Genomic DNA, 144179 nt, shown 5'->3' on the forward strand with positions numbered 1-144179 from the left:
TGTTGAGAATGTGGAACTTGCTGCCACAGGTTGAGGCAAATAACATAGAAGCATTTAAGGATAATCTATACAGGTACTAGAGGAGGAAATAGAAGGTGATGTTGGTAAGGTGAGATGAAGTAAGTTGTGAGGAGGTTCACATGGAGCATAAACACCAGCCTGGACCTATTGAGCTGAATGGGCTGCTTCTGTGTTATAAAACTCAATATAACTCCGATGCTTCAGTGAGTAAAAGCATTACCTGGTGTGTTACTGAAACACATAGACCAGATGCTCCTGAGTTTGACCCGGGCCTGTGCTGAGCTAGCTGGCCCTACCTTCAACATTAGTAGGCATGCTCCAAGGAGAGTGAAAAAAGCAACCAAGACTCCTGCTCTTGATCGCTTACTCAGGCTCAGCACCCACCTTTAGCTGATTGAGTACTTATAGCGACAGTGATTGTGATGGCTTTTGCACCCCAAACATTTTGTCCCTTCAGATAGAAGAAGAACAATGATGATAGGAAACAAAAGTGGTACTGCAGAGGGGATGGGGGAGGGGGTAGAAATAATAGCATTTGAAGTAAAAATAGCCTTACTGTAAATATAACCAATGGGTGTTAGTAAGAGCATAGCAAGGTTACGCTGTCAAAATCAGATAATGTTAACATTGCTTTGGCTGTGGTTAATTTGCAAGAGAGAATATAAAGAATTTGCTATCACAACCCAGCTCCTTGCAACAAAGGTTTATCGGTGACCATTATGTATTCTCTGCTTCTGATGAGATGTGATGCCAAAAGCCCAGTTGAAGTAGGGATAAATCCTACTGTTTTCATGCTGTTAACATATACTAATTGCAATCTAATTCTTTGCAATACATTTCTGCTCTATGTGACAGCAGACATTCTCCCAGCTCCTTCTTTGGAAAGCAGCCCACCTCCAGTACAATCAAACCATATGTAAATTGTATCCATTAGTTTAAGCGCTGCTGGAATAAGTATTGTGATTGCAGCTGTCATGTGCTGGCTTTCTATTTGTAGGGCTGGGGGCGGGTTGTTGGTGGGGGGGGGAGGTGGTGAACATAAAGGAAACACATGCTTGCAATAGAGTGAGCTCTGTCCTTTCTATGGCACTCTGTGGAGAAGGTACAGTCACACCAGCTATTGTCAAAGGTCATTTCTCCGCCTGCTTTAGCATGCCCTTTCATGCAGAAGACCCAGCTGCAGGACCAGATGTTGCTCAGGGCATTTTCTTTGAAGGTCAGTACAAGGGTCATTGGGTAGTCATTGGGCATTCTGGGCAGAAGTGAGAGACATTGGAGCTGGTAAATACGTGGAGTTAAAAGGGAATGCTGTCTTTCATTAGGATGGAAATTTGGTTTATGGCAAGGGGATATTACACTATTAGATTAAAATGCCAAGAAACTACCCTATCACATCTACAAGTTGCTCCTTACACAACATACACCCAAAGCTAAAATGACTTGATACTTGCAGTCAATCAATTTGTGCAACAATAATGATTATTTTAATAACCTTTTAAATACTTCATGCACATCTAATGGTTCATACACAATATTCCATTGGTAAAGAACATTCTCAGTTAATTCAGAGAAAATATTAAATCAGTTCACTGGCTGCTAAGGCTCCTGTCCCTATAGCCTTTCCTTGAAGGCAAAGTGGGATGTTCTGAGGTTGTGAGAGGAGCTAGATAAATGGACATCTTTCTTTTTGATTCCTTTCATAGCTTACACAGTTGCACCTTTAACTCTTATGCAGCAGGTCATTGGTACAAGTCAGTCCTAAAATTACCAATCAGTTCAACCTTGTCCAATGCACTGAAAGAAGCACCAAGTGGGAGTATTTCATCTTCATGTAGGAAATAAATAACTGGCACCCCAATCAACACATGTCTCTTACTTACAAGTTAGGAAACTTGACATTAACAGCAGAATCTGCAAGTTACAAAGTAAACAATGCAGGAAGAGGCCATTCAGGCCAGCAAGTCAGTTCCAGTTCTTTTGCCAGAAAAATCTAAAACTAATCTTGCTGCCCTCCCCTCTGCTCATAGTGCTGTATACTCCCTTGTTTCAGATTTTTATTACAGTTTTCTGCCATTACAGCAGTGACTGCACTTCAAAAAGTGCTTCATTGGGTGTAAAGCACTTTGAAATATCCAGTAGTTGTAAAAGTGCGATAAAAATGCAAGCCTTTATTTTCTTTTTTTTCCCTTAAAGATGCAATGGTTTCTGCTTCAACTGTTCCCTGTCCTGAATCATTCCATGCTCCAACAACTCAGAGGTTCCCTCTGATAACTTTCTTCCTTATCATGGTGACAATCTTGACTCCCCAGATTTTCCTCTTCATCCTGTCAGGTGTGATGAACAATGTATAATTTTTTTAAGTTGAATTTTTACAGATGTGTATTTTTGTGTTAAGGAAGGTAGGGTGGCTTCAGTTCCATGTAGGTGGTTTATGGGCCTTGGTGCCTTCAAGTCTGGGTGGGGACCTGTGGCTGAAAGGTCAGTGTTTTGGGGATTATTTATTTATATTTTTAATGAGGTTTTTAACCCCTGAAGTTAAAGAGTTGGGTTAAAAAAGGCGTTAGAAGTTTAGTGATTTGGGGGAAAGAAGCACAAATTAGAAAAACTGGGCTGTTGCCTAGTGGCTGTAGCCAAGTGGCACAGAGACATAGAGAAAGACAGGGAAGAGTTCAGTATGTGTCAAAGTGTGAAGAAAGGGATTTTCAGCTCTCTGAAATAATAAATACTACAAGGCTACTGGGAGACTGAGTTTAGGGAGCTCATGTTTGCTCTGCAGTTGAAGCAATAGTGAGTTAAGAGTGTAATTTGGGGTGTCTCATGGAGAGATACGAGTTGGGTGAGAAGCATCAAATGCATGCTCAAGAATTCACCAGAAGAAAATCATTTGCACGTGTGCCAGTCCCAAGCAAGGAGCCTTTCTGTCAAGCTAGTGGTAATTCTTCACTGGTTTATGTGTCTTTAAAGATATCGCTAGGTAAAGGAAAATTGGGAAATTGAATCACCTTCTTGTGTTTGTATTGAGATCGCTCCAACCTTTTTGTCTGGAGGAATATAGTTTGTTTTTCCTGTTTTAATAAATACTTTATTCTTTGTGTTAAAAGTTCATCAGCAGACTCCTGTGAATTTGTTCAATAACTTTCCTCCATGATTTCTAAAAAAAAAGTTAGGATCTACCAGGCCATGTTTCACTCTGGGATCTGACTTCTTCAATATTCACATCAGCTGGGATCGTAGCACAGGGAAGTTAGCATTCAGGTTATAGTGAAAAGGAAGATTGGACAGATACAAAGTTACCAAATCTGCTTGGATGTATTGTTGCAGATTTCAGCCTGCTGCAACATGACATTCTGCTTCTAATGACCCCAACCCCACAATCTGATCATCCATCACATCTATCCTCACATTGCACCCCCTTCCTTTACATTTGGAAAGCTAACAGAATTTTCAGTGCCTAACGATGATTGCTGATGGTCTGTTAAATAGCCTTTCCCCCCCCCCCCATCTACAATATTTCTATAAATAATAAATGAAAGTGATCTAAAACAAATGAAAATAAACTCCAAGCTGGATGTAGGAGATTAATCTTTATTCCCCGGGGACTCCAGGATAATTCTGCAGGGTTGACAACCCTTGATGGGAGCCCATTAAATCTGGTCTTCTCCCCTCCCACCAACTGCCCTAAGCTTACTCCGGTCATACAAATGATTCTGGGCCTTTAATAGGCTTAGTTTCAGTGTTCAGATGTATATAGATGAGGTAGGGGGCTGATGGATGAGGAGTGGAATTCCTGGCCTACAGCCTAAGGTTCCTGGGGCTAATTTCAACATTTGATGATAGTGTGAAATGCCCAATATTAGATAGGCCACCCATCATACACCACCTTGAAGTCAATGAAAAGGAATATCAGGGAAATGTATAACCGACAGCTGATCCAATGTTGCCAAAAAAGTAAAAATTAACGCCATTGTGTGTTGCAACAAGGGCTCAACTTGGGATCTCAGCAAGGGCAGGCTGAAGATGTTCATGGCAAAGTAACCATTCCTTTTCAACTCCCTTGTCCCAGGTAATCTGAAGTACTCGTGCAAGGACCCTCTGTCAGCAGCCAGAAAGGCTCATACAATAGAGAGGAGTTCAACTACAGCTCTTCCCGATATTTAACCATATGCCTGTCAGGTAATCTTGGGGGAAAATCTGACTCTACTATTGATCTACATTACAGCCCTATCTTATCTAAGGTCTTATTTATAATCTCACAACTCAAAATCCAAAGTACAATATTACCTTTCTGAAAATCTATTTTATAGTCTTACCTTACTGAAAATTTACATGCTGTGCAGTCATTCCTTACGCAGGCTATTGAAAGCCATCACCATTTTAAAAAACGCTTGTTAAATTTCCTATTAATATTCTCTGCTCCAGTGGAAATTGTCCCAGTATCTGAAATTGCTCTTCATATCTGTAATTTCTCTTCCCTGGTAGAACCTATTCTTTGCACTCTCTGAAAGAATGCAACGTTTTCTTCTCTTTCTGCTTGGCTAAACAAGGACATTAAATGTCAAGCAGGCTGCAAAAGTAGAAAAATTGAAGAATAAATCAATAAAGGAAAAGAAAAAAAAATTTCAACGATTTGGCCAAGACTATCTAGCGTTTAGTTTTTTTTTCTCTTTATTGATTTTATAGTTCAGTTCATAAGAAAGAAAAAAGACTTGTTTATATGGTGCCTTTCATGACCTCAGAATGTTCCAAAGCACTTAATAGTTGACTAAGTATTTTTGGAGTTACTGTTGTAATACGGCCGCCAATTTTCACACTGCAAAGTCTCAAACAACAATGTGATAATGACCAGACTCATGGTCAGGTAGATGTGCTGGGGTTTTAAAACATGGTGGGCATTCCGGTGCTAGTTGTTTTCCCTTTTGTTCCTTCTTTCATCTTTTTTTATTCTTTTGTGGAATATGGGCATCACTGGCTAGGCTAGCATTTGTTGCCCATCCCTAATTGCGCTTGAGAAAGTATTGGCAAGCCACCTTGTTGAACCACTGCAATCCGTCTGGTACGGGTACACCCACAGTGTTAGGAAGGGAGTTCCAGGATGTTGATCCAATGACAATGAAGGAACAACTATGTAGTTCCAAGTCAGGATGGTGTGCAGCTTGGAGGAGAACTTGTGGGTGGTGGTGTTCTCATGCCTCTGCTGCCCTTGTCCATTTCAGTGGCAGAGGTCATGGGTTTGGAAGGTGCTGAGAAGGAACCTTGGTGAGTTGCTGCAGCACATCTTTATATATAATACACACTGCAGCTGGTCAAGCAAATTGCTTTGTCCTGGATAGTGTCAACCTTCTCAAATGTTGTTGGAGCCTCACTTATCCAGGCAAACTGAGAGTATTCCATCACACTCTTAACTTGCGCCTTGTTAGATGGTGGACAGGCTTTGGAGAGTTAGGAGGTGAGTTACTCTCTGCAGAATTTCTGGTCTCTGACTGGATCTTGTACTCCAGTCAAGGTGTAATAGTGGAGCCCTCAGGTTCCTCAGGTAGAATTCAAGGCCAGCTCAAGTTTTTGCCTTCTTGTGGCTTAAGAGCAGGTGTTAGGCAGGGTATTTCCACTTCATTGCGATAGATACTTCTGTGTGCCTGACCAGAATATGCTTTATTAAAACCCTTTTTAGAAACTTTGTCTCTGTCATGTGACCAGAGCATCTCTTCCCATCACCCTTATAAATAGTTTCTGATGGTTAAACCATTGTCAGACAATGGAGTCCTAATGTCACTCATCCACATACCATCTTGATAAAATAGAGCTTTTTACACCCATTGTTTCTGGATTTCAAGTTTGGAGCCACAGAGGCTACAATAGTATTGTGAACCCAGTCTTTTAACTAGTTGGAGATAAAGCCATTATCACAGGAAGGGTCGTTTGTATTTTAATGACTGCACCATGACTTGTCCAGATATGAAACTTAGTTCAATGTTCTTATAACTCCATGTGTTGGCAAGAAAAGAGATCACCTGACCTCTCAACTCTATCTTGTGTTACAGTTAAGTGCCCATTTCAGGTTTATACTTCATAAGTTCCTATCACATGAGCATGACATTATATCTATATTATAAAATACCTGAAAGGCATAATAATAACCAGTACTAAAATAAAACTGTAACACTGTAAATTTAAAAAAATAGACAACATAGTCTCTTTAAGAGTTCTACCAGACATGAGACATCTCTGAGGCCCACTCTATATGGACACACAGACTGGAACTATTTCAATAAAGTTCTCATATATGGATTTGTGTCTATATGTTAGATGCAAGGAAAGTGTTACTATGTAAATGAGGTAAAGTGTTTTAACCTGCCCATCTCCAGGAATCACAAGCAAGGTGTCCATTTTGAAGGACGCCCAGCAGAAATTGTCCTACCCCAGCCCTTTTGATTAAAGGCTTGGTGATGGGCAGGTAGAAGGCAAAGTTTGAGAACCAGTGGTATCCTCGATTGTTAAATCCTGATCTCCATGATGGTGGGGACAAAACAGAAACCTGACTGGAAGAATTAAACTCACACTGGTCTCACCCAATGACAAGGAAGCAGCTATAGGTCTTCCTTAGCCTAACACAACTGTGATACTAATTGCAAAAGCATTGCCGGACCACTGAGTGTCTACACCAGAAGACAGTTCCCAAACCAAATTGACAAGTTATAAGCATGCTTTTAAAATGGTAAAAGGAGCCTTGTACATATTTGCTGTTTTAGTCATTCATGATCATACCTGGATACTGATGGTCCAGATGGATGTCACTGCTGCAGGTATCAGGTGAGCAACTGAGGGGAGGAACACCCCTTTAATCCACTGAGCTGCATGCTGTTGTCATGGAAACTGAGAAAAGATCAGTGTCGAGTAGGGGTTACAAAAACTCTAAGCAGTGTTATTGGGACCTCTTATGCAAACTATAATCCTTCGGCATGGCTAACTTCAGCCCATGATGTTTTTCTGCCCTGAGTTACATTTGGTCCTTTGCTATCAATTCTGTTGATTTCTGAACAATATTTCTGAATGCCCTTTGAATAGACAGGGTTTACCTTAAATGGAAAAGAGACAATCCCGAAAGTGATATGAAAAGACAAAAGAACTAATGCTTTGCCAGTAAAGAAGATTCTGTTTTTTGAAATAGAATATTGCTTCAGGCATCATCCTTTCTAAGAGTCATTGGACTATCAGTATTTGTCAGTTTTTTTACAGGCTCTCTCTGTTAATATGAATGTGTTAAAATGGCATAAAACTACATTTAATTTAGGGCACAGATTACAAGGGTAATAGTTAATTCCATGAGTTAAAACTGCAGGGATAATTACTGAACAGGTCCAGATTCTGAGTTATTAAGAACAGGGCCTATTTACAGGGGCAGCTTTGAAACAGTCAAGAGAGAAAATTTTAAATCACAACACTTCACAGCTATTTGTCAAATTACATCTGACAGCACAAATAACATGCTAGCAGCTAAGGAAATCCTGAAAATAATTCCTGGATTAAGTACCCCCCTATTTCTCTCTTGAATGGGATTTAAAAGAAATATTTCAGGAATGACACATGGGAAGACTGATGATCCTTGTCATACTTTTCGGTTGATAGCCCATTTATTCACAGAAAAGACATGGACATGTAAACAGTTTTTTATACGCGTCTGAAAGTAAAGGACCTAACATCTGTTTGAAGTCCCATTTGCTATATTGGCTTGCCTTCAGACAGCCAGTGCAAGCACCACTGCATTCAGGAAAATCAGGTCCACATGAGACCCAACAGACAATCCTTAGGATCGCTGTTAGCTATCACCTTAAAGGTAAGGATTTGCATTAAAACTTCAGGCCACTGCTAGTCACTGCCCTTCCAATCATCGATCCCCCACCCCCACATACCCCCAATCCCTGTGATTGCTATCTAGGCTCTCCATCGGAACCTCACGCGATCGGCAACACCATCCCCCTCCTTCCAACTACACTCCCGATTGAGAAAATTAAAACAAAATAGAACCAAAATAGGAAAAACAGCTCACTGGGACAGGAACAGGCTGAAATGATGGATCTTCCAGGGCATGCCTACTTGCTGACCCTGGAAGGGAGGTAGAAGTGGGCTGTGCAGGGTTGTGGCTGTATGAGGATGGAGGTCATGGAGAGAAAACCTCCAGAAAAGATGAGGACAGTGACAGTCTGGAAAATGATGGCTTGATGTTCAGCAGTGGGATCATGGTCCAATGTGAGGCCTGAGGGCAGGTTAAACATGATTCTTTTCGTATCTCAATGCTATTTTTTCTCCCCTTGTCCAGTGTTTTCCCACCTACAAGCACAACTCTCCCAACACCATCCAACGGTTTCCATGTTCCTGATCCTAACAGCCTTCTTTTCACCATGGATGTCTGATCCCTCTACATCTGTACACCTTCATTCCCCACCAAGATGACCTGAGGGCTTGCCACCTCTTCCTTAATCAGAGGCTCAACCAGTCCCTATTCGCCACCACCCTCCTCCAACTTGTTCTAATTTTGAACAACTTCTCATTTGACTCCACTCACTTTCTCCAGATTAAAGGTAACGGAGCCTGTATTGGTCCTAGCTATGCCTGCCTTCTTGTTGGCTGTAGAACATTACATTTTTTGCTGCAGTCCTACTCAGGTCCTCTGGTAGATTGATAATTGATTCAGTGCCATTTCCTTCGCTCACCCTGAACTTGAAGATTTCAATTTTGCTTCCAATTTCCACCCTTCACTTCACTTTACATGGTGAAACTCCTGCTCTTCACTTTCCCCCCTCAGCTTGTCTATAGCCATTTCTTGGGAAAGGTTGTTGATCACTCTCTACCATAAGTACACTGACTCCCACAACTACCTTGATTGCATTTCCTCCCAACCTGCTTCCTGTAAAGATTTTATTCCATCCTCCCAGTTTCTCCATCTCCATCATATTTGTTCTGTTAATGCTATCTCCCATACCAGTGCTTACAACATATCTTCTTTTGTCTTAACTGACCATTGGTTAACAGGGCCCTTGGCTGTGTCTGTCCAATTCCTGTACGTTTACTTTCACCTCTGTTCCACTCCAAGAACCATGATAGAGCTCCCCTCATCCTCAGCTCCCACTTCAGCAGATCAACATCCACCATGTCCAGCATAATGTCATCAACAAAAAATGTTCCCCTCCCATCCCCTTTTAACCTTCTGAAGGAACCATTTGCTCTGTAACATCCTTGTCCATTCTTCAACCATCCCAAATACCCTCAGGAGGGCATGGCCAATGAGTGGCATGACATTTTCAGGTGCCAATCCCCACACCCTGACTTGCCCAGCATTCTCCTGCACAGCACTTCTCAGGTCAATGCGCCTTGAGTTCCACTCATTCCTTTCTCTCCAGGCACCTCACATCCCAATCTGAGCAGTCAGCACACACACTCAGTCTATTGCTGGTAAAGGTTGGCAGCAGGGAAGTACAGCTAAAGGTAAGTGTAGTGCTAGACAGGCAGCAAGAGGTTGGCAATTGCTAGTCGAGCACTGAGAGCACTCTCTGAGAAGGAAAACTGTGAACAGCAGCCTCTCACCTGGCCATGACAGGAGATCTTCAGTTTCACTGATCAGAGGCTCCCCAGCTGGTCAGTTTCACTGAAGAGGTTATTCCTGTCATGCATTCTCCTCAGTGACACTGGCGAGTTGCTGACAGATCAGGAAATAGCCTCCATTGCTGAGTAATCCAAGATTCAGTGCTAAATAACTTCTTAAGTGGCTTCTAAACAACCTTAATAACTTCTAAATTACTTTCCACTGAGCCCATAGTGGTTCCCCGCTCTCCTACATCCCCACCCCAGAAAAGCTGGCAAAGGGCTGGATTACATCAGGATCTAACTCAATGTCATTTTAGTGAAATTACACACTCCACCTTTCCAGAACCTACCTCCAAAGGCCTGGGAAAATTCCACCCAAGGATTTTAAAATGAAACCATTGGGGATCCAGCTTACTGCAGGGATGGGTGGCATAGGGCATTTTGAAGCACTAGGCTGCACCTATACATGGAGTTCTTTTCCCTCTTCCTCTTGGGCGCCTATAGGAGCAGGGACATAATCCCAAATGAAAAGACCAAGGCCCACACTGCAAGGAGGAAAACATATTTGAAAGGAAGATTTTTTGGCAAGACGTTATAATGTGCCATGCTGCAGTACTATGCTGTATGTTTGTGTGTGCAGAAATGAATAAATAAAGAGATAAAAAATGAAAACTAAATGACGTGAACTTGAGAAGGGTTTAGGTTGCACTCTCCTTCATTCTCTCTATTGTATCCTGGTCAAGATTTTCCTTTTCAGCACCCAGTGTGTGAGCATGCAGAGCACCCACAGCCAGGCCCTGATTTCCCTTCATTTTAATGGATGCAAATCTGGACAGCACATACCTGAATTCGTGAGATAGGCTTCTAGCGAATAGAGCTCTTACACTGAGACACTGAAGAGGAAAATTCTGGCTCTACATATTTGCTTTTAAATAACTGATATCATGTAAACATTGGAAAGTTATTGAGATTGGCTAGGGCAAACAATGCCATCTTCAGAATATTGGTTTCATTGTTCTGTGTAATAATTTGATTTCAGCAACTGAATAGAATAAATTGACCCATAATGTACCACAGTAGGACCTAGATCTCAACAGTGCAGCAACACGCAAGATATGATCTTCCTTCCCCCCTCTGCGGAGTGTGCACAGGGCCCTTTGAATTAACATCCTCTTCTATGAATCACAGTTGCTGCCTTGCTGCATCTAATGATATGTGAACTGAATGTGTGCCTGCAGCCATGTACTTCGATCCAGTTAGTTCCTCAGACAGATGCTTTTGAGATGCCTGCCTACATGCTGCAGAGATAACTTGCACATTTGAAAGAATCTTGCTTAATCCTATAAGCTTTTTCTATGCTTTTCACGTTTCATAGTCCAGCCAGTGAGAGCTCACAATGAGCTGTTCCTTTCAGTCATTTTAAAGTGGGCATCTGCCAACTAGAGACCTGGCAGTTCCCCAGAGGAAGGGGGGAAACAAAAATTATTGGATCTAGAATTCTACAAAGCAATTCAATTTTGATAGAGCGCTTCCACTTGCCGCATGAAAGCTAAAATAATTTTGGATTCCTGATGGCGTTCCCTTCTTGCCTTTTGCTAGAGAGGACAATATGCAGGAGGAGATAGTGGCATAGTGGTACTGTCACTGGGCTAGCAATCCAGAGGCCCGGACTAATGCTCTGGGTTCATCCCACCACGGCAGCTGATGAAAGTTAAATTCAAATGGTGACCATAATACCCTTTTAAGGAAGCAAATCTGTCATCTTGACCTGGTCTGGTCTACAAGTGACATCAGACCCTCAGAAATGTGGTTGACTCTTAACTGCCCTCTGAAATGGCCTAGCAAGCTACTCAGTTCAAGAGCACTTAGAGATGATCAACAAAGCTTACACCCCATGAAGGAATATTAAAAACATCCCAGCTCTGCTGAGTAGGCTGTGAAAGGTGACTATGAAGGAGCAAGTCTACAAGTGCCACAGATGAAGGAGAGGTGGGTTGCAGGGCACTTTATGACTATCACTGCTGCACTGCGACCAGATCAATATTATAACATGGCAACACCCCAGTAGGAATGAACAGTCACAAACCACAGGCTGTAATTGCAAAGCTACTGCCTCTGGAAAATGTTTTGACAGGATACTCTGATCCTGGAAGCTCAGTGCCTGTGTTGTAATGACTTTATATTGCTAAGGTAACAAGAAATCTCTTGGCAACTTTAAAAAAGGAATAAAACAGTACGGTATGAAAAAGAAATTGTCAAAGCTAACCTTACAGTTCTACAGTCACACATGCAATTTTTCCTTTGAAAGGTTAGAATAAAAGATAGGTTTGCAACATCCATTTCCAGTTTCCGTTTCTTACTTTCTCTTCACTAGCAAGCCTGCCACATTCGTTGTATCAGTCAATAGGAACAATAGGACTGTTTCACTGAATAGAATCTCACTGCAGATCAACAATGTTTCTGGCTCTCCCTTCTTGGTTGTGAGGTGACCAGAGGCTGGTGGTGGGAGTGGGTGAAGGGTGAAAGGGGGGAGGTGACCTGCTTTGACAGGGGTTGGAGGAAAGACCAAGGGATGTACAAAGAAGACGAGCTCTTGGTTGTGGACCCCACTAGGAAGTTGTGCATTTCTCCCTCTTTTAGTAATAAAGAGTGTGGACTTGGGGGAGCAAAGAAACTTTCCAGATTATTGAATAAAAAAAGGATTTGTCATCTGTTCAGAGGCTTGTCGTTGCCTTGCTAAGCCTCTTGAACCTGGAATTAACATCATGCTAAGCAGGAGAGCATATATGTCCCTGGCAACAAGTACTCCCAGGCCATCCTTTGAATGAGATATTAACATCGGTCTCACCTGCCCTCTCAGGCTGACATAAAGGATCTCATTGCAATACTTGAAGAAGAGTAAAGGGAGATCTCCCATTTCCTGGGGAATATTGATCCTTCAGTCAACATCATTCAAATAGATTATGTCATTGCTGCTATGTGGCTCGGTATCCAATTTTGCTCCATAGTGCTCCTGTGAAGTACCTTGAGACATTTTATAATGTTAAAGATGCCATATAAAAACAAGTTGTTGTTGTTTGTACAACCTTCCTGTCTGGAATTTGGCTGTGATATTTCCTGACAATATAACAGTGAGTACACTTCAAAAGCAATATATTGAGTGTATATAAATGCAAGTTCTTTGTTTCTTTCCCACTCCTGAATCATGTTGGAGTACAGTTTAACATTGACAGGTTCTCTCCTGTACAGGAGCCAAGTTGTCATTCTTTATGTGTGAGTCTGATAGTAAACTACCCAATTCCCATCCTGTTCTCACCCAATGCATGTTTATGCACATTTTCCAGCATTGATCACTGGCTTCGTAGCATCATTGGGTAACATTTTACACCTCGCGGGCGGCCACGCGCCTGAACCAATCAGGTGTAAAATAGTGCAAGAAGATGTCGGGCAAGCATCCTGACATCATCCCAAATGCGCGCAATCTTCAGGTCGGCGGGTGTGTATGGATGTCGGGACAGCTCCCGCCATCAATCAAAAGGCCATTTAAGGCCATTAGAAAGGCCGATTTTACGTTGCCCGTATGATTTTGCACTCGTCAGATGGGCAAAATGGGCAGGCGGGCACCCCACATTTTGCAAAACCTCATCCAAGGGCGGGATAAAAAGGGTCAGCAGCATTGGCAGTGTGAGTAGTGAGGAGTTTAGGAGATGGGCTGCTGTTGGTTGCTATTTGAACTTGACAACTTCACCCAGTTCTGAGCATCATTCTTAGCATTTCTAAGCTTCATTTCAGGACTCATTGGTGTCTCCAAGGCCCTCAGAGGATTTTGACCATGTGGACCCTTCCAGATATCAGACAGCCTTTCCTTACCCTGGTCTCTGCTGGCGGCACCTCCTCTGAGGAAGAAGAGAGGGTCAGAAGGGAGAGGAGGCCAGGTGTCCCCATGCAGCTTCCAGGGGAGCGACCTATGGGAGGAGAGGCGCAGGCACAAGAGGCGCAGGGCCAGCAGGGAGTCCAAGGAAAAGGGGCCACAGAAGACACCACTATCTTGCTGCCAGTGTTCAAGAAGGCAGCTACCTCAGCATGTCTGAGATGCAATGCCAAAGGAGGCTGCACCTCTCCAGAGAGACTGGTGTCCATATGATAGGGCCTGAGATCACCTCCAACTGTGTGAGTGGAAACCCCATGCCAGTGGCTCTGAAGTTCACAATGACCCTCAACCTCTTTCCAGGGGTCAGTGGGGGATCTTTGTGGAGTCTCCCAATCAGTTGTCCATAGTTACGTCAAGCTGGTGACAGAAGCTCTGTTCAGTTGGGTAATGACATTTATTCATTTCCATACGGACAAAGCCAGCCAGTCTGGATGAGTCAGAGGGTTTGCAATGATTACTGGGTTCCGCCACATTCAGGGTGCAATCGGCTGCACACATGTGGCCATCAAGGCGCCAACAGTGCCTTTGTCAACAGGAAGGGATTCCACTCCATGAACATGCAGATAGTGTGTGATCACAGGATGCTGATTCTACAAGTCTGTGCAAGGTAGCCAGGCAGCTCCCATGACATTTACATACTCAGACACTCCCAGACACCGAGGCTATTCAGTGTTCCAGCCTGACTGGATGGATGGCTGCTGGGTGACAAGGGCTATCTGTTGAAAAGGTGGCTTATGATACCTCTCTGTCACCCAAGAACAGAGACAGGGCAGTGTTATAATAGGAATCATGCCTCCACAAGGGCAGTGATACAGAGGTCTTCTGAAGATGGGCTTCCAATGCCTGGATCATTCAGGGGGAGCACTACAATATCCCCCAGAGCGGGTGTCGCTGATCGTGGTTGCATGCTGTGCTCTCCACAGTGGCACTGGCAAGGAGGACCCACTGGAGGAAGAGGATGTTGACGCAGCTACACAGGCCACAGATAATGAATCCAGTAGTGAGTCAGAAGAGGAGCACGGTGAGGAGATTGCTGAGGACGTGCAGGCAGACCTCTGTAACCTTCAGAGAGGCAGGGGCACCAGGGACGCCTTGACCCAATGCTCCTACAGCAAGACTGCCAAAGATCTGCTTCCACCTCATGCCAGGGCTGCTGCCTCCATCCTGGATGTTTGAGATGACTCTTTCATTTGAACCCAAAGTCCACTCAGTGCCTATGCAATAAATTTAGAACCACCCACATCCAGCATTACATTCTGGCATACCCTGCACCAAAAAAAAATTGAAACATACTCAGGCCATTACGACAAAAACAAAATGTATGTCATTTTCACAACCCAAACAAATTAACATAACCTTCTCTGGTCTTCATTCCCAGACCAGTAAACATAAACAAACATTACGGAACAGAAGATCACCCATGACCGTCCCTCTTGTGCTCATGGTCCTTAAACTTACGTTTGTGAGTGCTATGTCTTGGTGCCCCCCCACCTGCCTCGCTGGCAGTGGCATTAGGGGCAGCCTGCTGACTCTGCTGTCTTGTTGCCCTTGTTGACATTGGTGGTAGTCCTCTGGCCAGTGGAGCCTGTGCTGGCCCTGCCTGCGTGGGAGCGGACGGTGCCACAGCTGGCATTTCCCCAGTCATCGCAGTCTCATCAGATGCCACGGTCACTGGCAGAGGGACGGAGGAGCTGCTGCCATCATCCAGATCACCCTGAGAGGAGCCTGCAGAGATAACAGCAGCTCAATCACCAAGGTGAGGCCAGTCTCGACATCTGTGCTTGCCACTGATGGATGGGCACCTAGCTGGGATACTGGGTGCCTCATTCATCTCCCACGTGGACACTAACCACCTGAGGTCATTGCTTGCATTGGGGGCTTGCCGGTCCGAACGCAATCCCAGGAACCCCTGATTCTGTCCCAGGAGCTGCCTCTCCATGCGAGTTGCCACTCCCTCCATGGAGGAGGCAGTGCACTTGGCAATGAAGGTCACCGCAGTGCTTATGTTCCGCATGGACTCCTCCACAACAGAGATTGTGGCACGCATACCCTCATGGATCTCCGCCAGATCATCCCATGCATCCTGCTGGACATCCATAGTCTGCCGTCTAAAAGACAAAGCCAGAGGCTCATCAACTGCCTTCGATGCAGCATCATCCTGGTCTCAGGCAGTCTTCTGACTGCTGGCTCCCTGGGCACTCTCTATCTTCACCTACTCCTCAAGCAAGTGTGAGTGCCCTCACAGCTGTGCTCCAACACTCTAGCTGAAGATCTAATACCTACCGAGATGCTGGCATCAGCACTGGTGCCTGGTTCAGAGAGCAGGTGTGATGCAGGTGCAGCTGAAGCCTGGTGGTCCTCTGGCATCAGGAGTGGCTCTTCAGGGTCCTGTGAACCAGTGCCTGCTGGCGAGTCTAAGGGAGAACAATGACATGTCATTAGTTTAAGCCATCACACTGTCACTGTGCATGCCAGGCACCCTGGTGAGACAATGGAGTTTTGCATCATGGTGCCATCATCTTTCAATGATCATTGGGCGCTCCAGTTTTGAGGCTCCCGTCAATGAAGAGACTACACAAGAATGTTTGCACCATCTGAAACTCTCACCTCTGTGCACTGCACTCTTACCTTCATCTGACACCCCAGCCTCTCCACGACCAGCTGACCGAGGTGCGTGCCGGCTCTCCAACTCCAAGGCATCCTGCTCAAATCTTGGAAGGATTAGGAGGATTGGAGGGGCCTCTGCCTGTCCCCGAACTCTCAGTGTTGTTATGGATTGTCTTCTACTGAAAGGACATAGGAGCATGGATTAGTCCGCTCTCTACCTGCAGCGTCTTTGCAGCCTGGCCAACCCCACCTGAGGAGCACCTTGCAGGGCACATCTGAATCGCGGACCTTGAGCCGCAAGGCTCTCAGTCCAAGCAGCCAGGGCTCACCCCCTTGGCCAGCTCCGGCATCATTGACAGTTGGCACTCAGACTCTAACAGCCCTGATCTCCACAGGGGGATGGCTAGACCTTAACATTTCACCACACTGATCCATGCCAACACGGTACCTTCCCAAGGGTGTCTTTATCAGGTGCAGTGCCCTCCTCCTTCCATCTCTGGGGATGAGGGCATCCCTGCTGGCAGCCACTTCCTCCAGGGGGACCACGAGGCACTTGTCTGAAAACCAGGAGACCACATGCCCACCTGATCTGCCCTCCTGCCTGGCATCTCCAGCCGCAGTAGAGGCCAGAGCTTCGGTCTTCAGCATGCAGAAGAAATGTTCTTTCCCAGCAGCCTTCAAAAAGCTGCCTGTGCCGTTTTTAAACTGCCCACCGAGTCACCATTGGGCACGGTGCCCGACATGACCCTGCCCCTGCCCGGCCCTTCCCGACCATTGGGAAGAAGGGTTTCATGCTGGGGTGGCCGTAATTGGCCAGTCAGCGTGAAATCGAGGTTGAGTGCCGATCACGGGCAAGAGACTGTTTCCTGACCAGTCCTGGGCCCACCAATCGCATGGGTGCGCCAAGGGTAAAATTCAAGCGTTGTGCCTAATGGCACAGAAGGTGGTCATTCAGCCCATTGTGCCTGTGCTCGCTCTTTGAATGAGTTATCCAACTAGCCTTACTCCTCTGCCTTTCACCATTGCCCTACAAACCTTTCTGTTTCACATATTGATCCAATACCCTTTTGAATATTATTATTGAATTTTTTTCCACCATCCTTTGAAAAAGTGTGTTCTAGATCATAACAATCCCTGCATGAAAACTAATTATCTTAATCCCCCTTCTGGTTATTTTGGCAATTGTCTTAAATCTGTGTCCTCTGGTGATACCACTGCACTCACTAGATTTTCTTTATTTAATCAAACAAAGCCAGCTATCATTTTTAGCACCTCAATTAAATCTCCCTTATCCTCCTCTGATCTAAGGAAAACAATCTCAGCTTTTCCGGTCTCCCCACATCACTTAAGTTCCTCATCCTTGGTATCATCCTAATAAATTGCTACTGCATACTTTCCAAGGCTTTGATGTAATTTCTAATGCCTGGTACCCAGAATTGGACACAGCACCATGAGACCTAAAAACCGATTTATAAAAATTTAGATTAACTGCCTCGTTTTTTAAAAACTCCATTCATGGGATGTGGGCTTCGCTGGCTGGGCAGCATTTATTGCCCAACCCTAGTTGCCCTTGAGAAGGTGGTGGTGAGCTGCCTTCTTGAACAGCTGCAGTGCATGCGCTGTACTTGCACCCACAGTGCTGTTAGGGAGGGAGTTCCAGGATTTTGACCCAACGACAGTGCAGGAAGGGTGATTATAGTTCCAAGTAAGGATGGTGAATGGGAAGCATTCCATCACACTCCTGACTTGTGCCTTGTAGATGGTGGACAGGCTTTGGGGAGTCAGGAGGTGATATCTGAGGAGTCGCGAATGATGCTGAACATTGTGCAATCATCAGCAACCATTCCCATTTCTGACCTCATGGTGGAAAGAAGGGCATTGATGAAGCAGCTGAATTGGCTGTGCAGAGGACACTACCCTGAGGAACTCCTGCAGGATGTCCTGGAGCTGAGATGTCTGACCTCCAACAACCACAATCATCTTCCTTTCTGCTAGTTATGACTCCAACCAACCGAGAGTTTTCCTCCTGATTCCCATCAACTTCGGCTTTGCTAGGGCTCCTTGATGCCACACTCGGTCAAATGTGGCTTTGATGTCAAGGGCAGCCACTCTTATCTCTCCTTAGGAGTTCAGCTTTTTTGTCCATGTTTGAACCAAGGCTGTAATGAGACCAGAGGCTGAGAGGCCCTGGCAAAACCTAAACAGGCCATCAGTGAGCAAGTATTGCTAAGCAAATGCCGCTTGATAGCACTGTTGATGACCCCTTCCATTACTTTACTGATGATCAAGAGTAAACTGATGGGGTGGTAATTGGCCAGGTTGGATTTGTCCTGCTTTTTGTGTGCAAGATGTACCTGGGCAATTTTCCACATAGCCGGGTAGATACTAGTGTTTTAGCTGTACTGGAACAGCTTGGCTAGGGGCACGGCAAGTTCTAGACCACAAGTCTTCAATACTATTGCCCGAATATTGTCAGGGCCTATAGCCTTCAGTATCCAGTGCCTTCAGCTATTTCTGGATATCACGTGGAGTGAATTGAATTGACTGAAGACTGGCATCTGTGATGCTGGGGACCTCCGGAAGAGGCCAAGATGGATCATCCACTCGGCAATTCTGGCTGAAGATTGTAACAAATGCTTCAGCCTTATTTTTTGCACTGATGTGCTGGGCTCCCCTATTATTGAGGATGGGGATATTTGTGGAGCCTCCTCCTCCAGTGAGTTGTGTAATTGTCATTCACGACTGGATGTGACAGGGTTGCAACTTAGATCTTATCCGTTGGTTGTGGGATCACTTAGCTCTGTCTATCATTTGCTGCTTATGCTGTTTGGAATGCAAATAGTGCTGTGTTATAGCTTCACCAGGTTGGTATCTCATTTTTAGGTATGCCTGGTGCTGCTCCTAGCATGCCCTTCTGCCTCTTCATTGAATCAGGGTGATGATAATGGCAGAGCGGGAGATATGCTGGACCATGAGGTTACAGATTGTGTTTGAGTACAATTCTGCTGCTGCTGATGGTCCACAGAACCTCATGGATGTCTTGAGTTGCTAGCCTGTTCGAAATCTATCACATTTAGCACAGTGGTAGTACCACCAACAGAATGGAGGGTATCGTCATTGTAAAGACAGGACTTCATCTCCACAAGGCCTGTGCGGTGGTCACCCCTACTGATACTTTCATGGACAGATGAACCTGCAGCAGGCAGGTTGGTGAGGATGAGGTCAAGTATGCTTTTCCCTCTTGTTGATTCCCATACCACCTGCCACAGTTATGTCATTTAGGACCCAGCCAGTTTGGTCAGTAGTGGTGCTACTGAGCCACTCTTGATGATGGACATTGAAGTCCCCCACCCAGAGTACATTCTGTGCCTTTGTCACCCTCAGTGCTTCCTCCAAGTGGTGCTCAACATGGAGATGTGCTGATTCATCAGCTGAGGGAGGGCGGTACAAGATAATCAGCAGGAGGTTATCTTGTCCATGTTTGACCTGATGCCATAAGCCTTCATGGGGTCTGGAGTGGATGTTGAGGCATCCCAGGGCAACTCCCTCTTGACTATGTACCACTGCACTGGCACCTCTGCTGGGTCTGTCCTGCCAGTGGGACAGAACATAGCCAGGGATGGTGATGGTGATGTGCTTGGACATTATCTGTTAGATATGATTCCATGAGGGTAATTATGTCAGGCTGTTGCTTGACTGGTCTGTGAAACAGCTCTCCCAATTTTGGCACTAGCCCTCAGATGTTAGTAAGGAGGACTTTGCAGGGTTGACAGGGCTGAGTTTGCTGTTGTCGTTTCTGGTGCCTAGGTCGATGCCAGATGACCCGTCCAGTTTCATTCCTTCTTTTTAAGGCTTTGTTGCGGTTTGATACAACTGAATGGCTTCCTAGGCCATTTCAGAGGGCATTTAAGAGTCAACCATATTGATGTGGGCCTGGAGGCCAGGCCAGGTAAGGACAACAGATTTCCTTCCCCTAAAGGGCATTAGTGAACCAGATGGGGTTTTTTTTAGAGCAATTGGCAATTAGACATTCAATTCCAGATTTGTGTTGAATTCAAATTCCACCATCGATTCGAACCCGGGCCCCCACTGCATTGCCCTGGGTATCTGGATTTCCAGTCTAGTCACAATACCGCTAAGCCTTCACCTCCCCTTTTTTTACTGTATGCCTTTACTTATGAAGTCAAAGATCCTATAAGTTTTTTTATAGTTTTATCAATATGCCCTCCCTTCAAACAATTGATCCCCCCAAGTTTGGTCCCTCTGTTCTTTAATCCCCATTAAAAGTGTAGATTATTTTGCCTCTCATTATTCCTCTATAACATGAATCACTTCACAATTTTCTGCATTACATTTCATCTGTCACGTGTCTCCCCGTTTCACCAGCCTGTTTATGCCCTCCTGAAACCTTTCGAAAGCCAAAATACATTAATGACAATGCCATCATCAACTCTCTTCATTATTCTATTGGAAAACTCAAGAAAATTTTTCAAACACAACTTGCCATTTAACAAATTCACAACGGTTGTCATTAATTAATCCGTTTCTCCAAGAGAAACTTCGGGTTGTCCAAAATTATGGTGTCTAGATGTTTCCCCACCTGACATGTAGATTCCAGTTTTATCACAGGCCCCTTTTTTGAACAGGGGTGTGACATTTACAACCCTTCAGTCCTCTGGCACCACTCCAATATCTAAAGAGGATTGCAATATTGTGGTCAAACTCTCCATTATTTCCACTCTTACTTCCCTCAGCCAGCTAGGATGCATCATATCCAGACTGGGAAACACTTCCACTTTGACAGCTGCCAATGATTTAAGTATGTCCTCCTTGTCTATTTTTGTCCAATCCAGTTTCTCTACCCTTCCTCCTTTTTACTGTGAAGGCATTTGTAAAGTATGCATTCAAACCCTCAGCCATGAACTCTGTCTCCACAAGAAGATATTGGAGAAAAAAATTAATTTGCATAGCACCACTTCAAACGGCACAATGCAGACCATGTCAATTCCCTGGGGCAGACAGTGTGGTGGACCACTACCTGCAAGAGCCACGTGGTTTTCCTCACTGATATCATTGTTGCATGCTGCATGGGTCTCACAGTGACCCAACTCTCTATCTGCACCTGGGAACTGACCTAATCTATGTATCGCTGTCTGAAATGGCATTATGCAAACAAATATCTATTTCCCCCTTTGTCTTTGGTCCTTTCCTTTAACCACCCTTCCACTCTTTGCATGCTTCTGTAACATCTTGAGAATATAACCTTGTCTGATTTTTCCTTCCCTTGACGTGGGGGCACTGAGTTTCCTAAACCTGCCTGAGAAAAGATCATTGTTATGTGAAGCTGGGTCTTTCTTAGTCTGTAAGGAGCGAGCATTTATCCTTTTAAAAACCATCAGGCAAGTTGGTGTATCTTGATTCCTGTACCCAGAAAAAATATCCTTGAACTGGAGTTCTTAGTGCAAGTACACTTTTAAAAAAAAAAAGGTCATTTTAAATGTATTTTCTGTTTATTTGGATTTTTAAAATAGAATTTCTACAGCAGATGCTAATGGCATTACTGGGAGCACTGCAGGGCAGGAGATTGCTGATCTCAACAGGAAGGCTCGGAATCAATATCAGAAGATACAACGAACTCAGAGTTGCATCAGTAATTATATCAGTCCTGTTGTTAATTGAGTTCCCTCAGTACCCTGGCAGCTCACTCCAAAGACATCAGCAGGATGCAGTAAGGAACTTACAGAGGGGGAGAAGGTAAAGAAAGAAATGCAAAGGGTTGAAGCAGGACAAAAGGATTAGAGAATGTAACCCCACTTCCTTCAAGATGACTAAGATTGAGAGCAATGCTGTGAGTTGCTAAGAACTAAAGTAGAGTTATATGGCTGGCGTATGCAAGTTTGCAGACTGCATAACCAAAAATAAATAACCCATTAAAAGTGGAAATGACTGGAGCAGAGTCTGGTTTAAGTGGTACAGCACTGCAAAACAGGATGCAAGAGCTTTCTATGGCCACCACAAACTGATCCAAGCTTTGTTAATGATTTGAAATGAGAATAACAGTTTGAAATAACCGCCTGCCATAAGGCAACCATAAAACTAGTCTTTCTAGGAAAAGATTCATATTCATATCTTGCCAGGAAAAGGATGCCGGACTAGAAACTGGATGGGGATGATGAAAGTAGAACTTCACCTACATAGAAATGTAGAAAAAAGGAGCAGGGGTAGGCCATTCGGCCTTTCAAGCCTGTTCCATCATCCATTATGATCACAGCTGATCATCCAATTCAATAGCCTGTTCCCGGTTTCTCCCCATACCCTTTGATCCCTTTCGTCCCAAGAGCTATATCTAACTCCTTCTTGAAAACGTACAACGTTTTGGCCTCAACTGCTTTCTGTGGTAGTGAATTCCACAGGCTCACCACTCTCTGGGTTAATGAAATTTCTCCTCATCTCAGATCTAAATGGTCCACCCCATAATCCTCACACTGTGGCCTCTGGTTCTGGACCCCCCCACCATCGGGAACATCCTTCCTGCATCTATCCTGTCTAGACCTGTAAGAATTTTATAGGTTTCTACGAGATCCCCCCCTCATTCTTCTGAACTCCAGCGAATATAATCCTAACCAACTCAATCTCTCCTCGTACGTCAGTCCCGCCATCCCAGGAATCAGCCTGGTAAACCTTCGCTGCACTCCCTCTATAGCAAGAGCATCCTTCCTCAGATAAGGAGACCAAAACGGCACACAATATTCCAGGTATGGTCTCACCAAGGCCCTGTATAATTGCAGCAAGACATCCCTGCTCCTGTGCTTGAATCCTCTGGCTATGAAGGCCAACATACCATTTGCCTTCTTTACCGTCTGCTGCACCTGCATGCTTACCTTCAGCAACTGGTGTACAAGGACACCCAGGCCTCGTTGCACATTCGCCTCACTCAATTTATAGCCATTCAGGTAGTAATCTGCCTCCCTATTTTTGCTACCAAAGTTGATAATCTCGCTTAAATCCTTTCAGAGTCTAAATGGGACTACACAGACACATCAGCATCTGACATTGATGGAATGATACAACAGCATTAGAAGAGAGATATATTGCAGCAAAATAAATGTATCTGATACTCAAATGGTCCAGCGACACCGTACTGAACTGAGTTAAAAAGCCACAGTGAGTCAAACTCGGACAATTTGAGGTTTCCTTGAAAGGCCAGCTTTGTGATTTTGAGGATGGAGGCGAGTCAGAGGAACTGCAGGTCATGTTCTTTTTGATGTTTGGAGACATCACATGCACATGCCAAGATCATGCCTTCCCTAAAATTTTTGTGCTTAGCGAAATGGAAGAAATACTGGGGAATGGAGCACTTCCATTTCAGCCACTGGGCCCTATTCCTGGTTGTTAGGCAGTAACGACTGCAGGAAAATGTCCAAGTGCAGATGTCAGGCTTAGCTGTGACGTATTCCATATTTAGACTTCTGATAGCTATGGTTTAGGTACATGCTGGATGAAAGGTCAATATGGAGAGCTGTTTCCTACCAGCAAGAGTCAGTTCCTTCAGGAGAGGAGGGGACAGGAAGGGGAAAAAATGAGTTTGAGTTACCAAGGCAATGATGAAATGAGGCAGCTGGTAGCAGAGTTTGTGTGTGCATGTGTGTGTGTCTGCGCGCCTTTGTTGGGATATAGAAGAAAAGAAGCACACCAGCATATATAGTTTTATCTGGTGGGGGTTCATAATGGGGATTGCTGGCTGTATCCGATTTACAGTTTTTTGCTCATGTTTAATGTGGAAGAGTGAGTGGGTTTGGCTGCAGTTGAGGGGGTTGAAGATAGTAAAATTAACAGCATGTCGGGAATCGTCCAACTGGTTGACTTACGCATTTGACTCCAGTACATGAGAACTGCCTGCATGTAACCCCTTCGGGTAAGACAGGTTGTCAATTTCTAGATGCTAATCGCTCAATTCAAGCAATGCTGACACACTGTTTTCACTTTAACTTCACAGGCTTCCGGAAACATACCAGTAAAAGCAAGGCAAGTACACAGCAGCAACTGAGGGGGCTGAATCAATCTCAGGGAAATATACAATAAGTACTCAGTACTCATAGCTGCTTTCTGAGTTGCTAGTGGGAAAGTGTTTGCTCCGTGTACTTTTGCTGAGAAGTTACTTTGCACAGTTTAGAGGTTGAAGTTTTATTCTATCACATCAGGATGGGCGCCATTAATGTTGCCTTCGATTGGACTCGATGAACAGCAACAGCACCAGAAGCAACACAACACAGCCTATAGCTGGTCACAGGTCTGTGGCTCCACAGGAGAGAGGACCAGCAGAGAAGTGGCCAGTTAAGGAGGTACAGCTTGCGTGATGAATGTTAATACACAACCAGATATGTGATTGGACAGGCCATCAGTATGCTGAAGATACACTTCAGGTGCATCGGCAAATCTGGAGGCTACTTCAGTGCACAACAGCCTGGCTATCCAGAACAAATGTGGTTTACAATGCTTGGCACAAGAACCGTACAACAGCAAGACTTCGACCAGCAGAAGGAACAAGATGAAGAGCTCAAATCTTCCTGAGGCAACTTGAAGGGGGAGGAGGAAGAAGACCAAGAGGAGGAGAAAGATGATGAAGCCAATGTGTCACCAGCTGCTCACATTGCTGCCAGGGATGCTACGCACACCATTATTAGAGCAAGATTCACCTAGACTGCACCAGTGGACCAATGTAATCAAAGTAATTAAGTGAGAAAGAAATAGAAGATTATGTTGATAAGGTTAGATGAAGGATGCTCATGTGAAGCATAAAGATCAGCATAGACCTATTGGGCTGAATGGCCTGTTTCAGTGCTGTAAAATTCTATGTAGCAACTTCCTTCTGCGCATCTGCAGTGCTGCTAAAGAGCTGGCCACAAAGAGGTAGAAGGACTAGCAAGGGTTATATTGCTGATAGTATACCCTAAAGAAGTATTCTCAAGACAGAGCAATTTACAATCTTGCAGCACCATCTGCCATGGAATGGTGGGGATTTGCTTTGAGCCTGTGATTCGCCCACATGTTAAATGTATAATCTCCCCTGTATCCCCAGTGGAGACCGGAGGGGGATGTTGAAATTAGCCTACAGAAGCAGCGCGGAACTGGATCATAGTGAATCGACAGCTTGTCATACACAGCACCAGTTTTATTTTCCATTGACTTGGAAAATATTGCCAAGATTTTTAACTTAAAACCAAGTCAAAGTGACAGTGAGACTACAGGAAATAAGCCTGCAAAAAAAGTTTGAACTATCATTTTGTGAACTTCAGTGTGTGAAAAATAGGCTACTGGCATTAACCAATGTCATGTCCTCGGCATTTACCAACATAGGCTAGAGTTACCCTGACACTTGCTACGAGGGAGTGAGTGAGTGGCCAGGTTCTGACTCTCCATTTCGTTTGCCCTCCTTGCTTTCATGAGATGCTGTGATCCTCCTCCCAGGAAATAGTCTTTAGGACATCTAGGACATCATGTGCTGTTGCAATCCTCCTGGAACTAAACTAAAGAGTCAGCATTATTTTAAGTAGCGGCAGCAGCTGTTCTTCAGAAAGTTTCTTAAAGTGTCCAACAGTACTTGGCAGTGCAAAACTTAAATAAGCTTAGAATGATAATCTCAACTTTACTGTGAGCCGATACATGATGAACCAATTTTGACTTCATGTGATGCTTTGAACCAGTCTGGAGAAAACAGTGCTGTAATTTACACTGTAGACTGTGTATGTCTCAGACTGCCATAGTAGACAAACAGCTCTAGAAACACCTGCAACTGCGTTGGTGTTTACACTCCAATTGATGCTGTTAGCCACAGTGCTTTGATGAAGGCCACTTCCTTTCACCTCACTACACACAATAATGCTTATTTAAAGCACAATACACCAAAAACAGCTGCGATCGATCCAGAGCCAGAGTTTTTAAAATCATGTGTTTTAAATGTATTAACCCTTCTTGAGCCTACACAAGTTGCACAGTTGAAAAAATTAATACCGCAGCTAATAAATTGCAATCCGATTATGTGTGTGTGTGTGTGTGCGTGTGCATGTGCGTGTGCATGTGTGTGTGCGTGTGTGTGTGTGTGTGTGTGTGTGCAGTGAAGAAAGCATTTTGCTGGTGCCTGAGGCAGTGACAGGTTGTGTGATTCAGTGACATTGCTGTACAGTACAGTTGACATGATGAGAACTACTGTAGCTAAAAATATCATAGACTAGGTTCTGCAGCTGTGTAAATAACACAGCCACGACTTGAGCTCTGTAAGGATAAAGGCTTTATTTCAAATTCAATTTAGAGTAGTTGATATATTTGCATAAACATACACATAGATACAACAAAAGCAAAAACTTGCAATTACATAGTGCCTTGACCTAGTAAAGCATCCAAGGTGCTTCACAGAATCCTTATCAAACAAAATTTGACACCATGCTGCATAAGAAGGTTTAGGGCAGATGACCAAAAGCTTCATCAAAAAATAGGTTTTAAGGAGTGTCTTAAAGGAGGAAATGGATGTAGAGAGATGGAGAGGTTTAGGGATGGAATTCCAGAGTTTAGGGCCTTGGCAGCTAAAGGTACAGCCACCAAGGGTGGAGTGAATAAAATTAGGGATGCGCAAGAGGCTAGAATTGGAGAAGTGTGGTATTTTGGAGGCTTGTAGCGCTGTAGGACGTTACAGGAATAGGGAGGGGTGAGGCTAGGGAGGGATTTCAAAACAAGGATGAAAATTTTAAAAATCAAGGTGTTTTTTAACCAGGAGTCAATGTAGGTCAGCGAACACAGGGGTGATGTAATGAAACTTACAGCGAGTTGGGGCAAACGTGGTAGAATTTTGAATGATCTAAATTTTGCATAGGATAGAGTATCGGGCCAGCCAGGATTGTGTTGGAATAGTCAAGTCTAGAGGTCACAAAGGTGCTAAAGGTTTTAGCAGCAGATAAATTGAGGCAGGGGCAGGGTCCAGTGATGATACAGAGGTGGAAATAGACTGAGTTAGCAAAAGGAATACTTCAGTTCAGATGAAGTGAATGGTCCAAAGTGTTGATCGCTTTTTCAGTTTCAGATGCTAACTGACCTGCGGTGATTTCTAGCATTCATAGATTTTTGTTTAAGGCAACAATTCTAGTTATAGTGAGTTATGTGGCTCCATCATCCATTCATCTCCATTAAGCAGATGCCAGAACATAAAAGGAATGACTTGATACTTCCAAAAAATCTTTCCTTTAAGTGATTGTTTCTGTTCATACCCTGCCTGTTAATTGACACATCCTGCAGACCTGTAGATTTGTAGTCTGTTGTAGGGAACAAAAACATATTAATTAGCCATATTTTATGTAGGTGTAACTGCTGGTTCATATCCTCTGGAGACCTAAAGCCATACTGGAACACGAGCTGAAAAAGAGCACAGGTAATTAAAAAATGGGAAGCAGGGTGAGTAATGCATACCAGAATTCGTTTAGTCATGATGCAAAGTCATCTGCTTAAAATAATCTAGAAGCGAATTGTACAGAACTGATATGCACCTTTCTGTGATTTATCACTATGTGTAAGATCAATGAATACATCAAAATTTAAACATCTTTTACATGTCTGGTATGCAGATGTACTAAAAATAAATGTCTCCTGTCAATTTTGTTTGAACTAAATTGATAGGGAGGTGTTACTGAGCAAACTGATGGAGCTGCGGGCTGACAAGTCTCCGGGTCCTGATGGGCTTCATCCTAGGGTCTTAAAAGAGGTGGCTAATGAGGTGGTACATGCATTGGTATTAATTTTCCAAAATTCCCTAGATTCTTGAAAGGTTCCATCAGACTGGAAAGTAGCAAATGTAACCTCTTTGTTCAATAAGGGAAGGAGGCATAAAACAAGAAACTATAGGCCATTTGGCTTGACATCTGTCATGGGGAAAGTGTTAGAATCAGTCATTAAGAAGGTTATGGGCCGAATTTTCTGTGCCTGCTGGTGGTGGGCATGACAGGTGGTATGAGCAAACAACATGGCACGATCGGTTTTATGGACGGCGGGAAGGCAGCAGGCGATTGTCCGCTCAGCCTGCCAATGGTGGGCCGCATTTCCCACCATAGGTTTCGGGAACCTCATTGTACTACATCAGCATATCATTATCAGGCCATCTCACAAGGATCTTCAACTCCTGCTGGATCATCCGTCCGCATCAGCAGGAAAGCACACCGGCATTTTTCACAGCAGCAACATAAGCGACGTGGTAGTGGTTAAGGGAAGGGCAGGCCTGCCTCTCAGGCATCTGGCGGCTTTGGGGGGGGGGTGCAAGGGCAGCCCTCCCGTCGAATATAGCACATCTGGGGTGGGGGGGCGTGGAAGCAGCCACGCTTTCAGGAAACCAGTAGAAAGTGACCATTCCTCTGCAACTGAGACAGCGCACTAATCTCTGGCCATCCAGGTGGTGGCCAGCACTCTCCAGGAAGCATTAAGGGGCTGTCACACTTAACCAGCACAGGTTCTTAGTACACCCACGCTAACCACATGTCTCTCTTTTTCATCCTGCAGGAGGAATACATCAAAATCATGGAGCCTGGTGAACTAGCGGTATGCCAGATGGCCTGCAGAGCGCAAAGAAGACAGAAGAGAAAGCAACAGAGGATCCTGGCTGTGTTGGGAAGAGCAGCAACTTCAAGAAGAAGGAGCAGCTGGAGGCCCCGCACTCGGCGCCCAAGAACCACAGCGAGCCATCGCATGCCAGCACCGAGCGGAACTCAGAGTACATAGACGCTGCCTTTCATTCCTGCAGATGACCAAGAACCAGTGTCGCCGTCTAAGGAACTGGTCACTCATATCTGCCACCTGCTGCAGGATTTGATGCCACAAGGGCATGGAGGGCATCCACTGCCAGTGTCTGTGAAAGTGACAGCGGCTCTTTTCAGGGCTCCACAGGTGATCTCTGTGGAATAAGACCATAAGACATAGGAGCAGAATTTAGGCCAATCGGCCCATCAAGTCTGCTCCACCATTCAATCATGGCTGATAAGTTTCTCAACCCCATTCTCCCGCCTTCTCCCCATAACCTTTGATCCCCTTACCAATCAAGAACCTATCTATCTCGGTCTTAAATACACTCAATGACCTGGCCTCCACAGCCTTCTGTGGCAATGAATTCCATAGATTCACCACTCTCTGGCTAAAGAAGTTTCTCCTCATCTCTGTTCTAAAAGGTCTTTCCATTACTCTGAGGCTGTGCCCTCGGGTCTTAGTCTCTCTTACTAATGGAAACATCTTCCCCACGTCCACTCTATCCAGGCCTTTCAGTATTCTGTAAGTTTCAATCAGATCCCCCCTCAGCCTTCTAAACTCCATCGAGTATAGACCCAGAGTCCTCAAACGTTCCTCATATGTTAAGCCTTTCATTCCTGGGATCATTCTCGTGAACCTCCTCTGGACCCTATCCAGGGCCAGCACATCTTTCCTGAGATATGGGGCCCAAAATTGCTCACAATATTCTAAATGTGGTCTAACCAGAGACTTATAAAGCCTCAGCAGCACATCCCTGCTTTTATATTCTAGTCCTCTCGAAATAAATGCCAACATTGCATTTGCCTTCCTAACTACCAACTCAACCTGCAAGTTAACCTTAAGAGAATCCTGGACTAGGACTCTCAAGTCCCTTTGCACTCCAGATTTCTGAATTCTCTCCCTATTTAGAAAATAGTCCATGCCTTTATTCTTCCTACCAAAGTGCATGACCTCACACTTCACCACATTGTATTCCATCTGCCACTTCTTTGCCCATTCTCCTAACCTGTCCAAATCCTTCTGCAGCCTCCCCGCCTCCTCAATACTACCTGTCCCTCCGCCTATCTTTGTACCATCTGCAAACTTAGCCAGGATGCCCTCAGTTCCTTCATCTAGATCATTAATGTATAAAGTGAAAAGTTGTGGTCCCAACACTGACCCCTGTGGAACTCCACTAGTCACCGGCCGCCATCCTGAGAAGGACCCCCTTATCCCCACTCTCTGCCTCCTGCCAGACAGCCAATCTTCTATCCATGCTAGTACCTTGCCTCTAACACCATGGGCTCTTATCTTACTGAGCAGCCTCCTGTGTGGCACCTTGTCAAAGGTCTTCTGGAAGTCCAAGTAGATAACATCCATTGGCTCCCCTTTGTCTAACCTACTTGTTACCTCCTCAAAAAATTTTAACAGATTTGTCAGGTATGACCTCCCCTTGATGAAACCATGCTGACTTTGCCCAATTTTACCATGCACTTCCAAGTATTCTGAAATCTCATCCTTAATAATGGACTCAAAATTCTTACCAATGACCGAGGTCAGGCTAATCGGCCTGTAATTTCCCGTTTTTTGCCTCACTCCCTTCTTAAACAGGGGGGTTACATTAGCGATTTTCCAGTCCTCTGGGATTCTCCCTGACTCCAGTGATTCCTGAAAGATCACCACTAACGCCTCCACTATCTCTTCAGCTATCTCCTTCAGAACTCTGGGGTGTATTCCATCTGGCCCAGGTGATTTATCCACCTTCAGACCTTTCAGTTTTCCTAGCACCTTCTCCTTGGTAATGGCCACCATACTCACCTCTGCCCCCCAACTCTCTTGAACTTTGGGGATGTCACTCGTGTCTTCCAATGTGAAGACTGACGCAAAGTACCTCTTCAGTTCCTCCGCCATTTCTTTGTTCCCCACTACTACTTCTCCAGCGTCATTTTCTAGCAGCCCAATGTCCACTTTTGCCTCTCTCTTACCCTTTATATATCTAAAAAAAACTCTTGCAATCTTCTTTTATATTACTGGCTAGTTTACCCTCATATTTAATCTTCTCCCTCCTTATTTCTTTTTTAGTTGTCCTCAGTTGGTCTTTCTAGGCTTCCCAATCCCCTGGTTTCCCACTGCTCTTCACCGCATTGTATGCTTTCTCTTTAGCTATTATGCTGTTCCTGGCTTCCCTTGTCAGCCATGGTTGCCTCGTCCTCCCTTTAGTACGCTTCTTCTTCCTAGGGATGAATTTTTGCTGTGTCTCCCAAATTACTCCCAGAAATTCCTGCCATTGCTGTTCCACTGTCTTTCCTGCTAGGCTTATCTCCCAGTCGATTCTAGCCAGCTCCTCCCTCATGCCTCTGTAGTTGCCTTCATTCAACTGTAATACCGTTACACCTTAAGCCTCCACCCACTAATGCATCCATGAGGTCACAGATGCCATCTATGTGAGGGCACACAACTTTGTGCATTTTGCCCAGGACTAGGACAGCCAGGATGCAAGACGAGTTGGATTCGCCCAGGTATCGGGTTTTCCACAGTGCAGGGTGCGATCGACTGCACTCATGTGGTGCTCAGATCTCTGTCGCAACGCGCGGACTGCATCAACTGCAAGGGCTTCCATTCGCTGAATGTGCAGCTGGTGTGTGACCACCAGAAACATATCTTGCAGGTATGTGCACAGTTTCCAGGGATTGTGCGCAACACCTACACCCTGAGTCAATCACAGGTCCCTGGAGTCTTCCAGGGTCCACAGAAGCTGCAGGGATGATTCCTTGGGGACAAGGGCTACCTGCAGAGGCCATAGCTGATGACACCCGTGGGGCGGCCTCAGACTGCAGCAGAGTGACGGTATAATGAGGCTCATGCTGCAGCTCGCAACTTTTTGGAGCAGACTATCGTGATGCTGAAGATGAGATTCCGGTGCCTGGGCCGGTCTGATGGAGCCCTGCAATACAGTCCACAGACGGTGTCACGTATCACCGTCGTCTGCTGCGCCTTTTACAACCTGGCGCTGCAAAGTGGAGAGGAGCTGGCTGAGGAGGAGATGGATGAGCTGCATGTCTCCTTCAATGAGAAGGATGCCAATGGGGATGAGGCTGAGGAGATCCTTGGAGGCAGCAATAACGGGGATGAGGCCCTTGCACTGGCTAGACAAGGTAGGCACTCAGGAGGCCCTCATAGCTGCTAGATTTGTGGAGGATGATGATGACATGCAGTGAGGTGATCCCATAGATCCTCACATCACATTTGTGAACATTTGACTCCAATCTGGCTTAAGGCAGCGTGAATATCCTCTGTGAGAATGCTCCTGTCATGGAGATGCAGTGGAGGCCCTAATAGTCTCTCAATTGCAGAAGGATGATGATGACATGCAGTGAGGACACTCCATAAATCTTCACATAGCCTCTGAGAATGTCTGACCCAGTCTGGCCGAGGGCAGCTCGCTTGAGCTCTGTGATCAGGGTCATATCATAGAGATGCAGCCATGATGCTTTGCCTTCAGCACCTGAGCCCTTCAGGAGTTGGAGCACAGCACCAGTTGTCACTGATGCTGAACAGTTGGAGGCGAGCCCCTCAGTAAAAGTGCTGAGAACACACAGAGAGTGTGAAAGAACTCTGTGATGCCTGCCCTCTATATTCTGGCAGCAATGACCAGCACCACCGAGGTGCAGACATCAGTAATGTTCCCAGGGAGTGTGAGGCGGGACTATGACTTTGATCTGAAGGCTGCACAGAGCATAGAGAAGAGGCCCTGGACTGAGACACCTGCCTTTATCTTGTGCAGAAAGGTTTCACATCTGAGTGACAAGAACACTGCTCAAGCATCAGGCAAGAAGACATTCTCAGGAGTTTATTGACAATAGTTAACATTATGTACAAGTGATTAACATCCATGCCCAGGCTGTGCAACTAAACCTCCTTAACTGTCCTAACCCTGTCGTTACGCCTTGGTGCTCCCCGGTAATCCACAGCGGAGTGCAGGCGGCCTACTGACTGCTATGCCCTGTCTGTGATAACTTTGCTGGGCCCCAACCTGCTTTCAGGGTCCTGCTGTGTTGGAGGCCAACTATGGCATCAATGATCGAGTTGAGCCCGTGCAGCAGTGCAGGAGCAAAATCCTGGAACAAGGTCTTCATGGCAACCACAATCCTACTAGTGTTGACCTTGGTGCATTGCAATGCCAGCACTATCTCCTCAGCCTGAAGGTGGACCGACTCCTGCATCATGCCTTGCAATCTGAGGAGTGCAGCAGACATCCTTCCCTGATGTCCCCGAGCTTGCCTTTGCAATTCCAGCAACTGTGACATGACCGAGTCCAGAGGCTCATCATCTGACTCGGACTCAGTAATGTTCTGGCCTCCAGCAATCCTCCAACGTCAGGGACCTGGGAAGTCCCTGCCTCCGCCTGCTGTGGATCAGACAGTGCGATGTTCTCACCAGATTGTGGTCCCAAGGCTACTCTAAAGCTAGGTCGCACTGAGATGTGTGTCTCTGCGCTGGTGGAGGGTGTAGGTGAGCGCTGTGATGGGACTTCAAGGAGGGTGCCTTTAGATTCCTCTTCAGAGATTTCTTTGGGGCTTGATTGAAGGCCCTGGGTCATGGACTCTGTCGGTTGTTTGGCAGACCTGCCTGCGAAAGCAAGGAGAGATAATTAGAGCATGGCAGTGGCCGGTGAACAGGACACATCACTCACAGCATGGCTGTCTGATGGGTGTTGCACTGCTGGATCCTCACTTGGTAGAGCAGCGCCGACCTCACCGTCAGCACAGGACCGGTCTGGATCTTCACTGGCCAGCTGGATGGCTCTGTTTTCAAAGTCCATGAGGACCTTGACCTCAGGCATTCTGCCACCGGCCTGCAACCTCTCCCTCTTGTTGAGTGCCAGCCAACCCCACATGGATACAGATGGAGAAAGTGTAAGCAGGGTGCTTACCAAGCCAGATGACAAGTATGCCTGGATTGTGTGGGTGTTGAGTGGTCCCACAAATGGGCTGAGGGCAATGATGGTGAGTGTGAGTGAGTGAATGGTGATGTCCCTTGAACCGGCAGTGAGTGCGGGCCCCGTGAATGTGTGATGGGTTTGTGAGTGTGTGAGTTGAGTAATAAGATGAGTGACTTACCCTGGCGGAACAGAGGAGATCATTCAACATCTTGCGGCACTGGGTGGCTGTCCTCTTTTGCAGGGCATTGCTGACCATCAGCAATGACCACCACCTCCCAAGCCAGGTTAGTGCTGTTTCTGCCCATCCTGCAGCCAGAGTGGGGGTTAGAAGACATCCCGGCGGGCCTCTATGTCATCCAAAAGTCACTCGAGAGACGCGTCACTGAACCTGGGGGCTGCAGTCTCCTTCAATTTCAGGGCCATGTCTTCAGTGCAGCAGTGGTGGTCTGGAAGCACTGAGATGTATGCTTGTGGCTGGACTTTAAACATGGCGCTCGGCATGATGCAGCAGCGGGGTGATGGCGGGCGGATGAATGGGTTCCTGCCCGCTATGGAAATGGCATGTTTCCCAGGAGTGCATAAATAATGAGGCGGGTTCAGGACGATACAGCGTGAAAACCTGCCATCAAGGCCAACGGGTAAAACATCATTTCATCCACCCACTACCGCACTTAGTGCAAATTTGGGAAAATTCCACCCTATAGCTGGGCACTTAGAGGAACACAAGGTAATCAGCAAGAGTCAGCATGGTTTTGTGAAAGGGAACTTTATTAGAATTCTTTGAAGGAGTAACTTGCGCAGTGGATAAAGGGGAGCTGTAGACATGCTGTATTTGGATTTCCAGAAGGCATTTGATAAGGTGCCACATCAAAGGTTATTGTGGACATTAAAAGCTCAAGGCATAGGGGGTATTGTATTAGCATGGAATAAGATTGGCTGGCTGGCTGAAAACAGAGAGCATGCAAAAATGGGTCTTTTTCCAATTGGTAGGAAATGACAAGTGGAGTCCTGTGCTGGAGTCTGTGCTGGGGCCTCAACTTTTCGCAATTTATATCAGTGACTTAGATGAGGGGAGTGAAGGCATGGTAGCTAAATTTGCAGATGACACAAAAATAGGTAGGAAAGTATGTTGGAAGAGGACATAAGGAGGTTGCAGATAGATAGGTTGAGTGAGTGGGTAAAAATCTGGCAGATGGGATACAATGTAGGAAAATGTGAAGTTGTTCACTTTGGCTGGAAGAATAAAAAAGCAGAACATTAATTAAACAAAGAATGACTGCAGAATTCTGAGGTGCAGACGGATCTAAATTTTCTCATACATGAGTCACAAAAAGTTAGTGTGCAGGTACAGCAACTAATCAAGAAGGCTAATGGAATGTGAGAGGAATTGAACATAAAAGTAAGGATGTCATGCTTCAGTTATACAGGACACTGGTGAGACAGCACCTCAAATGATGCATGTAGTTTTGGTCTCCTTATTTAAGGGAGGATGTAAATGTGTTGGAGGTGGTTCAGAGGAGGTTTACTAGATTGATACCTGGAATGAGTGGGTTGTCTTATGAGGAGAGGTTAGGCAGACTGGGCTTGTTTCCACTGGAGTTTAGAAGATTGAGGGTGACTTGATTGAAATATATAAGATCCTGAACGATATTGACAAGATGGATGAGGAAAGGATGTTTCCTCTTGTGGCTGAGTCCAGAACTAGGGGGCACTATTTTAAAATTAGGGGGTTGCCCTTTTAGGACAGAGATGAGGAGAATTTTTTTCTCTCTCTGAGGGTTGGAACTCTCTGCCTCCAAAAGCAGTGGAGACAGAGTCATTGAATATTTTTAAGGCAGAGGTAGATAGATTCTTGTTAGGCAAGGGAATTAAAGATTATTGGAGGTAGATGGGAATGTGGAATTTGAAACACAAACAGATCAGCCATGATCCAATTGAATGGCGGAGCAAGCTCGAGGGGCAGAATTGCCTACTTATGCTGCAATTTTTTTCTGAAGCATACCATTTCCCTATTACCCTCCTCAAGGCAGTGATTCAAGCTGAAGCATGGCCCTGTAGCAAGGAATCTTCCGTACCTCACGTAGTGCCAGTTTGCAATATGTGAATATGGATAGATGGCGTGTCAGCAAGCTCTTCAATGGATGTTTCTGATAGGCTGCCGACACAGTTTAACCTTATCCTGAGCCTTTCTGGCATCCACACATACACAGTGGACATTAGCGGTCATTGAATGGTTAACAGCAGTGAGGGAAGTCTCAGTGATTTTCATCTCTAGCCAGGGGTTATGGGCCTGATTTTAACTGTACAAGTAGATATGTTTTGAATGAGTTAAGATCTCCACCCACAAGTCGAAGATAGTGTGCAGCTTCTGTTGCTACAAAAGAGATCAGCTAACAGAGGTCAGGGATCAGACCTGGAAGCTAACTCATGTGCGTGGTTTCATAGAAACAATGTGGCACATTTACTTGCTGAAATATATCTTTCCTTTTTAAGGGAATGCAAACAAGAGAAAAGAGTGCAGGAGGTATCTACAATTTTAGCAGTCTGCTTGAGATTTTTCAGTTTCAGACTGGATCCTGCTAAGACCCCTTTCCATTGATAAGCAAGATCTCTAAAGACAAAGAGATTAAAGGTTAAAACAGTGCTGCCATCAAGATAGTGAAGGACAATCACAATCAATAGGAGAATGTGGCCCTGAAAATAAAAATTCACTGATCTGAATGCCAGATGGACATTTATAGTTTCCACCTTTAACTTTACAATAAGTGTGTATAAGCATGGCCAAAGGTGCTTGAAGATATGAAAAGGTGGTGCTGACCTGTGAAATTGAATGTCCTTTATAAGGCAGGAATGAGATCAGCATTTTCTTTCCCAGGTGCGGTTGCCATTGCAACATAATTGACTCGATTGCCACCATCTCCATCTAACACACCAGCTCACTGAGCAACTGACATTTCAACTGTCCCATAAGTGTCAGTGCCAGTGACATTGCCGGCTCAATCCCATGCGAAGCCTATTGTTCTGAAGTGAAAGCTGCATGTGTGCGGCTGATGATAAGAAGCTTGTGGAGCTCAGCTGACACCGAGAGTTCAGGTCTAAAGCGGAAGGTGACATTTCCCTGGCTGTTCTTGCATTTGTGCCCTTGTTAAGCTGTAGGGTGCTTTATATTTATACTGTAATTTTCAGCTGCTTATTTGTTCACCAAATGAACTGAACTTCTTACAGTTTTCTAAATTTACACAGGTTATTATTAGTTGCGAGTGATGGAGACACATGCATGAATAATAGACTATTGCACCATTCAGAGTTTGACAGAAGGCCCAGTGTAATTGAAATGCTCCATCCTTCTTCATTGTTACTTAAATGAGAAACTCGCAAATACATTTTTATTAAGAAATGCTTTTATATCTTGGTATAAATTGTAATTTAGTTCTGTTCTACTATTGTTAAGTGTTAATGACGCTCTTTGAAGTTATTGACCAGCTTGCTATCCTATTGTTATGAAAGGGAAAATAATAATGCTCACTTTAGTAACAATGTATAGAACTTGTGCAGTTCATTCCAAAAAGAATTTAATAAACTGGTGGCTTTACAAACTATTGCTAAAATAAGATTCAGATGCTGCTGCAGAGTGCGAGAGATGAGTAAACAGCTTGAATTTTTCTCCAGTTGGTGGGGGAGTAATGCGATGGGACTTCCATACACTAATGCAACTCTGCCGCTAACCTGCTGTTTTTTCCAGCAACAACTTGCATTTGTATAGTACCTTTAACATGCTAAAATGTCACAAGGTGCTTCACAGGGGCTTAATCTTTTTAAATGGTGAGAGGCATTTAAATATTTGTATTCAGAAGGATCTGGGTGCTCTTGTACATAAATCACTGAAAGCTAACATGCTGGTAAGCAATTAGGAAGGTAAATGGTATGTTGGCCTTTATTGAAAGTGATTTGAAGTATAAGAGTAAGGAAGTCTTGTTGCAATTGTATAGGACTTAAGGATTCTTGTGCACCCTCCTTTCCTTCACCCACCAGTGAAGGTCACTCCTTCAGCCATCTAGTCCTAAACCTCCCTGCCTCTCCAACTCCCTCTTCCCCCGTGAGGCAATACTTAAAACCTATCTCTTTGACCAAGTTTTTGATCACCTGTGCTAATGTTTTCTTTGGCTCAGTGTCAGATTCAGTCTGATTATATAAGAACATAAGAAATAGGAGCAAGAGTATCCAAACAGCCCATCAAGGCTACTCTGCCATTCAATAAGAACATGAAACTACGCCTGGAGTACTGTGTACAGCTTTGGTCTCCTTACCTAAGGAAGGATGCACCAGCCTTAGAGGGGATAGGATGAAGGTTCACTAGATTGATTCCTGGGATGAGAGGATTGTCCTATGAGGAGAGATTGAATGGGATGTTCCTATATGATCTGGAGTTTAGGAGAGTGAGAGCTGATCTCATTAAAACGTATAGAATTATTGGATGGCTTGGCAGGGTAGATGCTGAGAGTTTGTTTCCCTTGGCCGAAGAATCTAGAACTAAAGCATGGTCTCACAATAAGAGGCCAGGCGATTAAGACTGAGATGAGAAAAAAATCTTCAACTGGAGAGTGAATCTTTGGAAATCTCTACCACAGCAGACTGTGGATGCTGAGTCATTGAGTATATTCAAGGCTGAGATTGATAGATTTTTGGGCATTAAGGAAATAGGGATATGGGGCTAGGGCAATAAAGTGAAGTTGATGGAGGAGAGCAGTCATGCTCTTATTGAATGGCAGAGTAGCCTTGATGGACTGTTTGGACGCTCTTGCGCCTATTTCTTATGTTCTTATACAATCAGACAGAAACTGACACTGAGCCAAAGAAAACATTAGCATAGGTGATCAAAAACTTGGTCAAAGAGATAGGTTTTAAGTATTGCCTCACAGGGGAAGAGGGAGTTGGAGAGGCAGGGAAGTTTAGGACTAGATAGCTGAAGGAGCGACCTTCACTGGTGGGTGAAGGAAGGGAGGATGCACAAGAATGCCAACGTTGGAGGGGTGCAGATTTCTCTGTGGGCTATAGGTTTGAAGGTGGCTACAGAAATAGAAAGGATGAGACCTGCATGGAGGGATTTGAACATGCAGTACCTCCCATTTATTAATGCAAGGCAGGTTTATAGTGCAGAAGGCGCTGGTCATTACCTTAATGCCACTGGGAGGGAGATAAATCAAACTGATTAAATGGCTAGCTGCTTTTTGTGACTCCTACAGCTATACCACAGACGATTGAAATAAGGGCAGGTGCATTTTCACAGTATTTCCAACATTAACTGGGACTATTCAGGCTGTTCTCATGCCAATCAGTAACATCTGAAATGGTGCCTAGCTGAAAGGACTAGTAACGGATGTCATTGCCTTTCTTGAGAGCAGCAGTTAGTTAAAGGATCCTTCAATGCCAGCACATGACAGAGTTTCAGGCCTGACATTAAAAAAGATGATTGTAAATGAGAACACTCAGGAAGAGCGTCTTCATTGGGATAAGAGTCGCCCTGGTCCTCAAAGGTTTCAGGGAATAATTCCCAGTCAACCTATCACTCAGGAAGCACCTAGTGGACATGTAAGGAAAGGAAATAGAGTAAATAAGTTAGTTGGCACAATGTATAGGCATTGAGATAAGCAATAGCTGTAGCTAATTTTTAAAAGGCATGGAATCACTTATAAAATATTAGACTGAAAATTTAAAACATTTTTGAAATGCACACTTCAAAGTTCATTTCCCTGGATGCATGCAACCTAGCTGTGGTGGTGGGATGTGAATGTTCTTTTATTAAGGCTGCTTTTGGGAAAGCAGGTTTTAATGAGGCAGTTGGGGAAGGGGTAATGATATACAAGGGAAATATATTTACCTAGCCTCACAGCTTTTATTTAACACAATCGATAATAAGTTTCTGTCTGGCTGCAGGCTGATGGATCTCTTAATCCCTTTCCCTCCTGAGCAATCTCTCCTGACGTGCATTTATAAACACCACCCATATAAGCTTACCTCCTAAGGCCCAGAACAGCACCTTAAAGTGCTGCAAAACCATGGAAAAGTGAGTAGCTTTGCAAAGGAAATCTCAGGTCAGACATTCTGATTTTGCCTTCCCTTTTATGAGGAATATTAAAGACAAATTGGCTCAAATGTTTCACAAAACACTAACTCTGGATTTTTTTAATTATTCTGGCTTGTTAGTAAGGTATTGCAAAAATGATCAAATGATCAAATATTACAGAACGTAAGGGAGACTGTGTTTACCGAAGATTCAGGAGGAAATAAATCCTCAAAAACTCCAGATAATCCATCTGAAGTCAATCTCTTAGAGTTCCCAGATATTGGGAAGGAACATGCATTTATAGACACTATCCTTATATGCACACCTTCAGAGACCCAGGACAGCACCTTGCAACATGATTTCCTGATATTTACTGGGGTGATATTTCCATGTGGGGCTGGAGGCATTCTCCCACAGTGCTCATGCATATTTTCTAGTAGTTTTTTGCCCAGAAGCCAGTCCGATTGACAGGCATGAATCCCTGTCAGGTAGGGAATGCTGCAGAAGAGGCCACTACAGCTCAGGTTATAACTCATGGAGCGTTGGGTGGATACAACATGGACTGGAGGGTAATGGATGATTGCGGGCAGTTGGCGAGAGCTCAGAGGCAGGGACAAGGTTATGGGAAGAGGGGGGATCGATGGTCACTAAGTTGTTGGTGACCGTGAGGCCAGTATTCACAGGGAGGGAGATGCCAGTCATCACAGTTGGGGTCCAACTGCTGGTGGGGGATTCCAATTGTGGAGAGGGAAGCCGGTTAGCTTGAAGGCCAGGAGAAGCACTGCTGCTGGCCTTGGCCCACATGCAGCTTGGAAAGGCATTTGTCCTTTCCAAGCACCTTCCTTTAGGTCAGCCAGCATTAAAGCTTGAGGAAAGATAAATTCTGAAACATGCAGCCTTATTAAAATATTTAAATCGTGTTTGACTAATCTAATTGAATTTTTTTTAATAAAGTTACAGAAGATTGATTAAGGGAATGCAGTAGATCTTGTCTATATGGACTTCAAGAAACATTTAACGAAGCACCACATAACAGGCTGTTTAACAAAATTGAGGCTGATGTAATAGGAGGGTCAGTGTCGGCTTGGAGGAAAAAAATGGCTTCAGGACAGAGAACAGCAAGTTATGGTAAATGAGTTCTGAAGAAGAGTCATATTTGACTCGAAATATCAGCTCTCTTTCTCTCTCCAAAGATGCTGCCAGACCGGCTGCAGAATGGTAGATAGTGGTGTTCTGCAAGAGTCAGTGCTAGGACTGCTGCTTATTTGACGTATATAAATTACTTGCATATTGGAATACAGAGTAAAATTTGAAAATTTGCTGATGATATCAAACTCAGAGGCATGGCAAACAGTGAGAATGATAAAAATAGACAGCAACAGGACATAAATAAGTCAGCTAAATGGGCAGACATGTGGTGGATGGAATTTAATGCAGAGAAGTGTGATGTATTTTGGCAAAAGGGATAGATTCAATATAAACTAAATGACACAGTTCTAAGGAGTATGCAGACACTAAAGGACCTAGGGGGCTCGTGTACTTTGGTCTTTGAAGGGGAAAGGACATATTGAGAGAGTGATTAGCAAAGCGTATGAGACCTTGAGCTTTATTGTATTCTGGGTGGGGAACTTCAAGTCCATTAGCAAGAGTGGCTCAGCAGCACCACACTACTGACCGAGCTGGCTGAGTCCTAAAGGACATAGCTGCTAGACTGGGTCTGCGGCAGCTGGTAAGGGAACCAACAAGAGGGAAAAATATACTTGGCCTCATCTTTACCAACCTACCTGCCGCAGATGCATCTGACCATGACAGAGCTGGTAGGAGTGACCACCGTACAATACTTGTGGATTTGAAGTCTCATCTCTACATTGAGGTAGTGCTGTGTGGCACTACCACCATGCTAAATGGGATAGATTTCGAACAGATTTAGAAACTCAAGGCTGGGCATCCATGAGACAATGTGGGCCATCAGCAGCAGCAGAATTGTACTCAACCACAATCTGTAACCTCATGGCCTGGCATAACCCCCACTCTACCATTACCACCAAGCCAGGGGATCAACCCTGGTTCAATGAAGAGTGCAGGAGGGCACGCCAGGAGCAGCACCAGGCATATCTAAAAATGAGGTGTCAATCTGGTGAAACTATAACACAGGACTATTTGCGTGCCAAACAGCATAAGCAGCAAGTTATAGAGAGAGCTAAGCAATCCCACAACCAACGGATCAGATCTAATCTCTGCAGTCTGACACATCCAGCCATGAATGGTGGTGGACAATTAAGCAAATCGCTGAGGGAGGAAGCCCCACAAATGTCCCCATTCTCAATGATGGAGGAGTCCAGCACATCAGTGCAAAAGACAAGGCTGAAGCATTCGCAACAATCTTGGTGAGACTGCAGCTCAAATACTGTGTGCAGTTTTTGATCTCCTTATTTAAGGAAGGATGTAAATGCATTAGAAGCAGTTCAAAGAAGGTTTACTAGATTGATACCTGGAATGAGTGGGTTGTCTTATGAGGAAAGGTTGGACAGACTGGGCTTGTTTCCACTAGAGTTTAGAAGAGTGAGGGTTGATTTGATTGAAGTATACAAGATCCTGAACGGCCTTGACAAGGTGGACGTGGAAAGGATGTTTTCTCTTATGGGTAAGCCCAGAACCAGGGGGCACGGTTTTAAAATTAGGGATCGCCTTTTAGGACAGAGACGAGGAGAAATTTTTTCTCTCAGAGAGTTTGCACGACTTTGGAATTCTCTGCCTCAGTGGAGGCGGGGTCATTGAATTTTTTAAGGCAGAGGCAGATAGATTCTTGTTAGGCAAGGGAATCAAAGGTTATGGGGGTTAGATTGCAATGTGGAAATCGAAACACAAGAAGATCAGCCATGATCTTATTGAATGATGGAGCAGGCTCGAGGAGCCAAATGGTCTACTCCTGTTCCTATTTCTTATGCTCTTATGTTCAGCCAGAAGTGCTGAGTAGATGATCCATCTCGGACTCCTCCAGAGGTCACCAGCATCACAGATGCCAGTCTTTAGCCAATTCAGTTCACTCCACCTGATATCAAGAAGTGGCTGAAGGTGCTCGATACTGCAAAGGCTATGGTCCCTGACAATATTCCAGCAATAGAACTGAAGACTTGTGCTCCAGAACTTGCTGCGTCCCTAATCCTGGATAATATCCAGGCTCGGGCTGACAAGTGGCAAGAAACATTTGCACCACACAAGTGCCAGGCAATGAACCTCCCCAACAAGAGAGAATCTAACCATTGCCCCTTGACATTCAATGGCATTACCTTTACTGAATCCCGCACTATCAACATCCTGGGGATTACCATTGACCAGAAACTGAACTGGACTAGCCATATAAAAACTACAAGTGGCTACAAGACCAGGTCAGAGGCCAGGGATCCTGCGGTGAGTAACTCACCTCCTGACTCCCCAAAGCCTATCCATCACTACAAGGCACAAGTCAGGAGTGTGGTGGAATACTCCCCACTTGCCTGGAAGAATACGAGCTGCATCCAACAACCCTCAAGAAGCTTGACAATATCCAGGACAAAGCAGCCCGCTTGATTGGCACCACATCCACAAACATTCACTCTCTCCACCACTGACAAACAGTGGCAGCAGTGTGTACCATCTATAAGATGCACTGCAGAAACTCCCCAAGGGTCCTTAGGCAGCACCTTCCAAACCCACGACCGCTACCTTCTAGAAGGACAAGGGCAGCAGGTAGATGGGAAAACCATCTTCTGGAAGCCACTCACCATCCTGACTTGGAAATATATCGCCGTTCCTTCACTGTCGCTGGGTTAAAATCCTGGAACTCCCTTCCTAACAGCACTGTGGGTATAAATACACCACAGGGCCTGCTGCAATTCAAGAAGTCAGCTCCCTATCACCTTCTCAAGGGTAATTAGGGATGGGCAATAAATGCTGGCCTAGTCAGCGATGGCCACATCCTGTAAATGAATTTTTAAAAATCAATAGAGGTATTGAGTACAAAAGTGAGAAAGTTACACTGAACATTTATAAAGCTTGGGTGTGGTCACCACTAGAGTATTGCATCCAGTTCTGGTCACCACACTTAAGGAAGGATGTGAGGATGCTTGAGACGGTGCAGAGCTTCCAAGGATAAGCGATCTTAACTCAAGGAGAAGCTGGATTCTCCTTGCGGCAAAACCAGTTGAGGAGGACATTTTATAAAGATGTATGCGAATGTGACAGTTTTAGATAAGGTGGACAAAGAAAAATTATTTCCATTAGCTGAGCGTAAAAGGACTAGAAGTCACAGATTTAAGTTTTTGGGCAAGAGATAAAGGAGAGATGTGAGTAAGAACTTCTTTATGCAGCAAGTGGTAATGAATAAGTGGTGGAAGCAGAGACAGTCAATGATTTCAAAAGGAAATTGAATGGGCACTTGAAGGCAATAATCTTGCAGGGCTACAAGGATAGAGCAGGAGAATGGGACTGACAGCATTGCTCTACAGAGAGCTGGGATGGACTTGATGAGCAGAATAGCTCCTTCTGAGCCATAATGACTCTAGTCACCTGCCTCCTGGGAGTGGTTTGGTCACTAGCCCCATCTCGGTTCCCTGATAGCCAGAAGTAAATGGCTTAGAGGAGGGTTGAGTTTGGGTTTGAGATTTTTAAAATTTAAACATTCCACTGGACACAAGTCTGCACTCCACCCCCCATCCCCACCCCACCCCACCCCCAAAAATAATGTGTCTCTGGAAGCAAAGCAGGCCAATACAGCTATATAACCAAATTGATCCAGCTGCATGTGGGCTGAAAACTCAAACTATCTGCACAGGCCAGCACCAATTCTGCTTTCCCACGACACATTTGTTCTAGTTTATTATATAATATATGGTTCTCGGCTTCTTCCTTGAACAGAGGCCCAAGCAGTCCCCATCCACCACCTCCCTCCTCTGCCAAGCTGAACTTGTCCTCACTTTGAACAGCTTCTCCTTCAGCTCCACTCACTTCCTCCAAATAAAAGGTGTTGCTATGGGTACTTGCATGGACCCAAGTTATGACTGTCTTTTTGTCAGTTATGTAGAACGTTCCTTGTTCCAGTCCTATTCAGAACCCTCTCCTATAACTCTTTTTTCTAGTCCCTACACTTCCTCACACCCAGCTTCCTGTAAGTCTCCATTCCATTCTCCCGGTTTCTCCATCTCCATGGCAGCTGTTCTGATGATGCGACCTTCCACAACGGTGCTTCCATCCTCTCTTCCTATTCCCTGAACTGAGCATTCCTCCCAACTCTGATTGGCAGGACCCTCAACTATGTCAAACCCATTTCCCACACTTCTGTCCTCACCCTTTCCCCTCCCACCCATAACCATAACTGGGTCCCTCTTGTCCTCACTTTCTACCCCACCAGTCTCCGTACTCATAGGATCATCCTCTGCCATTTCAGACACCTCTGGCATGATGCAGCCACCAAATGCAACTTCCCCTCCCCTACCCTGTCAGCATTCTGAAGGGCCCTTTTGTTCTGCAACACCCTGGTTCACTCCTCCATCACATCCAACACCTCATCCCCTTCCCATGCAATCGCAGGAGATGTAACACCTGTATCTTTTACCTCCTCTCTCCTCGCTGTCCAAGGCCCCAAACACTCCTACCAGGTGAGGCAACAATTTACTTGTATGTCTTCCAATTTAGTCTAATGCATTTGCTGCTCACAATGCAGTCTCCTCTCCATTGGGATGATCAAGCACAGACTGGGGGCCACTTTGCAGAACACCTCTGCTCAGCACACAAGCATGTCCCTGACCTCCCTGTCACTTGCCATTTCAATTCACCATCTTGCTCTCATGCTCATATTTCTGTCCTTGGTCTGTTGCTGACTAAGTGAGTGAAGACTTGGCCAGAATTTTACATTTGGTATGTGGGTCGGCGGAAGCGGCCGGAGGAGGTTGGGGAGCCGACTGCCACCCGCGATTGGCTCCGCACCATGATTTCACACGGGTGGGCCAATTAAGGCCCGCCCTGCGTGAATCGTGAGCGGTAGCGCTGAGCGCTGCCTATGCGGGCGGGAGAGGGGAGGGAAAGTCGAGTCTAGCATGCATGCACACGAAAGACGCTTCAATCTCCGAGGCACGGAGCTGCCTCAGGGAGATTGTAACGCTTTTTTAAAAAATTAATAATGACATTAAAAATTTAATGAAACATGTCCCCTCATGCGACTGTGTCACATGAGATGGGACATGTTTTCAATGGCAAAAGAAAGTTTTTATTTAATTTGTATGAGCTTTAGGAAACCTGATCCCACTCGTGGATGAGGTTTCCTAAAAAATGTAAAGGCCGCTTGGCCTTTTCACCTGCCCCACCAGTCATAAGGTTGGACAGGCCGCAGAAAATTCAGGTCGATTAGGCCCGTAATGGCCTTAATAGGCTTTTAATTATCAGCAGACACACAGCCAACTCCGGCACGCGCCTGCTGAACGAAATATCACAATGGCGCACAGTGATGTTGGGACGCATGCCCAACATCATCACGCATCATTTTATGTTCCAGTGTGTCAGGCACGTGCCCACCTGCCAAATGTAAGATTCTGGATTTGGTGAGAGGGGAGTTTTAAGTGTTAATTTTGTTCTTAAATTTTGCTCTTAAAATCTAATCTAGTCTGTAATTAGCAGTAACTGGAATGTACTGTATAAGCAAGCTAAGTTCCTCTTTTCTTGCAGTTTAGACAGGGTAAACTCACTCTCAGCTGTAGGAGTTGAGTAGTTAATTAACTAACTAGTTGAATCTGGTTAGTGTAGCCCCAGTTCAGTTTACTATAAATTTAGGTCCTTTAGTGCAGCCTTGGCAAACTGGAGTGCAGCTGACTAGCTGAGTGAAAACTTGGAGTTTGGTGAGAGGGGAGATGGGAGAAGGAGTTGTTTGTTTCCTTTTTCCATCTTTCTCACCCCAGAGAAAATGGTTCTTGCTCTACTACAGGGAAAGAAGCTAGCTGTTTGGTGAGTATCTGGTAAGTGGGTAAGTTCTATTCTATCCTTAAGGTTTAATATAGTACATAATTTGGTGATAAAGTTAATAAAATGTGTAATAAAACAATATAAATAGGTGATTAATATAATTAAGTAATTATTTAAAACACATTAAGGATGGCAGGGCAGGTGATTTGTCCAGGCTGCAGCATGGGAGAGCTCCTGGATAACATTATGATCGAGGGCAAATTAAATAGTAGTAAGTTTTAGTCGCTTGAGGAACTTCAGCTCAGAGTCATTGAGCTGGAGGCTGAGCTGCAGACTCTGTGACACATCAGGGAGGGGAAAAGTTACCTGGATGCTTTGTACCAGGAGGTAGTCACACCAATTAGGATAGGGTCTTCTGATTGGTCAGTGGCCAAGGACAGGAGGGTGTGACTGTGAGCAGGTAAGGTGACTCAGAGGGCAAGAGTGTGAGCCTCTGCAATTGTCCAACAGCTTTGAAGTTCTCTCAGCTTGTTTGGATGAGACTAGGGGCTGCGGGGTGGATGAGCAAACTGACCAGGGCACCCTGGTACAGGAAGCCATCCAAGTGAGAGGAGCAAAAAGGAATGTAATGGTTGTAGGGGACAGTATACTAAAGGGGATTGGCACTGTTCTCTGTAGCAAAGAGCAAGAATCCAGATGGCTTTGTTGCCTACCCAATGCCAGGGTTCAGGACATCTTTTCAGGGTTGGAGAGGAACTTGCAGTGGGATGGGGAGGATCCAGTGGTCATGGTTCATGTAGGTACCAATGACATAGGCAGGATGAGGAAGGAGGCTCTGCATAGTCAGTATGACAAGCTAGGCACCAAATTAAGAAGCAGAGCCCCAAAGGAAACAATTGCTGGATTTATTTATCTGAGTCATGAGCAAATTGGCATAGGACAAATAAAATTAGAGAAATGAATGCACGACTCAAAGACTGGTGTGGGAGAAGTGGGTTCTAGTTTGTAGGGCACTGGCACCAGTATTGAGGAAAATGGGATCTGTACTATTGGGATGGTCCATACTTGAACCGTGCTTGGGCTGGTATCCCAGTGAGCCACAGAACTTGGGAAGTTGAGAGGGTTTTAAACCAAACAGTGGGGGCAAGGGATCAAATTTGGGAAGATGTGATAGACTGTGACAGGAAGGGCAGAAAGCCTAGACACTACAAAAATAATGAAAGGACAAAACTAAAGACCCTGTATCTAAACACATGTAGGATTCGAAACTAAACAGATGAAGTGATAGTGCAAATAGAAATAAATAAGTATGGTATGATAACCATTACAATGACGTAGCTACAGGATGACATAGATTGGGACCTGAATGTTGAAGGGTTTGTCACATTTAAGAAGGACAAGAAATTAGGAAAAGGTGGAGTGGTGGCTCTGTTAATTAATGATGGTATCACACATGAGGGATGACCTAAGTTCAGGAGACCAGCATGTAGAAGCATTTTTGGGTGAGATTAGGAATGATAAAGGCAAGAGGTCATTTGTGGGAGTGGTGTACTGGCCCTTTAATTGTAACTACACAGGACAGAGTATAAAAGGAGCTAATAGGAGCTTGCCAGAAAGGTACAGCAATAATCATGGGGGATTTTAATCTACATGTAGACTGGAAAAATCAGATGGGCAAAGGTAGCATAGATGAATTCATAGAACATTTTTGGGATAGTTTATTAGAACAGCACATTCTGGAGCCAACCAGAGAGCAGGCTATACTAGACCTGGTATTGAGCAACGAGATAGGATTAATTGAAAACCTCATAGTGAAGGCACCCTTAGATACATTTTACTTTCATTCATTCATTTTGAGGAAGAAACAAGTGCATCCAAGACTAGCATTTTAAACTTAAATAAGAGCAATTCTGAGGGCATAAGCTAGCTAAGGTGAACTGGCAAATGAGGTTGAGGGATATGTCAATAGAGAGTCAGTGGCAGACATTTAAAGAGATATTTCAGAATACACAGAATATTCCAATGAGAAAGAAAAATTCCAGGAGGGCCCACTGTCTGTGGTGAACTAAATAAGTTAAAGACAATATCAAACTTAAAGAAAAAGCATATAATTAGGCAACGACAGGGGGACAGGCCAGAAGATTGGAAAAAATATAATTAACAGCAAAGAATGGCAAAAAGATTAATAAAGACAGGAAAAATTAGAGTAAGAGAGCAAGCTAGCTAGAAATATGAAGACAGATAGTAAGATTTGCTATAGATAATTAAATAAGGAACGGGTTAATAAAGTGAGCGTTGGTCCTATAGAGAGTGCGTTTGGGGAATTGATAATGGAAAGTAGGGAGATGGTGGATGAACTAAACAGGTATTTTGCTTTGGTCTTCACTATAGAGAACACAAGTAACATCCTGGAAAAAGCTGTAAATCAGGAAATGGAAGGGAGGGAGGAACTCAGGAAAATTATAATCACCAGGGTAGTGGTATTGAGCAAATAGTTTGGGCTGCGAGCTGACATATCTCCAGGTCCAGATGGACTTCACCTTAAGGTCTTGAAAGAAGTGGCTAGTGAGATAGTTGATGCACTGGTTTTAATTTTCCATAATTCCCTAGATCAGGGAAGGCACCATTAGATTGAGAAATAGCAAATATAACTCCTTCATTCAAAAAGGGAGGGAGACAGAAAGCAGGGGGAGAATTATCCCCCATTGGGGGGGGGGGTGTTGTGCGGGTCAGGCACGAACCCGATCAGTACCTCTGATCGGGTCCACGGCGCCATTTTACGTGGACAAGCCAATTAAGGCCCGCCCAGAGTGACATGCGCCCGGAGTGCTGCGCCCTCCCTGTGCGGGCAGGGGGGTGTTCCCCGAGTTGGGGCCTGTGCTCTTTCGTGCATGCACCCAAAAGAGCGCAGAAATCTCCCTGAGGCACCAGATTAGTTTAAGGTTTAAAAATTTAAATAAAGAAAGGAAAATATTTTAAGACGTCCCCTCATGCGACAGTGTCACATGAGCTGGGACATGTCAATGAATTTTAATTAAAAATTTTATTTAATTAACAAACACTTCATGAAACCTCATCCTGCCCATGGATGAGGTTCCATGAAAAATGCAAAGGCCGCCTGGGCACTTCGCCTGCCCGCCAACCTTAAGGATGGACGGGCAGCTCAGTTAATAATTTTAATTGATATTTAAATGGCCTTAATATGCCTTTTGACAGTTTGGCAGGCGAGCAGCCGACTTGGCTGCACCCCAGCCGCACTGAAAATCCAAATGACATGCGGTGGATGTCGGGACACATGCCCGACGTCACCCCACATCATTTTACACTTCGCTGAGTGATCCCTGCCCCCACTCACCAAGCCGAAAATTCTGGCCCAGGAAACTACAGGCCAGTTAGCCTAACATCTGTCATAGGGAAAATGTTTGAAGAATATTATTAAAGATGTTATAGCTGGGCACTTAGAAAAATTCAAGTCAATCAGGCAGAGTTAAAAAGGGAAATCATGTTTAACCAATTTATTGGAGTTCTTATGAAGGAGTCACATGTGCTGTGGATAAAGGGGAACCGGTGGATGTACTGTACTTAGATTTCCAGAAGGCATTTGATAAAGTGCCACATCGAAGGTTATTGCAGAAAATAAAAGCTCATGGTGTTGGGGTAACATATTGGCATAGGAGATTGGCTAGCAATCAGGAAACAGTTAGCATAAATGGGTCTTTTTCTGGTTGGCAGGATGTGACAAGTGATGTGCCACAGGGATCAGTGCTGGGCCCTCAACTTTTTACAATTTATATAAATGACTTGGATGAAAGGACCAAAGATCTGGTTGCTAAATTTGCTGACGACACAAAGATAGGTAGGAAAGTAAATTGTGAAGAGTATGTAAGAAGGCTAAAAAGTGACATAAATAGGTTCAGTGAGTAAAGTTCTGGCCAATGGAGTATAATGTGGGCAAATGTGAAATCGTTCATTTTGGCAGGAAGAATAAAAAATAAGCTTATTACCTAATTGGTGAGAGATTGCAGAGCTCTGAGATTCCGAGGGATCTGGGTGTCCTAGAAAGGTTACAAAAGGTTAGTATGCAGGTTCAGCAGGTAATTAGAAAAGCCAATAGGATGTGATCATTTATTGTGAGGGGAACTGATTACAGAAGTAGGGAGGTTATGGTTCAGTTGTACAGGGTGTTGGTGAGACCACATCTGGAATATTGTGCACAGCACTTGTCCCCTTATTTAAGGAAAGATGTAAGTTCAGAGAAGGTTTACTAGACTAATACCAGGAATGGGCAGGTTGTCTAATGAGGAAAGGCTGGACAGGTTAGGCTTGTAATTTAGAAGAGTAAGAGGCGATTTAATTGAAACCTTTAAGATCCTGAGGGGTCTTGATAGGGCAGATGTGGAGAGGATGTTTCCTTCTGTGGGAGAATCTAGAACTAGGGGGCACTGTTTAAAAATAAGGGGTCACTCATTTAAAACAGATGAGGAGAATTTTTTCTTTCCGAGTCCTGTGAGTCTTTGGAACTCTCTTCCTCGAAAGGCGGTGGAAGCAGAGTTTTGAATATCTTTAAGGCAGAGCTGGATGGATCCTTGATTAACACAGGAGTGAAAGGTTATCAGTGCAGGCAGGAATGTGGGGTTGAGGTTACATTCAGATCGGCCATGATCTTATTGAATGGTGGGGCAGGCTTGAGGGGCTGGGTGGCCAGCTCCTGCTCCTAATTCGTTTGTTTGTATCTTCATATGCAATGTCCCACTGAAGCCCAGTGGAAGCTGTAGGAACAGCACCTTATCTTCCAGTTAGGCACTTTACAGCCTTCTGGACTCAACATTGAATACAACAACTTCAAACCATGAACTGCGTCCTCCATTTTGAATTTTTTTCCCCAAGTGCCAGTTATCTTGTTTTCATGTTTTTGCTTTCAGACAGAGGTGCCCTTTATTCTGCTATTAACACCTACACTGGACCAATGCTTTGTTCTTTACTACTACCATTACCACTGCCTTTGCCTTTTTTCCATGAGATCTTTGATATTTAACCTTCCCTGCCCTCTAACCTATCCCTCACCTTCCTTTTCGTTCCACCTGCCCCTCCCACCTTTTTTTAACAACGTAAGACCTATCACATTTCTACCTCTCTTCAGTTCCGAAGAAGAGTCATATTGGACTCGGAATGTTAAACTGTTTTACTCTCCACAGATGCTATCAGACCTGCTGAGTTTTACCGGGACCATCTCTTTTTATTTCAGATCTCCAGCATCCGCAGCATTTTGCTTTTATTGTTCCAGTTTATTGCTAGGGCTCTGAATACAAATAACTAGAGGGCAAATGCAGAACCCTACCTGCCATACCTGTGGAATTGTTTCCAATGGAAGCAGCTCCATGATGTAGATATGTCACCTAGTTCAATTTGAAGAAGTCTATAAAATCCAAGTCTTTTGCTTATTCCTAACATTTGAGTTGCAGGCCAATCACTTCAGATACAAGTTCGGTCTTTGAAAATAAACAACAGAAAACTGGTTCCGTAAAAACCAATTGCAAACAAAACCCATGACAGAAAGCTGATAGTTCTGCAATGAAGAAGGACTTGCGATATCAGATTATCAAAATAATAAGCAGAAACTTCTGGAAACTTTCAGCAGGTAAGGCAGCATCTGTGGAGAGATAAACAGAGAATTAGAGAAGTTAGAGATATAAGAGACTTTGAACAAGAGAAGTGGGAAGGATGAGAAGAAGAACAAAAAGGAAGGTCTATGATAGGGTGGAAGGCAGGAAAGATTAAATGACAAAAGGTCTCATTGTGCAAGGTCGAATAGAGAGGTAATGGGACAAGTAAAGAAACAAAAGATGTGTCTAGAGGAGGGTTGAATGGCAAGATCCTGAATAGCTGCTGTTGAAAGCAAAGGGAGCAAGAGAGAAACAAGAGGACAAACCAATCCAGCAAAGTAAAATGAAACAGTCTGAGGGCAGAGATTATAATCTAAAATTGTTGAACTCAGCGTTGAGTCCAGAAGGCTGAAGTGCCCAGTTGAAAGATAAGGTGCTATTCCTCAAGCTAGCATTGAGCTTCACTGGAACACTATACCAAGCCAAGGACAGAAAGATCAGAGTGGAAGCAAAGTGGAGAATTAAAATGACAGGCAACTGAAAGCAACAGGTAAATGAAACTGAACAAAGGTGTTTATAAAGCAGTCAGCCTCTCTGCGCTTGGTCTCCCAAATATAGAAGACACCACATCATGAGCAAAGAACACCATATAATGAGTTGAAAGTACAAGCAAATCGCTGTTTCACATGGGAAAAGTGTTTGGGGACTTGGACAGGTAGGAGGGAGGATGTAAGAGGGCAGGTGTTGAATCTCTTGCGCTTGCACGGAAAGGTGTTGAAAGAAGGGGAGGGGTTATTGGGGAGGAGGGGGAGTGACAGAGGTGTGGACCAGTGTATCACAGAGGAAATGGTCCCATTGGAATGCTGAAAGTGGAGGGGAGATTTCCAGCATCCACAGTATTATGCTTTCTTATCAGCTAACAAAACTTGTTTCTACTTGTGGTGCTTTGTATTGGGTTCCCTTCCATCAAATAGTTTATTTTTGTGAACAATTGCTCCGTGTCATGTACCCTCTCTATATAGATACATCTTTATCTATTTCACTTGCATGTATTCCTTATCAGGTTTTACACGTTGCTTCTTTAGACAAGAAAACAAATTGCACACAGGAGTTTAAAATGAAAGAAGATTTAGCTTAAAGATATGATAAAAAAAATAAATTAACAGTCAACCATGAAATATGTTGTTCAGACAAGCTATTATCCATTTTTTCCCACACAGTGACCTCCTGATTTCCAAGCTACCTGAGGGATGGAAGCAAAATCAGAGGACAATTCCCAGTGGACCATGCTTGTGTATTTTCTATCACTAACATACAGAGCCATACTGCCAAAGTCCATGGAAGCCCAGTAAAGGAATAATGTGTGACAACAGTAGACTAAAAAGGGTCAGTGATATAAAACTTGTCAAGGTAGTGCAAAATAACAAGAGGAGAGTGTAGTAATTATAGTTTTGATAAATGTAGGACTGTAGCTTTAAGAATAATCCGGTATTGTAAGATCACATGATCTGTGTAAACCAATGAGGTGGCAGTGGGGGGAACTTCTAGGAGGGAGTTCTTCTTTAGTTATTGAGTTAGATGCACAAATATAGCTGCTGCTGTCTTGTAAATAAAGTTCAAAGTTTTCACCAAGTAAGGTTGCCTGGAAAATCAACTCTATAACAAACTGGTGACAAGAATAAATCAGATCCGGTACTGTCCCTCACCCAGCGATTGCGAGTATCTAAGATAATTAAAAAGAAAGCAAGATATATTCATCTGAGATTCCACACTTTGGCAGAATCGATCCCTTTGAACAAGCCACAGATGACTGGTCTCAATATATAGAATGTCTTGCATTCTACTTTCCAGCCAGCAGAATCATGGGGGAGGAAAAGAAGAGGGTGATTCTCCTGAGCATTTGTGGGAGCAAACCCTACAGTTTAATTCAAAGCTTGACGGCCCCCAGTGCCCCAGAATCAAAGACCTTCAGTGAATTAGTAGACCCCATTAAGGGACATTTTCAACCTAAGCCCTCAGTCACAATGCAAAGATTCAGGTTCAATTCACAGAATAGAGCCCCAGGGGGGACCATTGCTACCTACGTGGCAAAATTAAAACAACTAATGGAATATTGTCATTTCGGTGAAATCCTGAATGATATGCTCAGAGATCGTTTGGTATGTGGCATGCAGGAGGATTGCTGGCTGAAGTGAATCTTGACTTTAAGAAAGAGTTAGAAATAGCGCTTGCAATGGGAAGTGCTGTAAGGGACTCACAAGTGATTCAAGGCATTGTTCCTGCCCAACTAGGAAAACCAACTAGGAAAACAATCAGCCAAAAGTGGCGCAAAAAGCCGGGACTCCACTGCGAGGCTGGAAACAGCCCCCACTAACTGAAAACTTAGAGGAAACAGCTTAGCAGCAAATTTGAAAACTAATTTTTTTCGACATGGAAACAATCATACTCCTGACCATTGGCAATTTAAAAAGGTGGAGTGTTATTTTTGTCACAAAAGTGGGCACACATTAAAACATTGCAAAGCGAGATTGAAACAGGCAACAATCGAAGTCCAATGAAGCACATAGTGTGGAAGAGCCAGAAACAACCAATTCTGACATTTATTCATTATTCACCATGAAAGTTGGGGAGACAGAGCCAATTATTGTCACAGTGCAAGCGAATTGTAAGCCTTTAAAAATGGAAGTAGACACTTGTGCTTCTACCACTGTAGTGGGAGAACACACTTTCAGATATTTAAATAAAGGTGCTTAACAATTAAATGTGGAACAAACTTCTGCCAAGTTGTAAACGTACACAGGTGAAGAAACCCACGTAACAGGATGCACTTCGAAGTCATCAGAGGCAACAGGGCCAACCATTGCACATGCTGTCTCCACCCCTGCTGCGGATGTCAGGGCAGCACCTAGAAGTGGAAGGCCTAGAAAAGTTGAGAAATTCTGATCACAGTTGGTTGCACAGATGGGTACATTTTGTCATTTTATAATCTGAAAATATATTCACTTTCACTGAATAATGTGTAATGGTGTCTTTCATCTTCATTGACAGGTTTCATTAGTTCTCCCACTGCATTCCCCCACCCCCCCCACCACCGCCCTCCACTAGCAGCTCAGCTGCATGCAGGTGGACCACAAGTAATTCTGGAGGGAGAAATGTGTGTGTGGAAGGACCTTTCACAGCCTCATGCGAGCCTCTCCCACGCACGCAGAGCCTTCCTCCTTCATACTCATTTCAATGTCCTGAGCATTTTCAATGCTGCCTGTTGGTGTTCATTTTTAGTTGCCCATTTGAGCTGAACAGCATCTCCACCCACCCACACTCCCATGCAGCACTTGTTCCTGGCCAATACGAGGCTCTGCTCACTTTTGGATTTAGAAGCATGGTACATGTAACATTTGTCTTTAGCTCTCCCATCCTTTCCTCTTCCCCCGTCACCCATGTCCTTTCTCCTATCACTGCTGGCCCCTTGGCATCAACTTCCACCTCCCCACTCACACCTACCATCCAGAACCCTTTTCTTTCGGGGATATCCAGGTGAATGTGCATGTTCCCTTCCTTCCCAAAATTCCCACCCACATTATGGTCCCCGACCTCCTCCTTCCCACCCCCAGGGTCTGTGCCTGAATCTGAGACCCACCAACCACCCTCACTGTCCCTTTTACTGATGCCATCACATCCTCACCTACCTACCTTACCAGCTTATTCTGCCCTCTCTCATTCTCACAATTCCCTTCCATCACGCCCACCCTCATTTCGCTCCCCAGGAGGCAATCATTGACTCTATAGACCCCTCCCTTGCATGTTCACCTGGACATCACACACCCCCCACCCCCTACTCATTCCTCCCCTAAGGACCCCCCCCCCCCCCACCCCCCCCCGCCTCCGGACTCCTTCCTCCACCACCAGCCCCCCCACCCACCCCCCCCCCGGATTCCTTCCCCCTTGTCTCCTTGCCCCCTCCTTACTCCTTCCTCCACTCTTATCCCTTCCTCCACCTCACTCCTTCCTCCCCCCAGATTCCTTCCTCCACCTCACTCCTTCCCACCTCTGGACTCCTTCCTCCACTCACACTCCTTCCCCCCCCCACTCAGAACTTCTTCCTCCATTTGAAGCCCTGCCCTCTTCCAAAAGCCTTCCTACACCCTAAATCCTTCCCCGCCCCTGAACTCCATCCCCCCTCCGAGCTCCTTCCCATACACCTTCCTCCCTCCTTAACCTGCCTCCCAAGTTGCTGTGTCCTGTGCTGTTACTCCCTCCTCCCCCCACACTCCCTCCCCCCTCCCAACTTCACCCTCCCCTGACATCTTCATTTCGCTCCCTCCCAACCTCACCTCCCCCGACACACCTTCCTCTCCCAGTAAAACCTACACTTTCCTCTCCACCCTCTCGACAATCATCTGTAGCAGACCATGGCCAAGACACTGAAGTGCCGAAGCAGATCTTCAACGGTGACTTTCCACCTTCCATGATCTGCTTCACGACAAAGCTGTGTCTATGAGAATCCACCCAGCATGCAATGCACATTTCTTCAGGGTCCTGTTGCTGTTGGGTTCCAGCGTCTTCTGCTCCTCTGGTGTCCGCGATGTGAGCAAGGCCCTGACGGTAAGTCCCAACTTCTGCACGTCACACTTATCAAGGCATGTTCTGCATTGGCATTTTTTCCTGCACATGTGAGTAGTAAAGTTGACATGGGGGGAAATGATTCCAACGAGCTGGGCTTATAATGACATGAAGATGTGTTACAATGAAGTTCCTGACATGTGGTGGCAGGAAATATGGCCCGCTATTGATGGGCAGAGTGGACGACTGCAAACTGGTTTCACAATGGCATGAAAGCGATTTTTGGCCTTCCTGCCATATTGTCCGCTCACACCTGCCTTGACGCCTTCTGCCAGCAGGCACGGAAAATTCCTGAGTGTGTATTATCTGCCACTGGCCAGGGTCACCAGGGGCTCAGTTGGTAGCACTCTTGCGTCTAGTCAGAAGGTGACAAGTTCAAGTCCCACTCTGAGACTTGAATACAAAATGTATGTTGCCACTTCAGTGCAACACTGAGGGAGTGCTGCACTCTCAGAGCTGCTGCACTTCAGATGGATTGTTAAACTGAGGCCCTATCTGCCTATTAAGACGGATGTAAAAAATTCCTTAACACCATTTTGATGAAAAGTAGGGGAGTTCTTTCCAATGTTCTGGTGAATATCCTTCATTCAACATCATTAAAACAGATTATCTGGTCATTATCTCCTTACTGTGAGACCTTGGTGCATGCAGAGTTGGCAGTCACATTTCCTGCATTATCACAGTGACTACAATTCATTGGCTGTAAAGTACTTCGATGAAGATCAGCAATTGTGAAAGGCAACTTAGTGTTTAGTTCTTCCCGCTAAATTCCTACTGGAGCAATAACATGTTTTGTGAATACCTTGTTAAATATCTGTTTTATTTGCCTGGTTTGGGTGCTTCTATCCCATATCTGAATCTTGGGCAAAGTCTGCAGATTGAGCTGGCAGAGTCTGAGGATGAGTCAGAGAGTATCAGAACGTTGAATGATGCTGGCTCTGTGGCATCGTGGGCACTCCACTGTTAAATTATTGAAGTTATTGTTTGGAACCGTAATTGAAAATATGGGAGCCCACTGTAATCCTGACAATAAGAATACCATTCCAGGTTCAGGTTACCTTGAGCTCAGCCAGGAGTGATGTCTCAGGAGTTTGCACCTGAGCACAGAGTTAACCACTAATCACGCTGTCCCCTTGAAGCAGCGCTGCAGATGTCACGGGTGAGAAATTGGTGTTCATAGCACCTATTTTTTGGGTGCTGCAAGTGCCCTTAGGGTTCCATGATAGCCTCTGTGATGCCCGCGCACACACCCCTGATGCAAAGTATGCCAGACTCTATCTTGGTGTAGGCATTGGCACACATGCAATGAATAGCAGAAGTATGCAGATCTGGCATGACGTCAATGCAACACTGATTTGACACCAGCATTGCCACTTTGGATCTCAGTGCTCAGTCAACACCCTCTCATTGACATGGGCAGGACAATGTTAAGCAGCAGGAAGGGCCCCCTCCAAGCTCTGCTTGAAAAGGTCATCAGCTACATACAGTTGATTTTGCAGGTTGATTGCTTTAGGCCCTTGCTACACTTCTACAAGTTTTTGACACAATCCATAGTTGTCTTAATTAAGATTCAAAAGTCTACAGGGAGTAGTGTAGAATACGTGGGAGGAATTTTTTTGCTGACTTTTAGGCTTCTGCACAAAAGAGTTCTTCTCAGACATGCTGCATTGGTAAGCTTTCCCCTTGGAATACAACGTAACTGGGAGAATGAACAGGAAAGGCCATGCAGAATAGTTACTGGAAGAGACCTCTGCATCAGAATTCATTAGCAGGCTCTGCCCTTCCACAGGCTGTCATTGGCATCAACCAGTTTGCTATTTATGCTATCTAAAAGCTCATCAATCCCCTTTGCAGACATGCCACCATCCAAACTTGATCAGCACAAGCGAGAAAAATCCATTTTATTCACTGGCGGCTCCCCAAGTGTTGCTCTGTCAAAATCCTGAAACTTCCTCCCTATCTGCACTGTGGGAGCGCTTCCATCTCATGGACTGCAACGGTTCAATAAGGTGGCTCACCACCAGCTTCTTGAGGGCAGCTGGGGGTGGGTATTAAGTGCAGGCCTTGCTACCAGCATCCCAAGTATGATTTTTTTTTAAATTGCAAAATTAACTGTACCAGCATTGTATGTACCACACTCAATGGTTCCTTCTCTATTTTCATCCACTGTTCTTATGGATTTTCAGGTTAGTGGTCCGCAAGAAGTGAAGAATATTTATGCATGTTTTCTGAAGCAATTTACTAGCCCTGAAATTCCAACAGCTTAAGGACAGATCCAGCTGGATCATCTTGCTACTTGCTGGTTCTTCTTTAAGTTAATTCTAGCTTTAAATCCTGCAGCTGTGCCTTCAGAAAGACTGTGCCTGTCTCCATCCCTCCCAAATTGTTCCAGGCCTCCCGGATGCTCTGCATCAAAGGAACTCGTGAGTTTGTTCAGCAAGCAATGATCTGATCAGGATAGCCATTATCCCACAGGACAGCAAATGGGCCAAAAGCCACCACTTACTTTTGGATTGCACCCACAGGGAAAACACCAAGCCCGGCAATGCCTCAAAGTGGAGCAGATTTTTTTTTTATTCTTTCATGGGATGGGAGCATCATTGGCAAGGTCAGTGTTCATTGCTCATCCCTAATCGCCCTTAAGAAGTAGCCGCCAACCTGAACTGCTACTACCATGTGTTTTAGGAAGACAACAGTGCTGTTAGGGAGGGCGTTCCAGGATTTGGATTTAGCGACAGTGAAGGAACGGTGATATAGTTCCAAGTCTGGATGGTGTGCAGCTGGGAAGGGAACTTTCAGCTGGCGGTGTTCCCATATATCTGCTGCCCTTGACCTTCTAGGTGGTAGAGGCCTCAGATTTGGAAGGTGCTGTCAAAGGAGCCTTGGTAAGTTGCTTAAGTGTATCTTGTAGATGGTACACACTGCTGCCACCGTGCGTCAGAATTTTTAAGATGGTGGATGGGATGCCAATCAAGTGGGCCACTTTGTCCTGGATTGTGTCAAGCTTCTGAAGTGTTGTTGGAGCTAGACTCATCCATGCAAGCAGAGACTATTTAATCATTCTTCTAACTTGTGCCTTTTAAATGGTGAACAGGCTTTGGGATGTCAGGAGGTGAGATATTCATTGCAGAATTCCCAGCTTATGACCTGTTCTTGTAGCTACAGTATTTATATGGCTAGTCCAGTTCAGTTTTTGGTCAATGATAACCCCCAGCAGTGGGGGAATTCAGCGATGGTAATGCCATTGAATGCCAAGAGGAGATAGTTAGATTCTCTCTTGTTGGAGATGGTCATTTCCTGGCACTTGTGTGGCACAAATGTTACTTGCCACTTGTCAGCCCAAGCCTGGATATTGTCAAGGTCTTGCTGCTTATGAAAATAGACTGCTTCAGTTTCTGAGGATTCGTGAACATTATGCAATAATCAACGAGCATCGCCACTTCTGACTGCATGACAGAGGGAAGGTCATTGAAAAAGCAGCTGAAGATGTTTGGGCCTAGGACTCTATAAAATACAAAATAGGAAGACATGTGGCAAATGAAATTTAACGCAAAGAAATTTTGTGATGTGATGCATTTTGGCAGGAAGCATGAGGAAAGGCAATATAAACTAAATAATATAATTTTAAATTTGGGAGGCAGACATAGGGATTTCACATATGTGAATCTTTGATGGTGGCAGGACATGTTGGAAGGCTGTTAAAGCATACAGGATCCATTGTTTTATATACAGAGGTGTAGAGTACAGAAGAAAGGCAGCCATACTAAACCTTTATAAATTGTTGATGAGGCACCAGCTGGAGTATTGTCTAATTATGGACTCCATACTTTGAGAAGGCCTCGAGAGTTGCAGAGATTTACCAAACTTGTACCAGGGATGATGGACTTCAGTTATGTGAATCGGCCAGAAAAATTTGGATTGTTATCCTTGGAGCAGGGAAAGTTAAGGAGAGGTGTTCAGAATTAGACGTTTCAATATGACCTAGGATACACTGCCTGAAAGGCTGCGGTTACAGATGATAATAATAATAGTAACTTTTAAAAGGGAATTTTAAATTTTTCTTTATTCATTCATGGGATGTGGGCTTCGCTGGCTAGGCCAGAATTTTTATTGCCCATCCCTAGTTGACCTTGAGAAGGTGGTGGTGAGCTGCCTTCTTGAACTGCTTCAGTCCATGTGGTGCACGTACATCCACAGTGCTTTTATGATAGGAGTTCAAGGATTTTGACCCAGTGACAGTGAAGGAATGGCGATATATTTCCGAGTCAGGATGGTGAGTGACTTGGAGGGGACCTTCCAGGTGGTGGTGTTCCCATCTACCTGCTGCCCTTGTCCTTTTAGAAGTTAGCGGTTGTGGTTTAGAAAGGTGCTGCCTAGGAGCCTTGGTGAATTCCTGCAGTGCACCTTGTAGAATCGGACTAATTGGATAGCTCTTTCAAAGATGGACTGATTGGCTCCTCTGGTGCTGGATGATTCTGTGAACAGTGGGCAGTTTTTTCCAAGGTAAAGTACATTGGTAATATAGGTATTCCGCTGAACCCTCTAACATCATGTGCAATGCCAGCTGCATTTCCAAGATGTTACAGCTTAAAATGGCACTGTCAGTTCTTGATTGGATGCCAGATCTTGCAATCATGTAGCCTTGGTTAGCTGCATATTGGAGAGCACACTTATAAGGAATTCAGTCCCACTTCAAATCCGTCTGCATTTTAAATTCCTTTCTGTTCCATATCTCCCTCCAATTTATCTACAAATTTGCAACAGCTGCATTTGAAACCCATGTGCTAAATGAAATAAATGGTTGTTTACCTTCGAAGCACGTACAATGTAGCCATCAATGCATTCACAGGGTTGTTCTGATGTGGGTCTACTGTAGCCCATCTATGGATTTCACAAATTTAAGAATGTTCAATGCTGGTGTGCGTTACAATCCAAAAAATAAAGATGTTGCCCACTGTTTACCCATGTTTAGGCCACAGAGAGTAGATGCCAGCTATCTGTGTTGGAGTGTCCAGGCTGAGGGTATGTATCTGGCAGTAAACCAGACAGAACCACAGGAGTGCTGCGATCCCACTGGAATCTCATCCAAAGCACAGCATCCAGACATCCTGCACCCTGCACACCCTGACACATCTGGACACACAGGAGAAGCACATTAAAGGAGGGATTAATGAAGTGGGCCAGAAACTCAGGGTCAGAACAACAGGCAAAGCAGATCAGCACCATGATGGGAAACACGAGTGCTGATTTGTGCACAGTCACTAGGACGGTCGCAACAGAGAGCAAAGGAGAGGCAAAAAATGGAAAGTGAAGGATAGGTAAAAAGGCAACCTGTGAATCAAGCGGGTTGAAATCCCCTGAGATCTGGTAAGGGTATCACTAATGAAAAGAAAAACTGGACTCAAGGAAGATTCAAAATGGGCAAATTGAAGATTTCATGATTCAGAAAGGAATTGGCAAAAACTATCAGCTAAATTGTTCACTGTAGGGAAGGGTTCAAGTGCAGGCAAAGTTCTACAAAAATAGTCAGGTATAACTTGTTACACAACTTGTGCGATAAATGTATTGTTATTATCAGGAAGGGATAGTAAAGCAAATGGTATAATTGGGTTCAAAAGGCAACTGGATGCAGTGAAGGGACTGAGGGATAACGCAAACCAGACACATAGATCAGTCAAAAAAAAGAACAGGCTGTGAATTTAAACAGTCTCCTCCTGTTATTGAAACTTCTCTTGTGTCCTTGTCTAAAGGAATGAGAAAGAGCAAAGAACACCGAGGCAAGTGGTGCCCCATAGAGGATTGAAAACAACATTGGAAATGAAAAGGAGAAAGAAAATCGAGAAGCTAGTCTGTGATGGGTACAGAAAAAAAAACTAAAATGATTTAGGAAAGAGAACAGAATGAGAGTGCGAAGCAAAACACAAAGGGCGGAATTTCCCACTCCTGCCAACAGCGGGTTTCATGGTGGGTGGGAGCGGAAAATTCGGAGAGAGGCCAAAAATCGAATTCCCGCTTGTGGGAAATCAGTTTGGAATTTTCCCCTCACCACTTTCATGGCGGATGATGGAGGGTCAGGTTTCCCGCTGATCTTTGTCAGGAATTCCATTTGCATGCATTACCATGTCATGTACATGCATTAAAAACACACGTCACCAGAATCATGTGCCCCTTTCCAATCTTGCGCCATGCCAGCAGGAAATTAGACCTGTCTAAATCACATTCAGAAATAAGTGGCGTGCAGCTGTCTGCCCTCATTTCACTTTAGACTTCGAGGTGAGTGCAACATTCAAAGTCTAACAAGCCCTAGGGCTTTGCAGGCCTTGATACAGGATTATGCATAGCACACATGTCATACACCTGCTCCTGGAAGGGACAAGGCCTGTGCGCTCGATTGGGATAAGGCACAGCTTGGTGTGCAGGGTGTGTTCATAGTCAGTGACAATGGGGTTGTCTGGCTCAGTATTGGGCTGCAGATGGGATGGTTATGGTTAGGGGAAGCATCTGCAGCCTGTAAATGGGGAAAGCGTAATAAAGAGGGGTACTCAAAGCTCTCCTGCTGGGGCTTTCCTCTGTATGTGACCATGCACGTAGTCTTGAGATGGGGAGGGGTGAGGTCCACAGAAGGCATGAGGATGTCAACAGTGATGGGTTCAAGGGAGAGGACACCACAGCGACAATGGGATCCAGGGTCATTGGAGGAGGCTGGAGAATAACTGGAGGGTGGTCCATCTGCACATCGTGAGGTTCCAGGAAAATTAGAGGAATCCAAAAACTTACAAGGGGAGGGTCGAAGCCGGTCTCAAAATAAAATTGCAGTACCGCCATCTTGAAAGCACAAAGTAATGGCACAGTTTTGAAATCGAAACTGGAAAAGAATCTGCGCAGAAGGGTCTGAAGCAGTATGGGAGGAGCCCATCACTGGACTAAGGGGGAGCCCTCAAACTGCTTAGAGTCACAACATTCAAATAGAGTCAGATCTGAGAGAAAAGAGGAAGACTTCTTTGAGATGGTGCCATTAGAGCTGCTGCATTTTGGTGCACTTTAACAAGAGACTGCAAGAGCCATTGGCTTCACAATACAGTTGCTCCATTTGAGCTTTAACAGAGAGGTATGTGAGAATGGAAAATGCAGGCAATTGTTAAGGAGGTATAGCTGCTGCATATCTATCAGATCATCAATGGAAGCCTCGAATGTGCTTTCTCCAATTGGCATGGATAATGGGCCAAAGGGCACCCAGTCATTGCTGAAATGCAAGTAGAGCTTAGTCAGTATACCAGATCAGAGATTGTAGGGGTGCTTTTGGTAAGGTGGCACATTTCATGAATGTGTCCAAACCTCTTCCAACCTTTGTGGGATTGAGATGTCAAGTATCAGGCTTGGCATCTTGGTCACTGAGATGTGAGTTTGCACCTCAGCTACAAGGCTATATCAACGAAAAGCTAATTGCGCAGGCGCAGCTCTAAGGCATGACAGTGGCTTTCCGTTTGTGAGTAGGAGGTACACTATATTTGCCCAATATTCCTTATTCCACAGGGATAAGGAGAATTGAATAATGGAGCCTGCACTCAATGCTGCCTTCTTGATGGCAGTGATCTGATTGAGGAGGGGAAGAAGGGCCCGGAACTGCCTCGCGCAGCTTCGAGGGGAGGCCTAGCCTGAGGTCCATGGTCTAGGGGAGCCCAGCAAAAACCACAGGATAAGGAGGTTAGACCCATCCCACAGAGGCAACTCTCACAACCAAGAGTCTACTGGAGACGACTTTCCTATCTGGAGATGAGTGAAAGACAATGCTGGGCATGTCTGCGCTTGTCAAGAGATGTGGTGGATCATATCTGCCACATTCTGCGGAGGATCTAATGGCCCGTGGACTGGGAGGACACCCCCCGCCAATGTACCTGAAGGTCATCACTGTGCTCAATTTTTTTTGCCTACAGATCGTTCCAGGAATCCACAGGGGACTTATGCAGCATCTCACAGTCCTCAACACAAAAATGTATCCATGAGGTGACAGATGCCCTCTACTGTAGGGCTCATCATTATTTGAAGTTCACACTCACTGAATTTCACCAGGCTGTTAGATATCTGGGGTTTGCAGCAACCTCAGGCTTCCCTGGAGTACAGGGTGCAATCGATTGCACACATCTCACTTTGACCACTCCAGGGCAGCTGTCCCTGATGTTCATTAACAGGAAAGTGTTCCACTCCCTGAACATTCAACTGGTGGGCGATCATCAGAGACACCTTATGCACATTTGTGCCAGTAAGCCTGGGAGTTCCCATGACTCATACATCCTGAATCACTCCCAGGACCCTCATATATTCAGCGATTACAGAGATGGCTTCTTGTGGATAAGGGGAATCCACTCAAACAATGGCTCATGACACCCGTGCGCCCTCCTCAGAGTGACTCGGAGGAGAGATACAATGTGACTCATTGCTCCACAAAATCCATCATCGAGCAGACCATTGGCATCTTGAAGATGCACTTCCGATGTTTGGATCACTTAGTTGGGTCTCTGCATTACTCTCCCCAGAGAGGGTCTCCTGCATAATTGTGGTCTGTCGCACCTTTCACAACCTGGTACTTCAACGGGGGGTCCCTTGCCAGAGAGAAACATGGAGAAGGCTGAGAGCTTCTCAGATGATGAAGAGCAGGAAGGGCAGGGACCTGAAGAGGGAGATGAGTGTCAGCTTCCACATGAGGATGCCATCAAAGAAGCACAATGTGGAAGACGTGCCTGTGCCACATTGATAGCCACAAGATTCCAGGAGGAGTAAGCTGCAGGCAACAGGAAACAGCCACATTCCTTCTCTCCCTTAGCGCCATACCAGGGCACCGAAAGGCTTTTACAACCAGTCACATGGAGAGCAAGTTCAACATTTGGATTTGCACCTTCAACCCTCATGATTCACCAAGGCCCTAATCTTTGGAATGGTCAGTGGCGAGCCCTGTATCGATGCGCTCTGGGAAGAGCTGGCACAACAGCGCAAACACTGCATTAAAGGACTTGATGCCGTCATCACCAACTGAGTGAGAAACTTTTAGCGGACACTGAGATGTGTGCATGGTTGGAGAGAGCATTGTGGCTGCAGGTCTTGTGCTTTGGCACTACCAATGAAGACAGCCATCTCATAGCATGCCTAACTCCATGTTGTCTTGCAAGGAGTTAAGGTTACTAACGCTTTTTGCAAACACTTCCAATAAAGAGTTTGACACATCTCCCTGACATAACACAAGAGTCTAATAACATCATGACTCAGCTACACATCACATGAATGTGGTGTTCACAAAAGGAGATCACTCAGCCAGAGCATGGCTCACCCTAGCAATGAGGGCACACAGATGCATATGCATGATACTTCCAAATGACTAGACCTTTCTCATAAACAGCAAATATATTTACAAAGATGCATAATGTATATAGTGATTGAACACCCATTACCCAGAAGTGATGTTAAAGTTTCTTACTTTTTCTAATCCTACCACTTCGCCTGGGTGCAGCCCTGACATCCACAGCAGAGGTGGGGGCTGCTTGCTGACGGCTACACCCTGGTGCCTGAGATGACCTGGCCAGATGATCTCTGGAGGCCTGAGACCTGGAGGGCCCCGGCCTGATAAGGGTCTCCTGCTCAGGGACAGATGCGCCCTCCTCGACCTGACCAGCTGGAATGGATGGGGTCACAGGCAGAGGGGATTCAGAGCGGCTCCTTGGAGTGTCCCATACGGAGGCCCCGGCAGACGCTTATCATCCGTGTGGGTACCCAAGGGCTCCTCCCTGACTTCTTGAGGAACAGGGGCACCGGGAGGGAGGTCAGGTTGCACCACCCCATCCCCCCCACTCCTGCCTAGCCACTGATGGATCCCACCAATGCCTAAAGCAATGGAGTGCAGGTCCTAGCGCAAATCCGGCAGGACCTGCTGGACCAAGGTCTCCAAGGCGGCTGCCACTCTTCCCATGGTGACCTCGAGGTGCTCGCATGTCAGAGTCACATCAGACGGAATGTGGACAGTCTCCGCTGTCCTTCGCTCCAGTCTGTTGACTGCCTCTCACAACTCTGCCTGATTTTCCGCTGCCTGTCATTGCATCTCCAGCATTTTCTCAACAACCGCTTTCAGAGGCTCATTATCTGACTTGGATCCAGTGGATGCCTGATCTCCAGCAGTCCTCCGAGAGCCAGAGACTTGGGCTGTCCCTGTCTCTGACTGCTGCGCAGACGTGTCAGTGATGTGTCCTCCAGAAAGTGAGCCCAAGCCTAACCTAGAACGATGTCTCACCAAGGTGTGAGTCTCTGCACGGGTGGAGGGTGCAAGTGAAAGCCACGATGAGTCTTCAGTGAGTGGATCATCATGATCCTCCTCTGAGGTGGGTTGGGGCTGGGGTTTATATTGGCTCTGCTGGTATGCCTGGATCTGCTGGTGCCTGTAAGAGACAGAAGATATATTTAGTTCACGAATAGGCTAAATACAAAATTGCATGTCACAATCACGGTAAACGTCAGGATGTGATCAACTCATGGACGGCTCATCCATACTGGGTCGCTGGGAGAGGCTGATCTCGCCTTCCCCACAGGAATGACCCCTGTCCTCCCCTGCCAACTTGGTGGCATCCTCCTCGAATTTGGAGAGATAACAATGTCGGCTGTCCCTCCTCCAGTCTGGGATCTCTCCCTCTTGTTGTGAGCAAGCTTGGCCTCCATGAAGACAAAGGGATAGAATGTGATGAGAAGGGACGGAGCAGAGGTTGGGAAGCATGCACGCCTGCTGTATGTGCTGACAGTAAGGGCTAAGAAGGAGTATTTGCAGCATGATAGATGAGATGCTGGTGATGTTAAGGTGCCCATGAGACAATCAGTGCTGATGTCTCCCCCGCTAATATTGTGTGAGATCCTTGAGCAGTGTAACCCTTTGATGCCATATTGAAAGTGAGGGATTGGAATGAGCTGAAGGTTGACTTACCCTGGCGGAGCAGATGAGATCATTCATCCTCTTCCTACACTGGATGGCATTTCTCTGGCGGCTGCCCAACGAGCTGACCTCCTTTGTGACCAGCTCCCAGGCTAGCAAGGTGAGGCTGATGGGCCTGCTGGAGCCATCTTGTAGAGGTAGAGGGCATCTTGGTGCTGACAGACTCCAGGGATGAGAGCCTCGAGAGAGTCACTGCTGAACCTTGACACAGCCCTCTTCTTGGGTGCAGCCATCTCAAGAGGTTTCCTGAAGACAGCTGGGCTGGAGAGAGTGAAAATGTTTGCTCGGGTATCACTTAAACATGGCGCCCGAACCTTCAACCCCATTAGGTGACGGCAGGGCAGACAAATCAGTTCCCAACCCACCATGTGATTTGGAAAGCTACTCACCGATGCATAATTAGTCAGCTTCCAAGCGTGAAATCAGGCACAATTTCCTGCCACGCCGACCAGCAGGAAACACACCGTGAAACCCGCCCGCCAAGGCACTTAGTTTCCTAAGTGCAAAATTCCACCTTGAAAAGTGCAACCAAATTGAAATCTGCACAAAGCATCAGTAACAATGGAAAGAAAAGAAACAAAGAATTAAGGTTTAAATACTGCCCTGGAAAGATAAATGAGCACAAAAGAGGAAAGCACACAGGCATCATTCAAGAGGGGAAGAGGAGAGGAAGGGAAACACACAGAGAGAATACGAGAAACGGACACTGAACAGAAGTGTATGCTGTCAGTGAATAAAATAGTCATAACAGAGGACTGAAGGTTAATGTGCATATAAACTTTTTAAAAGGAAATAAAATGGCTGCATTCAGCTCATAGTGTAAAATAACAGAAACAATGCAAAATATGGACAAATAAATGCAAAGATATTTTATCTAAAGTAGAATTGATGCAGTGAAATTACACACGAGAGTTTATTGAAGATTGTAGAAAGAAGCAACAATGAGAATAGGCAGGAATGAAATTGAAATGTAAATGATTCCTTTATTAGCAATTCTTTTCCCAATAATTTGGGTTAAATAAAATTGATTACCCATTTAGTAGGAATCCTTTTTCACCATTAAATTATTATAAAGGGTATTATGTTTTGTCCTTATACAATGATTTTCTAGCCCCTTGGAAGTAATTTTCCTCCCCTCCCCCCACTCCCTAAAACTTGGCTCTGTGCCAGACTGTCGAACATCAGTGTTGCAATAAAGCAGTTTGAACTGGGCACTTTCCTTGACGAATAAGTTAACAGATAAAACAGATGCACACTGTTTTCCTTATGATGACAAACAGATTGTTGCCATTTATTCTATGCATTATACAGAACTGAGCATTAAACATAGCAAGAAAAGCATTCATATTCCTTCAGTATAATCATTTTTATTGTTGCCAGTTACAAGAACACATGTGATTCCAAATCCTAAATCAAGGACAAAAAAACTTCTATTTGCATATTGCAAGGTTCAAAGAGTAAGAATAGAAGATTCACTGTCCACCATTAACCAGTAATAATTACTGATCCTCTTCATGGGACAATGTCAGACACTGTATTTGACAAGATCATTTAATCTTTTGATTAATGGGGCTGTGCACGTGCAAACAGTACATGCTGCAATTCAGAAATCTTGTTCATGCATAAATTTGTACAAGGTCAATATTTCATTAACTGACCTTTGACAGTGTCCTTTAATATCTGTTCCAAAACTTGCAATTTAGAAATATCGTAAAAAAATATGCAGCATCAATGCTAGAGTTTCTATTCTCACAAGATTTACAACAGCTCTTGCTTTCATGCCACACCGCTTGTGGATATGAATGGTTAATTAGCCTCACCATATCCGTAATACTTTCAGCATCACATTTCTCCAACGTTTTACAGGGTGTGGTACTAATTTCCATCACTTTGCGTGTACAAAGGTATGCCTAATATAGTGAACATCTGAATAGGGAAGGGGAGAGGTAACGGGTGATAACAAGCACGACAATGGTCTGTGGTTATATTGGGATTTCAGTCGCAACGGAACACAACAGGAAGTGTTTCATGTAAAATGTTTCCAACAAGTTACTTGTGTGAAAATTGGCCTTTGCAGAATGTCAGTTCATCATCAAAATGCCAAGCAGACATTTTGCACAGCATGTTGCATTGGACAGCTTCATTTTCATATTGCAAAATAAAGTCCCCGGTACTTTACAATAGAATTCCAGTTTATAAAGAATAACCAAAACTGAGAAGCCATTGCATTTTGCAGAATGTGTTTGGTTTTTGGAAACAGATTCTTACTATTTTATTCTTTGTGTTCACCTGGGTATGTTCTAATTGACCTTACCCCACACAGCCACACAGTGACAAAAAAGCAAGTAATGAAAGAGCTGGGATCCAGAATGGCTGAATTACTACATTGTGTTTGATAAATGAACTTAATAATAGTCCTGTCATTCAAAGTACCTGATAGTGATGACCCTGCAGATATGAAGCCTCAAGCAAAATAGATCCTGAAAGCTTCTGCTTTCCAATTGCTGCTGTTGTTTTACTGATAAAGGCATTGTGCAGCTGGCATATGTGTCACCATTGACAAAACAGTAATAAGCACAACCTGCTGGATTTTCCACTTGCCTTATGGAATCATTTTAAACAGGCCTCATAGCTACCAACAAGATTAAAAAATATTGCAAGGCACATAACCCTCCTCACGCTGGTTCTAGTCTTCAGTTACTTTGCAATGGCTCGTCAGATGAATTTGAAACATTGGCCCAAAAAAATGCTCCCAAACTCTTAAATCAGCTCAGATTCACAACAATGGGATTTGGCTGACTCCAGACAAGTTTCTTCCAGGAACATTAACATACTGTGGTCAGGTGCAAACACACTATGCCCAAATGTTGCATTTGGACTGGGCTGCATTTGTCACCTGCATTTTTGTTTCAATTTTTCAGATATTGCACCAGAAGGAAGGTTATTGGCCCCACATGCATTATAAAGAGCTGACTGTCATTGAGTAGATATTGTCATAATGTCATATTCACAAGCATTTGACCTGGAATTTGCACAGCTGTTTAAAAGGCAATCAAAAGACCCATTGTTCTTAGAGCTTTGAGCTTTGGTTATAAACGAATGATGCAATTATATTTTTCATGACAATCATTTACATTGAAAAATATCATTGTGTATATAAATGTCATTTGACCACTTGAAAGTGAAATCACAAAAGAATGGAAATTTTCGACCCTGAAAGTGATCTCCCTTTAAGGCATCTACTCAGAGCCTGACTGAAGTGGAGGCCAATTGGGGCTTGAGAAAGAAAGGTTTGTTGAAAATTGTATGGATGAAATAGTTGGACCACATCTTTCATTCGCATTGATTCGTACTAATGTACCTCCACCCCATCTGGTTCAGTTCTGGTTCAGTGTTCAGTTCTGGGCTGCATGCCTCAGGAAGGGATTAACCTTAGAAAATTTATAATGCAGGCAAGATGATACCGGTTTTTAGGGGTTAAAGGCTGAGGACTGATATATGTAAACTTGGATTGTATTCCCTGGAATTTAGTAAGTTGATGGTGATCTAGTTGTGGTTTAAAATATAACAAAGAATTTGATAGGGAAGATACAAGAAAGCTGTCTCCGCTAGGTGATGGAATCCAGAATTAGGGGCATAATTTTAAAATTAGAACTAGGCCATTAAGGAGTGAAATCAGAGAGAACTTTCTCACATAAAGGGTAATGGAAATGCGGAATTCTCTCCTCCAAAACGCTGTGGATGTGGGGTCAATTTTCAAGATGGAAATTGACATTTTTATTAGGAAGATGAGTAAATGGAGTTGAGGTACAGACCAACCATTATTTAATTGAATGGTAGAACAGGCTAAAGGAGGCTGATCCCTGTGAGGCTGAGCACTATTCTGTATACTCTAGTCCTCATAAAGAAATGGAGCCTGGATATCTATACAGTGATTCTTGCACAGCAACCATACAAAACCTTCATTCAAGTCTCGGAGCCTTGGCCCCTATCAAGTCAAACTTTGTAACAAATAAATGCCTTGCTCATAAGATAGCAGCATTTGTGATGAATTCAAGCCCAGTTAAGGTAGGCTGCAAAGCTGTAGTTGTTTTGGCGCTCACAGGAAGTGGCTTATCCCATCATAATTTCCCAGATGCGGTTCCAGCAGCTGTCAAAAGACGCTGGTGATTTTCTTTTAGCAGTCTGCGGTCAAGGAGTAAAGTTAGGAGAGGAACTTGAACCTCAATAGCGCAAACCCGTGAGAAGAAAATCTACTTTGCTGATCCCTGTGAGTTTATACAACAGGGACCATTTGAATAACAATTGACAAACAGTTGCTTATTGACTGGGGTAATCAAATGCAATAAAGCAGAGCAATGGGCTTCCACCAGCAGCAGGTAATGCATAGTGAGGATGTTATCAGTTTCATCTCTTATGTTGAGCTTCTCTAAGCATTTTGTCAGACCCCGAGGTGGATCACAGTACCCTCAAACTAAAAGGTTTTTTTAAAGGTTTTAACTGTAAGGCTGGAATATTCCACCTCCTGAACATCCAAATAGGATATATATTTTTTTAAAACATTTAAAATACGATTAACTCTTTGTTGTTGCGTCAACAATAAATATCAAGTGGAGACAGAAATGTGGCAGTCTCATTCAGGTTTACTGCTCATGAACTGGGATGTCAGCACTTTCAATGATTGCCTTTGGATATGGGGTGCACCCTTGAAACTCTACATTTACATTAAAAACTCTTTTGGTGTTGTTCATCGGGTATTCAATTGTTTGTTTAGTGGAATCCTACTCTATGGATAAAGGCTGTGGCATGTTTCACAGATGCTTGAGAGGCTACATGGGTGTATGTAGTCAATGACATGCTGCACCCTAGAAATACCACCTCTTTCAGAAAGTTATGTCAATTGCTCTTGCTGCCGCTAGGATAAATGAATTGAACAGCATTTTTAAATGGGCTATCCATGATCTAATGAACCACATACTTGCCAAGCCTTCTATGTTTTCCCTGAAGAAGCCTGTGGCAAAATGTTCGAATGTCTATTTTCACTTATACCATTATTGGTAATGCAGTACCAGCACCTGGAAATGACACAGTTCATTTATAGTTCCTGTAATGAGGCTTAGCCTTTCCATACCCTACTCCTCAGCCGGGACCAAGATAACTTATGCAGCTAGAGTAGATACTGCATGAAATAGTAATGGGCTAGCTAATCCATCTCCTATAGCCTTGAAGCACTGGTTCTCCTTTGACTGTGTTCCTCATCTTCCTCCATGCCTGTACACAGCAAGTGTAGTAAGACATGCTTCTGCATGGTTGGAATCAGCAGACCCTCCTCTTGCAATTTCTCCTGCTGTTCTCTGTGTTAGCTCTCCATCAGCTTTCTGTGCTGCCATGGACTGTAAATGAAGGTTCAGTAAATTTCCATGTCTGCCTTTAATTGGAACTTAAGTTCGTAACAATTCAAAAGCAAAATCACTTAACGCCAGAGCTGTTCATTAATCCATATTAACCTTGATTACTCACTGGAGAATTTAAAGAGCCAGGGAAAATCTGCAAGAGTTCCATTATTACTAACAAACTGCATGTTTGGTGGATGCATCAGTTCTAATTTAATCGCTAAAGTAGTTCACACTGTGTTAAAGCAGGTGATGGTCTGATCCACTTCACTAACATGATTTTGACCTCATTAATATAGCGTTTCTTTCCATCCTTGTCACTGCCATACTTAAACAGATAAGCGGATGGACATAGTTCAAATTTAAAAGAATAGAGTGAGGATAAAGTCCTATTTCCCTTATGTCACATTATCTGTTACAGAAGCATCAGCAGAGGCTTGGCAAGTTGACATGTTGAATACATTCATTTGCAATGCCTTTTGCTCATAACTGGGAGCCAATGTTACATAATCAACATCCATGTGGCATGTAAAAGCTGCATGTGCTATAACATTCTCAATCTATCTTACAAGGGAACAGTTTGGAAACAGATTGTGACACAGATGCACTGCACATTATTTGGCTTTCTTGTCGTATTCAGTACTAATGCCAACATATTGTATATTTTTAGGCACAAGAGCCTTAAATATTATACTATGCTCTGTGATGAGAAATGGGATTTATGTTAGCATACTTGAATATGAATTATATGAGTGAATTCATTACAAGGCTACCGACTCCCACAGCTACCTTGATTACAGCTCCTCACATCCCGCTTCCTGTAAGGACTCCATCTCATTCTCTCAGTTCCTTCGCCTCCGTCGCATCTGTTCTGATGATGCCATTTTCCAAAACATTTCCTCTGACATGTCTTCCTTCTTCCTTAACCAATGTTTTCCACCCATGATGGTTGACAGGCCCTCAACCGTGTCTGGCCCATCTCCCACGCATCCTCCCTCACACCTTCCTCTTCCTTCCCGAATCATGATAGGGTCCCCCTTGTCCTCACTTATCACCCCACCAGCCACCACTTTCAAAGGATCATCCTCCGCCATTTTCCTCCAACTCCAGCATGATGCCAGCAACAAACACATCTTCCCTTCACCCCTCCCACCGGCGGCATTCCGCAAGGATCGTTCCCACCAGGACTCCTTGGTCCACTCCTCCATCACCCCCTACACCTCAACCCCCTCCTACGGTACCTTACCATGCAACAGCAGAAGGTGTAACACCTGCTCCTTTACTTCCCCTCTCCTCACCGTCCAAGGGCCAAAACACTCCTTTCAAGTAAAGCAGCGCTTCACCTGCACTTCCCTCAATTTAGTCTAATGCATTCGCTGCTCCCAATGTGGTCTCCTCTACATTGGAGAGACCAAACACAGACTGGGTGACCGCTTTACGGAACACCTTCGGTCTCTCCGCAAGTATGACCCAGACCTCCCTGTTGCTTGCCATTTCAACACACCTGCTATCATGCCCACATGTTCATCCTTGGCCTGCTGCAATGTTCCAGTGAAGCTCAATGCAAACTGAAGGAACAGCACGTCATCTTCTGACTAGGCACTTTACAGCGTTCCGGACTTAACATTGAGTTCAACAACTTCAGCTCATGAACTCTCTCTTCCATCCCCACCCCCTTTCCGATACCCCCTTTTCCAATAATTTATAAATTTTTATATATATTTTTCTTTTCCCACCTATTAATTTTGATCCATCATTTTATCTCCACCTTTTAGCCCATTTCGATCCCTTCCCCCTACCCCACCCCCACTAGGGCTATCTGTCACTTGCTTGTCCTGCTTTCTACCCTTAATGTCACCATTAGCACATTCCTTAGCTAATATCACCACTGTCAACACCCCTTTGTCCTTTTGTCTGTGACATCTTTGGCAATCTCTCCTTTGCCTCCACCTATCACTGGCCCTCTATCCAGCTCTACCTGTCCCACCCCCCTCAACCAGCTTATATTTCACCACAGTTCTATTTTTCCTTAGTTCTGATGAAGAGTCATATGGACTCGAAACGTTAACTGTGCTCCTCTCTGCAGATGCTGTCAGGCAGTTTTTTCAGCTATTTTTGTTTTTGTTTCAGGTTTCCAGCATCCACAGTATTTTGCTTTTATTGTAATTCCTAAAATATGTTTGCATCAACATGGTGGAATTTTGTCAAGCTGATAGGGACAAAATGGCCTCATAAAAAGCAACAAAAATAACACTTTCTCCTCCAGGTTGGAGGAGATTAAACAGATTTTTTTTTTAAATCTGTTCGTTCAGGAACACCTTCAGAATAAGGAGTTCCTGTGCAGCTTTGGTACTCATTGGAGAAGACATAATTTTTCACTGCTTTGGTAAGGAATGTGTTCCTCATAATTCAGGTGTCCTAGGTGGTTCTTTGAACATTTCATCCATCCAACTAATGGAGACAGGAGGAATTATATTTGAACCATAAAAAGCGAAAAAAAAGTTATAAAAATGCAACCAAAGTTGAAATCTACCATGTGTTTAGCAAGTCAGCTTTGTGGAATCTTTTAAGGGTGGTTGTGGTTAACCATTGTATAGCACTTTGCAATTAGGAATAAGCACTCTGAAAAGCTCATCATGAAGTTAATTAAGGAACCTGCTCTTTAGCATGATCTTCCTGCCATTGCACTCTGTCCAAACCTGGGATCATGACCATTACCAGTGTGTCCAAATACTAATATGTTTGGGAGCTGGTGGAACATGCATGAGACACCGGCAATGACAGCCTGGGGCTTAGGTGGAGTTGGAAGCTCACGTTGCAAATAAGCAAGGATTTGGGCCTAGTGCATATGCCTGCCTCTGAGGCACGAAAGGAATGTGAACAAGGATTGGTGAGACCCATACACATTTCTAATCTATATTTGAATATGATATGTAAGGTGAGGGCACCTTAAAACATTTTTACATTGGCCTCAGGAAGAAAAAAGCTAATTGCATTTCTTTAGTGTTGACTATAAGGGTAAATCTACTGCAGTCGCTAACAGTGACACATAGGCCCAAATATTTGTGGAGAAGACAGGGCTCCATGCCTTAGCCAAAATGGCGTAGGAGCCCCTGTATTCAACACCCACCATTTGCGCCAGGGTGGGATGATGGAAATGGGGGTGGGACATACTTCACACATCTGCGGTTAATGGAGGTTAAAAGTACAGCTGTCTTCTCTCAAAAGCAATATTCATCAGCAAGGTTTCTGAAACATGACTCGTGAGAATTTGAGGAAAAAGGTCTAAATCTATCAGAATTCTTTGGAGAGGTCAGGTAAACTTTTGGAGAAGTCAGTACACTCTGAGATTGTTAAAAGAAGACATTTATGTGCATAAAAGGTGGATAAGATCTGTGAAACTATCATGCTGTCACGTCATTTAAATCTCCTGCTCTTTAAATTTAAAAAACAAAGCCCGCTGTGTCTCTCAGTTGAAAAATCCAACGTTTGCAATTTCAATAACTGTTTGTTGACAAATCCTGAGGGTTATCATTATAGTATTAGTGCTGCTTGACTGCTTCTACACTCTATCAACATCACAGTGGTAGGCTTGTAAGTTCACAGTTTGATTGACAGCACAAAGTGATTATAAAGGGATTAGCTGTCTTTGATGTGGGGCTATAAATACAAATGCTTGCTTTTATAATGGATTACGCACTTGAAGGAATTTAAATATATTGAATGGGCTTTTATCAATGAGTTTTTTTAATATCAGGAAGTCTGTAATAGATATTTAGAACTTTATTTTATTTCATCTCAGCATGGCTTTGGAGATCTGCCCATGGTCGTTACGGGATGAGTTGGCATGGAGAGTGTAAAGGCAACGAGTTGTGGGTGGAGAGGCATGGGCTGGCATGAGTTGGCACTAAATTGGCCTAGAGGCTATAAAGGGCCATGAGGGTGGGTAGATAGGCATAAGTTGACATGGAGGGTTTGAGGGGCCATTGGGGGTGGGTGGGGTCATGAGGTGGCATGTGTTAGTGTGGTTTGGGTAAGGGGAGCATGTGGCAGGTGAGGGAATGTGAGTGGCGACGGCTAGAGGACTTTACTGTTTTCATTATAGCCGGGACAAAGGCCCAGAGCACTGAGGCGGGTCGTTTAAACAGCTCGACTCAACACTCATCTCCACTGATTCCAGAGGTGGCAGGCCTGACTCTAGAATGCACCTCCCCCCACCCCCTTACCGGAATGAAAATCAGGCTCTTCAAGGAGGTTTTGAACAAGTTGGCTCACAGAAATGTTCTGACTCAGGAGAGACTTCCCAAATGGCCAGAATTTTGTTCTAGGGGTTGGGGGGGTCAGTACGGGGCTGTGCTGGAGTTGAGCCTGCCAACTCTGGAAGCTGTGAAGATGTGGAGGTGGGCCCAGCTTGGATTTTGTGACTCGGTTGGGGTTTAAAAGGTGGATTGGTGAGGAGTTCCTGCTGTGAAACAGGAAGTGGATGCAAGTGTTGTTGCTGCTTGGAGGTGGCATCAATCAAGAGTCAGATGAACTATTGTAATAGTTGTCCAACTGGTTGCTGACACTGGAAGAGATGGACCAACAAGAGAGAATCTAACCATCTCCCCTTGACATTCAATGGCATTACCATCACTGAATCCCCCATTATCAACATCCTGGGGTTACCATTGACCAGAAACTGAACTGACTAGCCATATAAATACTGTGGCTACAAGAGCAGGTCAGAGGCTACTAATCATGTGATGCATAACTCACCTCCTGACTGCCCAAAGCCTGTCCACCATCTACAAGGCACAGGTCAGGAGTTTAATAGAATACTCTCCACTTGCCTAGGTGAGTGCAGTTCCAACAACACTAAAGAAGCTCAACACCATCCAGGATAAAGCAGCCCGCTTGATTGGCACCACATCCACAAACATTCACTTACTCCACCACCAACAAACAATGACAACCGTGAGTACCATCCACAAGATGCTTTACAAGAACTCATCACGGCTGCTTAGATAACATATTCCAAACCCATGATCACGACCATCTAAAAGGACAAGTGCAGCGAACAGATGAGAACACCACCATCTGGGCAGTTCCCCTACAAGCCAATCACCATCTTGACTTGGAAATACATCACTGTTCCTTCACTGTCGCTGGGTCAAAATCCTGGTACTCCCTCCCTAACAGCACTGTGGGTGTACCTACACCACATGGACTGCAGTGGTTTAAGAATGCAGCTCACCACCACCTTCTCAAGGGCAATTAGGGCTGGGCAATAAATGCAGGCCCAGCCAGCAAGGCCCACATCCACTGAACGAATAAAAAAAAAATCATGGGCTTTCCATAGGAAAATAGGGTCAATACTGCTGCCTATTCACATTGTAATGAAGGAGCACATTCAGTTCAGGCTGGTAAAGGTTCACAAGATTCAGCCATGGAGATGGCAGCACCTTGGCACCATCAGCTGCTCATGGGATTCTGTTAGTATAATGCTTCGGGGGGGGTGATTGATACTTCCACATTAGCCATTAGAACCTTTGCCCTTCACCTACCCTCTTTCCACCAATCTCTCAGGATGTGGCCATGCAAATGAGTTTTGACCAGGGCCCTCCCAGCTACACACTGTCATGGCAGAACAGTGTGACACAAAGAGAGCAGTCCAGCAGGGTAGTTTATGTTTGAGAGCACAATATGCCGTCTGGAAATGGATCAGAAGACAGGCCACCCTGCATTCATCCAGTCCATTTCCCCATGCTGCCAACACTAGGCATGGATGAGATCGAGAACATGGTTCATGTATGTAAGCAGACAAATGTGTGTGAGACCATTCGAAGCTGGAAGACTTTCCTGCCTTTTCTGTTTCCTTTTGTCATGCCAGAATGTCACAAAGCAGGGCAAGCGAGGAATGAGCGGGAGGACCTGTGCCCTGCTTCAGTGATTAGGACCTCGAGGAAGATCCAGAGTCAGCACTCCACATTATATCTCAGTGGCTGATGGAACCCACCCACAGTGACCAAGGGGGCATGGCAGGAGATAGTGTCTACCATGAGTGCAGCAGCAAGCCCTGGAAGATCTTGGATTCAATGTAGGAAGAAGTTCCATGACCTGCTGTGCTGTGAGTTATTCGGCACAAGCACACAGAGGTCCAAGCTGAATGCTGCACCTCTGGTGGGAGACCTGGCACATACCCTGCCTATAGCATGGAGGCTTGTATATCCAAGCCACTCCTTAGATGCACACAGTAGAGATGCAAATGTACACTGTGATGCACTATCACATTTAAATTTGTCCTTGGTGGCACCAAATGTTAGACTAACATCACTCTGTATGTTGTGACTGCAGGACAAGAGGGCCTATAATGCCAGGGAAATGATCTGGATTGGGGGTGGGGCCACAAGGCTACAGGTGATCAGCAACGAGGAGGAGACAGCCATGGAGGTAGGTAGGGTGCCCGGCAGGCTGGTTGTCGGGGTGGAGAATTGCCCGTAGCAGGGGCTAAAGGAGCTGGTAGAAGTGTTTCAGAACACAATGGTAATGGTGGAGGTGATCCTGTTAGTTCATTGAGCATAAGGGGACATCAGTAGGGAGTGTGAAGGTTAGGTTGCATGATAGGACACTGCATTTATGGTTAAAGACTAAAGGTAATGGTGTGTATCAGAGTGTGCTCTCACAATGTAAAGGATTACATTTCATTACCTCTTTTTGTGTTTCACACAGGTCACAGTGCCGCTCACTCACCCCCCGTCCGCCACCCGCCCTCGCTCCACCTTATCCCTTGGCTTCAGAAGAAGAAAGAGAAGCCTAAGGAGGCAGCATCATATCTGATCTCCGCCAATACAAACACTAACACACTGGTGGGATGTAGTGTGTGTTTGGTGTGGTGAAGGGCACTGCACCAGAGCTCAGGTGGAGGTCTCTGAGTCAGAGACATCTGTGCATTGTCCCCCTAAGAGGATGGAGGACAGTCATGATGATGCTCCAATAGACATGCAGGCAGAGCCTCAGGAATGACCTCTGGGGTGCAGTATTTGGAGCATCAGCAGCAGATATGTGGACATCTGGGAGAGTTCCCTGAGGCAATGTGAGTTCACGCACTGCGTGTGGAGAAGTCCATGACCGTGCTGAGCTCTACCTTGTCTCGAGGGCTCACCACATGAGCTCATTAGCCAATCGCATGGAAAGACAAATGCAGCATCACTCGGAGGGGATGCCAAAGCAGCGTCAATCCCTGCAAAGAGTGCGGGGCTCATTCAGCAGCTTGGAGCAGCCCGCTCAGAGTATGAGTGCTGACATCCATGGAATACTTGAGGAGCTGTGTTCCCTTAACAAGACATTCACGCTGGCGACACAGCAACTGCTGGATTGGATGACTACTGCACCCCAGCAGCCAACTCGATCTAACCCATCTGAAGACTAACCTAAGGCTGTGGAGGTTAGTGAGGAGGGTAAAAGTTCTGAGAGCATCTCAGCACCCTCCTCTTCTAACTCCCCAGCCCCTCCACCAGAGACCTTGTCTGTTCTACATGTCCCAGTGATAATGTCTACCCCTGCAGAAATGCAGAGGCTGCAGGCCGAGGTAGGTCCCTAACGGGTTCCTGCATGATGAGGCCGGCCACCTCGCTCCTCAATGCCATATAACAGGAGAGTTGAGCAGACTGCTTCCATCTCCTCGCCTTTAAGGGAGGATCAATGATCAGAATCAAACATCAAATCCAGTTTATCAGGTGCACTTCAACCATGCATTTTGTGTCAAATACAGTCATCCGCACATGATTGTTACACAGTGACTTAAGTCGATTTTCCACATGGCAAGAAGCCGTGTATGTTCCAGGGAAATATGTTTGTGTGGTTTCTCCATCACATTTGAAGCTTTTGTCGTCTAGGTGGTAGAGACTGGGGTCACAGGGAACTGAGGTGTTTGGCAGCATTGCAGAACTGTTAGCACATACAATCATATCTGAGGTCATGGGTGTAAAGTTTTGCTTTCTCCTAGCACTCTTAGCATAGGGGACATGGTTTGACAAGGCACAAGGTGGCATTTTCATTGACTCATTGGCAGCCTGCAACACATATCATGGTACAGACTGTGATGGACTTCTCAGGGTGTGGTTTGTGCACCATGTTGAGGCCAAGGGTTATGATGGTCATGGTTTCAGCCACGCTGATGGTACAGAGTTTCAGTTAGTGCTGATGGCTTTCTCTCTTGTTGGGGATGGGCACTTCCTGGTGCAGCTTCCATGTTAAAGGCTTATTATGTGGAAGCTGCTCACTGAGGACTTTCAGTGGCCGATGTAATTTGTGACTTTTTAAGAGCCTAGGAGAATCTACTGTGAATTAGGTACACCTGGCGATAACCCCCTCCTACAGCCATGGCTACACGGGCCTGCCCTCAGCTGGTCTGCCACTGCAGCTCTCTCCCTCCTCCTCCATATCAAATGCATGAGCTTGGAGAGGTGCCTCCTTCCCCTGTTCCTCATCTTCGTCATCACCACCCGCCTCAGATGTTAGAGCTATAGGCCTGGTTTCTGCCACCTCTGGCTGTAGGCCCTTCTGCTCTGCCATATGGTGGAGCATGGAGCACACAGCTACTATTCCAGAGACGCTTGCAGGAGAATACCGTAGAGCTCCTCCAGAATGGCCAAGGCACCCAAAGCTTATCTTCATGATGCCAATAGCCTGTTCTATTGTACTCCATGTAAGTACATGGCTGTTGGTTGGGTTTGGTGGCCAATTAGGGAAGGTAGACTTGGGAGGTTGAAAGTGCAGGCCCAATGACAGCAGCCACTGAGAAACAATGGGCAGGGAAAAGTGTGGATCAGGAAAGGCAGAGGCCAGGCACACATGGCAGGGCAGCCCCAAGGTTCAATGATGCCGCCTTTGGGGTGATGGTGTTGGTGAGGTAATCAGGGTATCTTGTTCCCAGAAGTGGCAGACGACCAAGCAGGCCTGGTTGGGGATGACAGAGCAAGTGACTAGCCGCAATGTCTTGAGGAGAAGCTGTACAAATAGGACCAACCTTTGAGAAGATCACAGGGTCAAGACATGGAAATGACAGCAACATCTGGGTCCAGAATCCAGCCCTTTCATATCCACCTGAGAGGGCAGATGAGGTCCTGGTTTAACACTTCATTTGAAAGTCATGCACACACAATCATACATGTGTGTACATTATGGGGGAGGTGGTGGTGAAGTGGTGTAATCACTGGACTGGTAAGCCAGTGATCCAGGGTAATGCTCTGGAGACCACGGCAGATGTTGGAACTTGAATTTAATAAAACTGGGCCAGGATTTTGCCCTCATCGGGCGGGCTCAGCGGGGGTTGAGCAGCAGCAGTTGGGAGCGAGTTCATGCTGGCGGACCAATTAAGTCCTGCCCAGCAGGAAACGTTTGCTGCAGCACTCAGCGCTGCCTGTGTGGGGGCGGGGGAGGAGGGCGAGCGGGGAACTTCACACACGCGCGTGGGTACACGCAGGTAAAGCTCCCTGAGGCGCAAAGCTGCCTCCGTCACGTGAGCAGAGACGTGTTAGAAATTAGCATGAAAAGTTTTTATTTTTTTATAATGACAGATTGAAACCTCATCCCGCCCGTAGATGAGGTTTTGCAAAAAATGCAAATGCCGCTCGGCCTTTTCGGTTGGATGGGCAACCACTTTGCCGTGGTTCTGGAGTTACACGTAGGCCAGACCAGGCCTTCCCTAAAGAACATTAGTAAACCAGATGGGTTTTTATGACCTTTGACCATGATTTCATGGTTGTCATTAGACTTTTAATTGCAGGGGCAGAATTTTTCGCTTGTCGGGTGGGCGCGTGCCTGACCCGAATAAGCGTAAGATGACGTGCGATGACATCGGGCGAGCGACTACATGTAACTCCAGAACCAAAGCAAAGTGGTTGACTCCTAAATACCCTCTGAACAAGGGCAATTAGGCTTGGGCAATAAATACTGACCCACATCCCCTGAATGAATTTTTAAAAAAAGACAGCTTAACACAGACCCAAGTAACCTCATGGGTTTGTTTGGAAGATGAGCTTTTTTCAACAAAAAAAGTGGGGAATTTTAACATTCTGTTGCGCTGTAAGTGGGGTGGAGACTGTGGCTGCCCACAGGAAATTGAGAACTCTGTTTCTCCCCACACGCTGTGGAGATTTAACTCAAGCAGGAAGTCTGATCCCTGACCCTGGCTGGGTTTGTTGGGGTTGGTGGGGTGGATACTATCCCTGACCCTGGGGGTGGGGATTTTAGTGTGTGGGTAATGGTCTCATGGTGGGGAGGATAGGTGGGCCAGGAGGAAGCACGCTTGCCTACCCAGAGTCCTGTGTCAACACTCGCCTTCTATGTATCAAAGCTGTTCTTACCTAACTGCAGCTGCCAGGCTTCCTGAGGTTTAAGTGTATAGATTTTATGAAATCCATTTAGCAAACCTTATTTTGATTTATGACAGTGTAAGGGTGCCTTTGTAAAACATTTAAAAATTGTGCCTTTTTTGTTGCAACTTTTCTTTCATTCTTTCACTTTTTTTTATTGTCTGCCGACTTAAGATTTCCTTATTTCTTGGTGGGGTGTAGAACACAAAAACAAATTGCTGTATTGAATAAAACTTAAAGATAAGTCATTCTTTATTAATATATCCTTACTAATCCAGATCATCTGAAATTTAGACCTTACTAGCAAACACTGTCATTCATTTTAAGAACTGCTGATTGCATTAAACAGACTTGCACATTATCTATCTATCTATCTACCTAGCTGTCTCAGTAGTTACCTCTCTCTCTCTCTCTATTTGTTTATATATTGATGTACTTATCTATTTCTTATACTTTCTTTAATTGAAGCTAAATTAGAATGCACTCTGATGCAATGCTTTCATTTAATTCAAAGTATGCAGTCTCACGCAAGTCCCCTGGCATCTTTAATTTAATCAGCCTGAGAGCTGTGCAAATCCATATCAATCTCTTCATAAATCTCTGCCAAACACTGAGACTAATATTCAATTTAACCTAATAACAATAAGACCTCTCTGCTGGAGTGAAAAATGGTTAGGTGACCTTATTGAAAAATGTAATTCAGAGAAGAGGTTGTTTTACGCACATTGATCTGCCTTGAAAACAATTGTGCTGGATCACCTCTGAAGGACTTTCCAATGGCAATGTGCACAACCACTTGATAGCAGCTTTGATGAGCAGTAAATATAAGGAAGCACTTAAAGGTCCCCAGCACTATAGACACCAATTCGATTCACTCAATGTGATATCAAGAAACAGCTGAAGGCACTGGATACTGCAAAGGCTATGGGCCCTGACAATATTCTGGTGATAGTACTGAAAATTTGTGCTTCAGGGCTTGCCGCACCCCTAGCCAATTTGTTCCAGTATACCTGCAACACTGGTATCTACCTGGCAATGCTGAAAATTGCCAAGGTATGGCCTGTACACAAAGAGCAGGACAAATCCAACCCAGCCAATTATCACCCCATCAGTCAACACTCGATCATCAGTAAAGTGATGGAAAGGGTCATCAACAGTGCTATCAAACGGCGTATGCTTAGCAATAACCTGCTCACTGATATTCTGTTTGGGTCCCCCCAGGGTCATTCAGCTTCTGACCTCATTACAACGTTGGTTCAAACATGAACAAAAAAGCTGAATTCCAGAGGTGAGGTGAGAGTGACTGCCCTTGACACCAAGGCAGCATTTGACAAAGGGTGGCATCAAGGAGCCCTAGCAAAACTGGAATCAATGGGAATCAGGGGGAAAACTCTCCGCTGGTTGGAGTCATACCTAGCCCAAAGGAAGATGGCTGTGGTTGTTGGAGGTCAATCATCTCAGTTCCAGCACATCACTGCAGGAGTTTCTCAGGGTAGTGTCCTAGGCCCAATCATCTTCAGCTGCTTCATTAATAAGGTCAGAAGTGGGGATGTTCGCTTATGATTGCACAATGTTCTGCACCATTCATGACTCTTCAGATACTGAAGAGGTCCATGTCTAAATGCAGCATGACCTGGATAATATCCAGGCTTGGGCTGAAAAGTGGCAGGTGACATTCGTGCCACAGAAGTGTGAGGCAATGACCATCCCCAACAAGAGAGGATCTAGCCATCACCCCTTGACATTCATTGGTATTACCATCGCTGAATTCCCTCACTATCAACATTCTAGGGGGGTTACCATTGACCAGAAACTGAACTGGACCAGCCATATAAATACTGTGGCTACAAGAGCAGGGCAGGGAATAGGAACGCTCCGGTGAGTAACTCACCTCCTGATCCCCAAAGCTTGTCCACCATCTACAAGGCACAAGTCAGGAGTGTGATGGAATACTCTGCACTTCCCTAGATGAGTGCAGCTCCCACAGCACTCAAGAAGCTTGACACTATCCAGAATAAAACAACCTACATGATTGGCATCCCATCCACAAACATTCACTTACTCCACCACTGAAACACAGTAGCAGCAGTGTATACCATCTACATGATGCACTGCAGGAACTCACCAAGGCTTCTTAGACAGCACCTTCCAAACCCACGACCACAACCATCAAGAAGGACAAGGGCAGCAGATATTTGGAAACACCACTACCTGGAAGTTTGCCTCCAAGTCACTCACCATCCTGACTTGGAAATATATCGCCATTCCTTCACTGGCGCTGTGTCAAAATCCTGGAACTCCCTTCCTAACGGCACTGTGGGTGTCCCAATATCACATGGACTGCAGTGGTTCAAGAAGGCAGCTCAACACCACCTTTTCAAGGGCAATTAGGGATGGGTAATAAATGCTGGCCCAGCCAGCGAAGCCCACATCCCGTAAATGAATAAGAAAAACCACAACCATCTTCCTTCGTGTAGGTATGACTCCAACCAGTGGAGAGTTTCCCCCTGATTCCCATTGACTCCAGTTTTGCTAGGGCTCCTTGATGCCACACTCAGTCAAATGCAGCCTTGATTTAGAAGGCAGTCACTCTCACCTCACCTCGGGAATCCAGCTCTTTTATCCATGTTTGAACCAAGGCTGTAATGAGGTCAGGAGCTGAGATGCCCTGGCAGAACCCAAACTGGGCGTCAGTGAGCAGGTTATTGCTAAGCAAGTGCCACTTGATAGCACTGTTGATGACCCTTCCATTTCTTTACTGATCTTCAAGAGTAGACTGATGGGGCAGTAATTGGCCGGGTTGGATTTGTCCTGCTTTTTGTGTACAGGACATACTTGGACAATTTTCCACATGGCCAGGTAGATGCCAATGTTGTAGTTGTACTGGAACAGCTTGGCTAGAGGCACAGCAAATTCTGGAGCACAAGCCTTCAATACTATTGCCGAAATATTGTCAGGGCCCATAGCCTTTGCAGTATCCAGTGCCTGCAGCTGTTTCTTGATATCGCTTGGAGTGAATTGAATTGGCTGACGACTGGCATCTGTGATACTGGGGACATCCGGAGGAGGCTGAGATGGTTCATCCAATCGGCACTTCTGGCTGAAGATTGTAGCAAATACTTCAACCTTATCTTTTGCACTGATGTGCTGGGCTCCCCCATCATTGAGGATGGGGATATTTATGAAGCCTCCTCCTCCAGTCAGTTGTTTAATTGTCCACCACCATTCACAACTGTGTGTGGCAGGACTGCAGAGCTTAACTCTGATCCATTGGTTGCGGGATCTCTTAGCTCTGTCTATCACTTGCTGCTTGTGCTGTTTGGCACGCGAGTAGTCCTGTATTATAGCTTCACATTGTTGACACCTCATTTTTAGGTATTCCTGGTGCTGCTCTTGGCATGCCCTCCTGCACTCTTCATTGAACCAGAGCTGATCCCCTGGCTTGATGGTAATGGTAGAGTGGGGAATATGCCAGGCTGAGGTTACAGATTGTGTTCAAGTACGATTCTGCTGCTGCTGATGGCCCACAGTGCCTCATGGCTGTGCAGTATTTCGTTACTTAATTGCTAGCTCTGTTCAAAATCTATCCCATTTAGCACAGTGGTAGTGCCACACAACACGATGGAGGGTATCCTCAATGTGAAAGCGGGACTTCGTCTCTACAATGACTGTGCAGTGGTCACTCCTACCGATATTGTCATGGACAGATGCATCTGGCAGGCTGGTGAGGATGTATATCAAGTATGTTTTTCCCACTTGTTGGTTCCCTCACTACCTGCCGCAGACCCAGTCTAGCAGTTATGTTCTTTAGGACTCAGCCAGCTTGATCAGTAGTGGTGCTCCGAGCCATCTGCGTGATGGGCTTTGAAGCCCCCACCCAGAGTACATTCTGTGACCCTCAGTGCTTCCTACAAGTGGTGTTCAATGTGGAGGAACACTGATTCATCAGCTGAGGGAGGGTGGTACATGGTAATCAGCAGGAGGTTTCCTTGCCCATGTTTGACCTGATGCCATGAGACTTCATGGGGTCTGCAATCGATGTTGAGGCATCCCAGGGCCACTCCCTCCTAACTGTATACCACTGCACTGCCACCTCTGCTGATGGTGATGGTGATGGTGGTGTCTGGGACATTATCTGTAAGGTATGATTCCGTGAGGATGACTATGTCAAGCTGTTGCTTGACTAGCCTGTGAGACAGACCTCCCAAATTTGGCACTAGCCCCCAGATATTTGTAGGGTCACCAGCATTGTTGGTCCAGTGCCTAGGTTGATGCCAGGTGGTCCATCCAGTTTCATTCCTTTTTTGAGACTTTGTAACAGTTTGATACAGCTGAGTGACTTGCTAGGCCATTTCAGAGGGCATTTAATAGTCAGCCACATTGCTGTGGGTCTGGAGTCACATAGAAACATAGAAACTAGGAGCAGGAGTAGGCCATTCAGCCCTACGAGCCTGCTCCGCCATTCATTATGATCATGGCTGATCATCCAACTCGATAGCCTGCTCCCACTTTCTCCCATATCCTTTGATCCCTTTCGCCCCAAGAGCTTTATCTAACTCCTTATTGAAAACATACAATGTTTGGCCTCACCTACTTTCTGTGGTAACGAATTCCACAGGCTCACCACTCTCTGGGTGAAGAAATTTCTCCTCATCTCAGTCCTAAATGATATATCCTATATCCTCAGACTGTGACCCCTGGTTCTGGACTCCCCCACCATCGGGAACATCCTTCCTGTATCTATCCTGTCTCATCCAGTTAGAATTTTATAGTTTTCTATGAGATCCCCCCTCATTCTTCTGAACTCCAGCGAATACAATCCTAATCGACTCAATCTCTCCCCATATGTCAGTCCTGCCATCCCAGGGATCAGTCGGGTAAACCTTCACTGCACTCCCTCTATAGCAAGTACATCCTTCCTCAGATAAGGAGACCAAAACTGCACATGATTTTTCCAGGTGCGGTCTCACCAAGGCCCTGTACAATTGTAGCAAGACATCCCTGTTCTTGTACTCAATCCTCTCGCTATGAAGGCCAACATACCATTTGCCTTCTTTACCGCCCACTACATCTGCATGCTTACCTTCAGTGACTGGTGTACAAGGACACCCAGGTCTCATTGCACATGTAGGCCAGACCAGGTGAGGATGGCAGATTTCCTTCCCTAAAGGGCATTAGTGAACTAAATGTGTTTTTATAACAATGGTTCCATGGTCACCATTAGACTTTTAATTCCAGAATTTTTATTTTATGCAAATTCCACCAACTGCCATGGTGGGATTTGAACCCAGAACGTTACCCTGGGTCTCTGGATTACTAGTCCAGCTACAATACCACCATGCCATCACCTCCCCCCAAATCTCTGGTATGGGGCTTGAATCTACAGTCCTTTGACTCAAAAGTGAGAGATCTACCACTGAGCTAAGGCTGGTACCGAAATGTGATTTTTGAAATGTGACTGGTCCTAACTATTAGGGCTGGGATTTTATTACCTTGTAGTGAACAGCCTCAGAGCCAGGTTGCCAGGGGGTTGGGGGGCATCGGACTCGATCTCCAACATTATCATGCTGCGCTGACATTTTACCAGCAGTGGACAGCAAGTTGAGTGCGAATGGTGTGTGCTTCTTCAAAACTGGCAATTGAGAACTTGTTAAGGTGATTAAAGGGCCATTTGAAAGCCATTTTACAGGCCCAATTTGAATTTTACAAAGAGTGCACAGTTTACTATTTCCAATGAGAACAATAACCTTTAAAAATAAATTTAAACTTCCAATTAATAGCTGAAAAGGATAACACAACAAGATTTCACATTTTAAGATTTTTACTGTAACAAATGACTTAAAACACTTTTAACTAAACACCGGCCTGAACTTTTCATTCGGCGTGCATGTCGGATCGGTGGATCCAGAAGCGGTCCACTCCCACCCAGCACCAGCAGCTGACAGCAATCACATGCCGACTGGCCAATTAACAGTTGGCCAGAGTGAAAGTCGCTCCCTCACTCAGAGGGGCAGCACTACCTGGGTGTTGGGGGGGGTGGTGGTTGCGGGAGCAGGGCAGGCACTTCCATGAAGCCCGCTGTGGGCGAACAGTTTAAAAGGACACCCCGTGTTGAGGAAGGATGCTGGGAACACTGAGGGAACAATTTTGGAACTTTGTGCGGTGGCAAGACATTCTTCAGGGACAGTCAATTTCTGCTACCCTGCAGCACAGGCAGGACTAAATTGTGAAGAGCTTTGAGACCTGGCAACCAGAGGACAAAGTCAAGTAAGTGGCAATGCCCAAATGCAAACAGCCCCTCATTTCTCCAATGACTGCTTACACGCAGTCAATGATCAATGTAACATACTGCTGCCAGGTGATGGCTAGAGAAAACCTTCACATCTAATCAAGAAAGCCTGGATAGAGGCAGCGGCAATAGTGAGCAGTGTGGATACATGCATAGGACCTGCAGTGTCGTAGAAGTGTGAATGACCTCCTCTGCTCTGCAAGGGTGCTACTTTGCATTTTGAATTAATTTACATGGGTGTACATGCATTTGGTGGGGCTGGAAGATGGTACACAATCACATCAGGCACAAAGGAGACCTGTACCTAGCAGGACTGTTTAGGACTAGGTAGAGTGGCAGGCACACCTAGAAGATATTGGAGAGGAGCACATACATCTCAGCCATATAGACTAAGGTTTCATGAATGTGCTCTTGTCTTCACAGGAGAAGAGGAAGCACAATGCTTTGGAACGCAAACGTACATGTGGTGAAGTTCCAAATCTGGCAGTGCTGACGCTGATGCAGGAGGACATTTTAGAGTTAGCATGTGATCAGATCTGCTGGTTGAGGAGAGGTGGGGGTTTTTGAGGAGGATGAGAGTGAAAGGGATACACTTTTGATGCAGGGGGTGATCCGACATGAAGGGCTCAGGGACAAGGAATGCATGGCTATGTTCACTATTCCTCTGTGTTCTCGCATCAGTAAATGTTGGGATCGCACCATGCCCACATGCAGAATGCAGTAGCAGTTACTTACTCTGTTTCTTTAATGCTCATGTATACTCACTGCTGCTTTTCATCCATCAGGTGGATCATCGCCCGGAGCAATTGAAGATCCAGACGATCCACCATTAACATTAGAGGAGGAGAGACCCTCAGATGCTGCTGTGTCACATCCTTGCTCCACACCTCGTACCACCTCAGATGTTGGCATCTCGGGCATTCATGAGCTATCCTCAGAATCTCATTTCTATATCCAGATGGTATTATAATCTGGTGCACCTCCCTCAAACTTTCATTTGCTGAAGCATGATAAGGCCTCCATTTTCTCATTAAAACAATACCCATAAGGTAATAACATTCTGGAATACATTTTGCCTCTGTTTCTGAGTAAGCTGTCTGATATAACTGTTTTATTTGCAAACCCTTTTTCTGTAACTCCACTAACTGTCTTGAGTTAAACACTTCAGTTGCATTGTCTTCCAGTCTTTCTTCCTGAGCAACCTTACCAAACATAGTGTCAGTTAATTGGACTTCCACACCTTCCCTCTGCCTTTGAATTTCCTGTTCTTCTTGTTTCAACCTATGAACCTGTGATCTTGTTATCACACAATCTGGAAACAATCTAGGATGCTGTCTCTGTAACGCTTCTTTTGAAAACAATCCTATAGGCTGCTCAACTATCATAGGCAGCACCCACATCAGTTATCCAGCTATATCATTACCCAGAATAAATTGAACCCCTGCAATGGGCATTTTTCCCACTACTCCAACAATAATTTCACCTGTTTTCCACTTACTCTTTAAATTTACCTTCCATAATGGAATAGGTTTAGCATCTCCATGAACCCCACTTATTAGCACCTGTTTCTGCTCCCACTGAACAACAAATGTCACCATCCCACAACATTAAGCATTGAATTGCCCCGGGTCTCTTAAAATTTTAACATTTTTACCTACCCCACCCTGTACACTTGGAAAGACTTTCCCTTCACACAGAAAATCTTTAAACATTTCTGCAACCTGTTCCTCAGAATTCTCTTGGGTAAATTGTGAACACATTCCCACCTCTTTACCTATCACTGATTCTTCCAGTTTTACTTGTACACAATCCATTGTTTTTTCCTATACCTGAACCTCTGAACCCACAGTACTTTTATTTCCAGTACTTTTTTGCACCCCTATAATTCCAACAGATTCCCAGCCTTTTTTACCACATCATAGTTCACCGACATTTCTTCTGACAGTGAAGCATAATCCTCATGTGCTCTACCCACCAACCTGGATTATAATTTCCAACACACTGACTTCATGTACCCCTCTTTATGTCAGTGAAAACACCTCAGTTTTGAAGTGTCATCTCTATCCTCAGCACCTTGCTTTTTATTCTGAGAAAAAAATTTCCTGGGAATTTCCACCTACTCCTTCTCTTCCCTGACTACCCACCTTCCATTCATCTTCCCACTTCTATCTTTCTCTGATTTAAAAGGGTGATGGAAAAAAAAATTAGCTGTATGAACTAACTCATAATCATCAGCTATCTTGGCTGCTTGTCTTACCATTTCAACCCTCTTCCTCCACATGAGTTCTCACTACCAAAGGAATTAAATCTTTAAGTTCTTCCAAAAGAATTACCTTTCTAAGAGCTGCATATGTCATCTCTATCTTTAATGCCCATATCCACCGGTCAAAATTGCTTTTTTTTTCAAACTCAATATAAATTTGCCCAGGCTGTTTTCTCATATTCCTAAATTTCTGCCTGTATGCCTCAGGAACCAACTCATATGCACTCAAAATAGTCTTTTTTACCATATCATAGTTCACCGACATTTCTTCTGACAGTGAAGCACAAGCCTCATGTGCTCTACCCACCAATCTGGATTGTAACAATAATGTCCAGTTTTCCTGTGGCCATTCCATCTGTTTAGCTATCTTCTCAAATGAAATAAAGAATGCTTCAAAATCTCTTACCTCAAACTTTGGAAGAGCTAGTACAAATCTAAACATCTCCCCACTGGGTTCTGATCTGGAAATAAGTCCTTCCTCACCTACTGGATTCTCTTTTTTATCTGCCTGCATTTTAAGCTGGAATTCTCTCTCTCTCTCTCTCTTCCTCTTTCCTCCTTTTCCAACCTTGCCATTTCTAATTCCCTTTCCTGTTTTCTTTCTCTCTCTTGCCTTTCTGCCTGTTCGCTTTGAAATATTCTTTCGTTTTCTTTTTCTGTCCTTTTTTTTCTGCTGCCTCTAGTTCCAATTTTTTCATTTGCAACTGAATTTGAGCCCATTCCAATGACCCACCCCTAGGAGAACTCAGTCTATCGGGTATTCCTCCCAATTTCAAATGCTGTGCTATACCTTCAATTATATCTGATTCCCTTACCCCTGCAGGTAATCCCAATTGTAACTTATCTGCCAATTCCATTAACTTAACTTTATTTACCTTTTGTAAACCAGCCAAAGTTATAACTTCAATTCCCAGATAAGTCTTAGCAACTCCCAAAGCCATATTGCCATCTCACCACTTAAAAACAAACTCACACCAACTCCTGAATTCAAAGTGCTTCTCATTACCTTAAGATTCATTAACTCCAACCCAAACAAGGAATCTCAAATATATTCCACAAAGAGCCCCCAATTTCTGTTATAGCAGGCAGATGGTAAATGCCAAGCTTCCCAAATCCCAGAGGGAAGCTGAAAGCAACTGCCACAACTATTTGCAATTTGTATTTATTTTGAGATGTGGACTTTGAATCCAGTAAAAGGAAGGCCACCAAGCCTTATACATTTCTTACAAATGTGAAGAACATATTTTTTTTATTTCTGTTGGACTGTTGTAAAGAACATATCTTTTTATTTCTGTTGGACTGTGGATTAAATTACCATGGCTGCAATTTGAAAGACATGTTTACTGAAACAGTGTGAGGGATATATACAATGTTGTTGTCCTGGAACAGAGTGTGTCATAAAAGACAGGATGGTGCTGAGGAGGAGCCTGGTCTAATGGGGAGCTGCCTGGCAACAATGTTTTAATTGGCTCCTGACCAGGTGACCAGGTTTTGTGTGAGGGCAGTGCAGCGGAATAGGTCCTAGCCTGGGAGGAAAAAGACCTAAAACCTCTCTCTCCTGTGTAAGATTCCAGTAATTCCACAATAATAGTTAACTAGCTTTTTCTCCTCATATCTCTATAACCCACTCTCTCTGAAAACCCCTGTCAAGAGGAAAAGGGGAAAATCACTGTACGAGACATTGAAAGACAAGTGCTCAACCAGTAAACTAAAGACTGAAAGACCACCTTGTGTCATCAAGAAAGAACTGAAAGGAATTTTGGAAACATTGATCAAAATCAGCCGATCAAATCCCGTACTCTGGAATTGGTTCTATTGAACTGTTTTATCCCATCCTTAAAATCCATATTTTTGTGTGTCTTATGTGTCTCGATTGTGTGTGTGTAGAGGGATTTAAGAAGGGGTGGAGTTTAGGTTATAGAGTTAGAAATTAGCATTCATATTTCTTTTTGCCACTGGTTAATAACAGTTTGTTCAATAAAGAGTTATTTACTTATTAAGTTTACAAACCTGGTGCTCATATTCTGTTAAACAATTAAACAATTAGGTGGATTGATCAAACTTTTTCACATTTGTCATGGCTTGGGAAGCAGTGGGGCTTGATATTGCAGTGCACTATTCCCAGTGAGTCACGACACAAAACTAAATTAAATATTCATTAATAGATGAAATGATTTTAAGCACATACAAAGATCTACAAATTACTACTATGATAACTTCTAAATCTCCTAATTAATCTAACCTCCCATGATACCTCCATTAAGGCAACAGTAAGACACATAGATTTTAAAAGTCCCAGGCAAAGTAACACACAATACCTTGAACAGTCAAATTCAAAGTGAGTTTTTCTCAGCTTGAGTTCCTTGTAGACAGCAGCTTGAGGCTTAGATGTTGGGGGCTTTTCACACTTGTGGTAGATCTTAGAATTCCTGCCCTTACACACAACCTTCTCTCCTTTTTTACTTATTTTCCCCTTTCAATGTAAATTCCCATTGTTTTACTATGTCTTTGGACGTTACCTGTCTAATAATAAAAGATCTATCATAGTGCTAATTTTACCAGTAACCTTTGAGAAAAATAAACACACTGGTCAGATTTTTCACTTTGGCGGGCAGACGTGTGCCCGATCCACTAGAGCGTGAAATGACATGCGCTGATGTCACGTGAGTGTCCTGATGTCAATGCGCAATCGTGCGATAGTTTCATCAGCAGGAGTGAACGGTAATCAGCAGCACTGCCAATTAAAAGGCCTTTTAAGGCCATTAAAGTAGCAAATAACTTAAATTTTCACTGCCCGTCCAACCTTAAGGTTGGCCGGCAGGCGAAAAGGCCAAGGGGCCTTTGCATTTTTTGGAAAGCTCATCCATGGACGGGATGAGATTTCTAACATCAAATAAAAATAAAATAATTTCTTTTAAATTTCACTTATAACATGTCCCTACTCATGTGACAGCTCTGTGCCTCAGGGAGATTCTCAAGCGTGCACTCGCGCGCATGCACCAAGTTCATGCTCAGCCCGCTCGCCCTCCTCCCCTCACTGCTTGCACAGGCAGCGCTGAATGCTGCCACTCGCGTTTCATGTGTGAAATCGCCTTCCGACCCCGATCGCAGGCAATCGATCATTGTGATAACCAACTGCCACAATCTGCCCCTGCCAAGCCCACCCACTTCTACTCACTGTTTCTTAACTTCTCCTGGTTAGGTGTAATGTTTCACCCCCTCTTTGAATTCAAGCTAGCCTGGTTTATTTAAAAATGCAAATGTTCCCTTTACACCCCATGTTCTAAAACTTCACCCATGTTTACCTACTTAACATTTCAAACCTAGCTTACATTCTGACACATCAAAGCCTTCAGGCCAGCTACCTTTAATTCAATTAAGTCCCACACACACACAAAAAAACACACACCCACGGAAACACACACACACAGATCCCGCTATTACTCTACAATAAATTCCAATAACATTATGAAAATTATTATATCTTCCTGATAGGCAGGGGGTAGGAGCAGGGGTTCTGGTGACTATAAGAGTGGGAGGGGGCACAGTGTCTGTGCTCACAAAAAAAAAACAAAGAGGCCAATACAAGAGGAGGATCCAAGGTTCAGTCTCCCACAGGCTGTCATAGTAAGGGACAAAACAGTCAAAATAAGAGACAATGCTGTCTTGGGCTGCATTTCAGTGCTTCCATTGGAGTTTGGTGAGTGAGGGAGTTTTAAGGGTTAATTTAATTTAAGGGTTAATTTCTATCTACAGCCTAGCCTTTCTTTAATTAAATAATTAATTAAAAGTTGCTCTTTGGGTTGGGAGAAGGTGAGTTTTAGTCCAGCTTTAAAACAGGGCTCATCCAGGCTCTGCTTGCAGCTAGTTAATTGGATAATTGGCTTAAACTGGTTTTCAGAAGCTAGATTCAGAGTGCTGTCTTGGGTTGCATTTGAGTGCTTCAGTTGGAGTCTGGTGAGTGAGTGAGTGAGTTTGCTGAAGAGGGAAGGAGCTGATCCTTTCATTTTCTACCTTTCCTCAGAAAGAAGAGCAACTTGGTAAGTAGGACTGGTGAGTGTTTCTACTGTCCTTAATATTCTTTAAACTAGAGGAAGTAAAAGTAAAGGGAGTAATTTAATGGTAAGTCATGGCAGGGCAGCTCAGTCACGTGGAATACTCCTCCTGTGCAATGTGGGAAGTCAGGGACACTTCCAGTGTCCTTGGTTCCCACATGTGTAAGAAGTGCCTCCAGCTGTAGCTATTTGAAATCCACATTTCGGATCTGGAACCGCACCTGGAGTCACTGTGGAGTATACTCAGGGCTGAGATCTTCATGGATAGCATGTACAGTGAGGTGGTCAAACAGCAGGTAAAGACAGCATAGGCAGAAAGGGAATGGGTGACCCCCAGACAGAGTAAAGGCACTAGACAGGTAGTGCAGGAGTCCCCTGGGCCCATGTCCCTCTCTAACAGATTTTTTGTTTTGGATACTGCTGGGGGAGATTGTTCCTCAGGGGATTGTAGCGAGATCCAAGTCCATGGCACCATGAGTGGCTCAGCTGCACAAGGGGGAAGAATGAGTGGGAGAGCAATAGTGGCAGGGGATTCCATTGTAAGGGGAACAGATAGACATTTCTGCGGCTGTAGACATAACATCAGGACGGTATGTTGCCTCCCAGTTGCCAGGGTCAAGGATGTCACTGAGTGACTGCAGGACATTCTGAAGGGGAAGGGTAAACAGCCAGAGATTGTCGTCCATATCGATACCAACTATATAGGTAAAAACAGGGATGAGGTCCTGCAAGCAAAGTATGGGAAGATAGGAAATAAATTAAAAAGCAAGACCTCAAAGGTAGTAACCTCAGGATTACTCCCAATGCCACGAGATAGCGAGATCAAGAATAGGAGAATAGATCAGATGAATGCGTGGCTGGAGAGATTGTGTAGGAGGGAGGGATTTAGATTCCTGAAGGATTAGGACCTTTTTCTGGGGAAGATGGACCTGTACAAGCTGGATGGATTGCACCCCAACAGGACCTGGGATCAATATCCTCGCAATGGTATTTGCCAGCACTGTGGGGGAGGGCTTAAACTAGAATGGCAGGGGGATAGGAACCTGAGTAGGGAGGCACAAGAAAGGGAAAAAAAGCTAGGAATGATAGACAGAAAAGTAAAAAGCAAAAGTGGAGGGCAGAGGAAACAAGGGCTAGCAACAAATAGGGCCATAGTACAAAAAAATGTGTAAAGACAAGTCCAAAGGCACTTTATTTGATTGCATGGAGAATTCACAAACAGGTAGATGAATTAACAATGCAAATAGATGTAAATGGATATGATATGATTGTCATTACGGAGACCTGGCTGCAGGGTGACCAAGGCTGGGAACTGAATATCCAAGGGTATTCGATATTTAGGAAGGACAGGCAACAAGGAAAAGGAGGTGGAGTGGCATTGTTAGTTAAGGGTGAAATCAGCGCAATAACGAGAGAAGATATTGGCTCAGAACATCTAGTTGTAGAATCAGTGTGCGTGGAGTTGAGAAGCAACAAGGGGTGGAAAACATTAGTGGAAGTTGTCTATAGGCCCCCAAACAGTAGTGGTAAGGTAGGGGATGGCATTAAACAGGAAATTAGAAATGCATGTAACAAGAGTGCTGCAGTAATCATGGGTGACTTTAATTTGTGTATAGGCTGGGCAAACTAAATTGGTAATAATACTGTGGTGGCTGAATTCCTGGAGTGTGTATGAGAGGATTTTTTAGACCAGTAAGTTGAGGAATCAACTAGGGAACAGGTTATCCTAGATTTGGTTTTGTGCAATGAGAAGGGGTTAATTAATAGTTTTGTTGTGCTGGGCCTTTTAGGGAACAGTGACCATAACATGATAGAATTCTTCCTTCGGTTGAAAAGTGAAGTAGTACAATCCGAAACTAGGGTCTTAAATCTAAACAAAGGAAACTATAAAGATATGAGGCATGAGTTGGCTAAGATAGATTAGGGAACTTCATTAAGATGTGGATAGGCAATGATTAATACTTAAGGAACGAATGTATGCATTGCAACAATTATATATTCCTGTTTGTCACAAAAACACAACAGGAAAAGTGGCCCAACCATGGCTAACAAAAGAAATTAATTATTTATTAATTAATTATTAAAGAAATTATTGGGTCCAATGTGGAGTCATATAAAATTGCTAGAAAAAGTAGCAAGCCTGAGGATTGGGAGCAGTTTAGAATTCAACAAACAAAGATCAAGAGATTGATTAAGAGGGGAAAAATAGAGTATGAGAGTAAACTTGCAAGGAACATAAAAGATCACTGTAAAACGCTTCTATAAGCTTGTAAGAAGAAAAAGATTGGTGAAGACAAATGTAGGTCCTTTGCTGCCCGAAATAGGAGAATTTATACTAGAGAACAAGGAAGTGGCAGAGCAATTAAACAACAACTACTTTGGTTCTGTCTTCACAGAGGAAGACACAAATAACTTCCAAGAATGCTAGGGAATCAAGGATCTAGTGAGAAGGAGGAATTGAAGGAAATTGGTATTACAAAAAAAAACAGTGCTGGAGAAATTAATGGGACTGAAAGCCTATAAATCCCCAGGGTGCTAAAGGAAGTGGCCATGGAAATAATGGATGCGTTGGGTGTAATCTTCCAATAATCTGTAGGTGCTGGAACAGTCCCAGCAGATTGGAGGGTGAAAAAGGTAACCCCTCTATGTAAAAAAAAAAGGGGGGAAAACAGGAAACCAGTTAGCCTAACATCCATAGTAGGGAAAATGCTGGAGTTTATTATAAAGGATGTGATAACAGGACACTTAGAAAATATCAATGGGATTAGACAAAGTCAACATGGATTTATGAAAGGGAAATCATGTTTGACAAACCTACTGGAGTTATTTGAGGATGAAACTAGCAGAATAGGCAATGGAGAACCAGTGGATATGGTGTATGTGGATTTTCGGAAAGCTTTTGATAAAGTCCCGCATAAGAGGTTTGTGTGCAAAATTAAAGCACGTGGGATTGGGGATAATATATTGGCATGGATTGAGAATTGGTTAGCAGGCAGGACACAGAGTAAGAATAAATGTGTCCTTTTTAGAATGGCGGGTGGTGAATAGTTGGAGTACCACAGGGATCAGTGCTTGAGCCTAGCTCTTCACAATATATATCAATGATTTGGGTGAGGGAGCCAAATGTAATATTTCCAAGTTTGCTGATAACACAAAATTAAGTAGGGATGTGAGCGGTGAGAAGGATGTTAAGAGGCAATTTAGAATAATTGAGTGAGTGGGCAAATACATGCCAGATGCAATATAATGTGGAAAAGTATGAAGTTATCCACTTTGGTAGGAAAACAGAATGGCAGAGTATTATTTAAATGGTGACAGATTGGGAAATGTTGATGTACAAATGGACCTGGGTCTCCTTGTACACCAATCACTGAATGCAAGCATGCAGGTGCAGCAAGCAGTTAAGAAGGCAAATGATATGTTGGCCTTCATTGCGAGAGGACTTGAGTACAGGAGCAAGGATGTCTTACTGCAGCTGTACAGGGCCTTGGTGAGACCACACTTGGAGTGTTGTGTGCAGCTTTGGTCTCCTTATCTAAGAAAGGATATACTTGCCATAGAGGAAGTGCAGCGAAAGTTCACCAGACTGATTCCCGGGATGGCAGGATTATCATATAAGGAGAGATTGGGCCGACTAGGCCTGCATTCACTGGAGTTTAGAAGAATGAAAGAGGATCTCATTGAAACATATAAAATTCTGACAGGGCTGGACAGACTGGATGCAGGGATAATGTTTCCTCTGGCTGGGGGATCTAGAACAAAGGGTCACAATCTCTGGTTATGGGTAGGCCATTTAGGACTGAGGTGAGGAGAAACTTCTTCACTCAGGGGGTGGTGAACCTGTGGAATTCTCTGCCACAGGGGGCTGTAGAGGCCAAGTCACTGTATATACTTAAGAAGGAAATAGATAGATTTTTGAACTCTAAAGACGTCAAGGGGTATGGGGAGAGAGCGGGAGTATGACACTGTGATAGAGGATCAGCCATGATCATATTGAATGGCAGATCAGGCTTGAGGAGCTGAATGACCTACTCCTGCTCCTAGTTTCTATGTTTCTATATGGGACAGTTAATCACCCTAGGACACAGTGCAAAACATAATGTTTTTTATCCATTCATGGGATGGGGGCATCACTGGCTAGGCCAGCACTCATTGCCCATCCCTAATTGTCCTTGAGGACTAAGTGGCTTGCTAGGCCGTTTAAGAGTCAATCGCATTGCTGTGGGTCTACAGTCACATATAGACCCTACCAGGTAAGGACAGCAGATTTCTTTCCTTAAAGGACTTTAGTAAACCAGATGGGTGTTTACAACAATGTCTCCATGGCCACCAGTAGACTTTTAATTCCAGATTTTTTTTATTGAATTTGAATTCCACCATCTGCCATGGTGGGGTTCAAATCCAAGTCCCCAGAGGATTACCCTGGGTCTCTGGATTACTCATCTGATGACAATACCACTACGCCACTGTCTCCCCTTATCAATCTTATAACTATAACAACAGAGTCGCAGGGCACCAGAACTCTGGCAGGCATTTAAAGATGGCAGCTGAGGTTACTGCTGCCTTCAGCAGCCGTGGGCTCCGTCAGATCACCTTGGATGGTGCAGCACGTTCAAGACAATTCACGTTGAGGAGGGGGAATTAACATGTTAGGGATTTGGTGTCAAGCCTCCATTGTATTATCTACTCCTGACATTATTGAACAGAAGGAAGTCATTTGGCCCATTCGGTCCATGGCAGCTCTCTGTAGAGCAATACAGTCAGTCCCACTCACCCTCTTCAACCCCGCAGCCCTGCAAGTTTATTTCCCTCAAGCGCCTGTCCAATTTCCTTTTGAAATTATTGATCATCTCTGCTTCCAGCACCCTCGTAGGTAGTGAGTTTCAGGTCAGTATGACTCGCTAGGTGAACAAAAGTTCTGCGTCACATCTCCACCCCCTCATATCTCTCGCCCAAAGCCTTACATCTGTGCCCCCTAGGTCCTTATATGATTAGCTAATGGGAAGTTCTTCCTTATCTACCTTATCCTGTCATAATCTTGGTCACTCCTATCAGATTTTTTTAAATCATTCATGGGATGTGGGCGTCACTGGCTATGCCAGCATTTATTGCCCATTCCTAATTGCCCTTGAGAAAGGTGATGGTGAGCTGCCTTCTTGAACCGCTTCAGTCCATGTGGTATAGTAAACCCACAGTACTGTTAGGGAGGGAGTTCCAGGATTTTGACCCAGTGACAGTGAAGGAATGGCAATATATTTCCAAGTCAGAATGGTGAGTGTCTTGGAGGGGAACTTGCAGGTGGCGGTATTCCCATGTGTCTGCTGCCCTTGTTCTTTTAGATAGTAGTGGTCGAGGGTTTGGAAGGTGCTGCCTAAGGAACCTTCATGAGTTCCTGCAATGCATCTTGCAGTTGTTGCTCACTGCTGCCACTGTGCGTCAGCGGTGGAGTGAATATTTGTGGATGGGATGCCAATCAAGCTTTGTCCTAGACGTTGTCAAGCTTCTTGAGTGTTGTGGGAGCTGCGTTCATCCAGACAAGTGAGGAGTATTCCATCACACTCCTGACTTGTGCCTTGTAGTTGGTGGATAGGCTTTGGGGAGTTAGGAGGTGAGTTACTCATCACAAGATTCCTAGCCTCTGGCCTGCTCTTGTAGCCACAGTATTTATATGGCTGGTCCAGTTCAGTTTCTCGTTCATGGTGACCCCCCTCACACAACCTCTTTTGCTCCAAGGGTAACAACCCCAGCTTCGCCAAGCTGACCTTGTAGCTGAAATCCCTCCTCCTTCATTCTGATAAATCTCCTTCTCAAGGACCTTCTCAATTTTCCTAAAGAAATGTGAAATAATTTTAAAACGCTTTATCTTGGAATCATAGAAATATACAGCATAGAATGAGGTCATTCAGTCAACTGGGCTTGTGTTGGCTCTTTGGAAGAACTATCCAATTAGTCCCAACGCCCTGCAAATATTTTCCTCTGTGTGTGCGTGCGTACATGTGTGTGTGTGCGTAAAATCATTCAATTCCCTTTTGAAAGTTCTCATTGAATCTGATTCAACCACACTTTCATCCAACACCATCCATATCATGGTAACTCACTATATTTAAAAAAAAAATTTCCTATTCATCTCATTCTTTTCCCAATTACTTTAAATCTGTGCCCCCTGGTTATTGACCTGCCCGCCAATGGAAATTGTTTATCCTTAATTAATCAAGAATCTCCAATGTAAGTGAAGTCACCCCTGGGGATTTAGTCAGCTATAGCCATGGTCACCAAGGGTGGGGCAGTTAAAATTGGGAGACACAAAAGACCAGAAGTGATGGAGCACAGATATCTCTGAGCATGGTAGGGATGGAGGATGTTAGCAATGGAGAGAGGAGAAATCATGGAGTAATTTGAAAGCAAGAATGAGAATTTAAAATCAAGGCATTGCTGGACCTGGAGCCAGTAAAAATCAGTGCTGAGAACAGTGGTGATCAGCATCACTATATGATTTGCCAGTTAAAGAGTGTCTATGTGATTTGTGTCTGTGTATATAATTGTGAATATCTGTCTGTGCATACATGCATATGTATGCACCGCACTGGGAGAAGATAAGTTGACAATGATATATCCTGCCATTCTTAATGTTTGTTCCATGGTCTGTGCATACATGCCTAGCTTTCTTTAGGAGCTCTCTGTAATTATACGTTGGGAGAAGATTCATATTATGAGTGTAAGGCCATACTAAACTGAAAACATACATAGCAGAAACAGATATATTACTTTAATATGGAGGCTAAGACAAAATGGATGCTTCCAGGATGGCTGCAACAGTGTTAATAGCCCATTAGTGTCACAGTAGGAAAAAACCCTCTGCTGTTTGCTCATCATGGCATTTCCTTGAGAAACAATGGCTGGATGGGAAATAGGCTGGTCAAGCAACCGGCTGGGGAAGTGAGTGAAATTGTAAAGGAAAACATCCACACTGATCAGAATTAATATTAACCCTGGAGACAGCAAGGGGGAAGGCCCAATATCCCTGTATAATTAACAGCAGTCACTGCATTTCAAAAAGGAGTGTACAAGTAACAACACACAGTAACTCTCTTCCTCTGCGCATTAAATACCCCACTGGACACAGGCAATGTTTGACAGGCCTGAGATTAGAGGGCTGGAATACTGAGCTGTGGTTAAGCTAGAACAAGCCAGAGGGGAAAAAAGAGAGAGGAGCTTCCTGCTGATGACATCAGTTTAATCAGTTGCTCTGCACTGCGGCTACCCTTGTTCTGTAAGCTCCTAATTTGAATTTTCATTTAAGCCAAATATTCTTGAAGAAATCCTTGTAAGTGTGAAATGGTCAGAAACAAATTTGACACATTTTATTATGTTAAATGGGCTGCTTGTTTTTAGATAAAATTGATCTTAAAGATCAGAGCTCGATGCCTAACTTTCTTTAACGAATATGATTTAATGCACCACCACCTTGAAATTCAAAGAACAGCTAGCTCTTCAAAAGAACTTCATTTGCTTTAGTAGTATGAATTTACTCCAGTTCAGTAAATCAATTGTAATTTTCGTCAAGAGTCTATGATCTTTCATTATAATACACAAAGGTTTAGTCCGATGTATTATCCCCAGGTTATCTATCCTCCTGTTGTCTGAAAAGATTTCCCCTCTGTTTAAACCTATATGGTGGGGTTTATAATGCCCAGAAGTACTAAGTGCAGCTCTCTGCCATCTCTGCATCTGATACACTCAGAGCACAACAGCATGGTTGGAAAGCGCTTAACATACCAAGGATCTGCACGCTGGTGGTTCACCCAGAACACGGTGTTTAAATTAGAGGTAATTTTTTTTTAAATTTATTCATGGGGTGTAAGGGTCTCTGGCAAGGCCAACCTTTATTATTCATCCCTAATTGACTTTCAGAAGGTGGTGGTGAGCCACTTTCTTGAACCACTGCAGTCCAACTAGTGTAGATACACCTACAGCGCTGTTAGAAAGGAGTTCCAGGTTTTTGACCCAGCGACAGTAAAGGAATGGCATTATAGTTCTAAGTTAAGATGATGTATGGCTTGGAGGGGAACTTGCAGGTGGTGGTGTTCCCATGCATCTGCTGCCCATATCCTTCTATGTGGTAGGGGTCGAGGGTTTGAATGGTGCTGTCGAACAAGTCTTGGTGAGATGCAGCAGTGTGTCTTGATGGTGCATACTGGTGCCACTGTGCATTGGTAGTGGAGGGAATGAATACTTAAAGTGTTGGATGGAATGCAGATTGGCATCATGGTGTTGAGCTTCTTGAGTGTTGTTGGAGCTGCACTCATCCAGGCAAGTGGAGATTATTCCATCATACTTCTAACTTGTGTCTTGTGGATAGTGGATGGCATCGGAGAGTTAGGAAGTGAGTTACTCTACAGAATTCCCAGCCTCTGATCTACTCCTGTAGCCACAGTATTTATATCCCTGGCCCAATTAAGTTTTTAGTCCATACTAACCCTCAGGATGTTGATAATGGGGAATTCATTGATGATAATGCTGCTGAATGTCAAGGGGAGATGGTTAAATTCTCTTTTGTTAGAGATGGTCATTGCCTGCCAGTTGTGTGGCATGAATGTTACTTGCCACTTATCGCATAAGCCTGAATGTTGTCCAAATCTTGCTGCATGGACTGCTTCTCCATAATGCAACAGGAGTTTAAGCAATTCAGATAACACAGACATTGAAGGGGCAATCAGATGTAAAAATTATGATTCTTTTACCAGGGTGTCTCTTTCCTTATACTGGGGTCACTCAGTGTTTATTTGCTTAGTTCCCAGTAGACAATTGTTTGAGAAGTCTTTGTAGCCGAGGGTTTTTTTTCAAAATATAGCAGTGCTTTAAATTTCAGCCAGCGACCCTTTGCAGTTGCTATTGTCTGACATACTGATCCCTGATCACCTGTCTCAATTCCACCACTGGCACTAAAATATTTGAGTGTCCCTCACATCGGAGGCCTCAATGACATCGTTCTTCTTGAAACAGTTCAGGGCAATTTTCTTCTATAAAATGAATGGAGAGAATGTTGTTAGAACCATGTCCATTTCTGATATATGTTCCCAACCTGCAAAAATTTACCATGGCAAACCCTCTCTTTCCCACTGCGAACTGCCCAGTTTTGCCAAAATATAAGTGGAGATTCCAATGGCTCAGTGAAAAAACATATAATTCAGTGTAATACTGAGCAAACCAGGCCATCAGCTCTCAGTTTTCTTTGAATTCAGCTGGAATCATAGTGGGCATCACCACTGTGGATTAGGGAAAGTACAAATAAACTAAAACCTGTGACACTTGCCAGAAAGCAAGGGAGGTCATTTGGACTTTGTGCAACAATGTAAAACAGGTCATCACAAACTGGCTACCGGCTTTACATCTCTCCCAATTTTAATTTCCATTCGGTCGAAGGAAGTCGATAGAAATAAAAACCAAGATGCAAAACAAGTTGCCAACTTACCCATTGTACATTATTGCACAAAGTCAAAATCACCCCCAGTGTGTGTGAGGATGTGTATGAGAACAGGACCAAGCTCAGCAGTGATCCTTTCTCAGCCATGAAGAGTGGCTACTTGAATGAAGTACAGGAAGGACATCTCCGCCTATGGCATGAACCACCAACTTCAGGAGAGGGAATAAAAAATCAAAATTTATTTTTTAAAATGAAGCATCTAAAAGCCATTTATTGGGTTTCTGCCTTCTTAAAAAGAAAACAATACCGTTCTAAATTCTTTCAGTGCAAGGATTCTGAACATAAGCCCAGAAATTACTACTGGCATGTTATGTAGTGTTTAAATTTGGGCTACTAAAGGTTATTGGAAATTACAGCCCCAGCTGGATCACTGATGATTTTTCAATTTTCAGTCTCTGAAATGAAATGTAGATGATATCACTGGCTAGCCAATAAAATGGGAGAAATACAAGCCCTTATTATCAATTGTGAACTACAATTAGACGGTGGTTAAGTATCTGAAATGGCACTGGGATGACAAATGCAAATAAGCTCAGAATTAGACATTATGGACCGAGTAACACCAATGCTGTGAACAGAACCGTCCTTCAGAGAACAAAAAAGATAGCGGTACTGGAGAAGTGCAAAAAAGACTCAAATAGTTGATACCAGATTGAGTGGTTATACCTATCAGGAAAGATTGAACAGACTGGGACTGTTCTCTCTAGAAAAGAGAAGGCTGAGGAGTGACCTGATAGAGGCCTTTGAGATAATGAAGGGGCTTCATAGGATAAATGTACAGAATTTGGCCTCAATATTATCCTGTGTAAGCAGACAGGAGAGGGTTGTGGGAGGGTTCACAACCCTTAAATTTGTAGAATGAGTCCACAACCTGGTGTGCACATACAGCCACCGTTGTTTCATGGTGGTGAATATCGACCATGAGGAGGCGAGACCCTTAACTAACACTTGAAATTGGATTCCCAGTTTGCAATTAGGAGTCCAATTCAAAATTCTCTGCCGCTGCATGGGTTTCTCGGGGAACAGGAAACTCAGCAGTGAGAGGAAGGCAGGAGCTGTTGGCTCCACAAGGTAAATATCTTTTCAAGTACTCCATGAGGGCCATGAGGAGCAGGAGTGCTCTCCCAGTCTCTCAACGGAACCTTCGACCACCTCCTTGCCTAACATTGCCTTTCCAACAGCCCAATAAATAATGGCTTCTCTCTTCCTCCAGCCAGGATGGCTGACCCTTACCATCTACTGATTGCCAGTAGTGATCCCTAAAGTTGTCATCTTACGTCGTTAGTTCTCCCTCCCTACCACTGGCGAGGCTGCAATTTGGCCAGTCCTCTACCTCGTTCTGGCCGCATGAGGCCCATTGGTCTCACCACTCTGGCTTGGGAGGTGGAGGCAGAGATGGTTAGTGCCAACGTTGCACACAGGAGGTCAGCCATCTAGTGCAGAAAATGGATGAATGATCTCATCCATGCTGCCAGGGTAAGTCGACCATCTCATCAATCAACTCACACACTCACAAGCCCATCATACATTCACTGGCATCTCACTCACTGCCTGCTCAAGGGACATCACCACTCACTCTCTCACACATACTCACATCTCCATCTGGCCTCATCTCCTCTGGGAGATGCCTCCTCGTCCCGTCCATGGCTCCACTCAGCACACACGCATGCCAGGCTTCCTTCTCATTTGGCCTGGCGTGCTCCTTGCTCACACTCTCTCCATTTGTCTTCATGCAGGACAAGATGGTGCACAATCATCGAGAGAGGTCCCAGACTGGGCGTGGAGTGCCGGACATCAAGTTCCTCGCTCTGTTCAAGAGTCGCACACAGGAGCTGGCCGGAGAGGACGTGGACCATTCCTGCAACAATGGTGAGGTCGATGGCAAACACCCACATTAAGATCCTGCACCACATCATCCCTTTCTCAATGCTACTCTGAGTCCACTGTTCTGTATTCAATGCAGCTACATACACCAATAATCTCTGCTTTCTCTCCTAGGCACATCTACCATGTTGCCCCAGATGACACCAGTGCCAAAAGTGCCTCAGATTCGGACCCTGAGGGCAGCACCATGTAGACCCATCACGGGGCTCACCCACACCCTCCACCAGCGCAGCGACACACACCTTGGTGGGACCTCGATGTAGGGCAGCCTCGGGATCACAATCTAGTGAGCACAGCACATAATCTGTTGCACAGCAGGTGGAGGCAGGGACATCCTTGGTCACTGGCACTCAGAAGATGGCTGAAGGCAAGAAACCTGCTGAGTCTGAGTCAGATGATGAGCCTCTGGACTCAGTCCTCAGTCAGTTGGTGGAGCTGCAAAGACAATCGTGGGAACATCAAGAAGGGATGTCTGGTGCACTCCTTAGATTGCAAGGGACAATGGAGTCCATTGCCTTCAGTCTGAGGTGATAGTGCTGGCATGCCGACAGACCGAGGTCAACACTGGCAGGATGGTAGCTGCCATGGAGACCTTGGTCCAGGACATCTATCCTGCACTACTACGTGGGCTGAACTCCATCACTAATGCCATAGTTGGCCTCCAACAGCGTCAACTTGAGAGGGGTGTGGGGCAGCTCGATCTCACTCCAGCTTCCCCTTCTCCTCAAGGAGTCAGCCAGGGGCCAATGGGAGGAGGACCAGCAACTCGATATGCCAGGGCCATCCACCAGGCAACTCTGGGAATGTCTGGCCCATCCAAATCCCCTCACCCTGTGACCCCAGCAGCTCCAGCTCCACAGGCCAAGGAGGGTGCAGCGGCCCACAACAGGACACCCAAAGCAGGCTGGGGCCCTTCAGGTATCAGCCCTCCAGAGGATGCATGCCAAAGTCACCACAGACAAGGCGTCACAGTCAACAAGCTGCCTCCACCTCCACTGTGGATGTCCGGGGAGCACCAAGATGTAGCGGCAGGGTTAAGAATGTTAAAAAGATGCAGTTGCACAGCCTGGGGAAGGTGTTAATCATGTGTATGTAATGTTCACTATTATAAATAAACTCCCAAGAATGTCTCCTTGTCTATGGCTCCTTGTTATGATGGTCAATGTTCATGTCACTCATATGTGAAACCTTGGTTTCTGCACAAGATAAAGGCAGGTGTCTCAGTACAGGGTCTTTTCCCTGTGCAATATGTAACCTTCAGACCAAAGTGATGGTCCGGCTCCACGCTCACTGGACACATTACTGATGGCTGCACCTCGGTGGTGCTTATCATTGCTGTCAGAATGGCATGGGCAGGCGTAACAGAGGATCAGGTGCATGTAAAGTTTCATGGCCGTGATATGATCCTGATCACAGACCACACACAAGCTGCCCTCAGCTAGACAAGAGTCAGACACTCACAGAGGCTTTGTGAAGATCTATGGAGTGTCCTCACTACATGTCATCGTCATCATCCTCCTATAACCTATTGACAATTGGGGCCTCCACTACATCTCCATGACACTTGTGTCTCAGCCACACAGGAGTCAAACGTTCAGAGATGCAAGGTGAGGATGTCAGGACTGTCCTCACTACATCGTGCCATTGTCCTCCACGATGTCCTCCACGAATCTTGCAGCTATGAGGGCCTCCCGAGCGTGCCTGCCTCATCTAGCCAGTGCAAGGGTCTCATTACTGGTATCCTCACTGTCGAGGACCTCATCATCATCTTCCATCTCTTCAGCCAGGTCGTTCCCTCCCGTTGCAGCGCCAGGTTGTGTAACGCACATCAAGCAGCGAGATGCGCAGCACCTTCTGGAGACAGTATTTCAGTGCTCCACCAGACCTGTCGAGGCACCGTGTCATTTTCAAGATACCTTTTGTTTGCTCCACCAAAGTCTAGCTTGTGGTATGAGCCTTGTTATATTGTCGCTCTGCTGCAGTCTGAGGCCACCGCACAGACGTCATCAGCCCATGTCCCTCTGTTGGTAGCTCTTGTCCCCAAGGAGCCAACCCTGTAGCCTCTCTGAACCCTGGAAGATGTCAGGGATCTAAGATCTGCTAAGGATATAGGAGCCATGGATGCTCCTGAGAATCATGCGCAGACCTGTAAGATGCGTTTGTGGTGGTCGTATGCCAGCTGAACATTCAGCGAGCGGAAGTCCTTGTGGTTGACTGCTTGTTGCCATGGAGATCTAAGTGGCACATGAGTTCAGTCAATGGCAACCTGCACCTGTGGAAAACCTGCAATCAGCGCAAATCCCAGCCCTCTTGCTTCCTGGCTTTCCTGATCCCGGGCGAAATGTACAAAGTTCTGTGCCTTCGCAAAGGTGGTGTCCATGACCTCCTGGATACACTTATTTGTGGAGGCTTGCGAGATCCCACACAGCTCACCTGTGGAGCCCTGGAAGGAGCCACTGGTGTAAAAATTGAGCGCCGCAGTCACTTTCGCAGCCACTGGCAGTGGATGCCCTCCATGTCCCCTTGGTGCCAAATCCTGCAGCAGGTGGCATGTGTTACCAAACAGTTCCCTAGACACACGCAGTCTTCAGCAACATTGGTTCTTGGTCATCTGCAGGAATGACAAGCACTATCTATAGACCTTGGGTCTAGCAAGGCATCTACAATCGATGGCTCACTGTGGATCTTCAGCTGCGTGTGTAGCAGGCCCTGCCGCCCCTTCATCTTGAGGAAGGTGCTCCTCCCTTTGCCAAGCCAGGCGCCTCTGCCATTCTCTTCTTCTCTTTCTCTGGTCTCTGTAAGCCATGAGGCAGACCTCTAAATCACCAGGCACCATGATCCTGATGTTCTCCTCCTGCAGGATCAAGGAGAAAGACGTGTGGGTTAGCATATGTGTCCTAAGAACCTCTCTTGGTTAAGTCTGAAGGCCCCTTCACACACGCTTGGATGGCCAATGTGTAGTGTGCACCAAGGCTGTCCGAAACCCCACCCACCTCTGCCCCACTCCACCTGACCGATTGGCGGCAGCTTAGCCTATTGCACTGCATGCTGTGCTCTCAGCTCAGGCACAGGCATTCTCCCAACCCACACTGCAAGGCTGCACTGTTAACCAGAACCATGAGGGATACTGGTTCAAACCTTAATAAAGACATTGCAAGGGGCTGTGAGCACCTCCACCAGTGCCTGCACCATGGCCACCTTTCGCAAGAGGATTCTACAATTTCTCTAGTTGTCCAATTATTCTGCAGCCCCCTAAAGCACACACTAACTTGCAATATGCACCCAAGGGGTGAAAGGTTCTGAAGAATTTGGTAGCACATTCATGCTTTTGTGTTGCTTCAGTGGGTAGAAAAGCTTCAGAAGCCCAACTCCAAGCCATGTCCATGGAACTACAGCTGAACAGTCTCAACTGCAGAAGAATACTCACTTTTGACAAGCTTTTCTAAGTATGTGGCCACTTTCCTCACCACCCCCCTCCCCCATCCACCCCAGTGCATGCTGCCTTGCCCCACCCCCACCCCCAGCCTAACCCACACTGGAGCCCTTGCCCCAGCACCACACTGAAACCCAGCTGGAAAAAGTGACTTGCCTGTGCCCTACCCCCCACCCCGAATGTACAGCGCCTCTTCCTTGATGTTCTACAGGCATTGCCGCACAAAGTTTGTGCACTCACCTGAGTTCCCCTCGATGTTCAGCTCACCAGGTGCACACCTTTCAAAGGCAGTTGTGAAGCACACCATTCTGAAGTCACGCCAATGTGGGAGGTAAATTTGACATGAGGGATGATCCTGGTGAGCGGGCATAATGATGAGATGCAAATGCTTTAAAATTAAGTTCCTGACGTTGGACAGTGGGAACTCAGCCCGCCAATGACAAAGTGGATGATCACAAACTGGTTTCACAACAGTGTAAAACCAATTTTTGGCCTTCTCACCATATTTCCCGCTCACAGCCACCATGACACCTGCTGCCAACAGGACCGGACAATTCGGCCTAATGTTTCCACTTGTGGGGTAATCCCAAAATATGGGTCATATATACAAGATGTATTCACTAATAAATCCATTAATCAAATTCAGGACAATTAACCTCTTTACCCAGAGAGTAGTTACAATATGTGTTATGGACTTGATCTTCCAGAAAGGTTTCGCATTGGAAACATTGAACTTTATTTACAGGCTGACAGCAGCATTTACATGCTTCCATCAAGCTCTACAACTAGAAAAAAAACTTCCACTCTAAGGTTCCCCATGCTTAGAACTGATTCGTTCAGAGTCATGTGATACTATACAAAACAGTAAGTCTTAAAGCTACAGTCGCTATATTCCTTAAAGCTAGAGTTACTACATTCCTCCCCCTTTAAATTTTTTTGTACAATTTGTATTTACAAGGACATCTACCATCATGACATCACAAATATATCCACATTATCTGGAACCACAGCAACATCACGTACCTCTTTAGGCACAGGTAATTCAGTGTTATCTATTCTGACAGAAGCATCTGGTACATCTGTCCTTGGTTGAACAACTTTAACAGGGACCACAGGTTCTACAATGGTTTCAGGTGGAACGTCATTTTGTTGGGGTATTTCCCTTTTTCTCAAATAATCCATATGTTTGTGGGTGATCCGGCCCTCCACTTCCACACAGCATGACAGGGGTCTGGCCCCAGAAACTATTACACCAGGTAACCAACTCGAACCACCACCAAAGTGTCATAGGTATAGTATTTCATCAACAGTAAATTCTCACTCACGACTATGCAAATTAGGAGTCGCTTTTTGATTCCCTTGACTTTTCTCCACATCCCCCTCCAAATTGGGAAGTATCAGGCTTAATCTCGTTCGAAGGCATCACTTCATAAGTAACTCTGAAGGTGTTGAACCTGTAGTGTGGGGGGTTGTTTATTGTCTTTTCTGAGCTGTCTTCCTCCTTGTCTTCTTCTGTCTACCACAGAGTTTAGTCTTGTCCTTCCTTTTGACTCCCAGTCAGCCAGAAATCTCAACTTGGTTCCATTCAGGGGTTGAGCTACCCATGGCTTCATCACCCACTTGCATTTTGGAAAGTTCCATGACTTTTCCTTTTAATTCTTCTTTTGTTTCACTCGGTTGATTCTTCAGCTCTTCCATCTCCTTCTTGTATCTGTTGGCTTCCTCCTGGAACCTTGAACGTTGCTGCATTTTCTCTGTCATCTGGTTCTTCAGTTTGTTCAGAGAGATGTTAAATTCTTCCATTTTCTCTTCGTAATTTTCCAGAGGTACAAACTTTGACCTGAGGGATCCTTGTAGTGTGCGAAGATCTTTCAACAGGTCTTTCTTTGCAAGGCTCACCTGCTTCACCTTGAATTCTGCAATTTAGCAGAGTCTCCTTTAGTCTCATCTGCTCTTCTTCCATGCTGCTGTTTAAGGCAGTCTTCATTTCCTCAGATTGCTGAATGGCTGCACACGCCTTTTGCATCCTGTTGCAGTCCTTGGATTCTCCAGGCTCTTTCTGAAGTATCTTGCTATGTTCCTTTCCTAAATCAGGAACTCTTCATGCTCCCTTTTGAAATCTCACTGGCCAATCAAGGTTCATTTCCCTCGACCAATTGTGAGCTAGAAGGTTTTGTCCTTCGCCTTCTATGACTATCACTGGAAGTTGTGCTGTTTGGTGCTTATAATAAATAATACTGGTAATACTCTTCACCTGGATAGCTTCGCCAGTATAAGTTTTCAGTTTGGCTGAAGTCTGCTCCAAATTCAATTGTTGAGTACCCTTGTTAAATATTTGGAAGTGTGCTCTCCCAAAACAGTGGTTGAAGCATCCATCATTAAAGGTTTTCCATTTACTTGCAGAGTAACAGTGGTTGGCTCTGTCTTCCCTAGTTTTACATTAAATAAGGAGTAAATATCAGAATTGGAGAGAGTGCAGAAGAGGTTTACAAGAATGATTCCAGGGATGAGAAACTTCAGCTATGAGGATAGATTGAAGAGGTTGGATCCGTTCTCTTTAGAGAGAAGAAGGCTAAGAGGAGATTTGATGGAGATGTTCAAAATCATGAGGGGGCTGGACAGAGTAGACAGAGAGAAACTGTTCCCGCTCATAAAAGGATCAAGAACGAGAGAGCACAGGTTTAAAGTGATTTGTAAAAGAAGCAAATATGGCATGAGAAAAAGCTTTTTCACACAATGAATGGTTCGAGTCTGGAATGCACTGCCTGGAAGTGTGGTAGAGGCAGGTTCAATCGAGGCATTCAAGAGGGCATTGGGTTATTATTTGAACAGAAACAATGTGCAGGGCATGGGGAAAAGGAAGGGCAATGGCACTAGGTCATAATGATCATTTGGTGAGCCATTGTAGACATAATGGGCCAAATGGCATAGGGGGAGGTGATGGTGTAGTGGTATTGTCGCTGCACTAGTAATCCAGAGAGCCAGGGTAAAGTTCTGGGGACCTGGGTTTGATTCCTGTTACAGCAGATGGTGGAATTTGAATTCAATAAAAATCTTGAATTTCAATGTCTAATGATGACCATGAAATCATTGTCAATAGTTGTAAAAACTCATCTGATTTACTAATGCCCTTTAGGGAAGGAAATCTACTGTCCTTATCTGGTCTGGCCTACATGTGACTCCAGACCCACAGCAATGTGATTGACTCTTAAATTTTCTCTGAGGGATTAGGGATGGGAGCAGGAACAGCTTCTCCCTATCTACTCTGTCCAGCCCCCTCATGATTTTGAACATCTCTATCAAATCTCCTCTAAGCTTTCTCCTCTCTAAGAACAGTCCCAACCTCTCCAATCTATCCTCATAGCTGAAGTTTCTCATCCCTGGAACTATTCTTGTAAACCTCTTCTGCACTCTCTCCAATTCTGATCAGGGGTGGGCAATAAATGCTGGCCTAGCCAGCGACACCCACATCCCACGAATGAATTTTTAAAAATTGGCCCCTTCTGTGCCTTGAAATTCTGTGGTTCTGTGAATTGGTGGTTTCTGGTTCTTCCACATTATGTACTTCGATTCATTTAGTTTGCTGCCTGAGGTCTGTCTCAATCTTGCTTTACAATGCTTCAGTATGTGTCCTCTTTTATGACAAAAAAATAGCACTCCACCTCTTTAAAATGGAAAGTTTCAGGACTATGATTGCTTCCACATTGGTAACGATCCATTTTCAGATTTGTTACTGAGCTGTTTCCTGTGTTTATTTTAAATTTTCAGGTGTCTCCCAGTTCGCGGTGGAGCTTTTTGCTCCACACCCAGTTGTCGGTTCCCGCCCCAACTGGAAAACAGCATCATTTTGTGCAGCTTATATAGCTGCAAGTCCCGTTCGGTGCTTTCCATCACAAGCGCTATTTCCAATGCTTTTTTTAAAAATCGAAGTTTACTTCAGATAATAATCATCGTTGAATGGCATCATCTTGCACACCACAGACCAAATAATCCCTGAGCATATTGCTTAGTGTCTCTCTGAAATCACAGTCAGTTGTTCAATTTCACTGCGTATGTAGCAATGGTCTCCACTGGGGATCTAACCCTTGAAATAAACCTGAACCTCTGCACAGTGAATGAGGGTTTGGGTTGAAAGTGTCCCTTAACGATGCCTACCAATTCACCAAAGGTCTTCAATTTGGGGTGTTCAGGGCCATCAAACTTTGAATTAAATTATTGGTTTTAATCCCGCAAATGCTTAGGAGAATTGCTCTCCTCTTTTCCTCCCCGTTATTTCATTTGCCTGAAAATAGAACCCGAGGCATTCTACAGGAATTCACCAAGGCTTCTTCGATAGCACCTTCCAAACCCACGACCACTACCAACTAGGAGGACAAGAGCAGCAGATAAATGGGAACACCACCACCTGGAAGTTCCCCTACAAGCCACTCACCATCCTGACTTGGAGATATATCGCCGTTCCTTCACTGTCGCTGGGTTAAAATCCTGGAAATCCCTCCCTAATAACACTTGGGTGTACCTACACCGCATGTACTGCAACAGTTCAAGAAGGCAGCTCACCACCACCTTCTCAAGGGCAACTAGGGATCGGCAAAGAATGCTGGCCCAGCCAGCGAAGCCCACATCCCACGAATAAATAAAAAGAAAACATATTGACAACAATCCTCTGTGGATGGTTCAAAGAAGCAAACCTGCAAAAATGTGGCATGTGTGGTGAGTATATATTCCTTACCTTCTGTTTAAACAAGATACTCACAGTCGCTGGGCGAGGGACAACACTGAACCCAATTTATCCTTGTCGCCAGTTTGCTATGGACTTGATTTTTGAGACAGGTTTCTCATTACAAACATTGAACTTTATTTACAGGCTTGCAACAGCAGTTACATGCTTCCATCAAGCTCCACAACTGGAAAAAGAACTCCAACTCTAAGGTTCACCACTCTTCGAGCTGATTTATTCGCACTTTCATATGATACTATATAACACAATGGGCAGAATTTTGCTGTCGGCGAGCAAGGGGCAGAGCCCGCTCGCCAACACATAAAATGACGCGGGATGACATCGGGCAGAACCCCCGACATCATCCTGCTCCATTTAAATTTTCAGGAGGGCGGGGGCGCAGCAAAATCAGCTGTGCATCCGCCAACCTGTCAATGGCCAATTGAGGCCATTGACAGGATCATTTAAACGATTAAAGGACCTGCCCGTCCAACCTTAATGTTGGTGGGCAATAGAAAAAACATGAAACCTCATCCACTGGCAGGATGAGGTTTCGTGCAAGGTTTTAAAAAGTTTAATAAAGTTTTACTGTTATTTATGAACATGTCCCATCTTATGTGACATTGTCACATGAGGGGGACATGTTAAGGATTTTTTGTTTTCTATTTTTAATCTTTTTAAAAGTGTAAGCGGCAGCACTTAGCCTCAGGGAGATGTGCGTTCTTTCATGCGCATGCGCGAAAGAGCACTGTATCGCTTTTGGGGAATCCCCCCTGCCTGCACAGGAAGCGCACAGCGCTTCCCACCAGACATCACGCTGGGCGGGCCTTAATTGTCCCGCCCACATAAAATGGCAGCGGGACCCGCTTCTCCGGCGTGGACCGTTTCCCCGCCCACCAGAGATTGGGTCGGGCCCGCCCACCCAGCAGGCAGAAAATTTTGCCCAATAAATTTTAAAGCTACAGTCACTACATCCCTTAAAGCTGCAATTACTACAAGTGGAACTCGCATGGAACAAGGAGAAGTTGAGGAAAATAGCCTAGATGCATTAAAGGGGAATTAGGCAAGTACGTAAGGAAGAAAGGAATAGAAAGAAATGTTGATAGTGTTTGATGAAGTAGGGTGGGAGGAGGCCTGTATGGTGCATTTACACTGACCATGGACCTGTTGGGCATAAAGGCCTGTTTCTGTGCTGGAAATGCTATGTAATTTCATATATTTTCATAGATTAGGTTTGGTGAGCCTTATCACAAGGTACTGTTATTCAGTTTATGGGAATGATGGCCACCCTCACTCCTCACAGAATCTCCCAGTGCAAGGTAGGCAGTACCAGTCAGCCACAACAATCTGCTTCATTTCAGGGCTTGCAATGTGCAGCCTAAGGATATCTAGAACCACCATCTAGAACAGCCTATCAGTGAAACACTGCCAACAGCTAACACACATACTCTTTGAGAGTCTTACTGATTGGGATGGTCAGTGGCACTGCAGTTCAGATAGTACACCTTGTGGAGAGCCACCCCCAAAGGGAATGGACACAGAAAATTTCTACTATTAAAACTTGGCTTTCTTATAAACATCTACATAGTAATCACTAGGTGGCTGTATCTGGTACAGGAGGCCTACTATCTCTTGCATTATAAGGTAGCCCTTTCCCGCTCTTACTGGTCCTCCCATGCCAAATACAATGTTATCGTGGCACAGAATACAGCCTACATAGTGTTCAAAAACCTAGAAAGTTTGCAGCAACTCTCCTTTAAATGAAGATTCCAGCTTCCTCACTGAAGCTTCTCCAGCATTGCTTGATCTATTAGAGTGAAATGAATACGTCGGACCAGAGATGTGTTGGTGCTGCAATATGGGGGTGTTTCATTACAAAGTGCCGACTCCACCAGGTTAATTGACCTGTCACCTAAATTGAGTACTTCTGTGAACGTCTCACAAATTCTATGGCCAGAAAATGGGTGCCCAAACAATCCTAATGTTACTAACCACTAGAACATGTTTGCTAGCCAGAAATAAGCTGGATTGTCACAGCACCATCTGAGCTATTGAGTTGAACCACATAATACAACTCCTGGATTCATTCTGAAGCTGCTAAACCCATGAGCGATATGCCTGTGCAGCCGATCAAAGTGTGGCAATAAGATAGTGAGAGAGATAGGCAAACATAATTAAACATCATTACATAAGGTCAGACGGAGGAAGCCGAAATTCTATTGTCATCGTTACTGATCGATTTTTATGGAGCATTTTAATTTACATCAACCTTCAACTCTACCCATCAGTGCAGCCTCCCTATTCAAATTTCAATGACTCAAGACAAATAAACATAAATATCCAACTAAATATATCTAGACCTGAGTATAACTGGGGCATTTATTCCAACTGACTTGCTAAGGTGCCCTATATGCAAAGGTTTTCTCATATCAGCAAAGCCATCAGAAACAGTGTAAAAACTGCAGCATTAAACATTATCCTCAAAAAGTCTTGGCAATCTGGGAAAGAATTTTCCCATCGACGATCGGGGGTGGGGCATTAAAGGTCACACGGTGACATCGGGCGTGTGTCCCGACGTCACCGCGTCTCATTCAGATCCTCAGTTCGGCGGGCGCGTAGCTGAGTTGGCTGAGCACCCACCGAACTGTCAAAGGCCCATTAAGGCCATTTAAAAGCTAATTAATTCATTTCAATGAGCTGCCCGTCCAACATTAAGGTTGGCGGGCAGGCGAAGAGCCCAGACGGCCTTCCCGTTTTTCATGAAACGTCATCCACGGACGGGATGAGGTTTCATGAAGTGTTTTAAAATGTAATAAAAATTTATATGTTTATTCTTTGACATGTCCCAGCTCATGTGATGGTGTCACATGAGGGGACATGTTTTAGAAGTGTTGCAAACCTTTATTTGAAACTTTAGCACTGAAACAAATCTCCCTGAGGCACCTCATTGCCTCGGGACGATCTCTGCACTCTTTCAGGCGCATGCGCAAAAGAGCACAGGGAACGTCTCAGGGAATCCCCTCCCCGCCCGCACAGGGAGCGCACAGCCCTTCTGGGGGCTGGATTCCCCCCGTCTGGGGGGTTGTGCGGGGGCGGGCAGGAACGAGCGTGAACCCGATTGGCGCCCCCAATCGGCTGCGCGCTGCCATTTTATGTGGCCAGGCCAATTAAGGCCTGCCCAGCGTGACTCTCACCCGACCATGGATGAGGTTTCATGAAAAACGCGAAGGCCGCCTGGGCTCTTGGTCTGCCCACTACCCTTAAGGTTGGGCGGGCAGCTCATTGAATTGAATTAATTAGCTTTCAAATGGCCTTAATAGGCCTTTGACAGTTCGGCGAACGCGCAGCTGAGTCAGCTGCGCGCCCGCCGAACTGAGGATCTGAATGACACGCGGTTGCGCCAGGACACCCACCCGACAACACCGCATGTCATTGTACACGTCGGTGAGTGGGCCCCGCCCCCGCTCACCGACTGGGAAACTCTTCCCCTAATTGGCCCACCCACATAAAATGGCGGCGCGCACCCGATCGGGGGCACCAATCTGGTTGGTGCTCACTACTGCCCGCTCCCACACAATCCCCCCACAACAGGGGGGAAAATTCAGCCCCTGGATTTGAAATCACAAACAAATTAACATTTAGTGAAGATTAACTTAAGTCTTTGCTAGAAATGCATTTAGATTTTAGATTTTAAACTTTCATTTCATATTTATGAATAAGCTGCCTTTCTTTTCTCCACAGAAGAGAGGGCTGAGGGCTGAGGGCCAGGGCGGCCTAATAGAGGTCTCTAAAATCATGAAGGTGTCTGATAGGATCAGCATATAGAGAAAATGTTTCCACTTGGAGGAGTGCAAAACTGGGGTCCATAAATATAAGACAATCACTAAAAGCCAATAAGGAATTCAGGAGAAACTTCTTTACTGGTTCACACGTGGAACTTGCTCCGACATAGGCCTAAATAATACGCTCCAAAAATGGGAGCGACACGCTTAGGTGCCAATGTATGACTGGGCACCAAGAAGTTAGGTCACATTCCTGATGTCATCATGCCAGTTTGGGATAATTCAGCGAGTGTCAATCAGGAGCCTGCCTGCACTTTGCAAATTGAAGGTAATAGGCTAGTTGTGCTCATCAAAAAGGCAACTGACGGCCATGATATATGCAAAATGGAATAGAACAGCTGTATTTCCCGTTTTTTCACCAGGCAGGCTGTAATGGTGTGTTGTCTGAGGGTAGATTTAAACCTTGGCTGTTCAGTGTTCTTTGACTCCTGGGAGTGCTGGAAGTGTTGCGTGGAAGAAGTCAGTGTATACTCACATAAATTCATGATTTAAGAACCTGAGATATCACACAGGGAGATCCATTTAGCACTGCTAAAGAAGCCAGAGTGACCCTTTAAATTACGGGCCGTGACTTTGATCCGGGTCAGGGCCAGCGAGCTCCAATGCCCGATATCCCACCCGGCTGCTCTGATTGGGCGGGACACCCTCAGTCTGCGGCCTGGAATCCGCCCAGCACTCTTAGCTGGCCCAACTGACGCTTTATTTGGCATCTTTAGGCGGCGGACTCAGGATGCCAGCTGCTTACATGTGCACAGCCTGCGTACCGTGGTGGTGGGTTTTATGCAGCTGGTAGAGTGGCTGAGGCAAATGGCATGCATGCTTTTAAAGGGAAGCTAGGTAAGTACATGAGGGGGAATGGAATGAAAGGATTAAATGAAGTAAGGCAGGAGAAGGCTCATGTGGAACTGGACAACTTGCCAGCAATATCTGGGGCAGGATTTTCCTCCTGGGGAGGGAGGAGAATCAGAGGAGGCTGTTTCTGGGTCCCAAACCTTCCCCCAGGTGAAAGGGTCACCAGCCCCAATTTTTATAGATTTTAATTGATCTTGAGACAATTTGCCATCCAATTAGAGATAACAGGCAAGTGCTCGAAGTTGGAGGGCCAATCAAAGGCCTTCCAGCTTGAAAGAAAGAGCAGGTTGCATGGAATTGGGTAAATAAGAGAAAGAGAGTTCCTCAAGACAGAAGCACCCTCTCTTGAACATTTTCAAATTTAAATTTAAAAATGATTCCTATCGCCATGCAGGCCACATGGTTGAGGAAGAGCCTCTCTTCCTGGTTGCTGCAGCCTCCAGCCACCCAATCTGGGGGCCAACTCAAAAATCCCAGTCAGGCTCTTTTAATTGGCCTTGAGTGCTTCTTAATGAGTGTGTCAGCTACCCTTTATGTGTTGGTGGGTAGCCCTGCCACTTCCCCCCTGTAGCCCACTGTGATAAAGAGGAGTGCTATGTACCTTTAAGAGAATATAGTTAGTTGACCATGTGACTGTATTGATTAATTGCTACACAGCGCAGGCTTCTTGGGTAACTCTAAGTCTGGAGCTGGAGATGATTGAAGAAGCACACATGGTGTTAGCACTCTATTCTTAGCTCCAATAAACCACCAGTGTTTGTTCAGTTACTTGGTCTCTCTGCCTGTATTTTTTCAAGCACCGACTAATGTGTTAATATCAAAGGCGCAGCTAGCGTTCACCAGATAAAGCAAACCTGATAACCAAAATCATAAAACCCACTGTTTCCGATTAGACATCATACCTGGAGCAAGTTATGGACAATGGGAGGGCCAACCAGGGCGACTAAAGTGAAGGATGGTCAGGAGCCCCATTGTGAATTCTATCTACTACTCAGATGAACGGAGGTAGAGAGGGGGGGCACAAACTGGAAGCACAATACTGAGCATCCAATTCCTCTCACCCAGCATTATCTGGTAGATCCGTCTGCAGGACAAATGCATCCAAATAAAAACATTTGGCTGCGGATGTCCTGAAGATCACTGACTTGCTCCTTTAAAGATAACTTGTATATGCATCTCACCGCGACCCAACCTCCTGCTGAGTCCCCGTTTTCTGTGAGGTTTGAGCTGAAGACACAGTGGGGGTGGTTTGAGCTTCTCTGGCAAACTGCCATTGACTTAGAAAAATCCACATAAATTGCCGCAATAAGGACCTTAATTGTCTTCCTCGTACCCCCCCCCCCCACCCCCCGCCCCCACTTCCCCCCCACCCCCCCAAACTGCCGGGTGGGTTGCGATCTGCGCATGGACACGGCATTTGGGAAAACTGGCCAGTGAAAAGAACACGTCAGGAAGCAAGCCCAACACATTTTTCTACAATTTTCTCAACCTTAACCCCCCCCCACACCCCCGCCACCGACACTGCCCCCCCCCAACCCAGCCACCCCTCCGCCCCATCCCATCCCTCCCCGTCACCCCCTCCAAGGGTCTGGGAAAAGTGCCCCTAAGTGAACCACAACATTGAAATATACTATGTGATTATGCTTAACTTGACTGAGCAGAGATTAAGTGATATTTATAGTGACAAGGGAAATAAAATATTATAGATTTATTTGTTATTTCAGAACAAACTTCTGAAGAGCCATGGTTACGATGACTGAGTTAACTGGGCGGCTCTTTTCTTCAATGCCCGTATCCTTAGATTTTCTGAAGAGTAAAGCTTAATTTTTCTTAAAGGGATCTTGCCATGTCCAAAATGGCTGACACCTTTGGCTAACAGCAGCCATATTGCATTTCTAAATAACTTATTGTATGTAAAATACTTTGAGATGTTTGTGGTGTTAAGCTGTATAAAACATTTTTATAATATTTTACAAGAGTGCATCTCCTGTTCATGAAACATCAGGAAAAATCTAATTTTCAAATGCAGTCAGTATACCTTAAGCCATAATAAGTCCATGGCTGGATTTAATGCAGCCAGTCACAGTGGGAACCATGGCCCCGCATCAGTCTCCTAATGGTGGCAAAACCTCCCTTGATTAAGTCGGAGGGTACAATAGGCTGACACAGGATTCCTGGCTACTGGCAGCAGGATGTCAATTAGGATCATTACTGAGACCATTGACTCCAATTATCCCTGAGCCCACCACAATTTAGTGGTGGCTCGACGGTTAACTTGACCTACATGGCTTCCCCCTGGCCTCAGAAGGCAATCCCCATCCCGCCTTCACTCGCCTTTGGCGCTGGTGGCATGGGGAGCTGCCAGCCTCTGATTGACAGGCGACTCTCAGCAGGTGGGACTTCTGCCGGTGGGGACGTCAATCACAGGGAAGGCCCGAAGGTAGCCACTTAAGTGCCTGAAGGGCACTCGGCTTCACCAGGCTTTGCCCACGAAATTGACAGGGGTTCCCTGCCAGTTCTCCGACCAGTGGACGCAATACCCATCAGCCTGCCAGGATCCCAGCCCTTGGTGCCACTGGCATATATTCTGCTTATTTCTAATGCATTTTAAGCCACAAAATATTCCTCTAGTTTTCTCAAGACAAGTTTTTACTTTGATTTTTATGTAAGCAGAAACACAGATTACTTCACTGCAATGGAATACCACTAGAAATTAGAAATCATAAATAAAAATTAACATATGTTCCTTGCATTAAACATTTAAAAGAAACAAGAACACTTCTCATATTATATCTTATGATTGTGCTTTTTTTTTGCAAAGATGTGATTTTGTTTTAAACATATAAGTACTTTTCCTTGTGAGGAATGGGGCAGCTGTCCACAGCCAGCTTTTAAACATAATCAGTCTCTGGTGTCCTCCTTGGACATGAAGACGTTTTCTTTGATGAATAGATTTCTTGCCAAACCGACACATGGATGTGACTTCTCTTGCAGGCACGATGGCAGCTGGAGAAGATATAGCCTATGGGTTTTTTTCTCCCTCTGCTGTCCCAAAGCTCAGGGTATCATCAAAAGGAACATATAAAGACCACACTTGCATGGCCAGCTGGACGATTTCAGGCCAGTGAGGAAGAGATCCATTGTAGCGAAGCCACTAACTAAGGCAAGTTTCAATAATTCTTCCTTGTGGTCTACACTTGGCTACAAACCCATTTGAACATCTTCTGAACCTCACCTCCCCCAAAGCACTGCTGCAGAAATACTGTCAGATTTTGCTCCCCCACATTGTAAAGCCTCCTAAAGTAGATAATGAGCAAAATCCCACAGGGAGTACGAGGACGGAATGCTGAAAGCAGGGTATTAGACTTGCATTTGATACAGCGACAGACGTTCTCATAAGAAATAAATGCCTACTCTTTGGCACTAAAACTCAAGTCCCGAATTCTGTAGAGGGTATTTTCAGCCAATAAATGAATCGTGCCTAGCATCATATCATCTGCCCTTCTGCATCTGTCGATTAGCGCCACTTGCTGCATCCTATTAGCATTTACTTTCTTTTCCATGATGTTTCTCTTTCCCCATGGCACAGGTATCAATCTTATAGGCTCGGAGCACTCAGTAAATTATTTGAACCTGGTTATCCTTGTGTCTGACTTGGAAATATGTCGCTGTTCCTTCACTGTCGCTGGAATCTTGGAACTCCCTCCCTAACAGCACTGTGGGTGTACCCACACCACACAGATTGCAGCGGTTCAAGAAAGCAGCTCACCACCACCTTCTCAAGGGTAATTAGGGATGGGCAATAAATGCTGGCCGTGCCAGCAACACCCACATCTGATGAATGAGTCAAAAAATGTGTTCCAATTTCTAGTTTGGTAGATAGTAAACTATGCCTGGCATTATAAAGCATTGACTCTTGTGCTGTGGCTAAACTATTTGTAAGATTAACCCCAACCTCAAATAACTGCTACCTATATCTTCCCTTCTAGAGCTGGAAATGATGGTGGTAAGTACTGGGTTTGTTTTCAGTTGGTTATGGAAAAGCACAGTTCTGTTGTAACCTTTGGCAGCCAGTGAAGACATCAAGGCCACACTTGACCGATTGTGGTATCAAGGAGCCCTAGCAAAACTGAAGTCAATGGGAATTGGGAGAAAACTCTCTGCTGATTGGAGTCATACCAAGCACAAAGGAAGATGTTTGCGGCTATTGGAGGTCAATCATCTCAGCCCAGGGACATCACTCCAGGAGTTCCTCAGGATAGTGTCCAATGCCCGACCATCTTCAGCTGCTTCATCAATAACCTTCCCTCCAACATAAGGTCAGAAGGGGATGTTTACTGACAACTGTGCAATGTTCAGCACCATTCATGACACCTCAGATACTAAAGCAGTCCAAATGCAACAAAATTTGGACAAGATTCAGGCTTGGGCTGGTAAGTGACACGTAACATTATTCGCGCCACACAATTGCAAACAATGGCCATCTCCAAAAAGAGGGAATCTAACCATTTCCCTTTGGCTTTCAATGGCATTACCATTGCTGAATCCCTTTCTTTCAACATCATGGGTGTTGCCATTGACCAGAAACTGAACTGGACTAGCCATATAAATACTGTAGCTATAAGAGCAAGTCAAAGGCTGAGAATTTTGTGGCGAGAACTCACCTCCTGACTCCCCAAAGCCTGTCCACCACCTACAAGGCACAAGTCAGGAGTGTGATGAAATACTCTCCATTTGCCCGGATGAGTGCAGCTCCGACAACACTCAAGAAGTTGGACACCATCCAGGTCAAAGCAGCCCGCTTGATTGGCACCCCATCCCCCACTTTAAATATTCACTCCCTCCACCACCGACACACAGTGGCAGCAATGTGTACCATCTACAAGATGAACTGCAGCAACTCACCAAGGATCCTTCGACAGCACCTTCTAAACCCATGACCTCTACCACCAAGAAGGACAAACGCTGAAGATACACGGGAACACCACCACCTGGAAGATCCCCTCCAAACCACACACCACCCTGACTTCGAACTATATCACCATTCCTTCACTGTTGCTGGGTCAAAATCCTGGAGCTCCCTCCTAGCAGTACCTATACCAGATGGACTATAGCAGTTCAAGAAGGCAGCTCATCACCACCTTCTCAAGGGCAACTAGAGATGGGCAATAAATGCTGGACTAGCCAGTGATATCCACACCCCATGAAAGAATAAAAATAAATGGGGATGTGCTGACATATATTACAATTGGAAGAGGGTAATAAAGCCACCAAACATGGTCAGCAGCTTCAAATTATGCTGTGGATTTTGGGAATTTGATGGATGTTGATCATCCAACTGACCAGTATCAATCCTCATTTTGCCAACAAACTGAATAATGCTGCTTCCTGTTATGTAAGGAATTTCACACTCTGTTCATGATTTATGTTTGCAGTAACATAATGCAGTTTCAACTCCAGTGTAAAATGAAGAGATGCTAAATACCCCATAAGTGAATTCATACTTCAGTTACATTGGGCTGAATATATTGATTGCCCACACTGAATATTATAGCAATCAGAGCATTCCTTTCATATTCCCAGGCCCATTTGAGCAGATGCAAAGTGTCTCTGAGGATACTAAGCATCAGTCTCTGCAGCTAGTTTAACCCCAGCCATTAAGTAATACATCTGCCTACTAGTCCAATATCTGTAAAACCGAGAACTCGGAATTATGATAATGGGTAAGTGCAAATGACTACATTAAGGCATTACAATTTCATATTGTGACATGAACTGGGTTAGGGGGTTTTTGTCATCTCCTCATGTTACACTCGAGTTGACACAGCATTGTAATTATAAACACAATGAAATTCCTTGTCTAACAGGAGTGTAAGTCAAGTATGTTAAAGGACTATCATTCTTCTACTGGACTAAGACTCATTTTGATGACACAAACTCCATTTCTGATTTCAATAACAACATTTAACCTCACAGCAAAAAATAATCAACTCAGAGCTTAGACACTCAAGGAAATATGTCACTCACACATGTACAAATGCTGACTGTGAAGAATGTGAGAATTTCATGTATCTTCAAGAACATCTTGAACCTAAAAGCAGGTAAGCATGCCAAAATGTTACCTAATAGTGAATCACTTGGGAATCAACTCAGGTTGGAGGGATTCCAGGCAAAGACATGCTGTGTATGTCTATGTACCAACTGTAATGTATGCATGCACAACTGTTGGTTGAGAACTAATTGCTATATTAATATTTGTTCTATTTATGAAACTGATTGTACATTTTTGAGCGTGGGGACATATATGAAGCTTTTGAAAGGCCCTTTATACTTAATGTTAAAATGTTTACTAAGTTTTGTAAAGGAAAAAGTGTCACTATTTATTAAAACTACTTACTTGCAAATTATCATAGGCCATAACTTCCGAGTTCTAGGCTGTCATATTGGAGAGATACCCCAGATGTGTGCCGGGGGATCCCCTTCGGAAGTTCACAGGTAACGTTTGCACGGCAATTGCCCAAAAGTGCAATCTTCCCCTGGGCAATTGCCCTGCACTGGGAACCATCCAAAAATGCAATTTAAATTGCAAACTTCAGATCGTTCCAACTGGGTTACACCAAAAGTAACCCAGAAAATTTTAGAAGAATTAAAACCTCTTCTAACTTCTGGATAACTATTGCACAGACCCAAGGGACTCCCCTACAGGATCTCCCCAATCCCCGAGGGGTCTCCCCCACATCCCTCCCCCGCAGGGTAACCCCACTCCATCCCAACACCCAAGGGGTCTCCCTCCACCACCCTGACTATCCCCGCTACAAGACTGCCCCCACCCCAAGGGACCACAACCCCCAACAGAAACTCCAAATCCTCAGGGACTCTTCCCCACCCCGGCCAGGCCTGACTGTCACCCCCACCCCACCCCACCCCTCGAGGTCCAACCTGACACAAACCCCAAGACCCCCAAGGCCCAACACACCTCACCCCCCTCCAAGGCCTGAGGCCCAACATCCAACCCCCCACCGAGGCCTGACCCAACACCCTCCCCAAGGCCTGACCACCCTCACCCAGCCAAGGCTACCCCCCCAATCACACCAACCACCCAAGGCCTGAAACTCCCAACCTCCCTGAGGCCTGATCCCCACTCAGTCCCACCCTGAGACCTGATCCCCCCAACCCCCCAAGGCCCAACACCGATCCCCAAAGGCCCAGCCTCCCTGAGGCCCAACACCCACCGAAGCCTCACAGCCCTATCACCCACCTGAGGCCCAACATCCAAACCACCAAATCCTATCCACTTACTTTATTCACTTACCTTCTCCCTGGCCTGCCAAGGACTTTTAAACTTCACTGGACCTTTAACTCACCTGCTTTACAGCAGCTAATGCAATAAAAAAGTGGGCATGGCTTCCCTCCATACAATAGGGCTGCACTCAATGCTGAGCCCCAGCATGTGCTGCACTGCCTGGATCTTGGCCAGCCTGAGCCAAATGGCCCCTTGAAAACTGAGTGGCTTGCCAGGCCATTTCAGAGTCTGGAGTCACATGTAAGCTAGACCAGATAAAGATGGCAGATTTCCTTCCCTAAAGGAATTATTGAACCAGGTGGGCTTTACAACAATTGACAATGGTTGCACGGTCATTTTAATTCTAGATTTTTTTTACTTAGTTCAAATTTCACCATCTGCCATGGTGGGATTCAAACCCGGGTCCCCAGAGAATTGCCCTGGGTTTCTGGATTACCAGGGCAGTGACAATACCATTACACTATCACCTCTCCGAAATGCAGCATCCCAGATGGTGCATTATATGACTATAACACACTGTAGGATACCAATTCTCAATTGTTTTATCAGATTTTTATTTCCAATGCTACATTTCAGATGGTTGTTTCTTCACTAAGAGCTGTCTAATTTTGGCTGTTTCAAAGTATTATGCAGTGATCTATGCAGATATCTGAGATGTACTATTGCATCTAGTTTAATTGAAAAATATCCTGTGACTCAATATTGCAAATCACAGTGAGCTTGGGTTGGTTCCAGGGTGTTTAATAAACACCAGACTAATGACTAACACAAACAAATGCAAAAGATTGCATCTTCATTAGTAATGAGCAACGAAATTCAAGCCTACATTCTTTTTAACCCATGATTTCCACCATGAGACATAAATGAAATGTATTTATACTGACCTAATTTTTTTTACTACTACTCCAAAATTATATAAATAAGGAGCAAAAATGTAGCAATCCCAGGTTAAGTTGAAAAGTGAAATGCCATCTTCTTCTCCTTTCCCACATTACAACACTTCAAAAGTAGTTACTTCCCTGTAAAGCACTTTGGGATGTCCAGAGGCCATGAAAGCCACTATATAAATGTTGGTCTTTCTTAAAAGGGAGAATGATATTATTTCCCAGGTGGTTTCCCTTTCGAAAAAGAATTTCACATAAAAGCATTAAGACTTTCTTAATATTGCACAGCACGGTTTTCAAACTTTGCTGGATTGTCGAAGGGTTGAAAATGAGAAATAAAGATAATTCTAAATTATGGGGATTACTGGTAAGATTGGACATGTCCTCGATGGGAAAAAGAAAATATAAACTGCAGAAAACAATGGAATTGGAATCTAAGCAGTAGTGAAATGGGAGGACTTGAAAATTGGCAAAATTTTAAACTAGCCTGGAGATTAAAAATAAGCATTTCCCTAGAGAACAGTAATTATTTGAATAGAGACCCCTCAAATGTTGTATCAATTGACCTCTTTATAAAGGACCTCCTAAGAATTTGTGAAATATTATTTGAATGACATTCTTTTGGGATCGGAGAGAAATTTAAAAATGATAATCATGGTTATTTAACTCCCTCAGGAGATTTTGGCTTTGATCAGCAGCTGGAAGGTCATGCTGTTGCAGGCCACCTTCAGTGCCAGGTGATCTCCTCCCCTACTTCCGTACATAAGATCCTACCAGGAGGTGGACTGTACTGACAATGTCCAGGCTATTTAAGTTAACCCAGAAATACAGGCAGGTTCAGATCATTTTCAACTGAACCCACATTGGTTGTGCTCCGCCTGAAAATTGCCCGAGCAGTGCAGAAAAATTGACTCTCCCAACAACAACGTTCATTTATATAGTGCCTTTAATTGTGTACAATGCCCCTCAAACAAAACTTATGAGTGGGCTGCATAAGGAGATATTAAGACAGGTGACCAAAAGCTCGGTCAAAGTGATAGGTTTTAAGGAATGTCTCAAAGGAGGAGAGCAATGCTGAAGTTCATGAGGGGAATCAAGGAGTTTGGGGCATACGCAGCTGATAGCACAGCAGCCAACGGTAAAGCAATTAAAATAGGGAAGGGGTCAGAATTAGAGAAGCACAGGGATCTTGTGTTGTACAGATGGAGGAGGTTTAGGAGATATGGAGGGGTGAGGTCCTGGAGGGATTTGAAGAAGAGAAAGAGAGTTTTGAGTTTAATGTTGCCAGACCAGGAGCTATTGTAGATCAGCAAGCACAGGAATGATGGGTGAATGGAACTTGGTGTGAGTTAGGATACAGGCAACTGAGTTTTGGATGAGCCCAAGTTTGCCAATAAATAAAGGAATACATTTGTTCATCTCACACTAATAAAGGAACTTGTGCACGCAGTATGGAAGAGGATGGAAGCTCAGAGAATAAAAAGGCAATTTGGGGAGAAAGAGGATGGCTTGTGGCCAAGTGGCTGCATAATCATTTGTCTAGTAAGATAGTGGAAAAATTAGCAAGTGGTCAATTGCTGATCAAGATTAGCAAGAATTAAGAGACCAGGACATCAATTAAAATGAAATATTTATGAAGTGGTTACTCATCCAAGTCCACTTGTACTCTTTTGAACACATTTCTGCAACATTTTACTTTGCCTAGAATATTTAGCCCCTTCCTGCAACTGTCAACCCCACTCCTACAAACTAGGATTTCATATCTATTCATGTGTATGATCAAAGAGCAATTAGTAATTCTTCATAAAACATTAATGAGTTTCTGTAACACTGCAATGAAATTTCTTCAAAAATGTACATCTTGACATTGAGACTGAAGCTGGGAAGGACTCTATCTTTCCCAGCCCAGCCTCCATTCTGTTCATGTCTAGTTGGGTCTCAAACTACATTCCTCTCTCCTGCTATATGCCCCCGGTCCAGAGACCCAGGGTAATGCTCTGGGGACCCGTGTTCGAATCCTGCCACGGCAGATGGTGGAATTTGAATTCAATAAAAAATCTGGAATTATAAATCCAATGATGACCATGAAAACAATGTTGATTGTTATAAAAACCCATCTGGTTCACTAATGTCCTTTAGGGAAGGAAATCTGTCGTCCTTACCTGGTCTGGCCTACTTGTGACTCCAATGTGATTGACTCTTAAATGCCCTCTGACATGGTCGAGCAAGTCATTAAGTTGTAACAAACTGCTACAAAAAAGTTATGAAACCGGACAGACCACCCGGAATCGACCTAGGCACCGGAAACAACAACGACAATCGCAGCCTTTTCGACCCTGCAAAGTCCTCCTTACTAACATCTGGGGGTTATTGCCAAAATTGGGAGAGCTGTCTCACAGACTAGTCGAGCAACAGACTGACATAGTCATGCTCACAGTATCATACCTTACAGATAATGTCCCAGACGCCACCATCACCATCCCTGGATATGTCCTGTCCCACCGGCAGGACAGCGCCAGCAGAGGTGTTGGCACAGTAGTATACAGTTGAGAGGGAGTTGTCCTGGGAGTCCTCAACATCAACTCCAGACCTCATGAAGTCTCATGGCATCAGGTCAAACATGGGAAAGGAAATCTCCTGCTGATTACCACGTACCATCCTCTCTCAGCTGATGAATCAGTGCTCCTCCATGTTGAACATCACTTGGAGGAAGCACTGAGGGTGGCAAGGGCACAGAAGATACTCTGGGTGGGGAACTTCAATGTCTATCACCAAGAGTGGCTCGGTAGCACCACTACTGACCAAGCTGGCCGAGTCCTAAAGGACATAGCTGATAGACCGAATCTGTGGCAGGTGGCGAGGGAACCAACAAGAGGGAAAAACATACCTGACCTCATCCTCACCAACCTGCCTGCTGCAGATGCTTCGGTTCATGACAGGATCAGTAGGAGTGACCACCCCACAGTCATTGTGGAGACAAAGTCCCACCTTCACACTGAGGATATCCTCCATCATGTTGTGTGGCACTACCACCATGCTAAATGAGATAGATTTGAACAGATCTAAGCAACTTAAGACTGGGCATCCATGAGGCGCTGTGGGCCATCAGCAGCAGCAGAATCATACTTGAACACAATCTGTAACCTCATGGCCTGGCATATTCCTCACTCTACCATTACCATCAAGCCAGGGGATCAACCCTGGTTCAATGAAGAGTGCAGGATAGCATGCCAGGACCAGCACCAGGCATATCTAAAGATGAGGTATCAACCTGGTGAAGCTACAAAACTGGACTACTTACGTGCCAAACAGCATAAGCAGCAAGTGGTAGATAGAGCTAAGCGATCCCACAACCAACGGATCAGATCTAAGTTCTGCAGTCCTGCCACATCCAGTCGTGAATGGTGGTGGACAATTAAACAGCTCACTGGAAGACAAGGCACCACAAGTATCCCCATCCTCAATGATGGAGGAGCCCAGCACAGCAGTGCAAAAGATAAGGCTGAAGCATTTGCAACAATCTACAGCCAGAAGTACCGAATGGATGATCCATCTCAGCCTCCACCGGAGGTCCCCAGCATCACAGATGCCAGTCTTCAGCCAATTCGATTCACTCCACGTGATATCAAGAAATGGTGAAGGCACTGGATACTGCAAAGGCCCTGACAATATTCTGGCAATAGTGCTGAAGGCTTGTGCTCCAGAACTTGCTGCGCCCCTAGCCAAGCTGTTCCAGTGCAGCTACAACACTGACATCTACAGCTATGTGTAAAATTGCCCAGATATGTTCTGTACACAAAAAGCAGGTCAAATCCAACCCAGCCATTTACCGCCCATCAGTATACTCTCGATCATCAGTAAAGTCATGGAAGGGGTCGTCAACAGTGCTATCATGTGGCATTTTCTTAGCAATAACCTGCTCAGTGATGCCCAGTTTGGGTTCCGCCAGGACCACTCAGTTCCTGATCTCATTACAGTCTTGGTTCAAACATTGGCAAAAGAGGTCAACTCCCGAGATGAGGTGAGAGTGACTGCCCTTGATATCAAGGCAGCATTTGACCGAGTGTGGCACAAGGAGCCCAAGCAAAACTGAAGTCAATGGGAATTGGGGAAAACTGTCCACTAGTTGGAGTCAAACCTAGCACAAAGGAAGATGGTTGTGGTTGTATCTCAGCTCAAGGAGTTCCTCAGGGTAGTGTCCTAGGCCCAACCATCTTCAGCTGCTTCATCAATGACCTTCCTTCCATCATTAGATCAGAAGTGGGGATGTTCGCTGATGATTGCATAATGTTCAGCACCATTCACGACTCAACAGATACTGAAGCAATCCATGTCAACAAATGCAGCAAAACCTGGACACTATCCTGACAAGTGGCAAGTAACATTCACGCCACACGTGTCAGGCAATGACCAGCTCCAACAAGACAGAATCCAATCATCACCCCTTGATGTTCAATGTCATTACCATCACTGAATCCCCCACTATCAACGTCCTGGGGGGTTACCATTGACCAGAAACTGAACTGGACTAGCCATATAAATACTGTGGCTATAAGAGTGGGTCAAAGGCTAGGAATTGTGTGATGAGTAACTCACCTCCTGTCTCCTCAAAGCCTGCCCACCATCTACTAGGTACAAGTCAGGAATGTGATGGAATACTCCCCATTTGCCTGGATGAGTGCAGCTCCTACAACACTGAAGAAGCTGGAGACCATCTAGGACAAAGCAACCTGCTTGATTGGCACCACATCCACAATATTCACTCCATCCACCATCAATGCACAGTAGCAGCAGTGTATACCATCTACATCTTGCACTGCAGGAATTGACCAAGGCTCCTTAGACAGCACCTTCCAAACCCACGACCACTACCAACTAGAAGGACAAGGGCAGCAGATAAATGGGAACACCAGCACCTGGAAGTCCCCCTCCAAGTCACTCACCATCCTGACTTTGAAATATATCGCCATAGCTTCACTGTCGCTGGGTCAAAATCCTGGAATTCCCTTCCTAACAGCACTGTGGGTGTACCTACACCACAGGAAGTGCAGCGGTTCAAGAAGGTAGCTCACCACCACCTTCTCAAGGGGAACCAGGGATGGGCAATAAACGCTGGCCCAGCCAGTGAAGTTCACATCCTGTGAATGAATTTTTTTACAAGTCACTCATTGCCTCAGCCCTTCCCTCCTGACCACATACCTCTTCCCTACTGCTAATTACCCAGAGCCCTGTTGCCCGGTCTCTTGGTATAGCCTCTATGCCTCGTCTCTTTCCTGCTAATGATTACACAGTAGCCTTGCTGCCAACTTTCTCATTCCTGCTGCATTCTATAACCCACTTTGGGTTCACCCTAATTCTCCACAACTTGTGCCAAACTGGGGAGGCATTAATGAGTTCTTGGTGCTTCGAATCTCCTGCCCCAGTTCAGAGGCAAGGTGAGTAAATATGGGAGCTCAGTTACAGAAGTTCAGACAGACGGAAAGAGGAATTCAGAGACTGTGAATCATTCAAGAACACGAGCCTAGATTGTGTCGTTATACTGTGACAAATTTACCTAGGCAGTTTCCATTATAAAATTGGTAGTAAAAATTTTAATGGAAACATAAAATGGGAATGAAATCACCTCTGTACCCCTATTATCCCCCCATCCTCTAACTCTGCTTCACCTAGAGGGCACTCTTGACTTTGCTTCCCCATGAGCAATGCCACCGGAGATTGATGAAAACATGAAAACATCTAGAGTGGATTTCCACCAAGGGTTCCCCTGCTTGTCTCTCATAAATTCGGCAGAGAAGTTGTGGAAACAGTGGAAATTAAAGCTGAGAAAGATCTGTAACAGACAATGTTGAGAGCTACAAATGATGGATCTGGGTCAACAGATTGACCTCATAATTTCATCTTTGACCTCCAGGTTAAAGGAAAAATAATTCAAGTGTTCAGGGAGAGAGCAGGTGACGGCCACTAATAAAGCCAGCACAGATATGATAGGCCAAATAGCCCCCCTCCTGTGCTGTCTAATTCAGCTTGCCCAGCATCAAGTTGCTAATCACTCAGCTGGGCAGAACATGTAATTCGTAAGCCTAACATCAGATTCCCAAAGCAACTCAGTTACAGCAGCAGACTCCGAGGAGGACAGCAGGAATGCTTAAGGGATATCCTCAAAGCAGTTCTGAAGGGGTTAAATATCCCCGCCAACTCATGGATGTTAATGTTTGGTTGATTACATTGTTTAAGATACACAGGTAATAGGCTTTGTTTGTTTAAGGACTGAGAACACATGAAAAGAGAATCAGCTGGAACACTAGGTTAGTAGTTAGGAGGCAGAGACCTGCAATGCTGCATCCTGTGAATAAATCTACTAACAAGGAAAAGATCTGTGTCCTGTTTTGTACTTCAGCATCTGGCTTGCATCCATTCAACATGGTAGCAGAGGACGGTTGCCTAAATACAAAGTTTGTTACCTAAGAAGAATTGGAGTTGCTTTTGATAAGAATGGCTGAAATCAAATGTAAAGTGCCAGGGTACAATTTCCTATTGATTTTTGCTGAATCTGAATCTTATGGCCAACTGAAAAACGAAATATATATGGACACAGGTTACATCCCTACCGAAGTAAAACCAAGGTATGGCCTTGGCACTATCACTTCCCAACAAAAGCAGGATCCGGTGCAAAGTATTTTCAGAGCTAGAGGCTCATCAGTCGGACACCGAGGAAGGTTTGGATAATCTGTCAAGCTTTATGTATAATATTTATAAGAAAAGTGCATAAGAGGCATGATCAGCCTTTGATAAATTTAGAAAGATAGAAGAGTATATTATGGAATTTAACGGACTATACACCAGATTGCAGAAACTCTATCTAGAAATTGCTGGTTCAGTTCTTCCTTTCAAATTGTTGGATTGTGCTAAAGTACCGCACGTGGATAGGATCCTGATCTTAACTGGAGTAAAATTCTCAGAAAGAGAAACGCTTTTGAATCAGATGTCTGAGGCTTTAAAAAAATTCCTGGGAAACCAGTTATTTCCAGTGGCCTTCCTGGCACAAATGAGGCATTCAGCAGTGTCACAAAAGATGTAGGATTCATTGCAGCATTTTGAGACCATTCAGATATGGAGCAAAGGCGTCAATACAACAGAGGAATCAGACAAAAAAAAATGAGGACTTTTTTTGGCAGATCTGGTAGACGACAGGAATGGAATAATAATAACAGAAGAATAAACCCCAGGAATACCCAGGGAATTATTAACAGGTGTTTCAGATCTGATTCAAAATATTATTATATAGAGAATTGTCCAAAATGGAACAAAAGGGTTTTTGAGGCAACAGATGACACAGAAGGTTCAGGAGGGTAAGATGACAATGTTAATCAGTCTGAGGGAATTGTACTGGTTACGAGAGGCTTCAATCCAGTTATCAGTGTACCAGTCATGGATTGATTTAATCGCACTGCGTTGGACAGTGTTTTCACATCCACAGTATGTGGAGCAGATTGGTTGAAATGTTATTTGGATTTGCTCAGCAGTAAGGATTGAAGTAAAGTCAAAGAATATGAAATGCCTACTTGCTTCAGGTTTGGAGACGATAACAAATTAAAGTTAATGAGAAGAGTAATAATTCCATGCAGGATAGCTGGAATAAGCCACTCTATTAGTCCAGATGTAGTATCTAGTGAGATACCCTTGCTGCTGAACAGGCCATCCATGAAAAAAGGACAGGTGAAATTAGACAATGAACATGATAAAGCAATTGTCCTTGGAAATTCAGTAAAGGAAAGTCCCTAACTGGGACATTATTGAATCCGTTTAACAAAATCTAGTATCTCTAATCAGCATGTTCAAAATATGTTAATGGCATCAGGTGAAGGGGATTTGCAAGAAAAGAAGCAAATTGTCTTTAAGTTATGTCAGCAATTTGCTCATCCCTCATAATTAAAAATCCTACTAAAGGATTCAGGGGTAGTTAATGATGAGTACACAAAGCTCAATGAAGAGATTAGTGAGAAATGTGATAAGCGCAAGAAGTATTGGAAGATACCGTCACAGCCTATCATAAGTCTGATTTTAATGAATTGGTACCTATGGATTTAAAGGTGTGAAACAAGGATAAAAACATTGGCCTCAATTTAACCCTTGGTGGACGGGTGCTATCAGTGTGCCCGTGACTGGGCAAGTTACGGGCCCATGCCTGCAATTGGCCCGCAATCACAAATTCACGCTAATTGGCCAATTAAGGCCCGCCCAGTGTGAAACACATCTTCCCAATTGTTGGGAAGGGCCAGGTGGTGGCGGGGGCTTGTTAAGCACCAGGTCCAATGGTGACCTGGCGGGCAGTTTAAAAACGGCACAAGCAGCTCCTTGAAGGCTGCTAGGAAAGCACCTATCTTGCGTGTGCTGAAGACCGAAGCTATGACCTCAAAAGCAGCTGGAGATACCAGGCAGGAGGACAGGTCAGGTGGGCACTCGGCCCCCCCTGGTTTTTGGACGAGTGCCTTGTGGTCCTCCTGGAGGAGGTGGCAGCCAGAGTGGACATCCTCGTCCCCAGAGATGGAAGGAGGAGGCCACTCCACCTGACAAAAAGAGCTTGGGAGGAGGTGGCAGCCCAGGTCAGCAGCCATGACATTGTGCAGCACACAGGGGTATAGTGCCACAAAAGGTTTAATGACATTCAGCACTCGGCAAGGGTAAGTACCAAGTTGGCTTGGAGCAGTGTAGTGAAGTGTTAAGATCTGGCTGTCACCCCCGTGGAGCTCAGGGCTGTTAAAGTCTGAGTGCCAACTGTCAATGATGCTGGAGCTGGCCAAGAGGGTGAGCCCTGGCTGCTTGGACTGAGTGCCTTGCGGCTCGAGGACCACGACTCGGGTGTGCCCTGCAAGATACTCCTCAACTGGGGTTGGCCAGGCTGCAATGGCGCTGCAGGTAGAGAGTGGACTAATCAATCCTCTGTCCATTCAGGAGAAGACGACCCATAACCATTGAGGGTTCGGGGACAGGCACCCCAAACGTCCTAATCCTTACAAGATTTGAGCAGGACACCTTGGAGCTGGAGGGCCGCCAAGCACCTCAGTCACCTGGTCGCGGATAGGCTGGGGTGTCAGACGAAGGTAAGAGTGCAGTGCACAGAGGTGAGAGTTTCGGATGGTGCAAACATTCTTGTGTAGTCTCTTCACTGGTGGGAGCCTCAAACCTGGAGTACCCAATGATATTTAAAAGACGATGGCACCATGATGTAGGTCTCCATTGTCTCAGCAGGGTGCCTGGCATGCACAGTGACAGTGTGATGACTTAAACTAATGACATGTCATTGTTTTCCCTTAGACTGGTCAGCAGGCACTCTTTCACAGGATCCCGAAGAGCCACCTCTGACACCAGAGGACCACCGGGCTTCAGCTGCACCTGCATCACACCCGCTGTCTGAACCAGGCACCAGTGCAGATACCAGCATCTCGGTGGGCATTAGATCTTCGACTACAATGTCGGAGAACAGCAGTGAGGGCACTTCACACTCGCTTGAGGAGCAGGCATAGGCAGAGAGTGCCCAGGGCGCCGGCAGTCGGAGGACTGTTGGAGACCAGGACGATGCTCAGTTGAAGGCAGGTGATGAGCCTCTGGAGTCGTTCCATTAGGCAGCAGATGCTGGATGTCCAGCAGGGTGTACGGGAGCATCTGGCGGAGATACATGAGGGTATACATGCCACAGTCTATGTTGTGGAGAGTCCATGTGGAGCATAAGCACTGCGTTGACCCTCGTGGCTGTACGTACTGCCTTCTCCATTGAGAGAGTGGCGACTTTCATGGAGAGGCAGCTCCAGAGACAGAATCAGTGGTTCCTGGGGCTGCGCTCAGACCTGCAAGCCCTCACACAGGCACTGACCTCAGGTGGTTAGATCCATATGGGAGATGGATCCATCAATGGTGAGCAGGGAGGTCCAGAGCAACCTCACATTGGCACATGAGCTGCTTGTTGTCTCTGCAGCCTCCTCTCAGGGCGCCCTGGATCATGACAGTAGCTCCTTCGTCCCTCTGCCAGTAACCGTGGCATCTGATGAGGCTGCGATACTTGGGGAGATGCACAGGCTCCACTGGCCAGAGAATGACCGCCAAGGTCAGCAAGGTCACCAAGACAACAGTGTCAGCAGGCTGGCTCCAATGCTGGTGCCAGCGAGTGGAGGGGGGTCGGGGGGGGGTGGTGTGGCACCAAGATGTAGCGCTCTTAAGTGTAAGTTTAAGGCACCATGAGCAGAAGAGGGACTGCTCACGAGTGATATTCTGTTCTGTAATATTTTGTTTATGTTTACTGGTCTGGGAATGAAGACCAGCGAAGGTTATGTTCATTTGTTTGGATTGTGTAAATGACATAAATTTTGTTTTTGTCGCAATGAACTAAGTATGTTTCACATTTTTATTTTTTTTGTGCAGGGTACGCCAGTATGTAATGCTGGATGTGGGTGGCTCTAAACTTTATTGCACAGGCACTGAGTGGACTTTGGATTCAAATGAAAGGGTCATTTCAGACATCTGGGATGGAGGCAGCAGCCCTGGCATGAGGTGGTAGCAGATCTTTGGCAGCCTAGCTGAAGGAGTGTTGGATCAAGTTGTCCCTGTCTCCCTAAAGAGCTCTGCCTCCACGCCCTGAGTGTTTTCCTCACTGTGCTCCTCTTCTCACTCACCACTGGGTTCATCCTCTGTGGCCTGTGGAGCTGCCTCAAGATTTTCTTCCTTGAGTAAGTCCCTACTTGCCAGTGCCAGATTGTGGAGAGCGCAGCATACAACCACTATCAGTGACACCCGCTCTGGGAGTTATTGTAGTGCTCCCTCTGAATGGTCCAGGCATTGGATGCGCAGCTTCAGAAGACCTATGGTCCTCTCTATCACCGCCCTTGAGGAGCCATGACTAGTATTGTAACACTGCTCTGCCTCTGTTCTTGGGTGGCGGAGAAGCGTCATATGCCATCTTTTCAACAGATAGTCCTTGTCACCCAGCAGTCATCCATCCAATCAGACTGGAGCACTGAATAGCTGCGGCACCTGGGTGGTGTCTCAAGATATAAGCATCATGGGAGCTGCCAGGGTACCTTGCACAGACTTGCAGAATCTGCGTCCTGTGGTCATACACTATCTGGACGCTCATCGAATGGAATCTCTTCCTATTTACAAAGGCACTGTCTGACCCATTGGTGCCTTGATGGCCAAATGTTTGCAGTCGATTGCACCCTGGATACGGGGGAACACAGCAATCGCTGCAAAGCCTCTGGCTCACTCAGCCTGGCTGGCCTTGTCTGTACGGAAATGAATAAATGTCATTATCCACCTGAACAGAGCTTCTGTCACTGGTTTGGCCAAACTGTGGACAGCTGATTGGGAAACTCCACACAGATCGCCGACTGACCCCTGGAAAGAGCCGAAGGCATAGAAGTTGAGGCCACTGTGACTTTCAGAGCCACTGGCATGGGGTTTCCACCAACACAGTTGGAGGTGATCTCAGGGCCAATCATCTGACAAATGGATGTCACAGTCTCCCTGGAGAGGCGGAGCCTCCTTCGGCATTGCACCTCGGACATATTGAGGTAGCCACTAAACCCTGGCAGCAGGATAGCGGCATCTTCTGCGACCCCTTCTGCCTTGGACAACCTGCTGGCCCTGCACACGTTTTGTGCCTGCGTCTCCCCTCTCACAGGTCACTCCTCTGGGAGCTGTACAGGGACACCTGGCCTCCTCTCCCTTCTGCTCCTCTCTTCCTCTCAGAGGAGGTGACACCAGCAGAGGCCACAATCCCCATTACCAGGGTCACAGAAGGCTGTCTGATACCTGGAAGGGTCCACATGGCCAAAATCTCCCGGAGGCCTTGGAAACGCCAATGAGTCCTGAAATGAAGCCTGAAATGCTAAGACTGAAGCTCAGAACAGAGATGAAGCTGTCAAATTCAAATAAGGATAAGAATAGCTGACCTGGAAGTGCCTCTGGCCCCAGGAAAAGATCATACACTGACAACAGAATCCCTAATCGTGGGCGGGAGAAGTCATGTAGCAATAGTCTAGAAAAAGATAGGTGGGCAAATAAAGGCCATAGTTTGACTAGAGCAAGGACTATAGAACAATCGATGAATGTCTCTAGATGTAGAAATCCTTATGATTAGGAAGTTTTTGTGGCTACTCATAAATTAGAAGATAAGTCAATAAGAGAGGCGAAACAAAGACTTGGAGAGTTGAAAGGAATTTGATGCTTACTCTGCAGTGCCAGATAGGGGACAGCCAGCCTTACCTCACAGTGGATATGTGCAGAAAAAATACTTTCTGATGGGACATATAAACTAAAGCGAGACTAATGGCTTGGGGTTTCGAAGAGAGACTTGGAGATCAAGATGTTAGAGTGGACTCCCACACAGCAGGAAAAGCGATCTGGAAAGTTTTCTTAGCTCTGTTAACCACATATTTGTGGGAATGTAAGTCGATTGATATAAAAGCTGCATTTTTGCAGGGTGAAAAGTTTCAAAGAGAAGTGTTTTTGAAACTACCTAAAGAAATTAGTGATGTAGAAGGGAAGCTGTGGAAATTAAACAAGTGCATTGATAGATTGAATGATGTGTCGAGAGTATGGTATTTCTTAGTTGGGTCTGACTTGCTGAAAGTAGGTGGTATTCAGCTGAAAGCAGATCCAGCAATGTTCTACTGGTATCACAAAGAGAAACTCGCACCACTTGCCCTGCATGTGGCAGAGCCTGTAGGTTGTACATTGGACTTATCAGTCATCTCAGAACCCATCAAACTGGACTGGAAGTAAGTCAGCCTTGAGCCTGAGGGACTGCCTAAGAGAAGAAGGATAATTCAAATATCCAATATTGCCCATTTTACACTAATCCAAAATTACCCTTGTGGTTTTGCTCACTGTGTGATGCCACAGGAAATTGATGGATGCTCCAATAGTTTCTGTGTAGGTTCTCCTGACAGAATTTTAATGGAAGAATGAGCAGAGTAATGGCCATTCATGGTATTACAGTGGGAGATCGGGGAACCCATGTGGAAATTCAACCCAAAATCTTCAGGTGAAGCAAGGTTAGTGGCTGGGGAGTTAAGTTGGTTTATTGTTCCCAATGATTCCTCGCACTCCTCCAGTCAAAAATATAGAAGTGAAAAGTTTGATCAGAAGAATGAGGAGAGGCAATATAATGTCAATGACAGAATTTTAACAGGGTGCTGGACCAGAGAGACCTGGGGATGTACATGCATGAATCCTTGAACGACGGCTGGACAGCTGGCTGCTTTTTTTTAAATGGCACATTAGATCCTTGGCTTTATAAACTGAGGTTCAGAGTACAAAAGGAAGGAAATTATTGTTTCAACAGTCCCTCCCAAGTCCATAACCCCTAGCACCTAGAAGGATAAGGGCAGTAGAAGCATGGGAATACCACCATGCCAAGTGACACACTATCCTAAGTTGGAACTATATTACCATTCCTTCATCGTCACTGGGTCAACATCCTGGAAATCCCTGCCTAACAGAACTTGGGCTATACCTCCACTACGGGAACTGCAACAGTTGAAGAAGGCAGCTCCCCACCACCTTCTCAAGAGCAAACATGGATGGGCAGTAAATGCCAGTCTTGCCAGTGGCCGTCACATCCCATGAATGAATATTTAAGAAAAAAATCCCCAACATTGCTGCCCATCACAATTTCCTTCCTGGACCTCATCCTAGGTGACATTATAAATGGTTAATTCTCCCCAGCTACCAGAACCCGCTCTTTTAAAACCTGCGATCATCATTTCCTTCTGCAAAAGTTCTACCCTGAATTTCTCTGTCCTTCAAAACTACCATCATATTTCAAACTTCTTTTCCTCTCCAAAGTCATTGTACATGTTGTCAGTGAACAAATCCATGCCCAACTTGTGTGCAATTTCCTTTTTTTTTAATCAAAAGTGAAATATGGCAGATGCTGGAAATCTGAAATAAAAATTTTAAAAAGCTGGAAATGCTCAACTTGGAAAAGTTAGAAATGTAAGGTTTTAAGGACGTGAAAAGGAGAGAGTCGACAAAGAACAAAAGGGAAGATCTGTGATAAGGTGGAAAACGGAAGGGGTTAGATGACAAAAGAGTTGGTCGTGCAAGGTTAGAGGGAATGGTAATGGGACAAGTAAAGAAACAAAAGGTGGGTCTAGAGGAGGTGTGAATGGTAGAATGATGAGCAGCTGCTGTATGAGAGCAAAATCAAGAGAAAATTGAGAGTAAAACCAAAACCTGTGAAGATAAAGTAAACAAAACAGGGGCAGAGGTTAGGGTCTGAAATTGTTGAGTCTGGAAAGCTGTAAAGTGTATAATTGAAAGATGAGGTGCTGTTCCACAAGCTTACTTCAAGCTTCATTGGAACACTGAAGGAGGGCAAGGGTAGAGAGGTCAATGAGAGAGCAAAGTGGGGAATTAAAATGACAAGCGACAGACTTCTCCACCTTGCTCTCACACTGACTTCCCTAGCCTCAGCCTCCTGTAGTGCTCTAATGAAACTCAAAGTAAGTGCAAGGAACAGTAATGCATCTATCATTTAGACACTTTATAGCCTTGCAGCCTCAACACTAGACTCAAAAATTCCAGACCCTAATCTGTGCCCCATTTTGTTTCCTTTTTCTTTTCAGGTATCAGTTTTACACTAATTTTTCTTGTATTTTGCTTTCGGCGGCAACTTTTCATTATTCTGCCATTTACACCTACCTCATCTAGATTCATCTATTGTTTCTTTACTTGCCCCATTAGCATCCACTAGACTTTCACCACCAGCCTTATTGTTCTATTTAGTCTTTTCTGTCTTTCATCCTATCACTGACATTTCCTTTTGTTCTTTTTCCACTCTTCCCCCTTTCCCTTCCTTAAAAACCTATTACATTTCAGATTTTTCCCAGATCTGTAGACAGGTTATCGACTTGAAGTGTTAAGTCTGGCCGGAATTTTCCAGTCCTGTCTGCCGCAGGACCGTAAATTCCTGCCTGAAGTCAATTTGCCTTTGGCTGGTCCATCAAATTTTCTGTCCCTCCCGCGATGATTCTTGTCACAGGAAGGACAAGAAAGTTCTGGCCTCTGTTTCTCACTCCGCAGGTGCTGTCTGATCTGCTGAGTATTTCCACCATTTTTTTGTTTTTATTCATTTTTTTTAAATCTCTCCATTCAGGTTTACATCAAAAACAAAAACAGCCCTAACCAACGTCACAGATGGCATTCTCTGTGAGTGTAACCGATGGTGGTCCTCTTTCCCTCTTGATCACCCTGCAGCCTTTTACTTTGTCACCTGCACCATCCTATTCCAATGCCTCTCCTCCATTATCCAGCTCAGTGGAACGATCCTTGCTTGGTTTCACTCTTACCTATCCAATACTGCCTGGAGTATCTCCTCAATTTGCTTCTCTTCCCCTCT

The 144179-nt window shown here is 44.9% G+C and overlaps 1 long non-coding RNA gene across 1 annotated transcript; it reads left to right on the top strand.

Moving 5' to 3' along the window:
* The first annotated feature begins 1075 nt into the window (after positions 1-1075).
* On the top strand, positions 1076-54069 carry LOC121278299. Its single transcript, XR_005943094.1, has 3 exons — positions 1076-1237; positions 4085-4194; positions 53657-54069. It is a non-coding gene; the product is annotated as an uncharacterized LOC121278299 (long non-coding RNA).
* The last annotated feature ends 90110 nt before the right edge of the window (positions 54070-144179 follow it).

The sequence above is a fragment of the Carcharodon carcharias genome, chromosome 5 (genome assembly GCF_017639515.1).
Source record: "Carcharodon carcharias isolate sCarCar2 chromosome 5, sCarCar2.pri, whole genome shotgun sequence".
NCBI lineage: Eukaryota > Metazoa > Chordata > Chondrichthyes > Lamniformes > Lamnidae > Carcharodon > Carcharodon carcharias.